The sequence below is a fragment of the Oncorhynchus mykiss genome, chromosome 17 (assembly GCF_057628025.1).
Source record: "Oncorhynchus mykiss isolate SJ-2025 chromosome 17, ASM5762802v1, whole genome shotgun sequence".
In the NCBI taxonomy this organism is placed as follows: Eukaryota; Metazoa; Chordata; class Actinopteri; order Salmoniformes; family Salmonidae; genus Oncorhynchus; species Oncorhynchus mykiss.
Window position 1 is genome coordinate 8,051,443 of NC_143038.1, and position 130,607 is coordinate 8,182,049.

General features: G+C 43.4%; 4 protein-coding genes across 4 annotated transcripts; all 4 read left to right on the forward strand.

Annotated features, from left to right (window-relative positions):
- The first annotated feature begins 4,725 nt into the window (after positions 1–4,725).
- Positions 4,726–46,754, forward strand: LOC110493557 (growth factor receptor-bound protein 2). Its single transcript, XM_021567903.3, has 5 exons — positions 4,726–5,193; positions 33,781–33,878; positions 38,787–38,909; positions 40,144–40,312; positions 42,950–46,754. The coding sequence occupies exons 1-5, from the start codon at positions 5,116–5,118 to the stop codon at positions 43,133–43,135; spliced, it is 654 nt and encodes a 217-aa protein (XP_021423578.1). The 5' UTR covers positions 4,726–5,115; the 3' UTR covers positions 43,136–46,754.
- A 12,929-nt stretch (positions 46,755–59,683) lies between these two features.
- On the forward strand, positions 59,684–67,219 carry LOC110493558 (ADP-ribosylation factor-binding protein GGA3). Its single transcript, XM_021567904.3, has 17 exons — positions 59,684–59,732; positions 60,369–60,453; positions 60,647–60,722; positions 60,816–60,914; positions 61,027–61,150; positions 61,254–61,357; positions 61,734–61,814; positions 61,963–62,100; positions 62,333–62,414; positions 62,528–62,647; positions 62,840–63,076; positions 63,300–63,361; positions 63,512–63,744; positions 63,967–64,259; positions 64,401–64,570; positions 65,174–65,284; positions 65,624–67,219. Exons 1-17 carry the CDS (start codon positions 59,693–59,695, stop codon positions 65,732–65,734), a joined length of 2,166 nt encoding a protein of 721 aa, XP_021423579.1. The 5' UTR covers positions 59,684–59,692; the 3' UTR covers positions 65,735–67,219.
- Positions 67,220–67,260: 41 nt separating this feature from the next.
- On the forward strand, positions 67,261–69,750 carry LOC110493559 (small ubiquitin-related modifier 2). Its single transcript, XM_021567906.3, has 4 exons — positions 67,261–67,591; positions 68,196–68,327; positions 68,646–68,717; positions 69,075–69,750. The coding sequence occupies exons 1-4, from the start codon at positions 67,571–67,573 to the stop codon at positions 69,138–69,140; spliced, it is 291 nt and encodes a 96-aa protein (XP_021423581.1). The 5' UTR covers positions 67,261–67,570; the 3' UTR covers positions 69,141–69,750.
- Positions 69,751–71,711: 1,961 nt separating this feature from the next.
- hn1 (hematological and neurological expressed 1) lies at positions 71,712–82,991 on the forward strand. Its single transcript, NM_001160507.1, is given in 5 exon segments — positions 71,712–71,871; positions 73,328–73,470; positions 81,930–82,030; positions 82,203–82,230; positions 82,530–82,991. Coding segments are annotated over 5 exon segments (477 nt in total). The 5' UTR covers positions 71,712–71,815; the 3' UTR covers positions 82,679–82,991.
- Positions 82,992–130,607: the final 47,616 nt, after the last annotated feature.

The window sequence follows — 130,607 nt, forward strand, 5'->3', positions numbered from 1 at the left end:
CCAACCTGCAATTGAAGACAATTTGAAATATTGCGAAAGGCCAGTTTTGTCTGCATGTTCTTTGTTCACTGACAGATTTGCTGCGTTTTCCCGGCTATAGGTCATGCCTTGTTATTGGGCTGCACTCAGCAGTTAGGCTATTTTTAAAATAAGCTATTTGTCTATGGCTAAATTTCTCCTGGTGTAGTAAGCTATTTTGAATTATTTCATTTATTTCTGGACAGCTACAGTAACTCTATAACGTTGGCACATTTATTTCAATTTATCAGGTGTGCTGCAGCTCCTCCGGGGAGGGAGGAGGGGGGGGGGGGGGTTGCTGATTGCTGATGGCAATGCTGGACATCCGATGTCTGTAGTGTTGCAGGGTAGTAAGCATGATGGGATGTTAATTGCTTAATTCACTCAGGAACCACACCTGTGTGGAAGCACCTGCTTTCAATATACAGTGCCTTGCGAAAGTATTCGGCCCCCTTGAACTTTGCGACCTTTTGCCACATTTCAGGCTTCAAACATAAAGATATAAAACTGTATTTTTTTTGTGAAGAATCAACAACAAGTGGGACACAATCATGAAGTGGAACGACATTTATTGGATATTTCAAACTTTTTTATCAAATCAAAAACTGAAAAATTGGGCGTGCAAAATTATTCAGCCCCCTTAAGTTAATACTTTGTAGCGCCACCTTTTGCTGCGATTACAGCTGTAAGTCGCTTGGGGTATGTCTCTATCAGTTTTGCACATCGAGAGACTGAATTTTTTCCCCATTCCTCCTTGCAAAACAGCTCGAGCTCAGTGAGGTTGGATGGAGAGCATTTGTGAACAGCAGTTTTCAGTTCTTTCCACAGATTCTCGATTGGATTCAGGTCTGGACTTTGACTTGGCCATTCTAACACCTGGATATGTTTATTTTTGAACCATTCCATTGTAGATTTTGCTTTATGTTTTGGATCATTGTCTTGTTGGAAGACAAATCTCCGTCCCAGTCTTTGGTCTTTTGCAGACTCCATCAGGTTTTCTTCCAGAATGGTCCTGTATTTGGCTCCATCCATCTTCCCATCAATTTTAACCATCTTCCCTGTCCCTGCTGAAGAAAAGCAGGCCCAAACCATGATGCTGCCACCACCATGTTTGACAGTGGGGATGGTGTGTTCAGCTGTGTTGCTTTTACGCCAAACATAACGTTTTGCATTGTTGCCAAAAAGTTCAATTTTGGTTTCATCTGACCAGAGCACCTTCTTCCACATGTTTGGTGTGTCTCCCAGGTGGCTTGTGGCAACCTTTAAACAACACTTTTTATGGATATCTTTAAGAAATGGCTTTCTTCTTGCCACTCTTCCATAAAGGCCAGCTTTTTTGTGCAATATACGACTGATTGTTGTCCTATGGACAGAGTCTCCCACCTCAGCTGTAGATCTCTGCAGTTCATCCAGAGTGATCATGGGCCTCTTGGCTGCATCTCTGATCCGTCTTCTCCTTGTATGAGCTGAAAGTTTAGAGGGACGGCCAGGTCTTGGTAGATTTGCAGTGGTCTGATACTCCTTCCATTTCAATATTATCGCTTGCACAGTGCTCCTTGGGATGTTTAAAGCTTGGGAAATCTGTTTGTATCCAAATCCGGCTTTAAACTTCTTCACAACAGTATCTCGGACCTGCCTGGTGTGTTCCTTGTTCTTCATGATGCTCTCTGCGCTTTTAACGGACCTCTGAGACTATCGCAGTGCAGGTGCATTTATACGGAGACTTGATTACACACAGGTGGATTGTATTTATCATCATTAGTCATTTAGGTCAACATTGGATCATTCAGAGATCCTCACTGAACTTCTGGAGAGAGTTTGCTGCACTGAAAGTAAAGGGGCTGAATAATTTTGCACGCCCAATTTTTCAGTTTTTGATTTGTTAAAAAAGTTTGAAATATCCAATAAATGTCGTTCCACTTCATGGTTGTGCCCCACTTGTTGTTGATTCTTCACAAAAAATACAGTTTTATATCTTTATGTTTGAAGCCTGAAATGTGGCAAAAGGTCGCAAAGTTCAAGGGGGCCGAATACTTTCGCAAGGCACTGTATTTTGTGTCCCTCATTTATTCAAGTGTTTCCATTATTTTGGCAATTATCTGCATATTTTTTCTCCTGTATCATTTCACAATTTATTCAAATTTTGCACCACTAGATGGCCCAGTAGTCCCTGCTATGGAGTCCCTACACCTTATGACACATCTACAACAGGTGAGGTCTAGAGCCAAACTAAATGTTGTCTTCTACTCTTCACACATGCATATTCATACAAAAGTGTGTGTTTGTGTGTGTGTGTGAGAGAGAGAGCGATCTTTAGAAAACAAAAATGTAATTACTTGACACATTGGAAAGCACTAACCAAAGAAACAGCAAACTGGAATGCTGTTTGACCCTAAACAAAGAGTAGTACACAGTGGCAGAATACCTGATCACTGTGACTGAATGAAGGAATATTCTAAATGAAGGAATATTCAGTTTCCACAAAATGAGGTGGAAATTGAGATGCACTTTCTAACCGTTTGCCAAATGTATGTCTTATTTTTTTATTTGTTTAACCTTTATTTAACAAGGCAAGTCAGTTAAAGAACAAATTCTTATTTACAATGACAGCCTACTAAAAGGCAAAAGGCCTCCTGCGGGGACGGGGGCTGGGTTTAAAAATAAATTCAATAAAAATATAGGACAAAACACACATCACGACAAGAGAGACAACACTACACTACATAAAGAGATACCTAAGACAAGAACATAGCAAGACAGCAACACATGACAACACAGCATGGTAGCAACACAACATAACAACAACATGGAAGCAACACCACATGGCAGCAGCACAACATGGTACCAGCACAAAACAGGGTGCAAACAGTATTGGGCACTGACAACAGCACAAAGGGCAAGAAGGTAGAGACAACAGTACATCACGCAAAGCAGCCACAACTGTCAGTAAGAGTGTCCATGATTGAGTCTTTGAATGAAGAGATTGAGATAAAACTGTCCAGTTTGAGTGTTTGTTGCAGCTCGTTCCAGTCGCTAGCTGCAGCGAACTGAAAAGATGAGCGACCCAGGGATGTGTGTGCTTTGGGGACCTTTAAACAGAATGTGACTGGCAGAACAGAGATGACCAGTTTACAGAGGAGTCTAGAGTGCAGTGATAAGGAGCATTGCCAATGCCAATTAGAGACACATTTCCCTCAGATTACACAGACTCACAAAGAATTTGAAAACAAATCCTATTCTGATAAACTCCCATATCTATAAGGTTAAATACCACACACAGTGTGCCATCACAGTAGCAAGATTTGTGACCAGTTGCCACAAAAGGGCAACCAGTGAAGCAAAAAAGCCATTTTAAATACAAACAATACTCATCTGTCTATTTAGTTCCCCTTTTGTTCTTAAACTACTTTCGCATTGTTACAACACTGTGCATAGCCATATGTATAACATTTGAAATGTCTCTATTCTTTAAGAAACTTTTGAGAGTTTAATGTTTACTGTTCTGATTGTTTATTTCACTTTTGTGTATCATGTATTCCACTTGCATTGGCAATCTGAACATGTTACCCATGCCAATAAAGCCCTTTGAATTGCATAGAGAGAGAGACAAAGCCATCACCTACAGAGAGATGAACCTGGAGAAGAATCCCCTAAGCAAGCTGGTCCTAGGGCTCTGTTCACAAACCCAACAGAGCCCCAGGACAGCAACACAATTAGACCCAACCAAATCATGAGAAAACAAAAAGATAATTACTTGACACATTGGAAAGAATTACAAAAAAACACCTGTTGACCTGGTGACCTGTTGCCACCAGTAAAGGTCAACCAGTGAAGAACAAACACCATTGTAAATAGAACCCATATTTATGCTTATTTATTTTCTCTTTTGTACTTTAACCATTTGTACATTGTTACAACACTGTGTATATATACATAATATGACATTTGTAATGTTCTGACTTTTTTGGAACTTCTGGGAGTGTAATGTTTACTGTTCGTTTTTATTGTTTATTTCACTTTTGTATATTATCTACTTCACTTGCTTTGGCAATGTTAATATATGTTTCCCATGCCAATAAAGCCCCTTGAATTTAATGTAATTTAATTGAGAGAGTGAGAGAGAGAGAGAGAGAGAGAGAGGGGCAGTGGAACAGGGGAGTGGGATCATTTCTGTGCAGATTTAAGTATTCCCGAAATGTCGCGATAGGAAGCTTCCTATATACAGAGCTCACTTTCTAGGAAGTGGATAGCCTACTAATAACACGTGTTTGTAGAATTTCGAGGGATAGCAAGTAGAGACAAGGTAACATTAAATGTAGGTAGGTGGACTAGGCCTAGGAGACCTGAATAGTTTCACTTTAGCTTCATGCAAGTCCTGGTGTACCGTCGTTAACTTTTTTGAAACGATGTAGCCTATATTCTTGTTTAATTAGCCTACATTGTAAGACTAGCACAACAATGGCAAGGAAAGAGGGCAGAAAACATTGTACCAGACACAAAACGAGTTTGAGTCGAAATTAGACATTCTACATTTAGCTCGAGTTGAGTCATCAACCACATCTGCCTGTCAAACATCCTCTACAAGGCGTGTAAATTAGCAATCCCATTGGTTTTGCACAGCTACAGTACACCTATTGGATATGACAGTATTCTCACATCCGATTGGTCAATTGTGGAGATGATGTGCTTTAGTTGGTCTGAGGTAACGTCAATCAGATGATATCCTTCCTCCTTTTATTGTGAGAGCCTCAGAATGCTAGTATTGTCTGTGGGCGCGGCATCACATCACAAGCTATCATATTAGTGCGTTGTTTTTCGGTGTTGGTTAATGTTGCTTTACTGCTACATAGTCTCAGGTTCTCTATCTGCGTTCTTATTCACAGGTTTGTAGCGGCGTGCAGCGAGTGAGGGTATTTGCGCTACTCGGAGTGACTGGTCAGACCAGGGGGAAAACGGGACCGGAGCTTTTCTGTTTTTTTTTCTGACATTGTTAATAATTTTCATAATTCCTTGGAGGAATAAACTCCATTTAAAGACTTCAGAAGGGTACTTGTGCGTTCATCAACAGCGCATACAAGTGTTCCAACAATCCTCACCATGGAGGCCATTGCCAAATACGATTTCAAAGCCACTGCAGATGATGAGTTGAGTTTTAAACGCGGAGAGACGTTGAAGGTAAGCAGCCAATTGTTTTACTGTTTATATTCTTAAGAAATGTGTCAGGGACAGCATGTTCCTGACTGATTAAAGGCCTGGTTATTACACTATTTGTAATAGCCTGTCACCTTTTTTGTTGTTGGTCTTTTTGTGTCTTCATATTAGACACTCCTGCACAGTAACTGGTTTTAAGGACATGATCTAAAAACGTGTAAACAGTTAGTACCCTAATTCACTTTAATTGGTCGATAATCAATAACAAAGTATTTTTCAAGAGATATTACCTTGTCATTTCAAAGGTCTATTTATTATGATAGGCCTACAGAAGGAGAGGGACTAGAACAGAATATAAATAAATAATAGAAATAATAGAAATAAAAACATGTTGCAGGGGTGTTGTCCTTTGGTTCCAACACATTTGAATGAGGGGCAGCGAATGTCTTTGTCAATGGCAAGTCATATGGTAATCGATGTCATGTTTTCAAGGAAAAGTTCAGCGATTGTTTCCGTACAGATATGGAAAAGGATAGCACTGATAACCTTTGGCAGGACACGATTCTGTCTTTCTCACATCCTATAACAAGCATCCTATATTGTATGCCACATATTACACGCGGTCATCATTTTGTGTGGAGAACCAGAATGAGCAACCCCAAAATTAGTCTTCGTAGCCTATATGACAATAATTTTTAGAGTCAAATAAATGCTACAAGAGGAGTCAGAATGCTATGGTAAGTAACCCTATCCATAGTTGGTTAAAAACGACGCTTAAGCTCTTCCATCAAATCCTTTCTATATCCTCAGTAGTTCAGCATTATTGGACTTCTTCTGTGGTTAAGTAGGCAATGTGATAATGCTGAAACAGGAAGTCTCCAGTATCATCCTTGGCTTCTATACATTTTTCCTCACTCAGAGAGTCAGAAATGGAGAGGGAGAAGGAAAGAGAGCAGAGAGAGAGAGAGAGAGGATGAGCTGGCAGTATGTTTACAACCACACCCCTTCCCTTGCTGGGATTATGACAGCTCCTTCATTTCAGTGTCAGAACAGTACTTTAACAGCTCTGCTTCATGACTGCTCTATTATAGCTGAACGTTTTTGCTTGCACTGCAATCATAATACTGGTGTCAGTTCGGGTTAAAACCATATGCAAAAAAAAACAGCAGTAAAGAGAAGATTGAGAGTGAAGTGTGTGTCTCTGATGTAAACGGCTGGTTGTGGTTGTGTGCAGTCTTGTCTTCTTTCCAGCTCCCTCTCTCCACTGGTGTTTTGAGAATGGTCTGGCCCTGGTCTTGGCTCACCCTCCCTCCCCTGTTCTCCTCTACTCCGGCAATGTACCCCGGCAACGCCACGTTCAGAGGCAGAAACAGATCTGGCGAACCAGGACAGGAATACGCATTCATATCTCCTCAAGAGAAACATCAGTTGTAGATGTTCACACTAGAGACAATAACATATCTGATCATGTGGCTTTAAGAGAAATATGGCCGCGGGCTGTGAAAACAGTGAACACGGTGAAACGGTGAACAAAGTTATCAGTCAATTTGTTGCCTACTGACTTAACAAGTCTGTGATTGTCCAAGAGGAATATCTGAAGGACGATTGGTGCGATTGCCGATCAGTGATAGGAGGCATGTGAGTGCAGGCTATACTGCTTACAGTATACACTAGTCTAAGTAACTTTTACTATCCGTATAGTACATTCTGTCATCCAAACCAATGTCCCTCCTGTATTAGCCAAGCTTTTAGCCTGCGTGACAATGACCATGGCATTTGGCAAGACAGCACAAACCAATCTGGAAGCAGGGTATATTCTAACAGCCAAGTTAATAGATTTCTTTCTCGTGTTAGCTGATTTGTTCACAGAAATGAAGCTCAATGGAGAGCGAACATTCTTTATCACAGCGCTGTAGAAGGGGATGGGGGAGTATGCCAGGCAGCTTACTCCATCCCCCTGGGCTTTAGGCTTCGCTCGCTCGGCGGGCACCACATAAATATTAATCATCCAAGAGTGTGGTGTGTGGCAACAGCTTGCCGGTAAAAACACTACTACACCCGAGGCTATTTTTTTTTTCCCCCTGCTCGGTTCTTTCTGCGTAGCGCAGCATGCATGAACTCCGCCCGGAGTTGCGAAAGGGTTCTGTTGAGTTGAGTTCCGTTCTTGCAACTTCCTGGGATTGCTCTGCTGATGCAGTCTTGGCTCTTCTGAGTTCAGAGAGGGAGGGAAGGAGAAAGGGAGAATCTGGAGGGGATTCAGGAACATCGGCAGTGATCCTATCCCTCCTTTCCTAATTGAATTCTGACCATGGAGGGAGGATGGGGCTCTTTGGCACTGTTCTCAGGGCCCATGGGCGGCCTCTTCTTAACCACACACTTCAAAGCTTCTGGCCTGGCACTGGGTTTTTAACTCCAGTACTGTTCCAGCATGTACTATTACACAAGTGTTGTTACAGGGTATTTAGTCAAGTGGCTCTTATGAAGTAGGTCTACTCTCTTGATGAATTGAGCTCTTCTGGAATAAGTCTACTGTCTTGGTGAATTGCTGAGAAGTAGAATATTTCCGATGCGTGACGTGCCATGTCCATGATCGATTTAGCACCGTTCTTGAGATCCCCTTACAATACAGGGGACATTAAGTCCTCATGGATATTTTTAGAGATCTGTGAAGATGAGAGATTATTTCCTCTGAATATGTAGGGTAACTCCCCCATCCCCCACTTTACAAAGGGTGGAGGAGTTTATTCTCTGGTATTGAGTTGTCAGGAAGAGAAGCATGTCAGAAATAAATAACGCTTACTGAACAGAAGTCTTGTCTTGTTTTTTGTGTTACTCGACATCAAGACATCTCGGTTTGTCTCGCATTTTGAAGGGCAGGAGAGGAGACCTCCGTTTTTATTTGGGGATTTTTTTTTGTTGGATAGACATTCAATGGCTCTGGGGCACGCAATCTTTCTCTCTCGCGTTCTCTATTTCTCTCTTTCTTTATTTTTTCTGTCAACTGAGGCCGCAGCACAAAAGCCGGGCAGCATCAGGTCTAAATTTAGCCTGCAAGGAGTGGAAAGAAAAACCATCTGAGAAAGGAACCTGGCCAAGGGCTGCGTGTCTGACGGAGAAGCCCAAAGAGAATGGGAGCATCACTCTCCCCAAACAAAGGAGAAGAAGGAAACAACAAACAGCTTTGGTCTCAAGTGTCTGGCTAAATAGTTTTTAGGGAAGTAGCAGCACCGTAGCCTGGTCCCAGATTAGTTTTTGCTGTATAGCCAAATCCCGTGGCCATTGTCAATGCCGTTTGGCTAAGGCTATACAGCACAGATCTCAGGCCTGCAAGGTCACACTTTGGCTCTTTGACTTTTTGGTGCCAACCCACGGACACCAGAAGTCTGTGTTCCGAGCTGGCAGTCAGGCACAGAAGGATAAACCGAGAGAGAGCGAGGGAGAGAAAGAAAGCACTCCACTCCGCTCTCCCAGAATGCCAGAGGCAGCGGGAGTCTAAAACGGGATGTACTGTGAATGTACAGTGAAGGACAGACAGTGTCTGCCAACGCTATCTAGTGAACTGAACTCATTACCATGGCGGATGCTAACCTGCTAGGTTTCTTAGGAGCTTAGGAGCTTATATACCAGAAGCTGCGTCCTATGGGTCACTTATGTCATATGCATGATAGGTTCTTCTGCCATTTGACCATAGCCATTCTTTGTGTCTATTTATGAGTGTGTATGCTTGCGTGTGCACCTGCATGTGTGGGTGACACTGACTCCTTTGACAGGGGCAAATGTACAGTGTATCAACTCTCCCATTACAAGGTGAAATCACCACCCGATGCAGATGAGTGTCAAGACAAGGGGGATGGAAGGAAAGACAATAATAGACACACATTGACTATCCCCCATTGAGAGAAGAACAGCACAATCATTCATCCACCTGCTCTTCTCTGTCACAGATCTTGTCCTTCTCTTTGTCCTCCAGAAGGAGTCAATGGAGGTGAGGGATGCGGCTGGCTGCTCTCCTCCATCTCTCCATTCCTCTCCTCTGTTCCCTTCATCCCTCGTTCACTTCATCTTGCCTATTGGGGAGGGAGGGAGAGGGAGCGAGAATAATCTAAACAAACAAACTAGCAGGTCCCATGTCACAGCTTGTGACCTGCTAGAGGTGCTAAAGAAGACAGAGGGAGAACAGGCCTGAAGTAAACCCACAATCCTGTGCCGGGCTTCTCTCTCGTCACCTCCCGTCACCGTGTACAGAGTTACAGTATATTGACTTTTCAATTACAGGGCAGAAAAACAAAGCATGAAGAAAGAGAGAGTGGGATGGCAGAAGGAGAGGTAGACTAGTGTTTATAAACCTTTGTGTTGCCTTACTACGCGATAGACACAACTTTAACAACCCAAACACCGGACCTAAATTGGTAGAACAAGAGTCTTTTCAAGAATTAAACCATTAGGTTAGGTTTGTGAACTAATGTCCGGGTGTTCTAACAAATCGTGCACTCCCCCAAGGCTAAGTTAGGATGTTCTAACAAATCGTGCACTCCCCCAAGGCTAAGTTAGGATGTTCTAACAAATCGTGCACTCCCCCAAGGCTAAGTTAGGGTGTTCTAACAAATCGTGCACTCCCCCAAGGCTAAGTTAGGGTGTTCTAACAAATCGTGCACTCCCCCAAGGCTAAGTTAGGATGTTCTAACAAATCGTGCACTCCCCCAAGGCTAAGTTAGGATGTTCTAACAAATCGTGCACTCCCCCAATGCTAAGTTAGGGTGTTCTAACAAATCGTGCACTCCCCCAAGGCTAAGTTAGGATGTTCTAACAAATCGTGCACTCCCCCAAGGCTAAGTTAGGATGTTCTAACAAATCGTGCACTCCCCCAAGGCTAAGTTAGGATGTTCTAACAAATCGTGCACTCCCCCAAGGCTAAGTTAGGATGTTCTAACAAATCGTGCACTCCCCCAAGGCTAAGTTAGGGTGTTCTAACAAATCGTGCACTCCCCCAAGGCTAAGTTAGGATGTTCTAACAAATCGTGCACTCCCCCAAGGCTAAGTTAGGATGTTCTAACAAATCGTGCACTCCCCCAAGGCTAAGTTAGGATGTTCTAACAAATCGTGCACTCCCCCAAGGCTAAGTTAGGATGTTCTAACAAATCGTGCACTCCCCCAAGGCTAAGTTAGGATGTTCTAACAAATCGTGCACTCCCCCAAGGCTAAGTTAGGAAGTTCTAACAAATCGTGCACTCCCCCAAGGCTAAGTTAGGGTGTTCTAACAAATCGTGCACTCCCCCAAGGCTAAGTTAGGATGTTCTAACAAATCGTGCACTCCCCTCAGTACAATGGCAGGGTGTTCAAAACATTTTTGCCCCCCCCCCCCCTGCGGCTACTGCAGCATGGATGATGCTTATTACCCTTGGAAGTGAATCTGACCTAATTACAGTATGAGATCGTCTGACTGGAGGGCTGGCAGTGCACACATGCACAGAGAGAGAGAGACACACACACCGAGTTGTCACACTGTAGCTTTGAAAAGTTTACTGCTACTGTCTGACCCAGTCGTAAGGCCAAAGGCTGCTCTTATTACCCCTGTGTTCAGGGACCTTCGCTTTGAAGCCATCCTGGAGCCTTGCTTCCTTGTTTTCCTGCTTGTCCTCCTGTGTGGTTTGGGATGGGTAGATGCCGAGTTGGCTCCATTTCTGTTGGGAATGCCCTGAAATTTGACTAAATCTAAGGAACGAGGGATTTTAAACTTTCAGGAGAAGAGAAAAGAGTGTCTATCTTCTCAGGTGTGTTCAGAACTTTCCAGGCCTCACAACTTGCCAGATAGTTTCATTTTGCAAGGGTTGACTTCACCCAGTCGTAATTCTGTCCAGGGCTACAGTAGTTGAGGCTCACTACAACACACTCCCTACTGCTCTTTAGCTAAGAGTGTGATCATGGACCCGACAGTGTGAAAAGCAAAACATGGTTTCCTGTCACATCTAATGCTGTTCTTGACTCTCAGCTTCACAACCATATTTTTTATTTTTTTATTTAACTAGGCAAGTCAGTTAAGAATAAATTCTTATTTACAATGACGGCCTAGGAACAGTGGGTTAACTGCCTCGTTCAGGGGCAGAATGACAGATTTTCACCTTGTCAGCTCAGGGATTCGATCTAGCAACCTTTCAGTTACTGGCCCAACGAATCTAACCACTAGGCTACCTGCCGCCCCACCCTTGGCCTAGGGGGAGTGCAAGTAGATACGCACACACGAAACAGTGTAAAGCACACCGAAACAGTGTAGAGAACATATGCACACAGACACACACACACTAAACTAATCCGCAGTGGGACTAGCTTGGGCTGTTCAACATTGTTTTTCGTCAACGCTGCGATCCTAACACCGCTCTGTTTAATGCCTCGGAAACAACCCTCTCCCACACCTCTCTCTCACACCACACACAGCCTCTCACCCTCCCTCCAGTGCTGTTTCAAAGATCCATCTCTAAGCCCAGTCAAATGCTTTAACCATTGATTAAACCTAAACCTGCCTTCTCCCATGTGGACAGACCATAGAATACAATACTCTGGGCTGTTAGCTCAATACGGATGGCTTCCTAACTAGAAGCTTTGTTTTCCCTCCCTCCCTAAGCTTTGGGTTTTTTATCGCAACACCCAGAAATGGCTCCCTATTCCCTATATAGTGCACTACTTTTGACCAGAGTCTTATGGGCCCAATCAAAAGTAGTGCGCTATATAGGAAAATAGGGTTCCATTTCAGCTGTGAAAGTTGCCTTCTCACACCTCATTTGTTTTTACTGTGATGTCAATAGAGCCATTCTCACTTTATTTATATAGTTCATGGGACTGGGGGGGGACAGGCTAAATTCTCCCTATTTATATAGTTCAGGGGACTGGAGGGAACAGGCTAAATTCTCACTGCAGGATTATTTACTGGTTTGCTTCAACTCCAAGCGTAATTGTTTCAGGAACCGTGTGTGTGTGTGTGTGTGTGCGCGCGCGCGTGTTTGTGATAGGGAGATAAATGAAGCCATCTCCTCTCTCCCTCTTCTCTCCCATCCTGTAATTTGGTCGTCGCGATGGAACACAATTCCATCAACATGATGAGCATGAAAATACCCATAACTTTTGCCAAAGTGTCATTTCCGTGTTGTATGGCTTCTGGAACTGCAAAATATGGTTATTTCGTTTGAATGGGCACAGAAACGGTTGTAATGGGATCGTTACAATATCGTAACTATTACTTCTCATCAGAAACCCTCAACAGAAACTCTGGGTATAGACTAGAGTTTGGATATAACCAGAGATACTGGATATAATGATGGGATTACGCGTCTCCCCCCCTAACAATGGGATTCGTTATCCACAGAGCGGAATGGCAGGCTGTCGAGCTCCTGTCTATTCCTCTCTGGTGATTGGCGTATAGATCTCCGTTATTTAATACTTTTTGGAATATTCAATGAGCCGTCAACCGCCTGTATTCAATGTAGAGTGAGATGCTATGCTAACCTCATGAATATGCATAGACTGTCACTAGTTCTGACAGGGACATCTCTGATATAAAGTATTTTTTCTCAAAGTTGCCTGGATGTCACTTGTGACACACTTATGTCAGTACACCCGTAACATGCCACGCATTACGAAATGGCTGTTAGATCAAAAAGACTCACTTATCACAATAGCAATCAATTTTTATCTTGACTAAACTCTCATTGACCCACATACAAAAACACCTCGCTTGCTTAATAATCTACTAAGTGTGGACAGATTTTGGGCGGAGTAAACCCTCTCGCTTCGCCTCTTCAGGCTTAGTCCCACCCTTAGCCATCCCACGAGCCACATCAAGTCGGAGTAGTGTTCCAATTCAACTTTGGGCAAGGGGTAGTGCCTTTGAGCCCTGTAGTTGTCCCTCCAAACGATGCGAATTGACATGCAGATTTTCTATCTAGTGGTTATCAGAACTCCCATGAAGCACTGCGACCAAAGTCTCTAAAGTTGTTTCAGGAAGATGGCTGGCAAATATACTATGACGGAAGCAAACGTAAGTAATTATAACGTCATAACAAGTCATGCAAAAAATGTACAGTTAAGAGGAATATATTAATGCAGAAAAGGATTATGCATATTTATTGGTCATGAAGTTAATTTATGAAAATCGCTATTTAACATGCTGACTAGCTAACATTAACCAACTAGCCATACATTTAGCTTGCTGATGGGCGTGACATTTGTATGACTTGTAATCAGGGATGCACGATATATCGGTGAACATATCAGATGTCTAGTTTAACCCAGATGTGCGAAACCGATGTCAACACTGACGTGCATGCCTACAGTTGAAGTCAGAAGTTTACATACACTTAGGTTGGAGTCATTAAAACTCATTTTTCAACCACTCCACAAACTTCTTGTTAACAAACTATAGTTTTTGCAAGTTGGTTAGGACATCTACTTTGTGCATGACACAAGTAATTTTTCCAACAATTGTTTACAGACAATTGTACTTATAATTCACGGTATCACAGTTCCAGTGGGTCAGAAGTTTACATACACTAAGTTGACTGTGCCTTTAAACAGCATGGGAAATTCCAGATAATGATGTCATGGCTTTAGAAGCTTCTGATATGCTAATTGACATAATTTGAGTTAATTGGAGGTGTACCTGTGGATGTATTTGAATGCCTACCTTCAAACTCAGTGCCTCTGCTTGACACCATGGGAAAATCAAAAGAAATCAGCCAAGACTTCCAAATGCCTGAAGGTACTATGTCATCTGTACAAACAATAGTGCGCAAGTTTAAACACCATGGGACCACGCAGCCGTCATTCTGCTCAGGAAGGAGACACGTTCTGTCTCCTAGAGATGAACGTACTTTGGTACGAAAAGTGCAAATCAATCCCAGAACAACAGCAAAGGACCTTGTGAAGATGCTGTAGGAAACAGGTACAAAAGTATCTATATCCACAGTAAAACGAGTCCTATATCGACATAACCTGAAAGGCCGCTCAGCAAGGAAGGAGCCACTGCTCCAAAATCGCCATAAAAAAGCCAGACTCTGCACATGGGGACAAAGATCATACTTTTTGGAGAAATGACCTCTGGTCTGATGAAACATAAATAGAACTGTTTGGCCATAATGACCATCGTTATGTTTGGAGGAAAAAGGGGGAGGCTTGCAAGCCGAAGAACACCATCCCAACTATGAAGCACGAGGGTGGCAGGATCATGTTGTGGTGGTGCTTTGCTGCAGGAGTGACTGGTGCACTTCACAAAATAGATGGCATCATGAGGAAAGGAAAATTATGTGGATATATTGAAGTAATATATGAAGACATCAATCAGGAAGTTAAAGCTTGGTCGCAAGTGGGTCTTCCAAATGGACAATGACCCCAAATTTCCTTCCAAAATTGTGGCAAAATGACCTAAGGGCAACAAAGTCAAGGTATTTGAGTGGACATCACAAAGCCCTGACCTCAATCCTACAGAAAATGTGTGGGCAGAACTGAAAAAGCATATGCGAGCAAGGAGGCCTACAAACCTGACTCAGTTACACCAGCTCTGTCAGGAGGAATGGGCCAAAATTCATGCAACTTATTGTGGCAAGCTTGTGGAAGGCTACCTGAAACGTCTGACCCACGTTAAACAATTTAAGGCAATGCTACCAAATACTAATTGAGTGTATGTAAACTTCTGACCCACTGGGAATGTGATGAAAGAAATAGAAGCTGAAATAAATCATTTTCTCTACTATTATTCTGACATTTCGCATTCTTAAAATAAATTGGTGATCCTAACTGACCTAAGACAGAATTTTTACTAGGATTAAATATCAGGAATGATGAAAAACTGAGTTTAAATGTATTGGCTAAGGTGTATGTAAACTTCCGACTTCAACTGTATGTCATGTGGCCTTGTGGTGTGTGTCTTGAGAGTAACCGGGGGAGCAGGGAGGGGGAGAGAGAAGGCAACCATGTTGACTTGCAGTGGTAGGCTTTTTGCTCGTTATTCAACTCATCTGATTACATAGTGTCTGTCTTGACTGCATCAACTGAGAGAAACTAGCTTAGCTTGCTAGCTAACATTAGCTAGGCTAATTGAGACTACATAACTTTAGCTGTGTGCTTTCCATTCCTTTCTATAGCAAATAACAACTACATTCAGAGTATTAAGTGGCAGCCTACCTGTTGGCTCTTGGTGTTGTAGCCTGTCTTTCTCATTTAACTTTTAGTTTTGTCATTTTAATTCCATTGACTAGCCTAGATATCTGCCACACGGCGCGTCTATCTATGACTGTAGCCTAGTGCCGGTTTGATGACTTCAGAACAGTACTTCCACTGGTAGTGACTGAGTGAAGGAAATGCGACTGTTAAACTGCTATGGAATGAAGGTCCAGCTTCAGTACTCCTCCACTTTGAACCACAACCAGAGGATGGGTATGTTACGGGCATATTGTTTTTCTGCTGTTCTCATTTGTTGCTCATATGGTAAGTACATATTTGTTGCACGAGAAATATAAGGAAAGCTATTACTGCCACCAGTACAGGCATTGTGAAAAACACAAGGCTCGTCGTCAATGAATTGAGTGATATCCGTTGTCAGTTTCTGATGTGCGCAACTGATGGAGTGATGTCCCATTCCCTAGGCCTAATTTACCTCTCCCTACCACTAGTTGCTCCATTTGAGTGCCACTCCTCCACCGAGCAACCCTCTAAAACGAGGGGGAGGGCTAAGGGGAGGTATTGGGAATAAGCCTTCCTCTCTGGTGTAACCCTAGTCCTTGAGTACCAACATACAGTACAGGACTCTTAACACTAGTCGTTGTGTGCCAACATACAGTACAGAACTCTCAACACTAGTCGTTGTGTGCCAACAAACAGTACACGACTCTCAACACTAGTCGTTGTGTGCCAACATACAGTACAGGACTCTCAACACTAGTCGTTGTGTGCCAACATACAGTACAGGACTCTCAACACTAGTCGTTGTGTGCCAACATACAGTACAGGACTCTCAACACTAGTCGTTGTGTGCCAACATACAGTACAGGACTCTCAACACTAGTCGTTGTGTGCCAACATACAGTACAGGACTCTCAACACTAGTCGTTGTGTGCCAACATACAGTACAGGACTCTCAACACTAGTCGTTGTGTGCCAACATACAGTACAGGACTCTCAACACTAGTCGTTGTGTGCCAACATACAGTATAGGACTCTCAACCCTAGTCCTTGAGTACCAACATACAGTACACGACTCTCAACCCTAGTCCTTGAGTACCAACATACAGTACACGACTCTCAACACTAGTCGTTGTGTGCCAACATACAGTACAGGACTCTCAACACTAGTCGTTGTGTGCCAACATACAGTACAGGACTCTCAACACTAGTCGTTGTGTGCCAACATACAGTACAGGACTCTCAACCCTAGTCCTTGAGTACCAACATACAGTACAGGACTCTCAACCCTAGTCGTTGTGTGCCAACATACAGTACAGGACTCTCAACCCTAGTCCTTGAGTACCAACATACAGTACAGGACTCTCAACCCTAGTCCTGGAGTACCAACATACAGTACAGGACTCTCAACACTAGTCGTTGTGTGCCAACATACAGTACACGACTCTCAACCCTAGTCCTTGAGTACCAACATACAGTACAGGACTCTCAACACTAGTCGTTGTGTGCCAACATACAGTACAGGACTCTCAACACTAGTCGTTGTGTGCCAACATACAGTATAGGACTCTCAACCCTAGTCCTTGAGTACCAACATACAGTACACGACTCTCAACCCTAGTCCTTGAGTACCAACATACAGTACAGGACTCTCAATCCTAGTCCTTGAGTACCAACATACAGTACAGGACTCTCAACCCTAGTCCTTGCATGCCATGTTTTTGATTGAACTGACCTGGAAGACCAGCCGTGTTAAATGCAATCACTGACCTGATCAATTAGCTCAGTTGGTTAGGTTTGTTGCCTTGTTGGGACAAAAAGATGATGGACTATGTACACCCTCTGTTGCCTCATGCTGACTCATCCCCAGCTGGCCTCCCATCACTGTGGGTAAGTCAGTTGGCATTAGAGTGCTAACATGCTAGGCAGGCACCAGCCCCAACATACAGGGCTCACCTTCTCGATCAGAGTGACTCATTCCACCCCTAAGTTACCCCTGCGCTCCTTCACACTAAACAGCATACATTGTTTTCCACAAGCACATGGAGTAGCCAGACAAATCGGAAAAGTAGCCAGCCAGGCTCGGGTTAAGACATTTTTGCCAAACAAGCTCTATTTTGGTGGCCTCTGGTACATTCTAATACTATATATTTTCTGTCTGAAAACACAATCAGGATATAACACTGATCAAAAATGTTCACACTTTTACATTGCTGGTTTCATCAGCTGTTGTGCAATATGATATAAACACAGGAACAACTTAATTCTGACTGCATTGGGCCTTAAAAAAACTTTTAAAAAAGCATTAAACATTTATGGCAATTTAGCTAGATAGCTTGCACTTACAAGCTAATTTGTCCTTTTTAGCTAGCTTGCTGTTGCTAGCTAATTTGTCCTGGGATATAAACATTGAGTTGTTATTTTACATGAAATTTCACAAGGTCCTCTACTCCGCCAATTAATCCACACATAACAGTCAACCAAATAGTTTCTAGTCATCTCTCCTCCTTCCAGGCCTTTTCTTCTCTTGACTTTATATTGCAATTGGCAACTTTCATAAATTACGTGCATTTACTGCCACTGACTTCGTTCGTCTTTCAGTCACGCACATGAGTATAACCAATGAGGAGATGGCACGTGGATACCTGCTTCTATATACCAATGAGGAGATGGGAGAGGCAGGACTTGCAGTGCGATCTGCGTCAGAAATAGAACTGACTTCATTTTAGCCCTTGGCAACGCAGATGCTCGTTGTCGCTTGCGAGCAGTGTGGGTGCAATAATTGAATAACATAGATTTCTAAATGTATTGTGCGACGCGAGCGGTGTAGTCCGCCTGTAAGAGTCTGACTTCCACAGGCTTCAGGTATGATTGAAGAATGACGCAGGTGTTAAACATGGGCTTTGCCATACAGAAGGCACCATTGTCAAAATGTTGATTAAACCAGTAGACCTACAGTATATCAATATCTCTGAAAATAAGTATAATTAGCTTTTAAAACAATTCAAAGCCTACCCGTATGCAAATTATAGAGTCAAATGAACTGCTCTCTTAGTGATGCTATTCGGTAGACTACTGACTAGTCACTCACTTTAAAATCATTGTCTGGCCAGTACTAAAGGACTTCAAATCGAAAATACAAATGAGATCTGTAGTTTAGTTGTGCCGATGCAACACCATGGACATATACAGTAACTACGTTGTATGAGATTGACTTTATTCAGTCAGTTCCACACCTTTTATAGACGAGTTAAGCTTGCTGTTCGTCAATCAAAGCACAGTAAATAGCCTATGCGCCACCACTCCGTGGCTCTTTATGAAACACGCCAGGGTCCAACGTTAGCTTTTTTTTATCACTGGGAAAAATCATCCAGTTAACGTTGGACGCTGGTAAAAATCTATTGGCATGAACAGAACTTCTACTGGCCTGGACGTGGTGTAGTTCTTAAAGGGATAATTCAATATTTTGGCAATGACTGTTTGAATGAAGTTGCTGACTAGCATTAGCGCAATTGCTAACTAACATTTACACAATGGCTGGAAGACTATGGTAACTGCTAGCATGCTAGTAGAGACCTAGCATTAGCTTGCAAAAACTAACACCAACTTCCTTCATTGCCAAAACCCAGGAGTATCCCTTTAAATGAACTGGGGTCATGCAGGGCCTATAGGTTGGCATGCTTTCTCTAAATTCAGCTATTAAGAGGCTACATTTGGTTATTGTATGTTTTAAAAAGCTGTGTAATATAATTTGGCAATGTAAGTCATTACCCTATTCTTTAGAATTGCAATTTTATTAATTGTATACATTTTTGTTTCTAAAGTATGTCTTTTTGAGATTTGAAAATAGGACACTGCCTCTTTAAGAGTCCAAAAGAAATATCGACATGGCTACAGTAGGCTAGCCAAGACTAATGCTACGTGTCTTTTTGTAGCTTTCTTTTTGCAGACTATCAACAGTAGCCAGCATATTGCTAGAATGTTTACTTTTGTAAATCACTTCCACTAAAAGAAGACAATAGGCTAAATGGATTTGCACTCATCGTTAGCACATTTTATTGGACGTGCAAATTCATGCTTCATCCCTCCGTGTAAAGAAATGTGACTGCAACCACAGCACACACAACACACACACACCCAAGTACCGAAAGACGGGACAGACCGCAGACTGTCAAACCGTCAGTGTTCCCGGTCATCGCTCACTTTGTAAAGCATAACCTAGTTCAATAGTTCTCCTCAAAATAGGATCAGTTGCAGTTACCCCTGTAGCATCTGCTCATCTGTCACCTGGGGTGAGTCAGTTAGCATTACCCCGCTAACTTGTTTACGCTAGCTCTAACGTACCCAGGCCCGGCTGCCTGCTGTGTCTCCTGTGAGGCAAGAGACATAGTTAGCATTAGAGGTACACCAGAGTGACTCATTCCTCCCCTAAGTAACCCCTGAGCTCCTTCACAAGTGGTAGACGTCATACCACTCACTACACCTGTCAGTGGAGCAGGGCAGAGAGCAGGGTAAAGGGGTTAGCGTGTGGCGTGCATGTGTTTTGTGTGTGTGTGTGTGTGTGCTAGAGGTCAACCGATTATGATTTTTCAGCGCCGATCCCGATTATTGGAGGACCAAAAAAGCCGATACCGATTAATCGGATGATTTAAAAAAACATGTATTTGTAATAATGACAATTACAACAATACTGAATGAACACTTATTTTAACTTAATATAATACATCAATAAAATCAATTTAGCCTCAAGTAAATAATGAAACATGTTCAATTTGGTTTATATAATGCAAAAACAAAGTGTTGGAGAAAAGTAAAAGTGCAATATGTGCTATGTAAGAAAGCTAACGTTTAAGTTCCTTGCTCAGAACATGAGAACATATGAAAGCTGGTGGTTCCTTTTAACATGAGTCTTCAATATTCCAGGTAAGACATTTTAGATTGTAGTTATTATAGGAATTATAGGACTATTTCCCTCTGTACCATTTGTATTTCATTAACCTTTGACTATTGGATGTTCTTATAGGCACTTTAGTATTGCAAGTGTAACAGTATAGCTTCCGTCCCTCTCCTCGCTCGAACAAGCAACACAACGACAACAGCCATCCTCGATGCAGCGTTACCCATGCAGAGCAAGGGGAACAACTACTAGAAGGCTCAGAGCGAGTGACGTTCGAAACGCTATTAGCGCGCGCTAACTAGCTAGCCATTTCACTTCGGTTACACCAGCCTCATCTCGGGAGTTGATAGGCTTGAAGTCATAAACAGCGCAATGCTTGACGCACAATGAAGAGCTGCTGGCAAAACGCACAAAGGTGCTGTTTGAATTAATGTTTACATGCCTGCTTCTGCCTACCATCGCTCAGTCAGATACTTAGATACTTGTATGCTTGTATGCTCAGTCAGATTATATGCAACGCAGGACACGCTAGATAATATCTAGTAATATCATCAACCATGTGTAGTTAACTAGTGGTTATGATTGATTGTTTTTTATAAGATAAGTTTAATGCTAGCTGGCAACTTACCTTGGCTTACTGCATTCGCGTAACAGGCTCCTTGTCTCCTTGTGGAGTGCAACGAGAGAGGGGCAGGTCGTTATTGCGTTGGACTAGTTAACTGTAAGGCTGCAAGATTGGATCACCCGAGCTGACAAGGTGAAAATCTGTCATTCTGCCCCTGAACATGGCAGTTAACCCACCGTTCCTAGGCCGCCATTGAAAATAAGAATGTGTTCTTAACTGACTTGCCTTGTTAAATAAAGGTATAAAATAAAAATCGGCGCCCAAAAATACCGATTTCCGATTGTTATGAAAACTTGAAATCCTCCCTAATTAATCGGCCATTCCGAATAATCGGTCGACCTCTAGTGTGTGCTTTCTCCTGCATTAAAAGCTCCTGTCGATTCTGCTTTCTCTCTCAATTCAAGTTAATGGCTTTATTGGCATGGGAAGCATATGTTTATATTGCCAAAGCAAGTGAAATAGATAATAAACAAAAGGTCTCTCTCTCTCTCTCTCTCTCTCTCTGTCTCTGTGCTGACCCTGAAACTCTACTGTTGTTGACAGTTTGCAGACATAGATAGAAAGCCCTCCCAGGGGGGGAGAGTGTCTGAGAGGGGCCATCTGGGCAGACTAGATTCGGAGGCCTGTCCCCTACACTGAGCCTCTCTAGTCTGAGTGAGCTTGTTGGGACTGCTTGTCGGAACCTAATGGGTCTGCTCTTTCACACTCTCTGTCACTCTTTCTTTCTTTGTAATCCAGACAGCCCCAATCTGGGATCTCGTTAAAAGTGTCCCAGTGCTGTAGCTGGATTAGTGGTTTAGCTGTCGCTCCTCGCCCTTTATCCCCTCAACCGGCATAGGATAAATAGACCTCATGGATTAGCCCCAAAACAGAGGCTGGGACTGGTGCCAACCGGGCAGAACCAGGACAGGGGGCAGAGGGAGACACAGCAGCACATAACTCTCCAGGAAAGCAAGGCCCCAGCTGCTACAGGCTAGGCTCTTGGCACAATCCAAAATCCCAGAAAACTATACGGTTGCGTAATGAACCTCGATTACCACTGACTTTATCCAAGTGAAGGCTTGGATGTGTGTCAACTGGCAATGCAATATTCATTCCAACTAGAGGATTGTGTAGTGATGTAGGGGCATACACCACTGCTTTGTACACCATGCTATTATACTATGCATCAATGTTTTAGTGTTGCTATTTCCACAAAGCAGTAGTTTGTATGATGTTGTAGACACGCTAGGTACCATGTTACTATGCAAAGTATGCATCGATGCTTAATGTTGCTATTTTCATAAAGCAGTGGGTTGGATAATGTCGTAGACGTGTCATAGTTGTTTGTTTCAGAGATCTAAACGGATGCAAATCACTGTGCTGTACATGGAAATACACCTCGTTGTTCACTGTACCAATTCCCACAGTATGCTTCTGTAAATTGCTGCTTAAAGCACTATTTGTACGTTTTTGTGGAGACAAAGCAGATTCTTGTGAGTTTATGTAGAGGCTCTTAGTGGAAAATAAATCTACCGAACAAAAATATAAACGCAAGATGTAAAGTGTTATAAAAGATTCCAGAAATGTTCCATGTGCACAAAAAGCTTATTTCTATCAAATGTTGTGTAGCATTGTGTTTACGTTCCTGGTAGTGAGTATTTCTCCTTTGCCAAGATAGTCAATTCACCTGACAGGTGTGGCATATCAATAACCTGTTAAACAGCATGATGGGTCACCTTGGGGACAATAAAAGGCCACTCTAAAATGTGCAGTTTTGTCACACAACACAATGCCAAGTTGTCTCAGGTTTTGGGGGAGCGTGCAATTGGCATGCTGACTACAGGAATGTCCATCAGAGCTGTTGCCACAGAATTGAATGTTAATTTCTCTACCATACGCCGCCTCCAACGTTGTTTTTGAGAATTTGACAGTACGTCCAACTGGTCTCACAACTGCAAACCACATGTAACCACGCCAGCCCAGGACCTCCACATCCAGCTTCTTCACCTGGGGGATCGTATGAGACCAGCCACCTGGACAGTTGTTGAAACTGTGGGTTTCCACAACCAAAGTATTTCTGCACAAATTGGCAGAAACCGGTTGGAAGCTCATCTGCATGCTCTCTCAGGGAAGGTCATCTGTGTGTGCGTCGTCCTCACCAGGGTCTTGACCTGACTGCAGTTCGGCGTAGTAACCGACTTCAATAGGCAAATTCTCACCTTCGATGGCCACTGGCACGCTGGAGAATTGTGCTCTTCACGGATGAATCCCTGTTTCAGCTGTGCCGGGCAGATGGCGTCATGTGAGCGAGCGGTTTGCGGATGTCAACTTTGTGAACAAAGTGCCCCATTGGCAGGCAAAAGCTACAGACAACAAACACAATTGCATTTTATCGATGGCAATTTGAATGCATAGAGATACCGTGATGAGATCCTGAGGCCCATTGTCGTGCCATTCATCCGCCGCCATCACCTGATGTTTCAGCGTGATAATGCACAGCCCCATGTCGCAAGGGTCTGTACACAATTCCTGGAAGCTGAGAATATCCCAGTTCTTCCATGGCCTGCATACTCACCAGACATGTCACCCATTAAGCATGTTTGGGATGCTCTGGATTGACGTGTACAAGAGCGGGTTCCAGTTCCTGCCAATATCCAGCAACTTCACAAGCCATTGAAGAGGAGTAGGACACCATTACACAGGCCACAATCGACAGCCTGGACAACTCTATGCGAAGGAGATCTGTCGTGCTGCATGAGGTAAATGGTGTTCACCAGATACTGTCTGTTTTTCTGATCCACGCCCCTACCTTTTTTTAAAGGTATCTGGGTCCAACCGATTCCCAGTCCTGTGAAATCCATAGATTAGGGCCTCATTTATTTATTTAAATGGACTGATTCCCTTTTATGAACTGTAACTCAGTAAAATCTTTGAAATTGTTGCATGTTGCTTTTTATATTTTTGTTCAGTGTATATATAAATGTATTTCTTTTGCACGTTCCCCTCTGCAGTTGATCAATTTTCTTGTCTGCCCTGATTCCCAACATGCACGCACACGCACACACTGATTCCCCTCACATAGTTCATTAAGTTTTCTGTCAGGTATCGCCTGTCTTTCTCCACGCGCCTCTACGGACACATTGGCTGTTTTTCTCTCAAGGAGAAAGATAAGCTTACCTTCTGTGTGTAAGTCTCTCTCTCTCTCTCTATTTCTTTCATTATGCAAAAAAATGTCTCTCCTTCCCTCTCCTACCATCTCATGTATATTAATTACGCACCAGAAACCAGTATTCGCACTGAATGCCTTGTTCCCTGGCTGGTTGTGCATACTGAACACGCTCACACACACACACACATACACTGAAACACATAAATACATACACACACATTCTCCCCACTCAAACACCACACGCAAGTTTCTCTTATTTTTTCCAGTGCGGGCAATTAGGAGGCAGAAGGCAGTAAGTGTGAAGGTGTAGAGGAATAGAGGAGAGGAACCCCCTGTGGATATGATTTAGGTTTAAGAGCAAGTCTGTTGTCTGCTGAGTTGTTTCCCTGATTGAATTCACACCCCTGGTTATAATCCTGCAGTTTGATTCCTTCCCAATCCTCTCTGGACTACACTCTGCATTGGCAAAATGCCCCCCTCTTCCATCTTCCATCTCCCTCTCTTCCATCTCCCTCTCCCCCTCTTCCATCTCCCTCTCTTCCATCTCCCTCTCTTCCATCTCCCTCTCTTCCATCTCCCTCTCCCTCTCTTCCATCTCCCTCTCTTCCATCTCCCTCTCTTCCATCTCCCTCTCCCCCTCTTTCATCTCCCTCTCTTCCATCTCCCTCTCCCCCTCTTCCATCTCCCCCTCTTCCATCTCCCCCTCTTCCATCTCCCCCTCTTCCATCTCCCCCTCTTCCATCTCCCCCTCTTCCATCTCCCCCTCTTCCATCTCCCACCTCCCTCTTTCACCTCCCTCTCCCTCTCTTTCACCTCCCTCTCCCTCTCTTTCACCTCCCTCTCCCTCTCTTTCACCTCCCTCTCCCTCTCTTTCACCTCCCTCTCCCTCTCTTCCAACTCCCTCTCTTCTAGAGGTCGACCGATTATGATTTTTCAATGCCGACACCGATTATTGGAGGACTAAAAAAGCTGATACCGATTAATTGGCCAATTTTTTATTTTTTTTAAAAAGTGTTTATTTCTAATAATGACAATTACAACAATACTGAATACTGAAAGGCATTGATATTTATGCTTAGGTACATTCGTGCAACGATTATGCTTTTGTCGCAAATGCGCTTTCATTAAGTCATCCCCCGTTTGGCGAAGTTGGCTGTCTTTGTTAGGAAGAAATATTCTTCACAGTTCTCAACAAGCCAGTTGGCCCAAACTGCTGCTTAAACCCCGACTCTGTTGCACAGAACGCAAGAGAAGTGACACAATTTCCCTAGTTGAAAGAAATTCATGTTAGCAGGCAATATTAACTAAATATGCAGGTTTAAAAATATATACTTATGTATTGATTTTAAGAAAGGCGTTGATGTTTATGGTTAGGTACACATTGGAGCAACGACAGTGCTTTTTTTCCGTGAATGCACTTGTTAAATCACCTGTTTGGCAAAGAAGGCTGTGATTCAATGATAAATTAACAGGCACCGCATCGATTATATGCAATGCAGGACAAGCTAGATTAACTAGTAATATCATCAACCATGTGTAGTTAACTAGTGATTATGTTAAGACTGATTGTTTTTTATAAGGTAAGTTTAATGCTAGCTAGCACCTTACCTTGGCTCCTTGCTGCACTTGCATAACAGGTGGTCAGCCTGCCACACAGTCTCCTCGTGGAGTGCAATGTTATTGGCCATAATCGGTGTCCAAATATGCCGATTACCGATTGTTATGAAAACTTGAAATCGGCCCAAATTAATCGGCCATTCCGATTAATGGGTCGACCTCTTCTCTCTTCCACCTCCCTCTCTTCCACCTCCCCCTCTTCCACCTCCCCCTCTTCCACCTCTTCCACCTCCCCCTCTTCCACCTCCCCCTCTTCCACCTCCCCCTCTTCCACCTCCCCCTCTTCCACCTCCCCCTCTTCCACCTCCCTCTCTTCCACCTCCCTCTCTTCCACCTCCCTATCTTCCACCTCCCTCTCTTCCACCTCCCTCTCTTCCACATCCCTCTCTTCCACCTCCCTCTCTTCCACCTCCCTCTCTTCCACCTCCCCCTCTTCCACCTCCCCCTCTTCCACCTCCCCCTCTTCCACCTCCCCCTCTTCCACCTCCCCCTCTTCCACCTCCCCCTCTTCCACCTCCCCCTCTTCCACCTCTCTCTCTTCCAACTCCCTCTCTTCGACCTCCCTCTCTTCCACCTCCCTCTCTTCCACCTCCCTCTCTTCTAACTCCCTCTCTTCCAAATCCCTCTCCCCCTCTTCCAAATCCCTCTCCCCCTCTTCCAAATCCCTCTCCCCCTCTTCCAAATCCCTCTCCCCCTCTTCCAAATCCCTCTCCCCCTCTTCCAAATCCATCTCCCCCTCTTCCAAATCCATCTCCCTCTCTTCCACCTCCCTCTCCCTCTCTTCCACCTCCCTCTCCCTCTCTTCCACCTCCCTCTCCCTCTCTTCCACCTCCCTCTCCCTCTCTTCCACCTCCCTCTCTTCCACCTCCCTCTCTTTCACCTCCCTCTCTTCCACCTCCCTCTCTTCCAACTCCCTCTCTTCGACCTCCCTCTCTTCGACCTCCCTCTCCCTCTCTTCCACCTCCCTCTCTTCGACCTCCCTCTCTTCTAACTCCCTCTCTTCCAAATCCCTCTCTTCCAACTCCCTCTCTTCGACCTCCCTCTCTTCCACCTCCCTCTCTTCCACCTCCCTCTCTTCTAACTCCCTCTCTTCCAAATCCCTCTCCCCCTCTTCCAAATCCCTCTCCCCCTCTTCCAAATCCCTCTCCCCCTCTTCCAAATCCCTCTCCCCCTCTTCCAAATCCCTCTCCCCCTCTTCCAAATCCATCTCCCCCTCTTCCAAATCCATCTCCCTCTCTTCCACCTCCCTCTCCCTCTCTTCCACCTCCCTCTCCCTCTCTTCCACCTCCCTCTCCCTCTCTTCCACCTCCCTCTCCCTCTCTTCCACCTCCCTCTCTTCCACCTCCCTCTCTTTCACCTCCCTCTCTTCCACCTCCCTCTCTTCCAACTCCCTCTCTTCGACCTCCCTCTCTTCGACCTCCCTCTCCCTCTCTTCCACCTCCCTCTCTTCGACCTCCCTCTCTTCTAACTCCCTCTCTTCCAAATCCCTCTCCCCCTCTTCCAAATCCCTCTCCCCCTCTTCCAAATCCCTCTCCCCCTCTTCCAAATCCCTCTCCCCCTCTTCCAAATCCCTCTCCCCCTCTTCCAAATCCCTCTCCCCCTCTTCCAAATCCATCTCCCCCTCTTCCAAATCCATCTCCCTCTCTTCCACCTCCCTCTCCCTCTCTTCCACCTCCCTCTCCCTCTCTTCCACCTCCCTCTCCCTCTCTTCCACCTCCCTCTCCCTCTCTTCCACCTCCCTCTCTTCCACCTCCCTCTCTTTCACCTCCCTCTCTTCCACCTCCCTCTCTTCCAACTCCCTCTCTTCGACCTCCCTCTCTTCGACCTCCCTCTCCCTCTCTTCCACCTCCCTCTCCCTCTCTTCCACCTCCCTCTCCCTCTCTTCCAACTCCCTCTTTTCCACCTCCCACTCCCCCTCCCTCTTCCCCTCTTCCAACTCCCTCTCTTCTAACTCCCTCTCTTCCACCTCCCGTCCCCCTCTTCCACCTCCCTCTCCCTCTCTTCCACCTCCCCCTCTTCCAACTCCCTCGCTTCGACCTCCCACTCCCTCACTTCCATCTCCCCCTCTTCCACCTCCCTCTCTTCCACCTCCCCCCCCACTTCCACCTCCCCTCCCCCTCTTCCAACTCTCTCTTCCACCTCCCTCCCTCTCTTCCACCTCACTCTCCCCCTCACTCTCCCCCCTCTTCCACCTCCCTCTCCCCCCTCTTCCACCTCCCTCTCCCCCCTCTTCCACCTCACTCTCCCCCCTCTTCCCCCTCACTCTCCCCCCTCTTCCCCCTCACTCTCCCCCCTCTTCCCCCTCACTCTCCTCCCTCTTCCACCTCCCTCTTCCGCCTCCCTCTCCCCCCCTCTTCCACCTTCCTCTCTCCCTCTCTTCCAACTCCCTCTCTTCCACCTCCCCTACCCCTCTTCCATCTCCCTCTTCCACCTCCCTCTCCCTCTCTTCCACCTCTCTCCACTCTTTCACCTCACTCTCCCCCTCCCTCTTCCCCCTCTTTCACCTCCCTCTTCCCCCTCTTTCACCTCCCTCTTCCCCCTCTTTCACCTCCCTCTTCCCCCTCTTTCACCTCCCTCTTCCCCCTCTTTCACCTCCCTCTCCTCTCTCTTCCACCTCCCTCTCCCCCTCTTCCACCTCCCCTACCCCTCTTCCAACTCCCTCTGTTTCACCTCACTCTCCCCCCTCTTCCACCTCACTCTCCCCCCTCTTCCACCTCACTCTCCCCCCTCTTCCACCTCACTCTCCCCCCTCTTCCACCTCACTCTCCCCCCTCTTCCACCTCACTGTCCTCTCTCTTCCACCTCCCTCTCCCCCCCTCTTCCACCTCCCTCTCTTCCACCTCCCCTACCCCTCTTCCACCTCCCTCTTCCACCTCCCTCTCCCCCTCTTCCACCTCACTCTCCCCCCTCTTCCACCTCACTCTCCCCCCTCTTCCACCTCACTCTCCCCCGCTCTTCCACCTCCCTCTCTCCCCCTCTTCCACCTCCCTCTCTCCCCCTCTTCCACCTCCCTCTCCCCCCTCTTCCATCTCCCTCTCCCCCCTCTTCCACCTCCCTCTCCCCCTCTCCTCCATCCTTCTCTTCCTTCTACTCCTCGTCCATCATGCTCTTGTATGGGACCTTATTTAATTAATTAACTTTATATTTTATTTAAAGTAGGAGAGAACATGGTGCAGTAGCATTGGCGTCCTATATTTAGATGTGGACAGGCATGCAAGGTGTGTGTGTGTATGTGTGTGTGTCTCTGCGTTTTAGTGTGCGTACATGCATGCATGTGGTTTTGCCACCCACAGCCACCCATGTTGCACTCCCATGGTGAAGCGTGTTCCTCCCAGGTAATTTCATCTCATGTCACGCACAGCCCTATCTGGTGTCCTTCCTCCTGAAAAACCACAGTGGTTCTTCACACACACACCACACACACCACACACACCACACACACACACACACACACACACACACACACACACACACACACACACACACACACACACACACACACACACACACACTGTAACACTTGGTTCCTCAGTGCACGGCGGCTGAAGCAGTAATGGGGCCATCACAAGACTATCACGTCTGGTTTAGGAGATGGCAGAATGAGGATTTGGGATGATCAGGATGGTGTGTGTGGCAGCTGTGAAGGAGATTACTCCGGGGCCTGATCTTGTAAATGTAACCGCATCAACGCCCTTACAGAGGTTTACAACAAGGCAACGAGATCGGTCCAGAGGACCGTGCCTCAGCCACGACCAGTAACACTCTGCGAGGAGATTACCATACTGAGATATATCATTCACTACAGCCACTATGGTTCTGGATGCTGAATGGGAAGCAGGCGTTTACAGCTTCACCCTCTGTTAGCACGCTGGTTGCTGATGACATACCACAGTGTCATTGTGCTTCTGTATAGAAAATAGAGAGAAGTGGAGACAGAAGGGGGGGGGGGGGTGTAGTACAGAGAGAGAAAAGGGAGAGATTGCGATGAAGCAGGACACAGAGAGGTATCAAGAAATGTGGAGAGGGAGAGAGAGAGAATGCATCAATGTGTGAGACAGGAAGAAAGAGCTAGGAGAGACAGATGTGTGTGCATGTCATTGCCCCGGCCAGTCAGCCTATTGTGACAGCTAGGCTACCTCTGTTTCTGTCCCTAGGCCTGATACGATCAAACTAGCAGATGGTATTATAGCACTGAGTGGTGTGGTCTCATTTCATGAAGTCGACAGACAGATGTATGTTTTTCCAGCTTTAAAACACACTACCGGCCTCTGTTATGCGAAGGACAAACTGAATTAGACAGCCACTGATGAAACGATGTGCTGTTCAACAAAATGTACTGTTAATGGGATCCAGAAAAGAAAGACTGACTGACACTGTCTTCATTGCAGTGTCAGATGGGTTTTACTAGTCTGTTTTGTTCGTGTCTTTCTTTGAAGTGCGCTTGTCTTTGTTGGGCTTTTACAAATCCCTGGTTCAAATTCACTTTGCTGTAGTGCCAAATATATGGCCGCATTGCCTTTATTTTGTCTTTATAGGAATGAAAAACAATGGGATAACAAAGGTATTGCCTTCCAAAACATGGATTAGATAGGTTTTTAGAGAAACTCTCTCTCTTACGTCTTACTCTTCTGGTTGGGTTGGAAGGTTAATGTGAACGGGCTGTCTAGTTCTTACTAGTCAGCAAGCAAGGTGGAGAACGTCCACAGTACCCATCTGTTATGACCCCCATATCGCCCCCCAAACCACACACGCTCACGTACAGAACACGTCCTCTACTTCTGTGTACATGTCCCCCCCCGTGTCTCCTCTACCTGCCTTGCCTGCCTTGCCTGCCTGCCTGCCTGCACGCACTAGCTTCTTGTTTCCTAGCATTGGTGTAATTAGTTTTATCAGCAGCCGGAGCTCCTGCCTCGCTCAGGGGAGGGAGAGGAGAGTCATTATCTCCCTCATTTCCTTCCCTCCAGCTCTCACACACACACACACACACACAGAGAGAGACTGATACACACACACAGAGACACAGTGTTGCACATTTCCACACAGACATGGGAGTGCACAGGCAGGCACACGTACATGGATGTACTCACACACACACACACACACACACACACTTACACTGGCATAGAGACGTTAGCTCATCCTCTCCTTCTCCCTCAGAGATTCATGTATGAGCAGTATTCAGTCATACTAGAGGCCCTACATGTGTCTGTCAGGACTGGATTGGCTCTGACTCTTCACAAGGTTACAGCACCGCTCCTCTCTTCATCACTAGCAGTAGCTATCACTTTAGAATCCTGCTCAGGCCAACACAGCCCCCAGGGTACAGACGGGCTGTGACGGAGCACTGGGTGAGTCACCAGTACTGAGCAGCTGGATGTGTGTGTCTGGAGGTGGAGGGTGGAACTGTGTGTCACACTGTGTCTTTCTCTCTCTCTCCCCTCCTCTCCCCTCTCTTTCTCTCTCTCTGTGTGTATGTTTATCTCCTGCGTTCTCAACCTGTGTGAGTGGTTATTACCGTGTTTTGGAGTCTGAGGTCATGCAGAGTTTAGAGGGACAGCCGGCCAGTGTTCAAAAGAGGCATGGGCCACACACACACTGCGCTGGTCGTGCCATAGGAAGTGCTGTGTGTGATTGGCAGATTGGGAAGCAGTCAGAGGCCAACAGTAGACACACACCAGCCTCCCCCAGAACAAATAAGTGTATCCACCCCCTCATCTGTCACTTTCTGTGTGTGCGTTGTATGCTTGCTTATCTGTCTTCTCTGCCAATGGGAGATTTGAATTCAATTGAACAGAAATTGGGCCAGATTTTGCATGTATTCAGATATCTCTCCACAGGAAAAGGAGGTCAGCTAGTACAACACTGGTTCCATCTGTATAGTTATTTTTTGGAACAAATATTTCTGGTAAACAGTGGGTCAATTCCACGGTTACAGAATGATGCTGAGACGTATGTCTGTATGTCAAACAAAAGCAGTCAACTCTTTGCACAAGGACGACATTTTCCACGTTAAATAACAGTTTTACAAAAACCCATTTACTTGAGGAACGGTGCAGATTAAAAATGTGGTAACAGAATGACGGCACAACAGCACAAACTGTTACGCAACTTTGCATCTGCACAGTCCAACTAAATGTGTTTTTGTAACATTTTCAGTAGCAACTGTTAGAAGTCGTCCTCGTGCGTAGAGTTGTATGGTTTGTTTAACTTCACTGGTTTCTGTTTGACGTGCATTTTAAAGTGAACAATCTGAGTCTCGGCATCATCCTGTTAGTGTAGAATTGTCCAGTAGTAGAGATGATGAAGATCATGGTACAATAGAAAGCATTTTAGGAATCACTGGCACAGTTCGCTCCATTTTAAAATTGGCCCATATGTGACATCACAACTGTCTATACATTTACAACCCACTATTATTTACATTAGTAAGCCTAAACTATAACCCATGTCTGTTTCTTCCTGCTTGGTGCACATTGTTTCTTGTCCTCTGTGTTTACAGTGGCAGTCCATTTCACTTGTGGACTTGGTAAGAGTGGCGCCATTGCCCCATGGCAGAGGCCGAGAGAGAAAGCTAAGATTAATGGGTGTTTACTGAGACCAGCGAAGGCTAAGAGACTGAGCCTGGCCATTTCTCTCCACTAAGATGACTGGGTCATCCACCGTAGAGTGTGGAGACACCGTGGGAGACGTCGAAGGCCCCACTCCCCAGTCACATCAGTGTATGATGGTATGATGGTCTTGCTTGTGGGAGACGATACAGTCCCATGCTGAAGCGGAGTTGGTTTTGGCATCCGACAAGGACAGGGTAATAAAGAGTGGAGGTGTAAGGCCATGTGTTTGAACTAGTCTGTCTGGGTAGAAGTTGCCTTTATAGACACACAATAGCAATTTTTCACTCCAAAACAAACTCATCCAGAAAGAGCAATTCCACCAAGATTCATACTACTCCCACCCGCACCTAAAATCCAATGTGTGTTCTATCAACCGGAATCCTCCTCCATCCAACCCTAAAAACCCATGTAACTCGTTGTCTCTCAGGGAGCTCTCTTGGCCGGTTACGGAGTGTTAGTGTCAGCCGTTGATACTGATGGATCCGGGGCTAGAGTGGTTGTGACAGATGGTGTCTCTGTGGGGACAGGAGGGGGTCTGGTATAGTGGTGGCGTGGTGGCAGTCTGGTCAGGTCCCACTGTGGAGCCTCCAGATGATCACGGTCAGGTTGACTGACCTGGACTAGGTCTCATGGGGCCTGGGATGGGCCAGTCTGTCTGGAATGTCTTTTCACCTGGCTAGGCTTTGTGAATGGACGTATGGGAGGTTAGGGGGGAAATATGTACGGTACATGGCAGTTATGGGATGCATGGTGTATTTTAAGCAGGATTGTCCTAGAATTGCAATGTTTTGCTTTTCGTCTCCGAGTCTGGGAGCATATGGGGGGAATACTCTGTACAAAATATTAGGAACACCTTCTTAATATTGAGTTGCAAAACCCTCAGAACAGTCTCAATTCGTTGGGGCGTGGACTCTACAAGGTGTCGAAAGCGTTCCACAGTGATGCTGGCCGATGTTGACTCCAATGCTTCCCACAGTTGTCAAGTTGGTTGGATGACCTTTGGGTGGTGGGCCATTCTTGATACACACAGGAAACTGTTGAGCGTGAAAACCCCAGCAGTGGTGCAGTTCTTGACACACTCAACCCGGTGCGCCTGGCACCTACTACCATACCCTGTTGAAAGGCACTTTTGTCTTACACAATTCATGTCTCAAGGCTTAAAAATCCTTCTTTAACCTGTCTCTCCCCCTTAATTTATACTGATTTGAAGTGGATTTAACAAGTGACACCAATAAGGGGTCATAGCTTTCAGCTGAATTCACCTGGTCAGTCTATCAGCAGTTCCTAATGTTTTGTACACTTTGTACAGTGTATGTACATAGCAGTACATGAATATAGAGGATCTGCATGATATTTCTTTAAATAATATTTGTGGTTAGCTCATACAATGGTTTCCACACCATTATGTTGGCTTTCATGTACCCACTCTGTCAGTTTTTTTTTTTTATAATGTAGTCTTGTGGTCTTATGTTTGTCACGACCATGCTTATAACCATTTGTGACTCTTTGACCAAACTATCGTCCCTCTGTTTTGTGTCTTCAGGTTTTGAATGAAGAATGTGACCAGAACTGGTACAAGGCAGAGCTGAATGGGAAAGAAGGCTTCATCCCCAAAAACTACATAGAAATGAAGGGACACCCGTAAGTATGAGCCAGTCTTAGATACCAGTTGCCCTATATGAGCCCAAGTCCACATGAAACTGGAGAGCCAAAATGGCGGCGTTCACCTCCCCTAAATTACCTCATGTCTAACCTGGAGCTCAAAATTGGGGTATCAAACGTGAGGTTCTAATGTTGGAAGGTTCCACTACTAGTTTGTGAAACTTATTTTTTCCAAACGGCATTTATTTGTGCTAAATATCAGGGGGGGAAAGTAACTTCATAGACAGATTTACTTCTCTAGTTCCCATGTTTAGAACCATTCGGAAGACACTTGAAACAAAGTCTAGCTAACTCCTGTGGCTAGGATAAATGCTCCTCTGGTCTGAAGATAAGGGGGAGAAAGGTCTCATCATGCTGCTGCTGTGGTCTGGAAGCTAGCCTGGAAGTGACCTGGCTTTCTAGAGCTCATTTGTGGGTTATAGGCCTCTGAGATCCATGTGGTCGCAGGGTTGTCGGTTTGGCATCCCAGAATCCCTCATCATGTGGCGTCGTCAGTCCTGATTCCAGAGTCTGTTTCTGCTGTGTCATGCCTATTAGGTTTGCCCCCACAATCGCCCTCTGGCCCAATATAGCCTGTGTGGATCTTTCTACATACTCTCTACTTAACATGCAGTGCATTGGGAAAGTATTCAGACCCCTTGACTTTTTCCACATTTTGTAACGTTACAGCCTTATTCTAAAATGGATTCAAAAATGTTTTTCCCCCTTATCAATCTACACACGGTACACCGTAATGAAAAAGCAAAAACAGGTTTTTAGAAATTGTTGTGTGTGTGTGAACATACATACAGTTGAAGTCAGAAGTTTACATACACTTAGGTTGGAGTCATTAAAACACATTTTTCAACCACTCCACAAATTTCTTGTTAGCAAACTAAACTCGGTTAGGGCATCTACTTTGTGCATGACACAAGTAATTTTTCCAACCCTGCAGTGCAGTTTAAAAACATATGGATAAGAATAAGAGATAAAAGTAATTAAAGAGCAGCAGTAGAAAACAACAACAATATATACAGGGGGGTGACAGTACAAAGCCAATGTCCGGGGGCACCGGTTAGTTGAGGTAGTATGTACATAGGTAGAGTTAATTAAAGTGACTATGCATCAGCATTTGTGGGTTCGATTACAGGCTCAAAATGGCCAGAAACAAATAACTTTCTTCTGAAACTCGTCAGTCTTGTTCTGAGAAATGAAGGCTATTCCATGCGAGAAATTACCAAGGAACTGAAGATCTTGTACAACGCTCCCTTCACAAAACAGCGCAAACTGGCTCTAACCAGAATAGAAAGAGGAGTGGGAGGCCCCGGTGCACACCTGAGCAAAGGGACAAGTACATTAGTGTCTAGTTTGAGAAACAGACGCCTCACAAGTCCTCAACTGGCAGCTTCATTAAATTGTACCTGCAAAACACCAGTCTCAACGTCCACAGTGAAGAGGTGACTCCGGGATGCTGGCCTTCTAGGCAACATGCTATATTTAGTAAAGAATATGACTTCAGTCGAGCAACAGGGCTTTTGTGTAACTGTCAGATAGGAGATGGATTGTACTGTAACTGTCAGATAGGAGATGGATTGTACTGTAACTGTCCTACAGAAGCCCTTTCTACATAAACTTCAGGGTTACTAAATGGATCTTATTCTGAGGTAGCCACTAAATAGAGATGGATTGTACTTTATATTCTACAGACGCACACAGTAGCAAAGAGGGGCTTTGTCCTGTGTAGTCGTCAGCTGTGTGAGAAAGCCTTCCCCACCACCGCCACCTGCTATAAGGGCTGAGAGGGCTCTCACACCGCAACCAATCAGATACAGAGGGCCCTATTATAGCAGTCAGGAAGAGACTGTCCATGAGCCTTAAGGACCCTATGACTGATTGGTCAGCTGGGCCTAAATACAGGAGGGAGGGAATCACCTGCTCTATGGAGGAGCAGCTGGTGGAGGAGGGTCCAGGATAGCAGGCAGGCAGATGGTGGGGCTGGATATGAAAAAACAGTACTCACTTCACTATAGGGCTGGCCTTGGCCTGGTTACATGCACCATGGTTGCTGTTACCATGCTGGAAAGGATCATGTGAGGAGAAGAAAGCCAAGTCACCACAGCATGGTTTGGTTTGGCCCGATAGTGTGTAAAGGGCTTTGACTCCCTTATGGAAGCCTGGTAGCCGTGGATGTCAGTGTTACCTCATCAAAGAGCAGCACTCCCCCACCACAAAGCAGGAAGGACCGGGATAATAGGAGGATATCCACAGTATCTCTCTACACACAGTGTTACTGTTACCCCAGGGTGTTACCTCGGGGAGATCAGAGCACTGTGGATGAGGGGGTTGGAGTTCTGTCATCTCTAAGCCTGTTTGTGTGTGAACACCAGGCACAAAGAATAGCATCGCTAAATGCTAAAGGCTTGTGGGTTGAAACCTATGGCCCAGTGATGCTAGTGCTACCTGACAGGTCAATGTGTGTGTACTAGAGGTCGATCGATTATGATTTTTCAACGCCGATACCGGTTATTGGAGGACCAAAAAAAGCCGATACCGAAAAAGCCGATATTTGTAATAATGACAATTATAACAATACTGAATGAACACTTATTTTAATTTAATATAATACATCAATAATATCAATTTAGCCTCAAATAAACAATGAAACATGTTCAATTTGGTTTAAATAATGCAAAAACAAAGTGTTGGAGAAGAAAGTAAAAGTGCAATATGTGCTATGTAAGAAAGCTAACGTTTCAGTTCCTTGCTCAGAACATGAGAACATATGAAAGCTGGTGGTTCCTTTTAACATGAGTCTTCAATATTCCCAGGTAAGAAGTTTTAGGTTGTAGTTATTATAGGAATTATATGACTATTTCCCACTATACCATTTGTATTTCATTAACCTTTGACTATTGTATGTTCTTATAGGCACTAGCTAGCCATTTCACTTCGGTTACACCAGCCTCATCTCGGGAGTTGATAGGCTTGAAGTCATAAACTGCGCAATGCTTGGCGCACAATGAAGAGCTGCTGGCAAAATGCACGGAAGTGCTGTTTGAATGAATGTTTACGTGCCTGCTTCTGCCTACCACCGCTCAGTCAGATACTTGTATGCTTGTATGCTCAGTCAGATTATATGCAACGCAGGACACGCTAGATTAAATCTAGTGATATCATCAACCATGTGTAGTTAACTAGTGATTATGATTGATTGTTTTTATAAGATAAGTTTAATGCTAGTTAGCAACTTTACCTTGGCTTACTGCATTCGCGTAACAGGCAGTCTCCTTGTGGAGTGCAACGAGAGAGAGGCAGGTCGTTATTGCGTTGGACTAGTTAACTGTAAGGTTGCAAGATTGGATCCCCCGAGCTGACAAGGTGAAAATCTGTCGTTCTGCCCCTGAACAAGGCAGTTAACCCACCGTTCCTAGGCCGTCATTGAAAATAAGAATGTGTTCTTAACTGACTTGCCTAGTTAAATAAAGGTATAAAAAAATGTGCATCGGCAAATCGGCGCCCAAAAATACCGATTTCCGATTGTTATGAAAACTTGAAATCGACCCTAATTAATCGGCCATTCCGATTAATCGGTCAACCTCTAGTGTGTACACATGTAATAGGCCTGTTCTACTCATATCTGTCGTCTTTACCCAGCAGGCAAAACTAGCCGGTGGATATGTGACTATCGGCTTGTGACACTGTTTGAGGACTCAGCCCTGATGATGATACTGTATGTGAAGCCTGGCTGGATTATCATTCCCTCATGAGGAACAGCTGGAGTTGATCAGGCCCTCTGGCTTTGTCATGTTGTCTGAGCTCACAAACGAACAAGCTAAGCGGCATAGCGCTAGCGCTCACCTGCACTGACATGCTCTACTGCAGAGGCTATGGCTATTGGCCAAGGCAAGGGTATGCTATCGCTAGGATAAGCTACAGTATATGGTAAGGCTAAGCTATATGGATAAATTAAGCTATATGGATAAAGCTCAGGGTTTGCTTTCACTGGAGATAGAGGAGGCAAACGTTGTGTGTTGCAACACCTTTTTTGGCACATTGTGACAACACCTTTATCCGGACAGTACAATTCCACACCTGACTGGTCACAGAAGGAAATGGAGGTCCCACACACTGTACACCCATGCACAAACACACACACACTCTGTATGGAGTATCCGTGGGGGTTGGTGACTGACCGCTGGTATTGGGCACCAGTCAGAGCCAGAGGAGTAGGTAGCAGGTGAGGTTGGCATGGCACCACACAGAGTTGTCATTGTCTCGGCCCAAGGCTCCACCAGCTCTTTTATCAGACCAGGAACCTCCCTGTAATTACAACCTACTAGGACAAATGCAAAAAGACTAATTAAATGGCCCACATGTGCTCACTTACTGCATTGATGTCATTCTATTTGGCATGCAAAATAGATGCGATATTCTGATTTTGACATCATTGTTTAGTAGTGTTATTGGTCGCTATGCACTTCACTCACTCCTCCCCACAGACACAACAACCACTACAACTGTCAATAACAGGGGTCAGGTTTGAGGTCAAGCTCTGCTAAAGGCCATGTTCCCATGATATTGAGTCACGCCTATGACCCTGCGCTTTGAGGTTACTCAAAGGTCATCGCTAACTAGCTACCTGTCACAACCACACCACAATCAAATTCTGGTAAGTGCTGCTTTTCCTACAAATGAAGAAGAAAAACCACCCAGCTTGGTAGGGCTGGTTGAAACAACGTCATTACAACCATGTAATAACATCATTTCAACCAGTTTTGCCCGCAGGGTATTTTTTCTTTCTTCATTTGCAGTAAATCAGCACTTATCACTGTTACTTGCGACTTGTTTTAATATCATTTTTCATGAGTTATTAAAGTGTTTTGTTCTGATTTGTTATTGTTGTCCCAGGTGGTTCTATGGTAAGATCCCCCGGGCGAAGGCAGAGGAGATGCTGAACAAACAGAGGCACGATGGGGCCTTCCTCATCCGAGAGTCGGAGAGCGCACCGGGAGACTTCTCCCTCTCTGTCAAGTATGTCACACGCACACACTGTTTTATTGAACCTTTTATTTCATTTCAGTTCAATCATTGTATAACTGATCGACCGATTATCTGTTTTCCCTTTTTTTTGTATTACTTTCAAAAATACACTTTTCTCCAATATCAGTTCTGTTTACATATTTTTTTCCAACTCTGTGCTAAGTGCTTGCTTTCTCATGCACAGCTCCCATGTTGGTTTGCGAGCGTCTAGCCAGCTTAACCTGGGAGGTACTGACTGTTCTAGCAGTGACTGGCCACCCTGTTCCCATTCTAGTCTTCATGTAAAGTCGCTGTGCAGATCTACAGATCCATATCAAGTTAATTGGCTGTGTCATCTCTGACTCACCTGGGGCTAACCAACAGTTATCTGCTACTAAAGCATGTTGGTCTCTGTCAGATAGCTCCGGTGTGGGCGCTGCTGCCTCTTATCAAAGCTTTGCAAGCTGGCACTTTCCCTAGTCCCAGGCTGTGTCTGCAGTAAGTAAGTGAGGTGAGTGAGGTGAGTGAGGTGAGTGAGGTGAGTGAGGTGAGTGAGGTGAGTGAGGTGAGTGAGGTAGTGAGGGAGGTAGTGAGTGAGTGAGGTAGTGAGTGAGTGAGGTAGTGAGGTAGTGAGGTAGTGAGTGAGTGAGGTAGTGAGTGAGGTAGTGAGTGAGTGAGTGAGAGAGAAATGGAACCTTATTCCCTTTGTCCAGGCCAAAAGTAGTACACATACTAGGACACAGTAGGACACATACTCCAGTTCAGCACTTAACAGTAGGTGACAGAATATAATATTATTCTTGTCGCTACTGCTACAATTGCACTGTCCTAGTGTCACAGCTGTGTACCAAACAACTGTCCCTGTCTAATCCATTTGTAATACAATCTAATGGAAGTATATCTTCTGTGTCAAAATCCCAAACTCATGGTATCACGCGGTGAGAAGGAAAGTGGGCCAACTGGGCTTAAATCATTCATTAAAGCGCTGACACAGATGGTTATAAAACTAGTGCCCACGTGATGTAGACTTACCAGTATTTTGACTGCTGTCCTCAGATGGTTACCACGGTAAATGTCATCACTTACTTTCTGTTTATTCTATACTTATCTCCCCCTTCTTCTCCTCCTCCTCCGCCACAGGTTTGGTAATCACAGATCTGAAACGGTTGGACTGATGGAAGTAGTAGGACGGTCACCTTGTTTAATCTTAACCAGTCACTTCTAGATCTATGCTACCTCTCCCCAGGTTTGGTAATGACGTGCAGCACTTCAAGGTCCTGCGTGACGGGGCTGGGAAGTACTTCCTGTGGGTGGTCAAGTTCAACTCTCTCAACTCCCTGGTGGACTACCACCGTTCCACCTCTGTGTCCCGCAACCAGCCCATCTTCCTCAGGGACATCGAGCAGGTCCCACAGGTGAGGAGGGAGGGACACACGCACCCACAGGGGGACACACACACAGGGACACACACACAGGGACACACACACAGGGACACACACACACACACAGGGACACACACACACACAGGGGGACACACACACACACAGGGACATACACACACACTTTAGAATAGCCACTTTTCTCCAATATCACTCCTCCTTTTACCTTATCAGTAATCACTAATGTTCTGTTTATTCTATCCTCATCTCTCTCTTCTTCTGCTTCTTCATCTTTTTCCTCTTCTACTTCTTCTGCTCATCCTCGTCCTTCTCCCCGCCCCCCAGAAACACGCACACAAATACATGGTCTTCAGAAGGTATTCACACCCCTTGACTTATTCCACATTTTGTTGTTACAGCCGGAATTAAAAGTGTATTACATTCATTTTTTCCCTCACCCATCTACACACACTACCCCATCATGACAAAGTGAAAACATGTTTTTAGAAATGTTTGCAAATGTATTCAATATGTAATACAGACATATCGCATTTACATAAGTATTCACACCCCTGAGTCAATACTTTGTAGAAGCACCTTTGGCAGTCTTTCTGGGTAAGTCAACATGTTGATTGTGCAATATTTGCCTATTATTATTTTCAAAATTCTTCAAGCTCTGTTAAATTGGTGGTTGATCATTGCTAGACAACCATTTCCAGGTCTTCCCGTAGATTTAAGTCAACTGTAACTCGGCCACTCAGGAACATTCACTGTCCTCTTGGTAAGCAACTACAGTGTAGATTTGGCCTTGTTTCAGTTTTTTTTTGCTGAAAGGTGAATTCATCTCCCAGTGTCTGGTGGAAAGCAGACTGAACCAGGTTTATCGCTAGGATTTTTCCTGTTCTTAACTCCATTGCATTTATTTTTTTATCCTGAAACTCCCCTGTCCTTAACGATTACAAGCATACCCATAACATGATGCAGCCACCGCTATGCTTGAAAATATGGAGACTGGTACTCAGTAATGTGTTGTATTGGATTTTCCCCAAACATAACACTTTATATTCAGGACAAAATGTTAATTGCTTTGCCACATTTTTTTTGTTGAGAATTTAGTACCTTGTTGCAAACAGGATACATGTTTTGGAGAAGAAGAAAAAATTCTGTACAAGATTCCTTCTTTTCACTGTTAATTAGATTAGAATTGTGAAGTAACTACAATGTTGTTGATCCATCCTTAGGAGAAAACTATCACAGCCATTAAACTCTGGAACTGTTTTAGTCACCATGGCGAAATCCCTGAGCGGTTTCCTTCCTCTCCGGCAACTGAGTTAGGAAGGACGCCAGTATCTTTGAAATGACTGGTTGTATTGATACACCATCCAAAGTGTAATTAATAACTTCACTGTGTTCAAAGGGATATCTGCTTTTATTTTTTACCCATCTACCAATAGAAACCCTCCCTGGTCTTTGTGGTTGAATCTGTGTTTGAAATGTACTACTCGACTGAGGGACCTTACAGATAATTGGTACAGTGGTACAGAGATGAGGTAGTCATAAAAAAACACTTTTACTGCACCCAGAGTGAGTACATGTGACTTGTTAAGCAAATGTTTACTCCTGAACTTATTTAGGTTTGCCATAACATATTGGTTGAATACTTATTGACTCAAGACATTTCAGCTTTTCTTTTTTTTTAATGAATTTGTAAAATGTCCAAAAACATAATTCCACTTTAACATTATGGGTTATTGTGTGTAGGCCAAGGACAAAAAAACATTTCAATTTAATCAATTTTAAATGCAGGCTGTAATACAACAAAATGTGGAAAAAGTCAAGGAGTGTGAACTTTCTGAAGGTAATGTATGTATACACAGCGCTGCAATATCATACGGAATACCAGGGAAATCCTCATCTCTGACAATCATTTAATGAGATTGCATCACGTATTCTCATCTAAGCAATCATGCAAAAACACAACCAATTACCAGTGAACTACAGTTCACTAAGCAATTTTGCAGAAAAATAGCTAAATCCACTATGGTCGCCTTCATGTTGGTTATGAGACAAATATACAAGTAGAAGTACAATACAATTGGAAGTTGGAAAAAAGGGTAATGTTCATTAGGCACCAAACAGAAGAATGATTTTAACAGAGAGTCTAGTACACAGACCAATAAGAAATACACATTTCCTATTCCATTGCAAAGCGTTTTAAAACATTATCCGTTGCGTGCCTGTAACGGTTTTCGCCGTCTGAAGAAGAGGAATCGGACCAAAGTAGTAAGTGTTCATGCTTTTTATTGAAACTGAACACTATAACAAAATAACAACGAGAATAACCGAAACAGTCCTGTCAGGTGCAAAACACTAAACAGAAAATAACTACCCACAAAAACCATGTGGGAAAAAGCTACCTAAGTATGGTTCCCAATCAGAGACAACCATAGACAGCTATCCCTGATTGAGAACCATACCCGGCCAAAACAAAGAAATACAAAAACATAGAAAAAAGAACATAGAATGCCCACCCAAATCACACCCCGACCAAACCAAAATAGAGACATAAAAAGCTCTAAGGTCAGGGTGTGACAGTGCCCTAATGAACACAGGAGTGCCCGACTACACTCCTCACATATTCTAACCCATGTGTTTCTCCTCTCGTCTCTCCAGCATTCAACGTACGTGCAGGCGCTGTTTGACTTTGACCCTCAGGAGGACGGCGAGCTGGGCTTCCGACGCGGCGACTTCATCCAGGTCCTGGACAACTCCGACCCCAACTGGTGGAAAGGGGCTTGCCACGGCCAGACAGGCATGTTCCCGCGCAACTACGTCACGCCGGTCAACCAAAACATGTGATTGGCTAAGTGAATAATGACATGGCCCCCCTCGTCCCCCATTGTCCCATTTACACCCCCTCAGAACTTTGAGGGACACTTCAGAAACAGACTTAAATGAGGAATGGAAGAATGGGAAGAGGAACAAAGATCCTGCAAATACACAGAGCAAGAGGCAGATTTCATTACTCAGACTCTACAGTTGACTCTGTGGATTCTTGGACACACGGAACAGAGAAGCATTGCAAAGGAACCTAAGTTGAAGTAAAAAAACAAACACAAGGCTGTAGCTCGACTCCGGCAACGACCTCCCTTCTTATACGTTCTTTGTTTTCTTTCATTATGCATAACATCACCATCATATGTTACAGTCTATTAGACAAAGACAATGAAGAAGATGTCAGAGACCAAAGACTCTAGTCTAGTGTGTTATTGATCTCAACCCAGCTTTGGGAGAGAAGGACCATGGACTGGAGAGAAATTCTATTGTTATCGATGTGTATGTATATCTCTAAATATTTGTAGTTTGAGCCCGTTTTAGTGTGTTTTTTTTTCATTCATTTACTTGATTTCTTCCCTATTTGTAGACCTACATATTGTCGTTTTCTAGGATCATATTAATTTAGTACCAAATGGAAGAAAATAGACAGGGAGGATCTACCTGAACTGAATAAGAAACACTCATTTTTGTTTTCCGTTGCAAAACGTCTTGTTGCGTTTTGAAACTGTGCACTAATTGATATGACCCAGATCATGCACAGAGTCTCTGAGACAAGAAGCTAAATGGTTTTCATGTGATTGGGAGTTATGCAATAATCTCAAGACAGAAATTATATTTCAATAATATTTCAGGTGGAAATCTAAATCTAATTTGGAAAATGTCAGGATTTCTACTTTGTTCTGGTGTGAAAGCGGAAGCGCGGCCATCAGCTAGAACAAATGGTGTCATTTTTTACCCATTTAGGCATTTAGTGGCTTTCTGCATTCTTAAATGTGGCCATCGTTCTCAAAAAAATCATAGACAATGGTATAGAGTTTTATGTCCATCCGCAATCAATAGACTTAACTGATGATGGGGCTGATTCAATATGACCTAAATGTAGCTAAATTGGGTCGTAGGGGTTCTTTATGGAGATTGCTAGTGGTTGACTGGGTTGAAACGGCAGTATCCTTATAATCATTAGTTCTATGAAAGAAGGTATTGAATAGTGCTACACTCACTGATTTCACCCTGCGTTTGTGGAAGTTGGGTAGTGCCTTTTCCATCTCTGCTGTTTTTTGTCTCTCCAGGTTGACCAATGAGTGCTTTTTTAAGCAGCAGATCGCAGAGATACGGTGACCAATACAATGTCTCCATTCTCCACACATGCCGGCCATTGGTTAGGAGCTACCTTATGGAAACCCCAGTCTGAATCTCTAAACCCGTCTCAGCTCTGCAGTCTCTTCTGTCTCACTTTCAAGTATGATCATTCGATGAAAGAGAAACATAATGTTTTGTGCCAGAGAGTGTTGTTATGTAAATGTGCAGTGTGGATCTATGTTTAACAGAAGGACATGCGTATGACAGTCTTGTTTTGTCTGATTATGGGACGTATCAAAAGGGCTTTTGGAATTCTATGCGATTAGATGCGAACACATGATCTGTCGGTTTGGTTGCGTCTAAAGGGGGACATTTTTGGACAGCGGGCAAAAAGAAGTCACAGAAAAAGGTAGTTTAGCGTTACCTGAAAGAGGGGGCATGAATTGTCATAAAGACCAACGTAAGTGCTTGATCTGGGCAACATCTTAAGTATTTATCCTTCAGTCAGTGTCTGCTTGTGACGGAGGCAGAATGGAATCCTCCATCTTGATAAAGAAAATAAAGGACCAATGATGCTGACAAACTGACTCTAGATCAGAACGACTAGCGCAACGGGTGGGTCAATGACCTCTATTGAACTCTGTGTCCTCAACTCTCTACTTTGGACCTTTTGAGAATCTTGAAGAGGACTTCAAATGCAAGGAATTCCATATGATCTCTCCTCCACTCTGCTTGTTATTCCCTATCTACACTCTTTGATTTGGAAAACTACTCGAATATGCTTTATGGTTTGTTGAAGTAAAATGGCTGAAATACACGAAGAGGCAGGTCTGAAGGGAATATGCAGGGAGGGGACCATGCAAGTTTTTCAATGTTATTTCTAGCCTGCAATGAACTGCAATGAGCCATTCCAATGAACTGATAGTCTGATTGACTTGCAGGTGTTTGAAAATGCAAGGGCAGGAGAAACCTTGCTTACGTGGTTTCCCAATGAACTGTAGCCTGGCTATGTGTTGCCTTGCTGTTGTTGCAAAGCCCCCCCCCCCCCCCCCCCGATTCAAAGTTCACCATGTCACACTATGTAAAAAAAAAAGCACTAAAGTGTGACGCCTGTGTATATTTTCTGTACGTGACATGTATTTACCTCTTCAGGTGTGTCTGTATTCTCAGCCAATCATATGACATGTATGACCCTGAGGTTTTCCTGACCATCTGATCTGGAGTATTTCCAAGTCATGTCACGTGTTCAGGAAAAATTCCTGGCCCTAGACCTTATGTGATTACAGGGGTCAATGTTTCAGCAGGTATAGAGTTGAGACTGGTATCCTATTGGTTGACTCTTAGCCTGGTTGAACCAGATTGAACGCTGCGTTCGACATTCAGTGTCTTCTACCAGGCTAGTTGACGCTACCAGACGGTTCAGTGTCTTCTACCAGGCTAGTTGACGCTACCAGACGGTTCAGTGTCTTCTACCAGGCTAGTTGGCGCTACCAGACGGTTCAGTGTCTTCTACCAGGCTAGTTGACGCTACCAGACGGTTCAGTGTCTTCTACCAGGCTAGTTGACGCTACCAGACGGTTCAGTGTCTTCTACCAGGCTAGTTGGCGCTACCAGACGGTTCAGTGTCTTCTACCAGGCTAGTTGACGCTACCAGACGGTTCAGTGTCTTCTACCAGGCTAGTTGACGCTACCAGACGGTTCAGTGTCTTCTACCAGGCTAGTTGACGCTACCAGACGGTTCAGTGTCTTCTACCAGGCTAGTTGACGCTACCAGACGGTGGATTCCGCTGCTCTCAAGGGGCCTGATAAATAGGACCCAGTCCAAAACTTTGTCTATTTACGCTGTCTCTCGGTTCCTGGACAGCCTTGCACTCTCCCATGGTCAATATTTACTCTCTCCTCAGTCAGTCAGTCATTCATTATAGTGCGAAGGCCGCCAGCAAGTGTACCATTCATTAAGCCTAGTTAAATATGACATAACACTGCACTCGGCACTCACTATTTGTTTCACTTCGGTGACAATAGTCTCCAGTCTGCTACCAGTATCATTCTATGGTTTATTTCCTCGTCCATTTGCAGCCGTCCGACTCGTTATTCCGGAGTGGGATCATACGGTGGTTGACACCTAAGACGATGTGATTGTTTACCTTATGCTGGAAAGTCTTTGTATGTATATCTGACATGGTTGCTTTATGATGTCATTTCATGATGTGCGTGAATTAAAAACGTTTCCGTTTTCAAACCGGAGGATGATGATGTCCCTGGATGTCTGTCACAGCATTTAATTTCCTTTGAACGTAGATCGACGACAACAGAATAATAAAACAATCACTATGAAGAAGCTACTGTTGTGACGTTGGTTACTTCCTGTTGTCGCGGGTACTGTATGTTTCACATTAGAACAATCCACATTGTTTTTAGGAGGAAGTTCTACACATAGAAAGTAGAACCCCAGACATAGATTAAGCCTAGCCATTACGTTCAAAACTCTTTCAATGTAGATTCTCCATTGAGAATGCTTTTTAGTCTAGGCTTCATCCGGATAACTGGCCCTGTATCTCTATGGTTACTCCACTAACTATCTCACCACTTTTGCACAACAGAGAGAGTTCCTACAGAGAGCATGGATGAGCAATGTAGCAGATTGGGTGTGGGCCCTTATCATGGGTCATGCTTGGGTTACACTCAACACCACACAGTGTAACCTAATGTTTCAAAAGAGAAAGATGCTGATTAACTGGGTGACATAGGTGGTCAGATGATATGCCCAACTCCTGATCTAAGGTCAGTTTGACATGTACCCATTAATGGTTACTATTGGAATGAGTGTAAGCTAATTCTAGATCTGTGCTTACGACCCAGACAGTCTCTCAGATATAGGATCAGTTTAGCTTTTTAGATCATTTATGTGATTATATGGACAGTGGGGGGGACCTGATCCTAGATCAATACTCCAACGCTGAGACGCTTTATGAATACAGGCCCATAGGCTACCTCTACCCAGTAGCGGTGCGTAGATAGAATCACCGGGGAAGCCAAGCCAGGATATAAAATAGCCATTTACAACCTATGTGTTGTGATAATTGTGTTGTTTGCTCTATAGCCCGGCTAAGGGCCGGGTTCATATGCCTTGACACCATGATATATAGGCCTAAAGTCCGAGACAATGAGAAGGCACAGTGGCACAATAAATTCAACCACACCTTTGTTTCGTCACAACCTGAGAGCAAAGACCTGTCCGGTGAAGTCCACAATGCATTTTGCATGTAACAAACCGTTACATGACCTACAGCATTGTCAACCAAGGTTATGTTTCCGACATTTTCAGACCACTAAACAACTATTGATTTAGAACCACAGAGTTACCACAAGTCGCAAAGAAAACAGGAACTGCCTCCACTATTCCAGCATCATTTCAACATCATCTAATCACCTCTGCTTAGTCTAATCGAGTGACAACTAAACTATACCCAAAACTTTTAGTCCAATCAACTTAAGCTAAATATGTGCCTGTCCATGGTACTGATTTCTGTTTGTGTTTGGTATATGCGTGTGTGTGCATGCAAATAGATAAAAACATGTTGACTCACCCTGCTTGTAGAGAAACACCAATTCCGCCATCCTCTTTCATGTTGCCTAAACAAGTCTATGACTGTTATACAGTACACACTTTTAGCTTTTGTTTTCCTAGGCTACCTGGCTAAAATGCTTGATCGCTAGCCTAACTTCCTTTCATGGGCAATGATGCGCCAGGTCAGCTCGTTAACATTAGCCTACTACATCTAGCTACCTGTTGAATTTCCATCCTCTCGGGCCAGGGGCACAATGGTGGAATTTATGGTTGGAACAGAATCGCGTTATAATCATTGGCTAGTATCGAGAAGTAAAACCACAAGTCCAAATCCCTACCTCCATCCATGGCTAGTTTAGAAAAGGGCTGATTTTAGCTAGCTAGCTAGCTTCCGGGGGAAAACAACATGAGATGCAAAAATTCTAGTTTTTTTCTGTCAATGACGTTTGGCTTCTGGTGTGATTGGTCTGAATCCAAATCCAAACTGGCTTTCCTTGACACTTTCTTTTGGTGCATCAGGACAAATCACAGCTAAGCTCGCTCAGTTTAGCTCAATGCTGATTGGCTGTAATTCTTTTGAAAAATTATCAAGGGAGGCCAAATGCTCGCTGGCATTCCTTGGATTCAATTCTACTGGCAGCAAAAATGGCATACTCTTTTTGACCAGACAGCATCAGATAGATACGCTACACATACTGAGACAGAGATGTGATGTTTCTTTCGTTTGGATGCGTTCTCCAGTGAGATACATTTAGCCTTTTGAAAATTGAATGAAATTGATGAAACACAGTGAGACAAAAGATACAAAATAATGTATGTTTTTTGGGGGGAAGCCTGGCTTCCCTTGGCATCCGTGAATACACGCCACTGCCTCTACCTGGAGTGTATGTAATAGAGTGTTGGGAGGGGTTGTCTCATACCCATCCTGCCGTCTGTCATATGTACGACCCATCTCCAGATCAAAGTCTGTGTGTGGGGTGGAGGAGCCACTTCTCCCTGACATGATCTTCCTGTCTGAAACACATGCAAAACCCCTTCCGCTGCCTCACACTGGTTTCTTTGTACCCCAGCCTGCTCTAATCTGAGGTTTTGATCTGTGTCCTTTAGACTGTGCTGTTCTTTCACACACTCCCATCAGAGTGTTCACAGGGAGGAGGATCCCTGGGAGGTTACTCACCTAGACAGGAGAGAAGTGAATGAAGAAGAGGTTAACTGGTCTAGCCCAGTGCTCTAGTAGTCAACTATAGTGTGTCATGCTGTTTATCTTGCATCATTGCACCCATGTAATACTTGCATAATGAATGACCCAATGGCTCTATCTAGCGTTTTGCTCTTGTGAGGCTTTGGTACTCTGGCTCTTTCTAGTGAGGCAGGTGGTCATAGATTATATACTGTGTTATTCCCGCCATCTGCTGGCAGTACAACATAATTACAGTACAAAAACAACAGAACACCAACCACAGCGACTACAGAAAAAGTGAAACCTATTCTAAAAACTGTAAAAAGATAAGTTGTGTTTTTGTGTGCCCCCCCCAAAAAAAACACTGCACCCTATCTCTCGAGAGGACACACCGCATGTGCAATGCTCGCAAGTATCAATTGGCGGGAAGAACGGGTGCTGAGGGTGCAGTAGCACCCCATGAAAAAAATCTGAATAACACAAATATATATGCAGTACGGGTAAAAAGTTTGGACACACCTACTCATTGCAGAGTTTTTCTTTATTTTTTCTATTTTCTTCATTGTAGAATAATAGTGAAGATATAAAGACTATGAAATAACACATATGGAATCATGTAGTAACCAAAAAAGTGTTAAACAAATAAAAATATATTTGAGATTTGAGATTCTTCAAAGAAGCCACCCTTTGCTTTGATGACAGCTTTGCACACGCTTGGCATTCTCTCAACCAGCTTCATGAGGTGGAATGCATTTCAATTAACAGGTTGTAACGATTGTCTTCCTCTTCTGAGGAGGAATAGGATGGATCGGACCAATGCGCAGCATGGTAAGTGTTCATGTTATATTTATTAAACCGAACACAAAAATAACAAAGGAGAAAACACGACAAAAACGAAACAGTCTGTAAGGTGCAACAAAAACACTAAACAGAAAATAACTACCCACACCCATAGTGGGAAAACAGGCTGCCTAAGTATGGTTCTTAATCAGAGACAACGATTGCCAGCTGCCTCTGATTGGGAACCATACCAGGCCAAACACATAGAAATAGAAAACTTAGAATGGCCACCCCAACTCACGCCCTGACCAAACTAAAATAGAGACATAAAAAAGGAACTAAGGTCAAGACGTGACACAGGTGTGCCTTGTTAAAAGTTAATTTGTGGAATTTCTTTACTTCTTAATGCGTTTGAGCCAATCAGTTGTGTTGTGACAAGGTAGGGGTGGTAAATAGAAGATTGGTAAAAGACCAAGTCAATATTATGTCAAGAACCGCTCAAATAAACAAAGAGAAACAACAGTCTACATTGTAGAATAATAGTTACTTTAAGGTCAGTCAATCCGGATCATTTCAATAACTTTGAAAGTTTCTTCAAGTGCAGTCGCAAAAACCATCAAGTGCTATGATGAAACTGGCTCTCATGAGGACTGCCACAGAAAAGAAAGACCCATTGTTACCTCTTCTGCAGAGGATAAGTTCATTAGAGTTAACAGCCTCAGAAATTGCAGCCCAAATAAATCAGGCCTTCATGGTCGAATTGCTGCAAAGAAACCACTACTGAAGGACACCAACAATAAGAAGAGATTTGCTGGGGTTAAGAAATATGAGCAATGGACATTAGACCGGTGGAAATCTGTCCTTTGGTCTGATGAGTCCAAATGTTTGATTTTTGGTTCCAACCGCAGTGTCTTTGTGAGACGCTGAGTAGGTGAACGGCTGATCTCTGCGTGTGTGGTTCCCACTGTGAAGCATGGAGGAGGAGGTGTGATGGTTCTTTGCTGGTGACACAGTAGGTGATGTATTTAGAATTCAAGGCACACTTAACCAGCATGGCTACCACAGCATTCTGCAGCGATACGCCATACCATCTGGTTTGGGCTTAGTGGTACTATCATTTGTTTTTCAACAGGACAATGACCCAACACCTCCAGGCTGTGTAAGGGCTTTTTGACCAAGAAGGAGAGTGATGGAGTGACATGGCCTCCACAATCACCCGACCTCAACCCAATTGAGATGGTTTGGGATGAGTTGGAGCGCAGAGTAAAGGACAAGCAGCCAACAAGTGCTCAGCATATGTGGGAACTCCTTCAAGACTGTTGGAAAAGCATTTCAGGTGAAGCTGGTTGAGAGAATGCCAAGAGTGTGCAAAGCTGTCATCAAGGCAAAGGGTTGCTACTTTTAAGAATCTCAAATAAAAATATATTTGTATTTAACACTTTTTTGGTTACTACATGATTCCATTACTTTATAGTTTTGATGTATTCACTAATATTATACAATGAAGAAAAATAGTACAAAATAAAGACAAAACCCTTGATTGAGTTGGTGTGTCCAAACTTTTGACTGGTACTGTATATTAGGGTTGTGCAGTGGACCAATATGCACCAGTAAAGGGAGTGACACATTGAGAGCTGAACCTTGCTGACTGTTGAGCTCCTCCCTAATATGCATCTGGGTAGTGTGTATTATGGTAATTGTATATCCTTCTATATTATGGAGTTCACAGATGGAGTTAGGGCCCACCACTCCTCAATATTTCAATCCCTTTCCTGATACATCACCTGATGGCTTAGCAGTTGCCTCTGCAGCTAGCCTCCCAATGAAGTTAAGGTATCTGCCTCCTGCTCTATCAGTAATACATAAACAATAAAGTACATACGTGTGACTAATTGCAAATTCTGGTTATTTGTCAGGTAGCAGAGATGGTTGCGTCCATGTGTCACACCCTGACCATAGTTTGCTTTGTATGTTTCTATGTTTTGTTTGGTCAGGGTGTGATCTGAGTGGGCATTCTATGTTGGATGTCTAGTTTGTCTGTTTCTGTGTTTGGCCTGATATGGTTCTCAATCAGAGGCAGGTGTTAGTCGTTGTCTCTGATTGGGAGCCATATTTAGGTAGCCTGTTTTGTCATTTTGGGTTGTGGGTGATTGTCTATGTTAGTTGCTTGTGTCAGCACAGGTCTCATTATAGCGGTGCGGTCGTTATTTGTTTTGTATAGTTTGTATTCAGTGGTCAGTGCTTTCTTTAATTAAAAAATCATCATGAACACATACCACGCTGCATTTTGGTCCGCTCCTTACGACGATTGTGACACCATGAGGGAACTCGGTGAGAAGAATGAGGAGGGAAACTGTATAGATACTGCCGAGCTGGAGAAGGCTGGAGAATGCTGAAGCCAAAATCAAAGACCTCCAGAGGCAGCTGCACAGGAAAACCTTCTCCTTCCAGGGAAGTGCTGGTGATATATGGTTTTACACCGGACTGACGGATTACATGACCTTTCTGACCTTATACGACTTCCTCCGACCAAAGCGAAATGGCCAGCTGCACTACCGGGGCTCTCTTTTCAAAGGGAAGCCGGCAAAAGATGGCCAAGAGACACAGAAAGCTCAGTCCCATGGATGAACTGTTCCTGGCCCTAATTTGTCTCTGAGTCTGACTTTTAATGAGGGACCGTTGCTGACTGCTTTGGCGTTTTGGTGCAATATCATGTATCATTGTTTCAAGCAGCTGCCCAGTTGGCAGTTTGTACAGAAGCGTATGCCTGTCGCAGGCAAGACAGCATACCCGAACTGTCGAGTCATAGGAGACTGCACAGATGTTTTCATTGAAAGCCATCCAGGCTTGCTGCATAGTCCTGCACCTGGTTCAACTACAAGAACCCTAACATGACCAAGGCCTTAGTGTGCATTGCACCTCATGGCTCTGTTGTGTACATGTCTGATCTGTATGGGGGGGGGTCTTTGAGCGAAGTGGATTACTGGACATGCAGGGGAAAAGGTACTGGCGGTTCAGAGTTTTGGCATTCAGGACTTACTTGTTTACAAATGAGTCTGTGTCTCTGTAGCACCATTTGTGAGGGGGAAGTCTCAGTTCACTGCTTCAGAGGTGTGTGACACCCGTTGCATTGCTCACCTACAGATTCATGTTGAACGTGCCATTGAACGGGTGAGACTTCAGGATTCTCCAGCAGCAAGTTCCCATCAGCATGTGTCCAGAACTGAATGAGATCTGGCACACATGTTGTCATCTGACTAACTTTTTCCCACCCCTGGTTTGAATGGCCTGGCGTGGTGTGGCGGTCTGGGCTGCTGGCCCTGGGATCCCATGTGTTTGTGTTGTCGCATCCAAGTCGGGCCGCTGTCTTTCTGGCGTGGACACTCCTCCTGGCTTTCCGGTCTCTCTCGCACTGTCTGTCTAATAATTAGTATGTAATTGAGCCTACATTTCCTTCAATTTCAAATAGAAAAGGTGTCTGTTATAAGTGTATTTGAACATATAACCACCATCAACATGGAAGACAATTTAAGTGTATCATTTAAGTACAGCTCACATTTTTAGGGGAGCAAGATTTGTGGGCAAGCAAGTATTTTTTTTTTTTGGTATGTTAAATGTTCTAACTATCTTAGTGTTTATGGACATTTAAAGCATAGTAGTGGTTATTCTGATTGACAGGTTTTTTTGGTCTGTGGTCATTCACATTTTTCATCTTTGATTATATCCTATTAATGCACATGTCACATCAAATGACTTGGAACTATGAACCCTTTTCACAGCCGCAGGAGTTGGCCTATACGGATAGGGCTTAATTGAAATGTTTCTTACAGAAACGATATGAAAAGCACGGAAGCAATTGAAAGGGAAGTTTGGAGATTATGGGACAATTATTAGACCAAAGTTGGAAGACACAACAGTTCGCCTGGCACAAGACTGAATCCCAAACATTACACTGTTGCTTTTATGTGCATTTTACATTTACTGTACCTTTTGCCGCATTTGTTGATAACAAAATCTGAAAATACTATAGATACATTCAGTAACATGATAAGAATATTCCTGGAAAATGTGGTGTAGGTGCAACATAACATAAAAACAATAGTCTCCGAGTAGCCACACCCCTCTCTAAAGTGTGCACAGTTCCTAAGTCATTTCAATACATTTTTATGACTTAAAGAAGTCTTCAGCTATAAGGTGCTTTTTTTGAGCACTCCTATCTGTGCTGTTGAGGAACTAGAACAAGCACACTTGCAGTTGTTGTTTGGAACACAGCCCTGCATTCCCGCCATCACACAATTACCGTTGTTGTATACGCAATCCAAAAACGGACCATTATAAATCGCAATCTGGGTCAAATGGGCATCATTTGAAAGTTTGTTCTATTGCCAACATGACTAAGTTATAAAATACGATTTTACGGTGTTATGCTTTCACAGGGTAATTCATAGAAGCAGATTATAATTCTGGTGCGCATAAAAAGGAGTGCATTCCGATTCGTGTTCTGCTGCTAATTTTCCTCACCTCTAAAGCTGAAGAGACTGTTTCCTTTGACCATCTTAACGTACTATCTAAAAGTGTCATTTAGTTAGTAAAACACCACGTTTTGTTTATTTTTTTGCCTCCCTCACATCATGAGATGATATTCATCTGTTTCTTTTATATGTAACAAACAGGAAAAGTGAGGAGGTGCTCATCAACAAATTTGAGTCAAGGTGCAGGCCAAAAAAAGACTTGCATATTCCTGGGTAGAAGTATGATTTATCATTCGTGATTTATTGGTGAGCTTGGGCAACATACTAAGAAATAGAACCTTTCCAAAGGGAGCATGCAGTCCTGCCATAGACGATCATCAAACAGACCTCTACACACCTCCATTCCTCGCTGTTTCGAACACCACATCGCATCAATGTGTTCCCATAATGCCCATTTGCCCCATTACACAATAGTAGTACAGATGTTTCTAATTCAATCAGAGCTGGTCATTTGAATCTACTACAGCTGGGAAACTTGTCAAGTCTTGCTGCTTCTTTTAGGTGGATATTCCTGAATTTTGAGCTGCATCTCAGTCCCACAGGTGCATCTTCAGCTCCTTCTACCACGATACCATCTGGGGAAGCAGCCAGGAAGGGAGATATTGTGTTTACCATTAGGCCTGAGTTCTTCACCTTGTAATATGGGCTAAGGGCTTTGTATGCATCCTGCTCATGCTCTTTACCAAACTCTGTATGGTTGTGAACTGGATTGGGTTTGTTAGGTTGTCAACTAACTTTGTGTGCTTCGTTTTCCTCCTGATCACAGCGAAGAAGTTTGAAGCTGTTATCTGTTTCATCCACCCCTCGTGCCACATCATGGTGCCCCCCCGGTCTCTCTTTATGGGTTCCTCACTCTCCCATCACTAACAACAACATTTTGAAGGTAATCGGCTTTCTGCTCTACAGGGATGTCACATCTAACTCCTCGTCGACACATACTGCAACAGTGCGCCCTTGACTGTCATTGTCTCCCTCAGTGGTCAGGACATCTTGGAGTGGAGCATCATATCCTTTTAATGGGAGGGACCAGGCTCATCCAGGACATTCACAGGCTGGAATGCATTGTCAGTCAGTGTCCCTGCCAGCAGAAGGCCAGTTTGTGTTGCCTCTAACCTTGTCACAAGGTCTTTAATGTCTGCTGCGTGTAAGGTTAAGGTGTGTGGGGCGTAAGGCACAGTTAACCCATTTTTATTTGATTTAGCTGTTTTTCCCCATCAGTGTTTGTCTCTATCCGTCATGTCACTCAGCTTTGTTGCTTCCTTGGACACTTTAGTTGGCCTGTGCCATGACTGAAGTCGGTCTATACCCGTGTCCTCAGGAGGGATGTTATTTTGTGACAGATTCTGGTGGTCAACCAGCTTGTACATTACACCTGCCATGTGGTTGCAGTGCCCCTCAACACTGACCACACAGATGCACATTGCAGCAAGGAGAGAGCCACCTGGGCAACACGTGGTCGATTATCTTGTTTTCATTGATGACAATACCTCTGCCCTGACAAGCACTACATTACTCTCTTCCAGCTGTAGTGTTGACAAGCATCCTTTTCACATATCCATCTTTGGAAAACGTGGATCCATTTGCCTTATTAGCTCAGGTCAGCTGCTCTACGGTACTAGTTGTTTACTTAGATACCGTGTGTCCACGAGAGATGACGGCAAAGATTACAACCTCTACTCTGGTGGTGTGGATGCAGACCCGCTTGTAGCCTGCCTACAATGGCCAGGCGTGCTTCAATTAGAAAAATCTGACTTTCATAAGCTCTTCTGATTACGTGTTTCAGTTGTTAATGAAATCTAAGAAATTACATCACATAATTTGACATTGACATGAGATCATATTGGTCAACCTTTGAAAGACGAAGTAACGTTAGCTTCCTCGTAAACAAATGCGGCGCCATTTTGGCGGAAAGTGGAAAGGGGTACGTTCAGTTCAATTAAACGTTTGCTACGTTGAGGAACGGTTTGTGCTGAACGACACGTTTCCATAACACTTTATGTATTATTATCAGGTTTATCTTGACTAATTTACATTATATTTTTTTATTTCGAATAATCAAGGATATGTTTATTTATTTACCTTTTAATCAAGTCTTATTAAAGATATTTCTTATTTCACTTGAGTAGCCTAAGACGATTTTGGTTGTTCACAATTTGAATCGATCATTTTTCTACATTGCGTGAATATTTTATTTTGTAAAACGTTTTGTTGTTAAAATTTTGAAACTGAAACCATTAAAGCTTGAATCCTTAGTTGAAACAATAACAAAGCGGCCAACCCACCTCTGTTTTGATAAGAAGCTGAGGGATGGGCCTGGATAAATGTAACCACTCAAATTCATGGGCTGAGCGATGGATGTAAGGACTGAAAATCAATGATATCAACATTATAGTTTTAACCATGTTAACATGTACATTGTTTACAAACATTGGAGTAAAATAAGCTTATATTTTGGGTACAAGATATTCTAGCAAACAAATGTTACAGTTGGGCTTATGACTATCATATAGGCATTTTAAAGTGTGTTTCCCATACAGACTAGTAAACCACATTCAGTTTCTAGTAGAGGGCTGTAAAATAAAAGTTTACCCCAAATCCTATCTATCACTATTTCATTATAATGAGGGGAGTCTATTAAACAGGCACGGGGTGCACCGGGATATGACCCGTCCACGTGACCGGTCGAATCAGTGAGGGAGGCGCATGCTGCTCAAATCGTACAGCAATCTGCAGCACGATCCATCGTTCAGAAACTTACATTTTCAAATTACTTTTCATTGGGATTGCAGATAAGGCGTTTTTATCAAAAGGAATCACTTTTGCATGTGAAAACAAAATCCTACGCATTACTCCAAGTGCTTAACCTATCTCACTTTTGTTTTGAGCCAACTTGCCATTGGTCAGAAAAGTACAATCACTTTTCACCCGGTGCTAACTATGCCTACTCAGGCGCCCAAACCAGATCAATAGAAACCTTCCAATGATTTATCGTCATTCTACAGCCCAGTGGGTGAAAGCGTGAGAAATTTGGTCCAAAGACATGTCATTTTGGTCGCAGTCGCGTGGTGTCTCCACAGGTCTTTGGTTTTTCCCTCATATACAGTTATCATATACAGTTATTATATTGTGCTCCGGTCCATGGCCGTGACGTCAGCGGCCAAAAGGAGAAGGGTCTGACGGCGGCCCGACAGGGAAACCAAATCCCTCTCTAGCTTCTCTTTCTATTGGCTTCTGACTACTTCGTCGTTCTGTCACTGGGTGGATTCGATTATGCTGAGCCACGGGGCATCAGGCAAAAGCCCGTTACGTCATCGGGCGAAAGCGGGGAGGGAGGAGCGCGGCTGCCCTTCTCAAATAGAATAGTAATCTGTGCCGCTCTGTCATTTAGTCAACAATGCAGAATGGTGCATCATCCATTTTTTTTCAATAAAATAAATGTCCGAATTTTCTAACTCATTTTCAATGGGAAGGTAGATAAAGCTCAAAAGCAATCACTTTTGCATGTGAAAAAACAGAATGTACTCATTGCTCCACGTGCCCATGTATCACTTGGTTTTGAGATTACTTTGCCATGTGCTTTAAACAGGGCACATGGCTCACTGCCCAGGAGGCAGCCTGGTTCCAAAACTAATGCAATCAACTTTCACCCGGTGCAAAACACACGGCGCCCGGGTGAGATTAAACAAACCCCCTGATTGTAGCTAAGCCTAACCCTTTTTCCTTAACTGCCTCGTAAGCACTCACATCTGTAGCCATAAAATGCTTTGAAAGGCTGGTCATGGCTCACATCAACATCATCATCCCAGAAACCCTGAACCCACTTAAATTCACATAACCTCCCCAACAGATGACGCAATCTCTTGCACACCACACTGCCCTTTCCCACATGGACAAAAGGAACACCTATGTGAGAATGCTGTTCATTGACTACAGTTTAGCGTTCAACACCATAATGCCCTCCAATCTCATCACTAAACTAAGGACCCTGGGACTGAACAACTCCCTCTGCAACTGGATCCTGGACTTCCTGACGGGTCACCCCCAGGTGGTGAGGGTAGTCAACAACACATCCGCCACACTGACCCTTAACACGGGGCCCCTCAGGAGTGCGTATTTAGTCTCTTCTTGTACTCCCTGTTAACCCACGACTGCGTGGCCACACATGACTCCAACACCAGTATTAAGTTTTGCCGACGACACGACGGTGGTAGGCCTGATCACAGACGATGATGAGACGGCCTGTAGGGAGGAGGTCAGAGACCTGGCAATGTGGTGCCAGGGCAAAAACCTCTCCCTCAATGTGAGCAAGGCAAAGGAGCTGATCGTGAACTACAGGAAAAGGAGGGCAGAGCAAACCCCCATTCACATCGACGAGGCTGTAGTGGAGCGGGTCGAGAGCTTCAAGTTCCTTAGTGTCCACATCACTAAGGACCTATCATGGTCCAAACACACCAAGACAGTTGTGAAGGTGGCATGACAATGCCTATTCCCCCTCAGGAGGCTGAAAAGATTTGGCATGGGACCTCAGATCCTATAAAAGTTCTACAGCTGCACCATCGAGAGCATTGCATTTTCTTACTTACTTTTTAGAACTGCATTGTTGGTTAAGGGCTCAAAAGTAAGCATTTCACGGTAAATTCATGTTGTATTCAGCGTATGTGACGAATACAATTTCATTTAATTCTCCTAACCTGCTATGTTAATTATCCTAAGTAATCCACTAGCTTAGTTCTATTAACCTGCTACATTCATTCCCCTAACCTGCTATGTACATGTTCCTAACATGCTACGTTAATTATCCTAACCTGCTATGTAGGCTAAACAAACCATCTGTACCAACAAATTATCATAACATTGGGCTGCCTCCTGGGTTTGAGCCAGGTGCCCCTTTCAAAGCCCCAGCTAAAGGGGCTCAAAACAAAAGTGATATTATTAAGCACGTGGAGTAATGAGTATGATTCTGTTTTCACATTCAAAGGTGATTGCTTTCAATAAAAACGTTTTATCTGCCTTACCAATGATAAGTCGTTTGAAAATTCTAACATTGTAAGGAAAGAAGATGTTGTATGCACCATGACGTAGACAACATGAGCGATCGCAGCAGATTACTGTTCGATTTGAGAATGTGCTCCTCCCTCACCACTTTTTCCCGTTCACGACCGGTGCCCCGCGGCTCAGCATAATCGAATTGGCCCATTGGTGTCTCCGCAGTGAATATGGCGGATGCGGAAGGGGAGTCGCTGGAGTCGTGGCTCAGTGAGTTACATGCTTGGAAATTAAATTATACGTACTTCTTTATGCCTCGTTTTAAATTGGCAATTCACAAATTGACAATTCACAACTACATCACAAGTGCCAGCTAGATTGTATATTTTATACAAATGGCAACAATGGCTATGTTCATTTATTCGTGTTTTGAGTCAATGTTTGGGTCATGAGAGGTGGCTTGCAATGAGCTAACGTTAGCCAGCTATCAACATGTTTTGGCAACAACAGTTCATGTTCACAATGCACACTGAATACGACCATTTGTTGACTCTTGTTAGGTAGCTAGCTAACTAAGCTTATTTTTTTTGCTAGTTGTCAATATTTTTGGAGTTAGTTTGCTAGCTAGATAACTTAGCAACTACTGTAGTTGTTTACAAATCACTCACCAGCAGGCTACACAACTCTGTGACTAGCTAACTGCCAAGCTAGCTACCTAATTTACTGCAAGGGCTGCCTGCATTCGACTAGAACTTGCTGTACCTGCGTCAAGACGAATGTGCTGTAACTTTCATGACATGTTTGACTTTCATCACATTCAGATGTCAGCCATCAGCAGTTTTTATAAAGGAGCCTCTGAAAACTCAGTCAGAGATAGATATTCATGTGACCCCCCCCCCCCTACAGACAAAGCCACCAACCCATCCAACAGGCAGGAAGACTGGGAGTACATTATAGGATTCTGTGACCAAATCAATAAGGAATTGGAAGGGTATGGATGCTTTTTCTATGCTCTTCAAGTAACGTAATGTTAAGGTATTAATTTAATTGTAATCAATAAGGTTTTCTGAAGATGACGACAATAAAAAGTTACAACAGCATAACCTCAAACCAGGCTCATTTGGAACTGTTGAATCCTTAAATTGTTTGAGATTTGTTCTGATAGTATATGATTTTAATTTCAGCCCACAGATTGCTGTGAGATTGTTAGCCCATAAAATCCAGTCCCCACAAGAATGGGAGGCGATACAGGCTTTGATGGTGCGTAACATCCCACTCTTACATTGAGTATTTGTCATTTATCACTATCCCTATAATTCTTGGAGCTTTAACATTGACTTCTCACTGTTGCAGGTTTTAGAGGCTTGCATGAAGAACTGCGGGAAAAGGTTCCACAATGAAGTTGGGAAATTTAGGTTTCTAAATGAACTCATCAAAGTGGTGTCACCTAAAGTATGTAGATAATATCAGATGTTTTGTATTTTCTTTAATCCCATAGTTCTGTATGTAATTTGTTGCTTTGTTTAAATGGAATCCATCCAGATGAACCCTGTTCCTGTTCCAGTATCTAGGTGACAGAGTGTCGGAGGTGGTGAAGAAGAGAGTGGTAGATATGCTCTTCAGCTGGACACTCTCTTTACCCAATGAGGCCAAGATCAGTGATGCTTATCAAATGCTGAAGAAACAAGGTAGGATTTCAGCATTTTAAAATGACCCTATTTCAGGTTTTCATTGGTTTTTAGCCAATACTGTAAAGTCGCCATGTCACTCCTAACTGTGGCCTGTTTTCAGGTATTGTCACAGTTGACCCTGAGCTTCCTCTGGATAAGACACTGATGCCGTCGCCCTCCTCCCGGCCCAAGAACCCTGTGTTTGAGAATGAGGAGAAGAGCAAGGTGAGATGCTTCCTTCTTATGATGTTTGATGGAAGATCTTTGTATACGGACGCTATAAATTCACTTTGTGAAGAACGTGTTAATCTTTCAAAAAATATGTTTGATTTCTGTCTTTGGGATGTAAATAGCCATAATCTATCTAGCCTATGCTATGTCATTACAATAACAATTACACTATAAAACCTGCCTGACTATCTCACCCTCTCTCATTGGTCCTGGCATGTTTGCATTTCTGAGCTTCAAGTTGATCTATGATCAAAGATGTTTTCTCAAGCCCTGGGATCTGTCACAGGGATTGGCTGCTGTGACTGGACCCTACTGTGGGAAACAGACTAGAGTACTAGAGACTCTGACTTATTATTCTCTCTCTCTGTAGCGACTGGCCGAGCTTCTGAAGAGCAAAAAGCCTGAGGATCTACAGGAGGCCAACCGCCTCATCAAAAACATGGTCAAAGAGGTTAGCAGTAGTTGTTAGGCAGTAGTTGTGTAAACAGAGCTGCTACACAAACATGATGACGACCATAATGATGACAAGTGATTGAATCCGGCCCTCTGTCAGTCACTGTGTCCCAGTGGGTTTAAGGCAGGCGTGTGCTGTGTTTCAGGATGAGGTGAGGCTGCAGAGAGCGTCGAAGCGCAGCAGCACCCTGGAGGAGGTCAACAACAGTGTTAAACTGCTCAACGAGATGCTCAGCCACTTCAGCAGGGACCAATCAACGGACGGAGACAAGGAGCTTATCAAAGTTGGTCCACATCTTACTTCACTATCACTATTGTAGACTCTTCCCTTCATAAAATTGGAGATAAACACTTTTTATAGATTAACTTTGTGGAAAATAAAACGAAATCGCTTCCAGGACAATGAAAGTTTTCTTTAAAATATTTTGTTGTTAAAGCACATTAATACACTTTGGAAGCATATGAAATGTGTTGTCATCACATAATATTATTATTGGTGTTGTTTTTTCATTTCAGGAGCTTTACGGTGACTGTGACAAGCTGAGGGGGACTGTGTTCAAGCTGGCCACAGAGACAGAGGACAATGACAGCAGCTTAGGTAACCAACACTCCCTGAGGCCTGCCATCTTATTGTCCAAAATAGTCAAATCCCTCCCATCATTGGTCATATTGATTGATCCTTTGTGACCTTTGACCTCTCGTGACCCCCAGGTGACATATTGCAGGCCAGTGATGACCTGTCCCGTGTCATCAACTCCTATAAGAGGATTGTGGAGGGACAGACTGTCAATGGAGAGATGGAGCCACTTGGACTGTCAACTACTACACAATGTAAGAACATGACGGTTCCCAGATTTTATTTTCTACCAGGGATTATCCATATTTTCCTTTCTGGGGCCCAGGTCTGGGGATTCTTTACAAAATAATAACCTCCCCTTCATCTGAGATCACATTGGTGTATTATTGTATTTACCATTTTGGACTGTTTCACCCTAATCTTTGTCTCTTTCCATCCCTGGCCAGGTACCAAAGACAGCAACCAGTCTGAGATCCTGATAGACCTGGCTGGTCTGGACCTCCAGAGCCCCTCCCCACCAGAGCATCCTCCTCTAGCCCAGCACCCCGACTTTATCCCAGCCGACCTGCTGTACGGGTCTGCCCCCCTCCAGGATCTTCAGGCCTGCCCTGCCATGGAGGACCCCAGTCCCAGAAAACCCTCTGCTGCACTGTCTCTACTGGACAAGGAGCTCCTCTCTCTAGGTACAGCACATCCTGTATCAACACCTTTGTCTTGGATCTGATAAGAAAGCATTAGTCTTCTGTATGTCTTTGTGATTCATGTTTTTGACATTGAATTCATATAGTAGACTCACCTAATCCCCACATATATTGCCAAAGTCTCTCCCTCTTCCGGGAAATGTGGGTTTTCTTGATAGAACAGGAGAATAAATTGACTGATATATTGACTGTTTGTTTGTTTCAGGACTTAATGACCCAGTTCCTGCAAAAGATGACTTGAATAATCTGTGGAGGACATTTATGCAGGTAAATGGCAATTTTCAAGTGTCCTAACCAGTCAGTACTTTCAGAAGCATTTATCTGGTAGAAATATTTATCCTTCCTGGAAATATTGATTTTAACTATGTCAGCTTGACACACAATGTTTAATGTGATGTTAAACCTTTTCTCTTCCAGGCTCCCAACCCAGTTTTGGACCTGTTTGGCAGTGCCCCAGCTACTGTATTCTCTGCAGCTTCTACGGACCAGTTAGGAGCTTCTACAACAGAGCCTGTTTCTAAGACAGCCGCCCCACAATCCTCAGTGGCGGCCTCCTTCCCCTACCCCAGTGCTGCTGCCCAGGCAGTCTCCGCCTCCCTGAACCACAGTCTGCAGGACCTGGCCATGTTGGATTTGGGTAGCCCCAAGAGGTGCTCATCTCTACTACCAATCATACTTTATGTTCCTGTGAAGGCTAGATGCTAGCTAGCATGTACCACACCATGTAACTGTGGAGGCTTGAAAGTGGATAACTAAAGTAATATTTAAATGCCACCAATTGGCTTATTGCTTGATCAATTATTTTGAGTGTATGCAGTAGGGATGGGCGGTACAGAGTGCAGGTTTAATCCATCTGTCATCATCTACCATAGCATGCCTGGTGTGATCAACACTGGCGACCTGTTTGGGATGGGTGAGGCTATGGGTGCCACTGCCTCCCCGAGAATTGGGATCCCCGCCTCCAGATCCAGCCCTCTCCCTCTGGGTATCCTACCGGCTGCTGCTGCAGCCCCTACCTTGTCCCCTAAGACCCAGGCTGATGACAGCCCCCTTCTCCGCTCTCTGTCCCCCATCCTGATTCTCCCGCTGGGGCAGGCCAGCCCAGCCAAGTTCCCTGAGATCTCCCTAAGTAACGTCCACGTCCCCCTAGAAGCCATCAAGCCAAGTGAGTCCCAGGAAGACCTTGGCCTGCCTTCAGGAGTTTCTGGGTATTGTAGTCTGGTCAACACAGATGGCTCAGTACACTGGCTGGAAGTGCAGATACTGAGTGTTTTCTTCCTCTCTCTGTCATTCTGTGATGTTTAAGGCAAGCTGTGTCCTGTGACGGCCTATGATAAAGACGGGGTCCGCGTTCTCTTGCACTTTGCCACCGACTGTCCGCCGGGCCGGCCGGATGTGCTGGTGATGGTGGTGTCCATGCTGAACACGGCACCTCTTCCCGTCAGGAACATGGTCCTACAGGCTGCTGTACCCAAGGTAAGGCTGACTTGGACAGTGGACACTCGCGCTGTTACAACCTATTCAATTACACTGTGGTCTGTACTTACACTGTAGTACAGGGATAATCAACTAGATTCAGCCGTGGGCTAATTATTATCTCGAGCGGATGGTCAGAGCCAGGACATAATTACAAATCATTTGTAGACTGCAAATTGACTGCAAGAAGATATATTTTAAAACCTTGCTTACATTTGTTTATGATCACATATCTCTCTTGTGTGTGGGAATAATGAGGAACAGATTCCCAACATTAAAATCACTTGGAGCTGATTTCCTGGTGTTTTGACAGTATTTTATGTCCAACAATGGAGAAAAAAAAGTTTGCTCAGAACATGGGGGGCCAATTAAAACCAACGCTGCCTGCTGTAGTTGATTAAAAGAACTCATGAGCATCATTATTTTAGCATACTTGAATCCTCACTCTCCTGACAAGTGAGATATGTTCAGTAAGGTACTGCTTCAGACAGGCAGTGAAGTTTGCTCAATCTATAATATTTGTGAGTTAATATATATGAACTAAAGCCCGTCTTCAAACTGTCACTGATACCCCCCCCCCATTCATTCCTTCCCCCTTGCCAGTCGATGAAGGTGAGACTACAACCACCCTCGGGAACTGACCTGGCGCCTTTTAACCCCATCTTTCCCCCCGCCGCCATCACTCAAGTCATGCTGCTGGCCAACCCACTAATGGTGAGAGTCCTCCTAGTGTAGTCAATGAGAGTTATTAATCTGATATTTGCATGAGTTGAAAATGTGGTTATGGTATAATAAGATATTCCACTTAGCAGATGTGTTATGGTACATGTTTTTTGTCTGTGTGATCCCTGCTAAGGTTCAGGATCCATTATTCCATCCTTTGTTACTTGGTCTTTATGATTCCTTACATCACCTACCCATGTCTCATATCACCTGGATCATTTGTGTGCTTTAGTTTGAAGTCAAAATGATGCTACAATGCTAACCAGCAAGCTAATCTGGCATGCTTACTCTCTGTGTGTGTGTGTGTGTGTCTCTCTCTCTCTCTCTCAGGAGAAGGTCCGGATGAGATACAAGCTGACGTTCACACTGGGAGAGCAGCAGTGCACAGAGACTGGGGAGGTGGACCAGTTCCCCCCAGCCGAGATATGGGGGGCTCTATAGCCCCCCTAACCCCAAAATGGTGCCAGGGACAATACAGCAACACATGGTGGGGACAGCTTGAGTCAGTTGACGCTACAAAGACTGTATTTGGGGGAGAATCAATGTATTTGCGAATGTTTCATATACTAGTAAGTTATTAAGCACTATTATCATTATGCCATTTGTTACATTGTCCTTCTGTTAGGTGTCATGTTTATTTATATATACTTCAAACCCAATCTTCTCTGAATGGAATTGTTACAGAATTGCTGCACTTTAGAAATGCCATACAGACTTACAATGTTTGGTTTTAGAGCAGTCATATACACTTGGAAATGTAACTTTCAACGGTCAATAAGAGCCAGCCTAGCATGTGATAAGAGTGGAAGTTATCACATGATATATATCGGGCAGTTACACAAGACTGTTACAATGAACTACCAGTAATTGGACAGGGAAAATCTCCCGATTGTCACAGTTAATGGAAAAGAAGCCCTAGACTAGTAGCATACATGTATCTCTTTTCCACCTGCCCCCTTTCACTTTATTCCAATACGATACCTCAGTAGAAAATGATGGAGCAGATAACTGACAGTACAGACAGCTAAATGCTGAACACTTGCATAATGTTGTTGAGAAGGTCTTTGAATATATTCAAAATAATTATTTGTATTTTGAGAGCAGAGTGCTATTTATCTGGTCAGGTGGGAATTTTCTATTTCTACCTATATATTTCTATTAGTGCTATTTTGACATGTTTCAGTTATGGGAGGTGGTGGCCTGCCAAGATGTGTGATTGTGAATCTTTAAGTATTTATTTATTTATTTTTAGGTGCTTGTCATGAAAGTATTGGTTTCCAGAGATGGTGTTAGCTAAGCAAGCTCTGTCTTCTGTTTTGAGATCAGTTTACTACTGAAATTCTTCCCTGCATATTTAACTTTGAATGGCTTGGTAGCAATTTAATATTAGTTTGTAGAAACCTGGGGCTTATCCAGGAGGGTGAAATATCACAGCATTTTCAGATAGACCTGTATTGAGTAGAACAGGGAAGCTTGTTTGAATAGGGAAGCTTGTCAGCTCTATACATTACATTTCTATCTGCGACATCTTAACCCTTGCATCCCCATTCAAACAGCCTATGGTGAAGGTGCTTTGCCTGCAGTGGTACAATAGGACATGAATCGGTAACTCAAAATAGGGCTTATGGGTGTCCCTTGCAATGTACTTGTATGTAACATGAGTGTCTGACTATCTAATGTCTATTCTGTCTGTCTGCGTTCTGAAGCCATTTTATGTTATCAGTACCAGTGTTACAATCGAGGAGTACTCATCCAAACTTTAATATAAATTGTTGCTCTATTTATTGTCAATTTTAGAGATTGGCAAATGAATTCATGTGCATTAAAATGTGTGGTTATTTAATGGGATTGAACAGAAGTAAGTACTGTATATGTATTTTCGAAGAACTGTTTCACCGCATGAAGAATTAAAGTCTTCATTTTAAAGAATTGCCACATGTGGTATGTTCATATGCCTGCCCTAACCCACTTGCGCCCATACAGACGTTGATTTCCGGCGAGGAAACGCCTATAAATAATCAAACCTCCTGGAAAATGTCATTTTACTTTTGTATTTTTAAGTTTAGTTTCACACCAACAAGCAACACTGGGCACACACACTGTGCACACACACTGTGAATGCTCATAAATGTAACACTGTGCACACACTGAGTGCTCAGAAATGTATCGTCATGGAAAAAGAGCAGCACAGACTGCTCTCCAAACTGGCGCAGATGGAAGTCGCGCTCCTGCCCAAGCTTCGTGGAGAAAGCGCAAAGTCGCTGAAGTGTAGCAGCCATGGCAGACGAAAAACCCAAGGTGAGCAATGAAACGTATTTTATTCGCAATATTTACAGTGAAGTTGTATTCTCGTTATGTTGGCCTGTATGATATTCTGAAAAGGTTTGAGGTTTAGAGCAGGTAATTTACTTAACCGGTTGATTTAGTAGGAAATATTTCTGAATCGGTCTGGACCGCTTGCCTAAGCTAACTGCTAGCGTGTAGTTAGCTAGCGAATAATATCAGTAACAATGTGCCTTTTGTGAATTCATGTTTTGTCAGTCAATAAAATCAGTTTAATTTTCTAATTTAAATGTAATTCATATTCATGTGTTTTCTTGTCATGATGCGCGGATGCAACCTAGATGGCTAGCTAGCTAACGTCGAGGGCCCGTGCCCGAATAACAGTATGGCAGCTAGCTACATACAGTTGTTAGCATGCTAACATGATCAATTAGCTTGTTGTAATTGTTATGAATCGGGAGTATTCCGTGCAGACCATTGCACTTACCAATGTCTATCCAAATATCATAATCCGTGATTTGAAACTTAGTTTAGATGTGAGGGATAGTTTAGTTACTAGAGAATGTACCAAATATCCACTCCCTTCTCTAATCATGGAATCTGTTTTATTTGTTTTTAGGAAGGAGTAAAGACGGAGAACAATGACCACATCAACTTGAAGGTGGCAGGACAAGACGGCTCAGTGGTGCAGTTCAAGATCAAAAGGCACACACCTCTCAGCAAACTCATGAAAGCATATTGCGAAAGACAGGTAAGGCACCAGCAACATCCAAACATGCATGTGTAGGACATGGGGATGTGTGAAACCTACTCCTCAGCCTGAAGTATCCCCACTTGCGATTTTCCATGTGGCGCCGTCTGGTAATACGCTTCAGGAGGGAGGTCTCGTATGCTAACAAGGCAGAGCTCCCGAGTTCGCGCAAGGTATGAGCGGAAGTGGTACTCGCTACGTGACGTCCTGTATACATGCACTCAGACTGAGGGTTTTATTGCCATGCACAAGTTCCCTTGATTGAAGAATTGCGTATTTGCAGTTCAAATTTTTGTGTCTTGTGATGCCTTTCCACAGGGCCTGACGATTAGGCAAATCCGGTTCCGGTTTGATGGTCAACCCATCAACGAGACAGACACACCAGCACAAGTAAGTTGGTCGATAAGGTTTGTTATTGTTGGATCAAATCCTTGGTTCCTTTTATATGTTTGAGATGACTGTTCATTGGCAAATGGATTTATCCTGTGCCGGTTCTGCCTCCAGGACCACATAGGGCCCCTGGAGGCAGAGGTTCAATCCCTTACTTCCTCTCCTATAATCCTCTCATCTGGCTCTCCATTTAACATTCTGATCTGAACCTGTCAATAAAACTTCAAAATAACCCCCCCCTAAAATATATTTGAAAAACGTGTTTTATCCTGCCCACGAAGAATGTTTACACAGGTAGAAAAAAACATACATTGCTGATGCTATAACTGATCTTGACTATGACTTTTGTTTTGTCAGTTGGAAATGGAAGATGAAGACACAATCGATGTGTTCCAGCAGCAAACGGGAGGTTTTCTTCACTAGGGGCCTATGTTCCCCACCAACACCCCTACCTCCCCTGTCAGCTCGCCTCTACGTTCCCTAATAATGTATTTTCTGAAACTCTGCTTTTGAATTCCAAGTCGACTTCTAACTCCTATCCCTAGGCACTTAATGCCAATCTGAAAAGATTGGATAGGTTTGACCAATATGTTAATACGACTTGCTGTGTTATAGCCGTACTTCCAATCCTTTCAGGTCTACAGGAGTTGGGTCAATTTGGGATTCAGCATACCTAGTTCTACACGTGTCAATACCATTCATTCTGATATTCACATAACATACGGTTGTATATTATTGAGTTTATTCTGTACATAAACATCTGAGCGAGGGCACCCATTGTCAGATCCTGTTTCATGTGCTGAACTAATCCAGCAATCAAAGCCTACAATTCTGGACAATGTCTTTTGGAAGGTGTGTAAGTTCTTTACATCTAATTCACCCGTTTTGAAGATTGCTGGTCAGACTGTTTTCAGAGATGGATTCTTTTTAATAATTGTAGAAGTTGTTTGCGATGCAACTTGTATTGATGTTCTCCAATAAGCCTGCATTTAAATCGACTCACATCTGTTAAATAAATTGATTCTTTTTTAAATATGTCTCTGTGATATATATATATATATATACATACAGTGCCTTTGGAAAGGTAAGACCCCTTAACTTTAGCCACATTTTGTTAGCCTTATTCTAAAATGTCTAAAATTATTTTTCCCCCCTCAAGCTACACACAATACCCCATAATGACTCAAAAATAGTTTGACATTTTTGCAAGTTTATATAAACACTGATTACATTTACATAAGTATTCAGATCCTTTACTTTGTTGAAGCACCTTTAGCAGCAATTACAGCCTCGAGCCTTCTTGGGTATGACGCTACAAGCTTGGCACACCTGCATTTGGGGAGTTTCTCCCATTCTCTGCAGATCCTCTCAAGCTCTGTCTGGTTGGATAGGGGGAGCATTGCTGCATAGCTATGTTCAGGTCTCTCCAGAGATGTTCGATTGGGTTCAAGTCCGGGTTCTGGTTCGTCCCCTCAAGGACATTGAGACCTGTCCCGAAGCCACTTCTGCTTGGTCTTGGCTGTGTGCTTAAGGTCGTTTTCCTGTTGGAAGATGAACCTTCATCCCAGTCTGTGGTCCTGAACAGGTTCTCTCTGCACTTTTCTCCGTTCATCTTTGCCTCGATCCTGACTAGTCTCACAGTCCCGGCCGCTGAAAAATATCACCACAGCATGATGCTGCCATCACCATGCTTCACCGTAGGGATGGTGCTAGATTTCCTCCAGACATGATGCATGGCATTTGGGCCAAAGAGTTCAATCTTGGTTTCATCCGACCAGAGAATAATTTCTCATGGTCAGTCTTCAGGTGCCTTTTGGACAAACTCCAAGCGGGCTGTCATGTGCCTTTTACTGAGGAGTGGCTTCCATCTGGCATTCTACCATAACTGCCTGATTGGTGGAGTGCTGCAGAGATGGTTGTCCTAGAACATTCTCTTATCTCCACAGAGGTACTCTGGAGCTCTATCAGAGTTACCATCAAATTCTTGGTCACCTCCCTGACCAAGGCCCTTCTTCCCCAATTGCTCAGTTTGGACAGGCAACCAGCTCTAGGAAGAGTCTTGGTGGTTCCAAACTTCTTCCATTGAAGAATGATGTAGGCCACTGTGTTCTTGGGGACCTTCAATGCTGCAAAAATATGTTGGTACCCTTCCCCAGATCTGTACCTCGACACAATCCAGTCTCTGAGCTTTACGGACAATTCCTTTGACCTCATGGCTTGGTTTTTGCTCTGACATGCACTGTCAACTGTGGGACCTCAGACAGGTGAGTGCCTTTCCAAATCATGTCCAATCAATTGAGTTTACCCAGTTGGACTCCAATCAAGTTGTAGAAACAGCTCAAGGATGATCAATGGAAACAGGACGCACCTGAGCTCAATTTTGAGTCTCATAGTAAGGGTCTGAATACTTATGTAAAAGAGATATTTGTTTTTTATTTTTAATAAATGTGCAAAAATCCAAGTTGTGACATGATGATTATCAACCATCTGTTTACACAGGAAGCCCAATTCTGATATATTTCAGATCAGATCAGTTCTGAAAAAGATCTGATATGATTGGTCAAAATACCAATTAGTGGAATATAGATCAGAATTGGGCTGCCTGTGTAAATGCATTCTAGGTTGACCTTCTGTCTGAATCATATAGTCAGATTTTTCATTATTGTTCTCTGTTGTATCAACTGACTGATTCTGTATGAGGGGTAAAAACAGAAGTATTTGTCAGGAAAATATTTATCTCAAACTGTTTGATTGTACAGAAAGGAGGGTTATAACATCTCTAGATTCAGACATCATATGAATTATTTTTTGTTTGTTGCTAAGGACGGTTTGCTTTTCCTTGAGCGCGCAGGTCGTACACCAATTCTCCAATCAAATGCATGATTTATGAGTCAGGAACCAATCAGGAGAACGAATCGTCCTTTTGTGGGTGGCAATTCAACCATGGAAACGCCCTCTTCACGGTTTTTTTTTTTAAATCCGATTGATCATTTTGCTTGTACCGGGTGGAGTAAAACGAGTCTGAGGTGGTAAAATATTGGTCTAAAATCGTCTTGTTATTTGCAATAGCTTATTAACTCTTACCAGCCTCTCATAAAATGACGACGACAACTATATATTCAGGCATGGAAGCCGGAGCAAAAAGCAGCTCCAGGTAAGCATCATGACATGTCAAGAGCCTTGCATTTTCAGCCAAATGTCAAATGATGCAGCCCTCCTCTAGACAGCTAAGTTAGCTAGCTAACCTTTAACTAGCTAGTTGTCAAACAATAGACACTATTTTCTTAACCTGTTCGTATTAATGGCTTTTTAAATTATTTGTGAGAGGATGTATTTCACGTTAAATGCGTCTGTGTCCACAACCACCGTTGACATTTGCCTCTTTGTATGTGGAACAGGCTAACTAACGTTAGCTTGCTAGCATTTAGCTAGTGAATGTAGCTAGCTAACGACGTGCTCGTATGTGTGTAAAAGCAAGCTAATGCTAATGGTTCTAACTGATTGCCTTCAAATGAATCAACGTTTGCTTATTTTATTCAATGCAGGGTGCATGACACTAGAGCCAGACTGCTAGCATGAAACTTGTCGTTGGCTAGCAAATCAATAACAGTTAATTTTATGGTTGGGTGGGGCCCCCTGTGGAAGGTGATTTTTCTATCCGACTAACGTTAGTAGTATCCACTTTGCCAATCACGACCATGCAGCCCTCTTCCATAACCAGATTTGCTCAAATTAAATATTCACTAACCAGCTATTCGGCTAGCTAGTTACTGACTTGCAAAACCAACTATGCTAATCAGACTTAAATTATTTTACATCTGGTTGGTTTAGCCGGCTTGATTAAGGTTGATATCAGGCCGAAGCAGCTGCCCCACATACAGAGACAACTGGCTACAATGACATCTGGATATTTTATGACCCGCTGGTTGTAGTGTGCCTCTGGGGCAAGTGGGATGGGGGAACCTAAAATGTCTGTTATCGTGAAAATCGATCAAGTGAGCTTTCACCTGGTTTACATTTATGCAAGCATAAGGCATGTAAATCAAAAATATATATTTTTAATTGTTAATCTTAGCAGAAGGTATTGTTTTTTAAAAATCATTATCTCAATGCAGAGAAGCTTGCCATTTCAAAGATTATTTCATGCTTTAAAAATCCTCACATTTGGTCTCCATGGTTTTGTCACACCCATTTTTCATCCTCCTCTAAGTCCTCGGCTTAAAGGTGGGTTCACTCACTGCAGGAAGAGATAGTGGCGCCAGCAGGAGCCCATCTCTAACATGAATTCAAAGCATTTTGTGTGTCAGCATAGATTAGCTCTAGTCAATGTGTCAGCTAACCAGACCACCATAATGACAGTAGTCAGGAAGGCTCTAATGTAGTGTTGCGCACCAGACACTGACTTCCTCCCAAAATAGCCGGGGGATGATGCCCTTTGTCCTGTGCAAAATTTCAGACAGGTGTGTATTTATTTTGTTTCTTTTTTTTTTCTTCAGTAGGAACTCTTAGAGGGTACAAATCCTAGTTTAAGGCTATACCAGTAAGAAGTATACAAGTTAGGCTAGTTATTTTATTTTCCTCAATACTTTTCTCATTGCTTTGTCTCTTAGGGTCCTGCGCCCCCCTGGAGGAGCCTCCAACATCTCTTTTGGCAATGATGAGGAAAAGCCCCCCAATCGCAAAAACAAGATGGCCTCCAACATCTTCGCTGAACCAGATGACCCACACGCTCATCGGAGGAACAACCCACCTGGTAACCCATCACCCTACCTCAGCTTCTTGTATAATACTTATACTGTGCCTCTAGCTGTATGTAGCCTATGTAATTTATCAAAACTTCTCAGTGCGGGTCCTTAGTCTTTAAATCTTAAATTCATTTATCTCAGATTCTTAAATTCAAAGGTCTTAAATGCAACTGAGATGACTACAGTGTTTCCATTATAGTGCCGCTGCTTAATTGTTGCAGTTATTACTATTTTAACATCAAATAATACTGGAGGTGCACTTTTTCTAAAAGCTATCCAACCATGTGTGCACGTCATGTGCGAGTCAGGCCGTTGCCAGAGAGAGCAAGATTTCCTATACATTGTTTGTTATTTTATTAGGATCCTCATTAGCTGTTGCAAAATCGGCAGCTACTTATCCTGGGTCCACATGAAATATGACATAATACAGAACATTAATAGACAAGAACAGCTCATGGACAGAACTTCATCTAAATTAAAAAAAAAGCACGTGTAGCATACATATCAATACATACACACTATCTAGGTAAAATATGGAAGAGGCAAGAGGTGTTGCTTTATCTGTTTTTTTAAACCAGGTTTGCTTTATCTGTTTTTTTTAAACCAGGTTTGCTGTACATTTGAGCAATATGAGATGGAACAGAGTTCCATGCAATAAAATGGCTCTATGTAATACTGTGACTTTTCTTGCATTTGTTCTGGTTTTGGGGACTGTGAAAATACCCCTGGTGGCATGTCTAGTGGGGTAAGTGTGTGTCAGAGCTGACTATGCAAACAATTTGGGATTTTCAACACAATGTTTCTTATAAGAATTATACTACAATGAAGAGCAAGACGTGCCGCTTAACTAGGTCTTTCCTTGCATCACTTGACGACAATAATCAAGATGAGACAAAACTAGAGCCTGCAGGACTTGCTTTTTGGAGTGCGGTGTCAAAAAAGCAGAGCATCTCTTTATTACGGCCAGCCCTCTCCCCATCTTTATAACCATTTGAATCTATATGTTTTGACCATGACCGTTTACAATGAAAGGTAACGCAAAGTAATTTAGTCTCAACTTGTTCAACAGCCACACCATTCATTACCAGATTCAGCTGAGGTCTAGAACTTAGGGAATCATTTGCACCAAATACAATGCTCTTAGTTTTGTTCAGATGTTCAGGACCAGTTTATTACTGGCCACCCATTCCAAAACTGTCGCAACTCTGTTAAGGGTTTCAGTACTTCGTTAGCTGTGGCGGCTGACACTTATGATTCAACCAGATATACATGGACAAACATGCTTTGTTTTAATGCCAGTGGCAGGTCATTGGTAAAAATAGAAAAGAGTAGAGGGCCTAAAGAGCTGCCCTGCAGTACACCACACTTTACTTGTTTGACATTTAGAGAAACTATTAAAGAAAACCCTCTTTCTATTAAATGGCTCTGAATCCAGAGTATGGCAGAGATTGAAAAGCCATAACATTTACGCCACCATTAAAAAGTTTGCGGTCACTTAGAAATGTCTTTGACTTGGACTTGTTGTCCATTTAAAATAACACAAAATCGATCAGAAATACTGTAGACATTGTTAATGTTGTAAATTAATATTGTAGCTGGAAACGTTTTTAATTTTTTTTTTTAATGGAATATCTACATGGGCGTGCAGAGGCCCATTATCAGCAAACATCACTCCTGTGATCCAATGGCACGTTGTTAGCTAATCCAAGTTTTTATAATTTTAAAAGGCTAATTGATCATTAGAAAACCCTTTTGCAATTATTTTAGCACAGCTGAAAACTGTTCTGATTTAAAGAAGCAATAAAACTGTCCGCCTTTAGACTAGTTGAGTATCTGGAGCATCAGCATTTGGGTTTGATTACAGGCTCAAAATGTCCAGAAACAAAGACCTTTCTTCTGAAACTCGTCAGTCTATTCTTGTCCTGAGAAATGAAGGCTATTCCATGTTAGAAATTGTCAAGCGGCGACCCCAGCATCCCTGTTGACATTGAGACTGGTGTTGCGGGTACTATTTAATGAGGCTGCCAGTTGAGGACTTGTGAGATGTCTATTTCTCAAACTAGATGCTCTAATGTACCTGTCCTCTTACTCAATTGTGCACCGGGGTATTCCACTCCTCTTTCTATCCTGGTTAGAGCCAGTTAGCTCTGTTCTGTGATGGGAGTAGTACACAGCGTTGTATGAGATCTTCAGTTTCTTGGCATTTTCAACAGTGATGCGCATTACCCTTCTTCCTGCAATGAAAGTACACATGACCAAAAGTATGTGGACACCTGCTCGTCGAACTGCTTCATCCTAAGTCATTGGCATTAATGTGGAGTGGGTCCCCCCCCCTTTGCTGGGAAGGCTGTCCACTACATGTTGGAACATTGCTTCGGGGACTTGCTTCCATTCAGCCACAAGCATTCGTGAGGTCGGTCACTGAAGTTGGCCGATTAGGCCTGGCTCACAGTCGGCATTCCAATTCATCCTAAAGGTGTTCGATGGGGTTGAGGTCAGGGCTCTGTGCAGGCCAGTCAAGTTCTTCCACACGGATCTCGTTCTGTATGGACCTTGCTTTGTGCATGGGCGCATTGTCATGCTGAAACAGGGAAAGACCTTCCGCAAACTGTGGCCACAAAGTTGGAAGCACAGAATCTTCTAGAATGTCATTGTATGCTGTAGCATTAAGATTTCCCTTCACTGGAACTAAGGGGCCTAGCCCGAACCATAAAAAACAGCCTCAGACCATTATTCCTCCTCTACCAAACTTTACAGTTGGCACTATGCATTCGGGCAGGTTACGTTTTCCTGGCATCTGCCAAACCCAGATTCGTCTGTCGGACTGCCAGATGGTGAAGCTTGATGTATCACTCCAGAGAACGCGTTTCCACTGCTCCAGAGTCTGATGGCGGCGAGCTTTACACCACTCCAGCAGAAGCTTGGTATTGCGCATGGTGATCTTTGGCTTGTGTGCGGCTGCTTGGCCATGGGAACCCATTTCATGAAGCCCCGATGAACAGTTATTGTGCTGACGTTGCTTTCAGACGCAGTTTGGAACTCCCTAGTGAAGCAACCGAGGACAGAAGATTTGTATGCACTTCAAAAGTCTGGATCTGTGAGCTTGTGTGGCCTACCACTTTGTGGCTGAGCTGCTATTGCTCCTAGACGTTTCCACTTCACAATAACAGCACTTACAGTTGACCAGGGCAGAAATTTGATGAACTGACTTGTTGGAAATGTGCCACGTAAGTCACTGAGCTGTTCTGTAAGGCTGTTCTACTGCCAATATTTTTCTGTGGTGGGGGCATGGATGTCATGGGGACGGTAACATTATTAATAAAAAATGTATATATTCTACATTTTATTTGTTTAGCTCACATAACTTAATGCATACTTTTAAATTATATTGTCTAATAATAAATGTGGCAAAAAGGAATGTAGACATTAATTAATGCATAAAATTAGCACTGGCCAATAGTCTGGGAGAGGAAAAAATACCAGTCCATGTAAATGCATTTGACTTGTCATGCCTATCAGTCTATAGGTTCATTTGCATGATTTAGTGAATTCAATTGGCGCGTGTGTTTTCGTTATGTGTCTATCACACGCACAAAGTGTAATGACGTTGCCCTCTTTGGGTACAACAAACCCCTTTCCCTGCCTCCTTCAACTAGGCTGCTGTGGTCAGAGGTCGTAAATTCCTGAGAAGACCCTGCCACATGGCCACACAGTATAAGAGGCAGAGTACATTTTCATAGAGAACAAAGGAATTTCTTCCACCTCACAGAACTTGAGGTACGAACAAATTTCATGTTCCGGAGAAAGTATAAAAGATCGGTGAAGAATCCAGCTTAGCTCAAACGAACTGGTCCGTTTGTTACAACTTGGGGAAGCTCATGGGAGACGGTGTGGCCACATTACCATAACTCTGTTATATAATAGCCTCAGATATGAGGTTTACATCTAATTGTTGTATAAGATGAATGAGTGAGCATAATACTGTTTGTAAAATTGTGTAATATGATTTTGGACTGTTTTTAATGAAGGAAAATACAATTCCCATTTGATTTGAACTAAATCAGAGGACCGCCCCTCAGCCCAGTTAGGGTCAGGCCTCCTGGGACAGCCCCTTTTCTGCAATTCCGAATAAAACCCAACTTTGAGAAAATATCACCAGACCATGTTTTTCTCCATTAGGAGAGGACGAAGGTTGTAGACCATTGCTGAATCTTTTAACCATACCACGTGGTTAAACTCTTAGACTATCGATACCGACAGATTAAGAACAAGTGTTTGATATAAATTACTAGTCTGCAGCTAGGAATTCGGTATCATTGAACGCGAAGAACGGCAACCGTCGAAACATACATTCTATAACAAATGAATGTCACTCTGAACTGTCCCCTCTAACCAAGACAGAGAGGACGAAACTCCAACAGAAACAAACTTTTCACCAGCGATCAAGACGACACACTGAGCGTAAATATATACACGGCTCAAAAAAAAATAAAAAAATTAAGGGAACACTTAAACAACACTTAAACAACACAATGTAACTCCAAGTCAATCACACTTCTGTGAAATCAAACTGTCCACTTAGGAAGCAACACTGACAATACATTTCACATGCTGTTGTGCAAATGGAATAGACAACAGGTGGAAATTTATAGGCAATTAGCAAGACACCCCCAATAAAGGAGTGGTTCTGCAGGTGGGGACCACAGACCACTTCTCAGTTCCTATGCTTCCTGGCTGATGTTTTGGTCACTTTTGAATGCTAGCGGTGTTTTCACTCTAGTGGTAGCATGAGACGGAGTCTACAACCCACACAAGTGGCTCAGGTAGTGCAGCTCATCCAGGATGGCACAGCCAGTACATCAGGAGACGTGGAGGAGGCCGTAGGAGGGCAACAAACCAGCAGCAGGACCGCTACCTCCGCCTTTGTGCAAGGAGGAGCAGGAGGAGCACTGCCAGAACCCTGCAAAATGACCTCCAGCAGGCCACAAATGTGCATGTGTCTGCTCAAACGGTCAGCAACAGACTCCATGAGGGCCCGACGTCCACAGGTGGGGGTTGTGCTTACAGCCCAACACCGTGCAGGACGTTTGGCAAATGCCAGAGAACACCAAGGTTGGCAAATTCGCCACTGGCGCCCTGTGCTCTTCACAGATGAAAGCAGGTTCACACTGAGCACATGTGACAGTCTGGAGACGCCGTGGAGAACGTTCTGCTGCCTGCAACATCCTCCAGCATGACCGGTTTGGCGGTGGGTCAGTCATGGTGTGGGGTGGCATTTCTTTGGGGGGCCGCACAGACTGTCCAGGAGTTGGCGGGTGCTTTAGTCTGGGAGGAGATCCCTCAGGAGACCATCTGCCACCTCATCAGGAGCATGCCCAGGCGTTGTAGGGAGGTCATACAGGCACGTGGAGGCCACACACACTACTGAGCCTCATTTTGACTTGTTTTAAGGACATTATATCAAAGTTGGATCAGCCTGTAGTGTCGTTTTCCACTTTCATTTTGAGTGTGACTCCAAATCCAGACTTCCATGGGTTGATAAATTTGATTTCCATTGATCATTTTTGTGTGATTTTGTTGTCAGCACATTCAACTATGTAAAGAAAGTATTTAAGAAGAGTATTTCATTCATTCAGATCTAGGATGTTATTTTAGTGTTCCCTTTTATTTTTTTGAGCAGTGTATAAAGGCAACCGAAGGCCGTCTTCATCAATGTGTCACACACCACTTTGGAATGAGCTGGAGGCAGTATGCACTTTGAAAACATAATTGTTGCACACCTGAACAGTTTTACTACTGTGGAGGCAATTATTTTGTTAACTTTCTTTCATTGTCTTCTGGCCAAAGGCACAATCCTAGTCATGTTACCAACCAATGCTAGATGCATATTAGATATTTTCAAAATGTTGAACAGATATTTTCATCTCACATGAAACTGCTAGTTTTTGACAACTGTGTTTCCAGCTAATTGCAGTATGGCACCAACTTTCGCGATTGCTTTTTAATGTTTGTTTTTCTGTAACCTAGACCTACTGGTTGCCTGACTTTCTGTCTGGATGACCAAACTGACTCCGCTCGTGCATGTTGATTGTCTATCCCTACCAAATGCGTTCATGACACCCATGTTAAAATGCCAAAACCAAGTATATTTATTTTGGGGTTGAAGGTTGAAATGCATATTAAACATTTAGCTAGCCTATGCTCGGGGATGCAAACTAGTCACTTGTTTTTTTGCCTAAAGGTATCCTTTTTGGGCCCTCACTAGTTTGCATCCCTAACTTGCTTGCTAATTTGTCCTGGGAGATTAACATGGGTTGTTATTTTACCTGAAATGCATAGGTTTTGATTAAAAACATTTTTTTGTTGTATTTATAGAATTTTGATGGTGGTTGGCAACCAACTTTAAGGTGCATTACCATCACGGACTGGAGTGTGGACCTCCATCTTTCAATGACCCATGTGGGTAAATGCTCGTAATAACCAATGAGTAGATGGGAGAGGTGGGACATGCAGTGCGTCAAATGGCTAAAATAGAACCAAGTTCTTCTATTTTAGCACCTGGCTATGCAGGAGTCTGATGCGCTTGAGGAGTTTGGATGAAATTATTGAATAACATGTACATTTTATTTTGCAATGCTCACAGATTAAACGTGTACTGTCTGGTCAGCATGTTAGCCACCTGTTGCACCCTCTACAACCACTGATTATTATTTGACCCTGCTGGTCATCTATGAATGTTTGAACATCTTGCTCATGTACTGTTATCTCCACCCGGCACAGTCAGAAGAGGACTGGCCTACCCCTCAGAGCCGTCTTCCTCTAGGTTTCATCCTCAGTTCCTGCCTTCTTGGGAGGTTTTCCTAGCCACTGTGCTTCTGCATTGCTTGCTGTTTGGGATTTTAGGCTGGGTTTCTGTACAGCACTTTGTGACATCGGCTGACGTAAAAGAGGCTTTATAAATACATTTGATGGATATGACTGACTTGATCATTGCCCTTGTTTTAACATTCCCAGTATTAGTTACATTGTCTCAGTTTTTTTGTTTTCCCAAAAAAATATTGAGTCACTGAAACAAACAAGGTACCAGGCCAGCTGATATTTACAACCTAATGGCAATTATTTGGACTACCAAGAAATGTATTGGTGAATTATATTAACCATGCATTCAACTGCATCCATATATTGTCAACAATGCCTCACTTTGCGTCATGTATTTTTTGGGGGGTAAAATATAACCTATTTTTAAAACCTCAGTTTGGTTTTGTAGCATGACCTGGGTATTTGATATTTTTGTACTTAAATTATGGTTGTCTGTTTCACATTTGTAAATGAGTTAACTCTGTCAGTTCCACTTTAAGAGCCAGCCCTAAATATACAACTTTTTGCCAACGGGCTCATTTCTGGAGTGGAATATCAGCAGGTGTGCGCAGACCTCACAATTGATATTACATTTTATTCCAAGTGGCATTTTAAGGTCTTAAATTCAACTTCATCGAACCTGGAGATAATCTATGTGGGATGCAAGTTTCAACTTCCTCCACAAGAGGGCAGATTGTGTTCATGTATGATGCTGTGATTCATGTTCGCTTCACAGAGCTTATAAGAAAAGCTGTCACCGTGTGTAGGAAATTGTCAATTTAACTCCTCCAATCCATAGTCATTACATTAGCTCTTCCACTATTGATCTTCCTTCCTACACTGAATCCCAGCAGGGCTGAGTCTGAGCCATTCTGGAATATTCATGAGGATCTCTGCGTTGCCTGTAGTGAATGCTCCCGTGTCAGGTCACAATCATCAACCTGGTCAACGCTATGCGACTGTCGTGCTGCATGAGGCAAATGGTGGTCGCAACAGATACTGACTGGTTTTCTGATCCATGCCCCTAACCTTTTTTTTTTTTTAAACAAAGATATGTGACCAACACTCATATCTGTATTCCCAGTCATGTGAAATCCATAGATTAGAGCCTTAAGAATTTATTTCAATTGATGGATTTTCTTACGAACTCCGACTCAGTAAAATCTCTTGCTGTTTGATATTTTTGTTCAGTATATGATAAATCCAACTGACTTGTCTGATTAGCAGCTGTTGAGTAGGGGAGTTCGGCATGCTGTCTGAAAGGTCAGGTGGGGAGACAGTGGTTTTTGGCTTGTCCCCAGGCTGGTTGTTGAATTGGAGTGTTTCCAATTCAACTCTCACTCTTCCTCCAAACTTTCCTTTCTAGGTCATAACTTGCAACCCCTTGTGATTTAGCAATTAAAAGCAATTCATGAAATGGCAGAGCTAAGCAGTTTTAGTTTCATTCTACTTGATTAGGTGTTTGGCTGCTCTATCAAGTATCTGAAACGTTATCACTTCTGGCATGAGATGTTCTTAAATTAGAATGTAAGCCCTCGATCACTTGGTGATTAGCCAGACAATTCCCAGGGATTGAGACTCAAACCGTGTCAATTCTGTGTATCTACAGGTGGGAAGCCCACCGGAGTGCTGTGTGGAGAGCCCTCAGCCCCACTGAGGAGATGTGCTGCCCAATCTTCCTCCAACAACCACGAGGACTCCAACGCCGGGGTGAGATGGCGCAACGCTGTGTTTGTGTGTGGGAGTGATAAATCTGGAATTTCCCAAAGTTAAACAATGGGCATTCCTTGTTGAGGATTTTCTTTCACTTTCATGTATTTGGCCTACTCCTTTCTGTTGTGTTTTCTAATAACTTATCTTTTGTTCCTTCATCTCCTCTTAGACTGGAGACAATGATGTGGGTAATGCTGGTAAGGACTATTTTAATGATTCTTGCTAACTTCCACTGTTAAACAAGTTGTCCAGATTAAGACTACATATTCATGTCTGTAAACTTCTAAGAAGGTTCATTTTATTCACAATGCTAGTTAAATTATAGGTGAAATATGATTTTTAGTATCGTATGTAGTGTTGAAATGTTGAACATTTGTAGTTTTTGTCTATCGATTTAGTTTATTACCAGATGTTTTTAAAAGCTTCAAGTGGCAGTATTACATTTTTAAATGCTTGAGTGGCAGGCATGTTATCTTGTCTCTTTACCCATGTTTAGATAACGCTGTGGAGGTTGAGGTCATTCCTGCCCCAGAGCAGAGGAATGAGGCCTCCCAGCCCGCCACGGCAGCCTCCCAGCCCGCCGCTGGGATGACATCAGGCCGCAGGAACCCCCCAGGGGGAAAGTCCAGCCTAATCCTCGGTTGAGGTCCCTCTCCTTCTCTTTCTCAGAACTCCGCTGTCCTTTTCTCTTTTTTAAAAGAAGAATCTCCACCTGTTCATCTGTGAGTCCAGGAATTTCGTCCCGTCCTCTCCTCCCTCCCCGAGTCCATTGTTTTGATACCCCCTCTTTTTTAATTTTTGTATGTTTTTTTTGACAGAAGCACTTTATGTACCTGATCCAAGCCCCTGGCATATGTAGTGCTGTAGTCACAGGCCCTCTGGCCAAAGGGCATGAGGTTTAAGTTGTCCCTCACTCCATCCGGTGTCAATGGCAAAGTTCTGATGCGCGATCAATAAGGTTTAAACAAAAAAACAAACAAAAAATAATAATAATAATAAAATGGATTTATATGAAGTTGTTGCTTTTGCACCGTGTTCATTGTCTGGTAAAAACTGCATGCACGCCTGGTTTGTTCCAAGTCCGACTCAACCAAAACATTTTGGTGAAGCCTTTTGTTTAAAAAAAATAAAAAATCTATTAAAAAAGGAACTAAAAAGTTTTACTGTGAACGTTTCATTTTAATTGAAGGTTATGCTGGACTATATTGAGTCATATTCATTAATTGTTGGGGTACATGATCTAGTGTTGCATGAAGTTTGGGACTTGAACATTTCGATGGAAACTAAAATCCACACGGGATCCAAACAGTTTACTCAAACCCTGGTGTCATTATTTCTGAAGACTACATTTGGTGAATATGTCCAGAAAATGGGCTTTCTAATGTCATGAAATGGAGAACAAGATTACATTTTATTGTATCTGATTTTATTTTTATTTATTTTTTTGGAAGGGAAATTTTCTCAACAGCTAAAGTATGCCTGTTTGTGTGTGGTACTCCATCTGATAGAATGACAAGTGACCTTATGACAGCTCTGCCTAGTTCTCATTTTACTACTTTTTTTTTTTTTTATTCTCAATGTTGGACAATTTGAGCAATTTGCTTAACGTACCAGAGTTCTTGTTCAAACTTCTGTCATGGTCTCTCTTACAGGTCTGATGCCTATTTTACGGTCTGCCTTGTACAGGGAAAACCTGTGGTTCTATGTATTTACACACACATACATACATGCATGCATATAACACACAGGTCAATTTTGTTCAAATGTAATTCGAATGAAATTGCACCACATGGCTTTAGTGAATTCATGTTGAAGTGCTGTTCTGCAGATGTTGAATGGTCAGCTGGGCTACATGACCGTTACTTGTTCATCCAAATTCATGCAGGTTTGTTTATCACTGTAAAAGTCGCAATGAATATTGGCGCAAATTAAATGTCACTTTTGACCATACATGGCTGTCCTTTATTTCTGAAGGCAATGGCGCAGTTGGCTGTGTCGTTATTCAATGACCTAAATACATTTTTGAACTGGGTGGTTCGAGCCCTGAATACTGATTGGCTGACAGCAAACATATTTTTACTGCTCTAATTACATTTGTAACCAGTTTATACGGTAACAGCCATAAGGCACTTTGTGGTTTGTGGTACAGTGCCTTCGGAAAGTATTCAGACGTTTAGATTTTTTTTCCGAAATTGTTTGTTACAGCCTTATTCTCAAAGGGGTAAATAAAAAAATCCTCTTCAATCTACACACAACATCCAATAATGACACAGCGAAAATAGGTTTTATACATTTCTGCAAATGTATTAAAAATACAGAAGTACCTTTCTATTTACATATGCACAGACTTGAAATGTATCTCAGGTGCAGCATGTTTCCATAGAAACATCAAGGATGATCAATCATTTGATTGGAGTCCACCTGGGGTAAAGTCAATTGATTGGACATGAGTTGGAAAGGCACACACCGGTCTACATAAGATCCCACAGTTGACAGTTTTTGCTCTGACATGCACTAAGGCATTAGGTCGACAGAATTGTCTGTAGAGCTCCGAGACAGGATTGTGTCGAGGCACAGATCTGGGGAAGGGTACCACATTTCTGCAGCATAGAATGTCCCCAAGAACACAATGGTCTCCAATATTCTTAAATGGAAGTTTGGAACCACCAAGACTCTTCCTAGAGCTGGCCGACTGTCCAAACAGCAATTGGGGGAAAAGGGCCTTGGTCAGGGAGGGGACTAAGAACCCGATGGTCACTCTGACAGCGCTCAAGAGTTTCACTGTGGAGATGGTTGTCCTTCTGGAAGGTTTTCCCATCTCTGCGGCACTCCCCCCATCAGGCCTTTATGGTAGAGTGGGCAGTAAAAGACATGACAGCCTGCTTGGCGTTTGCCGAAAGGCACCTAAAGACTCTGACCATGAGAAACAAGACTCTCTTTTCTGATGAAGCCAAGATTCTTTGGCCTGAATGCCAAGCTTCACGTCTGGAGGATACCTGGCACCATCCATAGTCCTGCTGGCCAATGAGCATGTGTAGGCTGGGGAACCTAAAATGTCTACTAGTGACAGTCGATTAAGTGAGTCTGCAACCTGGGTTACATTTATGCAAACACAGTGGGTAAAAAAATCTTGGAGGGTAATCTCTAAGAGCAGAGAAGCTTCCAGTTCAAAGATTATTTTGTGCTATAAAAATCCTCATGCTTGGTCTCCATGGTAACCATCAGATTTTTCCTTTAAAGGTGGTTTCACTCACTGCCGGAAGAGCCATTGAAGCCAGCTGGAGCACATCTCTAAAATGATTTCAAAGCATTTAGTGTGTCAGCATAGATTAGCTCCAGTCAGTCGGTGTGTCCGCTAACCAGACCATCATAATGACAGGGGTCAAGAGGGCATTGAAAGGGAGTGGTCTTACTGTTTTTTCCAATTGCTAACACACTAAAATGACATGCATAGCATAATTATTTAAACTGACACACAGAGAGAAAAACCTCTTCTCAAGTCTCCAAAAGTCTAAACACATTTTCTGCTTTACACACATTTTGCAATTCAAAATGGCACTTTTTAAATGCACTTCACACAGTTCTCTGCATAAGACACAACAATCTGACATAAAGTCACATGTTTGCCATTTCAAAACACTGCCATTCAAAATGACACTACATGAGCTAATTGGCCAATACATGTGCCACCTGGCCAAACACCTCAATGGTTAAATGTTACCACTTCAATCAGGAAGTAAGCACTATGAAAAGACCACAGGTGAGCACCTTTTGTTTTACAACAACAATGGAAGCCATTACAGAGAGAGGAAGAGGGAGGTTGAGAATGAGAAAGGGAGGAAGAGTGAGAGGTAGGGGTAGAGCTGCTAAAGGAGTTCATGGCCAAAGAAGACAACTTTCAAATGAAATCAGAGCAACCTTAGTTGATCATGTCATCAACCATGGGCAGACAATGGGAGAGGCTGGACAGAGAGTGCAACCCAACTTGAGCCGTTTTACTGTCGCCTGTGTCATCCGGACATTTAGACTGGAGTACAGGTATGTAACCAAAATTTATTTCACACTATGTAGTACACCCCATGTCATAGTGTATCAGTTGGGTGACACCTGTTTACTTCATGAATTGCTGATGTCATACACTAACTGCACAAATTTCCTGTAGAATTTACTCTACTGTGGGGGAAATATCTTTAGGCTGCATTGCCCAAGCCCCATATTTTTGTTTTTCTAAAGGACTGAGAGATGCAACCATGGCGGAGGAAGGGGCCAAATGTTCACCGGGGTACAGGAAGCTAACATTGTAAACTTGGTTTTGGAAAATAATGAAATCAGATTACGAGAAATTCAAAGCCACATCAACCAAGACAACACCATATTCAACAACATTCAACGAGTCAGTCTGTCCACATTGGCTCGCATTCTCAAGCGAAACCAAATCAGAATGAAGCAACTTTATAAGGTGCCTTTTGAGAGAAACTCTCAAAGAAACAAAAGAGGTCAGATGAGCATATGTGGATGTAAGTACAATATTGACTGCAGTACACTACACGCAACATTGTTTCCCAGTGTGCTGGATAACACCATATTGACTGCTTTTGTTCTTTGTTTACAGGGAGTACTGGAAATGGATGCTCATGCAATCCCACATGAGTTCATCTTTATAGATGAGGCTGGGTTCAACCTAGCAGAGACCAGAAGAAGAGGGAGAAATGTCATTGGCCACAGAGCCATTATAGATGTTCCTGGCCAACGTGGTGGGAACATCACAATGTGCGCTGCCATCTCCAATACGCATGGTGTCCTCCACCGGAATGCCAACCTTGGACCATACAACACAGCCCATATTCTCACATTTCTGGACAGACTCCACAACATTCTCATACCACCAGAGCGTATGAATGATGCAGACCATCAAAGAACCCGGTACGTTGTAATATGGGACAACGTGAGCTTTCATTGTGCAGCCCCAGTCCAAACTGGTTTGCTGACCACCCACCATTTCTCATGCAATACCTCCCACCATACTCACCATTTCTGAACCCCATAGAAAAGTTATTTTCGGCATGGCGGTGGAAGGTATACGACAGGCAGCCCTTTGTGCGCAGGCCTCTTGTGCAGGCTATGGAAGAGGCATTTGATGAGATTGATGTGGGTGCGATTCCGGGATGGATAAGGCACTCAAGGCGCTTCTTCCCTCGATGTTTGGCAAGGGAAGATATTGCCTGTGATGTGGACGAGGCGTTGTGGCCAGAACCAGCTGTGGCGGCAAGATGCTGCCTAATTATTTTTCTTGCCTTTTCTTTTTCAGTTTACTGATTTTTTGTGATCATATTTTGGTTCAGTCCAATGTAAATATATCTGCTGTTTGGTGAAAAATAAAAAATAAAATGTTTCAACAGCATGTGTGTGTTTCTGCAAATATTTCAAATCAAATCAAATTTATTTATATAGCCCTTCGTACATCAGCTGATATCTCAAAGTGCTGTACAGAAACCAAGCCTAAAACCCCAAACAGCAAGCAATGCAGGTGTAGAAGCACGGTGGCTAGAGAAAACTCCCTAGAAAGGCCGAAACCTAGAGAGGAACCAGGCTATGTGGGGTGGCCAGTCCTCTTCTGGCTGTGCCGGGTGGAGATTATAACAAAACATGGTCAAGATGTTCAAATGTTCATAAATGACCAGCATGGTCGAATAATAATAAGGCAGAACAGTTGAAACTGGAGCAGCAGCACAGTCAGGTGGACTGGGGACAGCAAGGAGTCATCATGTCAGGTATTCCTGGGGCATGGTCCTAGGGCTCAGGTCCTCCGAGAGAGAGAAAGAAAGAGAGAATTAGAGAGCGCATATGTGGGATGGCCAGTCCTCTTCTGGCTGTGTCAGGTGGAGATTATAACAGAACATGGCCAAGATGTTCAAATGTTCATAAATGACCAGCATGGTCGAATAATAATAAGGCAGAACAGTTGAAACTGGAGCAGCAGCACAGCCAGGTGGACTGGGGACAGCAAGGAGTCATCATGTCAGGTAGTCCTGGGGCATGGTCCTAGGGCTCAGGTCCTCCGAGAGAGAGAAAGAGAGAAGGAGAGAATTAGAGAACACACACTTAGATTCACACAGGACACCGAATAGGACAGGAGAAGTCCTCCAGATATAACAAACTGACCCTAGCCCCCCGACACATAAACTACTGCAGCATAAATACTGGAGGCTGAGACAGGAGGGGTCAGGAGACACTGTGGCCCATTCCAAGGACACCCCCGGACAGGGCCAAACAGGAAGGATATAACCCATCCCACTTTGCCAAAGCACAGCCCCACACCACTAGAGGGATATCTTCAACCACCAACTTACCATCCTGAGACAAGGCTGAGTATTGCCCACAAAGACCTCCCCCACGGGGGGGGGGGGGGGGACCCAGACAGGATGACCACATCAGTGACTCAACCCACTCAGGTGACGCACCCCCTCCAGGGACGGCATGAGAGAGCCCCAGTAAGCCAGTGACTCAGCCCCTGTAATAGGGTTAGAGGCAGAGAATCCCAGTGGAAAGAGGGGAACCGGCCAGGCAGAGACAGCAAGGGCGGTTCGTTGCTCCAGAGCCTTTCCGTTCACCCTCCCACTCCTGGGCCAGACTACACTCAATCATATGACCCACTGAAGAGATGAGTCTTCAGTAGAGACTTAAAGGTTGAGACCGAGTTTGCGTCTCTGACATGGGTAGGCAGACCGTTCCATAAAAATGGAGCTCTATAGGAGAAAGCCCTGCCTCCTGCTGTTTGCTTAGAAATTCTAGGGACAATTAGGAGGCCTGCGTCTTGTGACCGTAGCGTACGTGTAGGTATGTACGGCAGGACCAAATCAGAGAGATAGGTAGGAGCAAGCCCATGTAATGCTTTGTAGGTTAGCAGTAAAACCTTGAAATCAGCCCTTGCTTTGACAGGAAGCCAGTGTAGAGAGGTTAGCACTGGAGTAATATGATCAAATTTTTTGGTTCTAGTCAGGATTCTAGCAGCCGTATTTAGCACTAACTGAAGTTTATTTAGTGCTTTATCCGGGTAGCCGGAAAGTAGAGCATTGCAGTAGTCTAACCTAGAAGTGACAAAAGCATGGATTAATTTTTCTGCATCATTTTTGGACAGAAAGTTTCTGATTTTTGCAATGTTACGTAGATGGAAAAAAGCTGTCCTTGAAATGGTCTTGATATGTTCTTCAAAAGAGAGATCAGGGTCCAGAGTAACGCCGAGGTCCTTCACAGTTTTATTTGAGACGACTGTACAACCATTAAGATTAATTGTCAGATTCAACAGAAGATATCTTTGTTTCTTGGGACCTAGAACAAGCATCTCTGTTTTGTCCGAGTTTAAAAGTAGAAAGTTTGCAGCCATCCACTTCCTTATGTCTGAAACACATTCTTCTAGCAAGGGCAATTTTGGGGCTTCACCATGTTTAATTGAAATGTACAGCTGTGTGTCATCCGCATAGCAGTGAAAGTTAACATTATGTTTTCGAATAACATCCCCAAGAGGTAAAATATATAGTGAAAACAATAGTGGTCCTAAAACGGAACCTTGAGGAACACCGAAATCTACAGTTGATTTGTCAGAGGACAAACCATTCACAGAGACAAACTGATATCTTTCCGACAGATAAGATCTAAACCAGGCCAGAACTTGTCCGTGTAGACCAATTTGGGTTTCCAATCTCTCCAAAAGAATGTGGTGATCGATGGTATCAAAAGCAGCACTAAGGTCTAGGAGCACGAGGACAGATGCAGAGCCTCGGTCCGATGCCATTAAAATGTAATTTACCACCTTCACAAGTGCCGTCTTAGTGCTATGATGGGGTCTAAAACCAGACTGAAGCATTTCGTATACATTGTTTGTCTTCAGGAAGGCAGTGAGTTGTTGCGCAACAGCCTTTTCTAAAATGTTTGAGATGAATGGAAGATTCGATATAGGCCGATATTTTTTTATATTTTCTGGGTCAAGGTTTGGCTTTTTCAAGAGAGGCTTTATTACTGCCACTTTTAGTGAGTTTGGTACACATCCGGTGGATAGAGAGCCTTTTATTATGTTCAACATAGGAGGGCCAAGCACAGGAAGCAGCTCTTTCAGCAGTTTAGTTGGAATAGGGTCCAGTATGCAGCTTGAAGGTTTAGAGGCCATGATTATTTTAATTTTATCATTGTGTCAAGAGATATAGTACTAAAACTCTTGAGCGTCTCTCTTGATCCTAGGTCCTGGCAGATTTCTGTGCATCTGAAGAATTTTCTACAATTTGAACTATTTTAGTATTATGGCAAAGCATACTAAAGATGAGAGTGCTTTTCATTATGCCCAACAGTGTGTAGTTGGTTAGACAAAAATCTGGTAATATGAATGAAGTGTGTGCCATTTCATGCAAACGTTTGATTTTGATAATGCTGTATGTAGTTTTGGTTGCAGTGCTTCATTTTGCAGGATATATGAGGTATTTTGCAGTTTGGGTGTGTGGTTTTGTGAATTGTGTTAAGTATTTTGATAAAACCAGCCTAGTTTGCAAAATTGTGTTTCAGCAATTGGGAAAAACTGTAATGTAGTCTTGCACAACAGACACTGACTTCCTCCCCAAATAGCCTGGGGGTGAGGTTGCCCTCAATGGAATTGACTAGCTTCATCAGACTAGATTGATTTGCCTGGCGACCAAAACTCCTTGCTTCGGCCAAACGCTTCACCATGAGTTTGGAGCTGAGTACCTCCCCAACTATTTCTAGAACACAAACACATTCTAACCGTTCTGATTGGTCCCAGAAACCGGTAGGTTGGGCAAGAGCCAGAAATTCATCCTTGGCTTTGATAATCTGATTGGTTAGAGATGATCCAATCGTTAATGACTTTGTTTTGTACAATAACCCTCATTTTGACCTCACCACAAACAACTTCAACGATGGCAGTCTTAGAATAGACGGTGGCGATGGGGGACCGGTAGAGAGATTGCGTCCCTCGAGCAGGAAAGAAAGTGGAATATTTTCTAAAAGAAAATATATAAATCCATTGTTGCCACCCTTAGCATTGAATGCAAGGGAATCCAGCGAGCATATGGCCTCCCTTGATAATAAAAAAATATAATAATAATAGCCAATCAGCGTTGAGCTAAACTGAGTGAGCTCAGCTGTGAATTGTCTTGGCGCACCTAAAAAAGTGTCATTTGGCTTCACACCAATCACATCACATCAAAAGCAGAACGTCATTTAAAGAAAACAAATACATTTCTGCATCTAGTTGTCCTAGCTAAATAGTAAAGAACTCCCCTCACCTGGATGTCTAAGTGTTAATTAAAAGGAATAAAACATGACCTGCAGGCACTAGGCCCTCCATGGAATGAGTTTGACACCCCTGCTCTACAAATCGGGTGAGTAGATAAGTTTTTTTTCTACTTGCAAGCATTCTCTCTCTCTCTCACACACACACACACACACACACACACACACACACACACACAATATTGACATGTTGAAGTTGAAATGATGCTGAAATAGTGGAGGCAGTCCCTGCGTTCGTTTCGATTTGCAGTAACTTTCCGTGGTTCTAAATCAATGGTAGTTTAGTAGTTGGAAAATGTTAGAAACATTAACTTGCTTGACCATGCTAAGTCAGGGGTGTAAAACTACATCCATGGAGGGCCCACTGTCTGCAGGTTTTTGTTTTTTTCTTTCAGTCAAGACCAAGACAACCAGGTGAGGGGAGTTCCTTACTAATTAGTGACCTTAATTCATCAAGTACAAGGGAGGTGCGAAAACCCAGAGACACCCGGCCCTCCTAACTGTTTGTTACATGCAAAATGCACTATGGACTTCACCAGACAGGTCTTTGCTCTCCGGTTTTGTGACGAAACAAAGGTGTGTTTGAATTTATTCTGCCACTGTGCCACTGTGTCTTCTCATTGTCTCGGCCTTTAGGCCTATATATCATGGTGTCAAGGCATATGAACAGCCCTTAGCCGTGGTTATAGAGCAAACAACACAATTATCACAACACATAGGTTGTAAATGGCTATTTTCTTTCCTGGCTTGTCTTCCCCGGTGGTTTTACCCACGCACCACTAATGAGGCCTTGTGTACCGGGTGAAGTGGGTGGACGGGAGACCACAGCCACATCCTTGTGGGAGTAGAGCTGTTCGTCCATCCCAATGATCAGTTGTCATTGAGTCCACCCGGCCTGTAAATGTTTGAAGACTTATAATTGCTCTAGTGAGTTTTGGCGAGCTAGTTGTGTGGGGGATAATAAGCTAGCAGAACTACCGGGTGCCGTGCCGCTACTGATGTCCTCAAAATATACTTTTTTGGGGGAAGTGATTCCCTCAGACATCCACAATGCAGTGTTTTTTTTTCATTTGGGGTGCTTGTGCCTTAACGTTGTCTCTGTTTGCCAGATGTGTACTAACCCAGTCGGTGCTTTGAGTCCTCAAAAACAGCTTTCAAGAGGATCTCATTGTGGTGGAGTCATTAAGTCAGTTCATTACATTACACTGACTGCTCTATAGACATCAATGGACAGCCCTTCTCTCGAGGACTCTTTATCTGAAACCTATTGACGCTGCTTGTCTCCTCTTTGTTTTCTGTTGAGGGTTATATTGATTGCGTATGATAAGTAATACGATGATATATGATACAATAAATTCAACTGACTTGTCTGATTAGCAGCTGTTGAGTAGGGGAGTTCGGCATGCTGTCTGAAAGGTCAGGTGGAGAGACTGAGTGGTTTTTGGCTTGTCCCCAGGCTGGGTGTTGAATTGGAGTGTTTCCAATTCAACTCTCACTCTTCCTTCAATCTTTCCTTTCTAGGTCATAACTTTCAACCCCATGTGAGGGTCAATCCATGAAATAGCCAAGCTAAGCAGTTTTAGTTTCATTCGCCTTCATTAGATGCGGTATTTGGCTGTTTATAACACTATCAAGCATCTTAAACGTTATAACGTTTGACAATAGACGTCCGTAGATTAGAATGTGGCTCTCTATCACTTGGTGATTAGCCAGACAATTCGCTGGCAATAAAGGAGAATCAAACTGGTGGGAAGGCCACTGGAGTGCTGTGTGGAGAGCCCTTTGCCCCACTGAGGTGCTGCCCAGTCCTCCTCCAACAGCCACGAAGAATCCAACGCCAGAGGGAGATGATGGCTGAAGACTGTTTGTGTGTGTGGGGGTGATACATCTGGAATTTCCCATGTTGACATTTCCTCAAAGTTAAACAATGGGCATTCCTTGTTGAGGATTTTCTCTTGCACTTTCCTTTTATTTAGTTGGAATACTCCTTTCTGTTGTGTTTTCACTTACCCTTTTCCCCTTAATTTCTGTATCACATCCGGCCGTGGTGGGGAGTCCCATAGGGCAGCGCACAATTGGCCCAGTGTCGTCCGGATTTCGCCGGGGTAGGCCGTCATTGTAAATAAGAATTTGTTCTTAACTGGCTTGGCTAGGTAAATAAAGGTGAAATAAAATGAAACAATCTCCTCTTGACATGGGGAGGGCTGGTGAGGACAGTTTCATGTATTTTTTGATGTGTTCTTGCTGATTAGTATTGTTCTCCTCTCATAGAGGAGTAATAAAGGCCTAGTGCAGTCATTTTCAAAAATATATTTGTATTTCGTCTATATTTATTTGTATAGAGTGCTGCTCCTTACTTCCTGCGGCTATGTTGAACTGTTGAATATTTAGTGTATGTGTATATAGGCTTGTTTCTGTCTATGTTATTACCACATTTTATTGATTTATTTCAAGTTTATTTAACCAAGTAGGCTAGTTGAGAACAAGTTGTCATTTACAACTGCGACCTGGCCAAGATAAAGCAAAGCAGTGCGACAAAAAGAACAAACACAGAGTTACACATAAACAAAGGTACAGTCTATAACACAAGAGAAAATAAAAATATAAATAAATAGAAAAATCTATGTACAGTGTGTGCAAAAAGAGTAGGTAGGTAGGCAAAAAATTGGCCATAGAGGCGAAAATAATTACAATTTAGCATTAATACTGGAGTGATAGATGAGCAGATGATTATGTGCAAGTAGAGATACTGGGGTGTAGAAGAGCAAGAGGGTAAGTAATACTATGAGGATGAGGTAGTCGGGTGTGCTATTTACAGATTGGTTGTGTACAGTTCTCAGTTCTCAGTAAGCTAGTCAGACAGCTGATGCTTAAAGTTAGAGAGGGAGATATAAGACTCCAGCTTCAGAGATTTTTGCAATTCGTTCCAGTCATTGGCAGCAGAGAACTGGAAGGAAAGGCGGCTAGAGGAAGTGTTGGCTTTGGGGATGACCAGTGCAATATACCTGCTGGAGCGCGTGCTACGGGTGGGTGTTGCTATGGTGACCAGTAAGCTGAGATAAGGCGGAGCTTTACCTAGCAAAGACTTATAGATGACCTGGAGCCAGTGGGTTTGGTGACGGATATGTAGTGAGGGCCAGCCAACGAGAGCATACAGGTCGCAGTGGTGGATAGTACAGTTGAAGTCAGAAGTTACATACACTTAGGATGGAGTCATTAACACTCGTTTTTCAACCACTCCACAAATTTCTTGTTAACAAACTATAGTTTTGGCAAGCCGGGTAGGACATCTAGTTTGTGCATGACACAAGTAATTTTTCCAACAATTGTTTACAGACAGATTATTTATAATTTACTGTATCACAATTCCAGTGGGTCAGAAGTTTACATACACTAAGTTGACTCTGCCTTTAAACAGCTTAGAAAATTTGAGTCAATTGGAGGTGTACCTGTGGATGTACACTGCTCAAAAAAATTAAGGGAACACTAAAATAACACATCCTAGATCTGAATGAATGAAATATTCTTATTAAATACTTTTTTTCTGTACATAGTTGAATGTGCTGACAACAAAATCACACAAAAATGATCAATGGAAATCAAATGTATCAACCCATGGAGGTCTGGATTTGGAGTCACACTCAAAATTAAAGTGGAAAACCACACTACAAGCTGACTTTGATGTAATGTCCTTAAAACAAGTCAAAATGAGGCTCAGTAGTGTGTGGCCTCCACATGCCTGTATGACCTCCCAACAATGCCTGGGCATGCTCCTGATGAGGTGGCGGATGGTCTCCTGAGGGATCTCCTCCCAGACCTGGACTAAAGCATCCGCCAACTCCTGGACAGTCTGTGGTGCAACGTGGCGTTGGTGGATGGAGCGAGACATGATGTCCCAGATGTGCTCAATTGGATTCAGGTCTGGGGAACGGGCGGGCCAGTCCATAGCATCAATGCCTTCCTCTTGCAGGAACTGCTGACACACTCCAGCCACATGAGGTCTAGCATTGTCTTGCATTAGAAGGAACCCAGGGCCAACCGCACCAGCATATGGTGTCACAAGGGGTCTGAGGATCTCATCTTGGTACCTAATGGCAGTCATGCTACCTCTGGCGAGCACATGGAGGGCTGTGCGGCCCCCCAAATAAATGCCACCCCACACCATGACTGTCCCACCGCCAAACCGGTCGTGCTGGAGGATGTTGCAGGCAGCAGAACGTTCTCCACGGCGTCTCCAGACTCTGTCACGTCTGTCACATGTGCCCAGTGTGAACCTGCTTTCACAGGGTGCCAGTGGCGAATTTGCCAATCTTGGTGTTCTCTGGCAAATGCCAAACGTCCTGCACGGTGTTGGGCTGTAAGCATAACCCCCACCTGTGGACGTCGGGCCCTCATACCACCTCATGGAGTCTGTTTCTGACCGTTTGAGCAGACACATGCACATTTGTGGCCTGCTGGAGGTCATTTTGCAGGGTTCTGGCAGTGCTCCTCCTGCTCCCCCTTGCACAAAGGCGGAGGTAGCGGTCCTGCTGCTGGGTTGTTGCCCTCCTATGCCCTCCTCCACATCTCCTGATGTACTGGCCTGTCTCCTGGTAGCGCCTCCATGCTCTGGACACTACGCTGACAGACACAGCAAACCTTCTTGCCACAGCTCGCATTGATGTGCCATCCTGGATGAGCTGCACTACCTGAGCCACTTGTGTGGGTTGTAGACTCCGTCTCATGCTACCACTAGAGTGAAGCACCGCCAGCATTCAAAAGTGACCAAAACATCAGCCAGGAAGCATAGGAACTGAGAAGTGGTCTGTGGTTACCCCCTGCAGAACCACTCCTTTATTGGGGGTGTCTTGCTAATTGCCTATAATTTCCACCTGTTGTCTATTCCATTTGCACAACAGCATGTGACATTTATTGTCAATCAGTGTTGCTTCCTAAGTGGACAGTTTGATTTCACAGAAGTGTGATTGACTTGGAGTTACATTGTGTTGTTTAAGTGTTCCCTTTATTTTTTTGAGCAGTGTATTTCAAGGCCTACCTTCAAACTCAGTGCCTCTTTGCTGACATCATTGGAAAATCAAAATAAATCAGCCAAGACCTCAGATTTTCTTTTTAGACCTCCACAAGTCTGGTTCATCCTTGGGAGCAATTTGCAAATGCCTGAAAAGACCACGTTCATCTGTACAAACAATGGTATGCAAGTAAAAACACCATGGGACCACGCAGCCATCATACCGCTCAGGAAGGAGACGTGTTCTGTCTCCTAGAGGTGAACGTACTTTGGTGCGAAAGGTGCATATCAATCCCAGAACAACAGCAAAGGACCTTGTGAAGATACTGGAGGAAGCAGGTACAAAATTATCTATATTCACAGTAAAATTAGTCCTCTATCGACATATCCCGAAAGGCCGCTCAGCAAGGAAGAAGCCACAAAACCAAAACCGCCATAAAAAGCCAGAACCACCATAACAAAGCCAGACTACGGTTTACATCTGCACAAGGGGACAAATATCGTACTTTTTGGAGAAATGTCCTCTGGTCTGATGAAATAAAAATAGAACTGTTTGGTCATAATGACGATATGTTTGGAGGAAAAAGGGGGAGGCTTGCAAGCCGAAGAACACCATCCAAACCGTGAAGCACGGGGGTGGCAGCATCATGTTGTGGTCGTGCTTTGCTGCAGGAGGGACTGGTGCACTTCACAAAATAGATGGCATCATGAGAAAGGAAAATTATGTGGATAGATTGAAGCAATATCTCAAGACATCAGTCAGGAAGTTAAAGCTTGGTCGCAAATGGGTCTTCCAAATGGAGAATGACCCCAAGCATACTTCCAAAGTTGTGTCAAAATGGCATAAGGACAACAAAGTCAAGGTATTGGAGTGGCCATCACAAAGCCCTGACCTCAATCCTATAGAAAATGTGTGGGCAGAACTGAAAAGGCGTGTGCAAGCAAGGAGGCCTACAAACCTGATTCAGTTACACCAGCTCTGTCAGGAGGAATAGGCCAAAATTCACCCAACTTATTGTGGGAAGCTTTTTTAAAAGGCTACCTGAAACATTTGACCCAAGTTAAACAATTTAAAGGCAATGCTACCAAATACTAATTGAGTGTATGTGAACTTCTGACCCACTGGGAATGTGATGAAAGAAATAAAAGCTGAAATAAATAATTATCTCTAATATTATTCTGACATTTCACATTCTTAAAATAAAGTGGTGATCCCAACTGACCTAAGACAGGGAATCTTTACTAGGATTTAATGTCAGGAATTGTGAAAACTGAGTTTAAATGTATTTGGCTAAGACATATGTAAACCTCCAACTTCAACTGTATATGGGGCTTTGGTGATAAAACAGGTGGCACTGTGATAGACTACATCCAGTTTACTGAGTAGAGTGTTAGAGGCTATTTTGTAAATAACATCGCCGAAGTCAAGGATCAGTAGGATAGTCAGTTTTACAAGGGTAAATTTGGTGGCATGAGTGAAGGAGGCTTTGTTGCGAGATAGGAAGCCGATTCTAGAACAAATTTTGGATTGGAGATGCTTAATGTGTGTCTGGAAGGAGAGTTTACAGTCTACCAGACACCTAGGTATTTGCAGTTGTCCACATATTCTAGGTCAGAAACGTCCAGAGTAGTGATGCTTGTCGGGCGGGAGGGTGCGGGCAGCGATCGGTTGAAGAGCATGCACTTAGTTTTACTAGTATTTAAAAGCAGTTGGAGGCAACGGAAGGAGTGTTGTATGGCGTTGAAGCACGTTTGGAGGTATATTAGCACAGTGTTCAAAGAAGGGCCAGATGTATACAGAATGGTGTCGTCTGCGTAGAGGTGGATCAGAGAATCACCAGCAGCAAGAGTGACATCACTGATATATACAGAGAAAAGAGTCGTACCGAGAATTGAACCCTGTGGCACCCCCATAGAGACACCCCCACAGTCCTCCGATTTGACACACTGAATTCTATCTGAGAAGTAGTTGGTGAACCAGGCGAGGCAGTCATTTGAGAAACCAAGGCTATTGAGTCTGCCGATAAGAATGCGGTGATTAAGAGAGTCGAAAGCCTTGGCCAGGTCGATGAAGACGGCTGCACAGAACTGTCTTTTATTGATGGCGGTTATGATATTGTTTAGGACCTCAAGAGTGGCTGAGGTGCACCCATGACCAGCTCGGAAACCAGATTGCATAGTGGAGAAGGTACGATGGGATTCGAAATGGTCGGTGATCTGTTTGTCAACTTGGCTTTCGAAGACCTTAGAAAGGCAGGGCAGGATAGATATAGGTCTGTAACAGTTTGGGTCTAGAGTGTCTCCCCCTTTGAAGAAGGGGATGACCACGGTAGCTTTCCAATCTTTAGGAATCTCAGATGATACGAGAGGTTGAACAGGCTAGTAATAGGGGTTGCAACAATTTAAGCGGATAACTTTAGAAATAGAGGGCCCAGATTGTCTAGCCCTGCTGATTTGTAGGGGTGCAGATTTTGCAGTTCTTTCAGAACATCAGCTATCTGGATTTGGGTGAAGGAGAAATGGGGAGAGGGAGGGGGTTGGGCAAGTTACTGCAGGGGGTGCAGAGATGTTGGCCAGGGTAGGGGTAGCCAGGTGCAAAGCATGGTCAGCCGTGGAAAAATGCTTATTGATTTATCGGTGGTGACATTGTTTCCTATCCTCAGTGCAGTGGGCAGCTGGAAGGAGGTGCTGTTATTCTCCATGGACTTTACAGTGTCCCATAACTTTTAAGAATTAGTGCTAGAGGAAGCAAAATTTGGTTTGAAAAAGCTAGCCTTAACTTTCCTAACTCACTGAGTATATTGGTTCCTGACTTCCCTGAACAGTTACGTATCACGGGGGCTATTTGATGCTAATGCAGTATGCCACAGGATGTTTTAGTGCTGGTCAAGGGCAGTCAAGTCTGGAGTGAACCTAGGTCTATATCTGTTCTTAGTTGTAATTTTTTTGAATGGGGCATGCTTATTTAAGATGGAGAGGAAAGCACTTTTGAAGAGCAACCAGGCATCCTCTACTGTCGGGATGAGGTTAATATCCTTCCAGGATACCCGGGCCAGGTCGATTAGAAAGGCCTGCTCGATTAAGTGTTTTAGGGAGCGTTTGACAGTGATGAGGGGGGGGGGGGGGGATCGTTTGAATGCGGACCCAGGACGCAATGAGGCAGGGATTGCTGAGATCCTGGTTGAAGACAGGAAAGATATTTAGAGGGCAGGTTGGTCAGGATGATATCTAAGAGGTTGTCCTGGTAGGTTCCTTGATGATTTATGTGAGATTGAGGGCATCTAGCTTAGATTGTAGGATGTCCGGGGTGTTGAGCATATCCCAGTTTAGGTCACCTAACAGTATGAACTCTGAAGATAGATGGGGGGCGATCAATTCACATATGGTGTCCAGGGCACAACTGGGAGCCGAGGGGGGTCTATAACAAGCGACAACGGTGAGCGACTTGTTTCTGGAAAGGTGAATTTTTAAAAATAGAAGCTCAAATTGTTTCGGCACAGATCTAGAAAGTATAACAAATCAAATCAAATTTTATTTGTCACATACACATGGTTAGCAGATGTTAATGCGAGTGTAGCGAAATGCTTGTGCTTCTAGTTCCGACAATGCAGTAATAACCAACAAGTAATCTAACTAACAATTCCAAAACTACTGTCTTATACACAGTGTAAGGGGATAAAGAATATGTACATAAAGATATATAGATGAGTGATGGTACAGAGCAGCATAGGCAAGATACAGTAGATGGTATCGAGTACAGTATATACATATGAGATGAGTATGTAAACAAAGTGGCATAGTTAAAGTGGCCAGTGATACATGTATTACATAAGGATGCAGTAGATGATATAGAGTACAGTATATACGTAGACATATGAGATGAATAATGTAGGGTATGTAAACATTATATTAGGTAGCATTGTTTAAAGTGGCTAGTGATATATTTTACATCATTTCCCATCAATTCCCATTATTAAAGTGCTGTTCATCATCATCATCGACAGAACTCTGCAGGCTATCTCTGCAGTAGATTGCATCTCCACCCCATTTGGCTTTTCTGTCTTGGCGGAAAATGTTATAGTTAGGGATGGAAATTTCAGGATTTTTGGTGGCCTTCCTAAGTCAAGATTCAGACACGGCTAGGACATCCGGGTTGGCAGAGTGTGCTAAAGCAGTGAATAACACAAACTTAGGAAGGAGGCTTCTAATGTTAACATGCATGAAACTAATGCTTTTACGGTTACAGAAGTCAACAAAAGAGAGTGCCTGGGGAATGGGAGTGATGCTGGGGGCTGCAGGGCCTGGGTTAACCTCTACATCACCAGAGGAACAAAGGAGGAGTAGGGTAAGAGTACTGCTAAAGGCCATCTAGTCGTTTGGAACAGAGCGTAAAAGGAGCACGTTTCTGGGCGCGGAAGAATAGATTCAAGGCATAATGTACAGACAAGGGTATGGTAGGATGTGAGTACAGTGGGGGTAAGCCTAGGCGTTGAGTGACAATGAGAGAGGTTTTGTCTCTAGAGGCACCATTTAAGCCAGGTGCGGTCACCGTATGTGTGGTGGGGTGGAACATAAGGGCATATTGAGCAGGGCTGGAGGCTCTACAGTGAAACATGTTTTAATGCTTAAAAGTCTCAAGTATGCTATCCTGTCTCCTTTCCCATCTTTAGATAATGATGTAGGTGCAAAGGCCATTCCTGCTCCAGAGCAGAGGCCACAGGAACTCCCCTGAGGGCAAGTCCAGCCTCATCCTGGATTGAGGTCCCTCTCCTTCCTTCCCTATCGCTCTCTTTCTCTGAACTCTGCCATCCTATTCTAAAAAAAAAAATAAGTTGAAAAAAGCCCCAACCGTTCATGTGATTCCAGGAATTTCATCCCGTCCTCCTCTTTCTTTCCTCCCTCCCCAAGTCCATTGTTTGATACCCCCACTTTTTTAATATTTGTAAGAGTTCTTTGATAGAAGCACTTTATGTAACTGATCCAAGCATCTGGCATCTGTAGTGCTGTAGTCATAGGCCTGCTGGCTAAAGGGCATAAGGCACCATCCCGGTGCCAATGTCAAATGCTCCAATGCGCAATTGTTTTTGCACAGTTCCCATTGTTTGGCAAAAACTGCATGCACGCCTTGTTTGTTCCCGAGACCGACTCACCCAAAACATTTTTGGTGAATCCTTTGTAAAAAAACAAAAAATATTTTTTAAATAATGTACTGTGAAAGATTTTTTTATTTAAGGTTATGCTGGATAAAAATGTAAGTCATATTAATTAATTGGTGGGGTACACAATGTAGTGTTACATGAAGTTGGGAACTTGAACATTTCTATGGAAACCATAATCCACACGGGGGAGCCAAGCTGTCAAATCCAACACACTGGCATCATTATTTCTAAATTCAGAGAATATGTCCAATTCTAATGTCATTTTTGTATTGTATCTGTAGTCTTTACAGGTCAAAGTTATAACTTCAGTGCCCGTTTTGAGTGCTTGTTGTTAAAAACCTGCTTTTTCCATAAGACTGACCAGGTAAATCCAGGTGAAATCTATGAGACAAAAATGATGTCACTTGTTAAATCCACTTCAATCATTGTCGATGAAGAGGAGGAGACAGACTAAATAAGTATTTTTAAATTGAGACATGGATTGTGTATGTGAGGGTGAACAGGCAAGACAAAATATTTAAGTGCCTTTGAACAGGAACATTGTGTATCAGAAATCACAGATAATTATCCGACATGCGCAAAATTATTCGGTGAGAGGAAGGCAATGTGGGAGTCTGTAATTTTCAGTTTATCATCCCAGCTCTACCACAACCACATCCTTGTGGGAGCAGGCCGGTCCTCGCATCCCTGTGCTCCCTGTCAGTGGGTCCCCCACTCCTAAATGATAGATTGAAGACTTTTAATTGCGCCAGCTGGTCTTGCAGGGGATTATGATCAACAAGAACAATCTGGCGCGGATGTGACTCTCCCAGACTTCCACAATGCAGTGTTTTTCATTTGGGGTGCTTGTGTCTTTGCATTGTCTCTGTGTGACAAACATGGAATGAAAGCGGTCAAAAAACCCTGTACTAACCCAGTCAGTGCTTTGACTTCTCAAAAACATGGAGCTTTCAAGAAGATCTCATTGTGGTGGTCTGGAGTCATTAATAATGAGTGAGAAAGACGTACAAATATCATACCCCAAGACATGCTAACCTCACTGTCGTGTTTTTGGCTATGCTGGATTAAGTGATATGACATGCTATTCTTTAAAATAATTTCTCCATAATTAATATTACCTGATTGAGCTAATCATGTAACTGTAATTAACTAGAGAGTCGGGGCACCACACAATAATATTTATAGAGCTGTTATCTTCCGAATAAACTCTTAAAGACCTAGTAATATTTTACATCAATAGCAGTCAATATTAACCGTCACCTTAATTCAGTCTCATCTGAAAGTTTTAAATTCTTGGTTATCTTTACGAACCCTGGCTAACAAGTTGAATTACTAAATACCTAACTAATCACACAGAATTACATATACACAGAATTAATCATACCTTGATTACAAATTACGTCATAAAAGAAAACATACCTAGCGGGCGGAACAGATATGACAGCTGGTTACACAAAAGAAAAGGGCTGGGTTTGAGTGAAAGAGCGGGAAGACTGAGGACCAAAGGAAGAAGCTGTGCTATCGTAAATACAGTATTTTATGCATTCTAAATTACCGCCCATTTGCAAAAGGAAAATGCAATAAATATTTACTCTGAGCTGCGCTTCAGTAGGTTGGTGGTAGATGGAAGGCCGTGTTGCCAAACCGAGTCCTTTAAAGAACGTCTCTGGTGGTCAATTGGATACGTTGTATTAACGTCGTTGTTTGGTAGACGGGATACTCTGTCTGTTCCTTCCTAACCCTCATTTGCAGCTGCTGTTGCTAACTCACCGGCTAGGAGGTATCACTTCTGTAGTGAATAGGAGTTCAAAGTTCATACCATTCACAACCAAAGCTCACGCTGATGTTGGCTTCGTTCTGTAGTTATTATCTGAACCATTCTGACATCGGACCGTCGTCCTCACATCCTCGGAACAGGAGGTTTCATTTTCGTCAAGGGCTTATGTAGTGGACGGAGAAAAGGGGTGTGTTTCATAGTTTACAACCTATGTCTCTTCACGTGGGCGGGCCACTGAGTCAGGCCTAATTCATTCATGAAAACCCAATTCTCACATTTTAGAAGTTAAAATCACATTTCATCCCATCACGAATAATTTCATTTTCAAACAGTTAAAATGAACAACAATTCCATGTGAATCCGATAACTCTGATGTGTAGACTTTCCACTGTAGAGTTTATGTCATCCTATCATCGATGAGAATGTCTCAGATGACAACCGAAATGACATCATATTCATTAAGTACCACCGCATATGTTCAATTGGTCGGATTACCAGAATATAGTTAATTTGTGGAAATGGACACACAATTGCAGTCAAAATTGAAGATTGTAAGAAATCCTGTAGCCTACCGTTACTATATCCAACCAAACTCCATTTGTTGCCACTATCATGCAACCCAGTGGGTTTCAAGCTTTTTGACCTGCTACTCCAAAAAGGAGTGATACAGAACTTGCAACCAACATGCACATGCCCACACCAACATGCGTGCAAATGTAGCATTACAGCCATAAATGTTGATGCATTTTCAAAACGCAAGAAAGGCTACAGAAATAAACTGCATTTTACACCTGCATCTGGAGTAGAAATTAATTCTTGTTAGCATTCAATGTCAACTAGGGATATATTATGTCACTTGTCTGGAGTCCAGAGCAGGCAAAATCATACAACCTACTTGTAGGGGAGGTTGCATGATCAGATGGAAACCATGTTCGGTCTGCAACGCACCATCACTTTGGAGGGCAGGCTGCCTGCGGAGTGCTCATTGCCAGCCCGACCAACCATCCTACTTTCATTTTGAATTAATTAATCATATGTCTTATGTAACCATAGCAAATGTAGCATATCATACTAATTTGAGTGTCCCAATTGACATTTACTATGTTTCGTCTACTATGTTACATCTAGTCTATGAGACCAGGCTGGCCACAGACTGTCCAGGAGTTGGCGGATGCTTTAGTCCAGGTCTGGGAGGAGATCCCTCAGGAGACCATCCGCCACCTCATCAGGAGCATGCCCAGGCATTGTAGGGAGGCATTGTAGGGAGGTCATACAGGCACGTGGAGGCCACACACACTACTGAGCCTCATTTTGACTTGTTTTAAGGACATCAACGTTGGATCAGCCTGTAGTGTGGTTTTCCACTTTCATTTTGAGTGTGACTCCAAATCTAGACCTCCATGGGTTGATAAATTTGATTTCCATTGATAATTGTTGTGATTTTGTTGTCAGCACATTCAACTATGTAAAGAAAAAGTATTTACTAAGAACATTTCATTCATTCAGATCTAGGATGTGTTATTTTAGTGTCCCCTTTATTTTTTTGAGCAGTGTATTATGTTATGAATTTACAAAATGTAAAACATGTTAGGATTTATGTACAGAATATTACAAAATGCTCTGAGACCAGGTTGGCCAGCCGGGTAGCCATAATATTTAAGGCAGTGCGATCAGCTGCGTATCTTTAGACATGTAGCCAGTAGCCACCTAAACTAGCCTATCAAATTGCTATGTAGCCTATTATTGTTCTGGCAAAGATGACTCTGAAGTACATTTTGGATAATATAAACTTAGGTCTACTCTGTTGTCAGGCTAAACTGGAGGAAATGAAAAGTTTTCAGGGCACTAATCTGGATATGCGCAACTGCCTTTACGCGCCAATGCCATTCGTCAACATCAACAATGAAGACATGCAACATTTTGGTTCTGAAGTATAGATGACAATTTAACGACAGCTTGCAGGCAGTGGGTTCAGAACAACACCATTTTGTTTTTTTTAACACTTTGGGAGGTAAATTTGACCAACACCGAAAAGGGCACTTTTGAGAGTGGAAAGGCAAATGGGGCTGAAATGGACATGTGCTCTGCATAAGTAGTCCTATCTGTGCATGTGCTTGTTGAGGATGGAGAACAGAGACCAGACATTTCCTTCTGAGAAGTCTGGGAAAGGTTTAATGACCTTAGTCTTCCGGTTTTAGAACATGCTCTCCAGTATTGGTGCACTCTCTGCTATCCATTGAATGCCTGATTGTACCATCTTATTGCATGCCTCGATATTTTATCATCTGTGTCCCGCCACCCACCAACCCCTCTTTTGCACTACTGCTACTCTCTGTTCATCATATATGCAGTCACTTTAACCATATCTACATGTACATACTACCTCAATCAGCCTGACTAACCGGTGTCTGTATGTAGCCTCGCTACTGTATATAGCCTGGATACTGTTAGTTTTCACTGTCTTTATTTCTTTACTTACCTATTTTTTACCTAATACCTTTTTTGCACTATTGGTTAGAGCATGTAAGTAAGCATTTCACGCTAAGGTCTACACATGTTGTATTCTGCGCACGTGACAAATAAACTTTGATTTGATCTGTTCAAATCAAAATCAAATGTTATTGGTCACATACACATGATTAGCCAATGTTATTGCGGGTGTAGCATAATACTTGTGCTTCTAGCTCCGACAGTGCAGTAATACCTAAAAAGTAATATCTAACAAATTACACAACATATACCCAATACACACAAATCTAAGTGTTACGCGGAGTGGAACAGGGGAACCCAAGAGCAGACTCAGACGAGGTATTTATTGAAACACAGGGGGACGATGGAGTGCAGGCCAGGGGAAGTTCGGGTGGGTTGCAGGAAACCAGGTGCGGAGGCTGAGGCTGGAGCGAGAGGGGTTGGGAGAGGGTAGGCAGTTCCAGAGGGGAATCCAAGGGAGTAGTAGAGTGTGGAATCCAGGACAGAGTAGCAGGATGACGAGATGTGGAACTGGAGACAGGGAGCAGAGTCAGAGCAGGCGGAACTGTAGCAGGGAGGAAAACAGCATCAGGCAAGAAAAACTGGATAACATGCTCTAATCATCACAAACGGCTAGAAGCGTAGACTGACTGAGCAGAGATTACGATCTGGAAGTGGTAGGACTGAGTATTTGTAGAGGTCTTGATTATGGAACAGGTTGCAGCTGGTGAGGATATGCTCTGACTCCAGCACACCTGTCTCCGCCCCCACACAATCACACACGGAGGGAGAGAGTACTTGGGGAGTTGTGGCAGGTCAAGGAGACACGGGATGAGCAGTAGAGGGCATTGCAGGAGCAGCTGTGACACTAAGTAGGAATTAATTAAGACTATATACATATGGACGAGCGATGTCAGAGCGGAACGGACTAAGATACAGTAGAATAGTATAGAATACAGTATATACATATGAGATGAGTAATGCAAGAAATGTAAACATTATTAAGTGAATGAGATACCGTAGAATAGTATAGAAAACAGTATATACATATGAGATGAGAATGCATGATATGCAAATATTAAGTGACTATGATACTGTAGAATAGTATAGAATACAGTATATACATATGGAGATTAGTAATGCCAGATATGTAAACATTATTAAAGTGACTAGTGTTCCATTCCTTAAAATGTCCAGTGATTTCTAGTCTATGCCTATAAGCAGTAGCCTCTAATGTGCTAGTGTTGGCTGTTTAACAGTCTGATGGCCTTGAGATAGAAGCTGTTTTTAAGTCTCTTGGTCCCAGCTTTGATGCACCTGAACTGACCTCACCTTCTGGATGATAGTGGGGTGAACACGCAGTGGCTCGGGTGGTTGATGTCCTTGATCTTTTTGGCCTTCCTGTGACATCGGGTACTGTAGCTGTCCTGGAGGGAGGGTAGATTGCCCCGGTAATGGGTTGGACAGACCACACCACCCTCTGGAGAGCCTTGCGGTTGCGGGCAGTGCAGTTGCCGTACCAGGCGTTGATACAGCCCGACAGGATGCTTTCAATTGTGCGTCTGTAATAAGTTTGTCAGGGTTTTATATGTTAGTGAGTGTGATATTAGTTAAGTTATACGTAGCCTTGGAAGCCCAGGTTTCTCCCATACTGTTTGAAAGTCTAGAGAGGTTCTTCTCAGAAATACGATAAAAAGTGTTAGAGTACGGCATAGTCTAAATGGAAAGCAGTGACTCGTTGTATTTCGCATGGGTAGAGTTCCAAATATACTCAGAGCCAATCAAATTTCATTCCAAGATGGCGTAGCAGTAGGACGTGTGTGTTTGTCTTTGTCTTATCACGTGTCTTATCCCGTGTAAATAGCCAGTCATTTTCGTATATATCTTAATCTCACTTTCTATCTACGAACTAAATATACTTTCCTGCAACCCTTATTCCTTATACCTGGAACTTCCATCAGGAGCTAGCCAGCTAACTAGCTACTAGTTTTTGTTAGCCACGGCTAGTGGTCTTCACCTTTTACTCGGTCACCAGCCAGCCTTTGCTCGGACAACACCCACCAGTCTACACAGCGTGATATCAACCCAGAGCATATTGGACTCCTCCTCTGTAGCACATAACAGGACTCCTACCACTCTGGATCATTACACCAGATCATGGCAGCTAGCGAGCTGCAAACGAGTGGCTACTGTTTGCTAACGCCTCTGTCCCAAAGCAAGCACCAGCTAGCCTTGAGCTAGCCTTGAGCTAGGCCCATATACCAGCTAATTCTAGGGCTACAATACCTACTTTGCCAATTGGCCTGGACGCTTTATTGTCGACACGGAGCCCCGCCGATCCATCACGACTGGACTGCTGATGTGATCGCCCGATGTGGTCTCAACAGGCTATTCTGTTACGATGTTGCCGAAGAACCGTCTACTAGCCCGCTAGCTTTTCTGAACGCTGTGTCCCCTGCTCGCCTAGTGTAGTAGTGACTACCAAACGGCACCCTGACTCACCGATTGCTGCTCTTTTGACCCTATGATCACTCGGCCACTCAGCTGATGCCCCCTGGACTGTTTCAATAACACGGTACCTCATTTTGTTTACCTGTCAGCCCCAGCCTCAGGTCCTGTATGTACCTAACTGACCCGCTCTGCCCATTCATTGCTATTTACACGTTGATGTCTCAACAACTCAAGAGGGAGACACAAACACAGAGAATACTGAGGTGCTGGACAGAGGTGGCAGACTCAATGCGGCAGGAATGTTTTGAGAATAGTGTTGTTATTTTTTCATCCTTCACCCAGGACTCATCCATCAACATTGAGGAATATACATCGTCAGCAACACCAGTGATTGCTTTATGCCTCTCTCTAATGTCAAAATGCCTTGTCTACTGCTGTCTTGGCTAGTTCTTATTGTTTTATTTCACTGTAGAGCCCTCAGTCCTGCTCAAAATGCCTTAGATAGCTCTTTTGTCCCACCCCACACACATGCAGAGACCTCATCTGACTTAACTGGTGCCACAAGAGACAAAACCTTTCTCACCGTCACTCAACGCCTAGGTGTACCTCCACTGTACTCGCATCCTACTATATCATAGTCGGTACATGATGCCCTGAATCTATTCTACCACGCCCAGAAATCTGCCCCTTTTATTCTCTGTCCCCAACGCACTAGATAACCAGTTCTTATAGCCTTTAGCCGCACCCTTATCCTACTTGTCCTAGAGGTTAACCCAGGCCCTGTAGCCCCCAGTTCCACTCCTATTCCCCAGGCTCTATCATTTGTTTATTTCTGTAACCGTAAAAGCCTTGGTTTTATGCATGTTAACATCAGAAGCCTCCTCTCTAAGTTTGTTTTATTCACTGCTTTAGCACACTCCGCCAACCCTGCTGTCCTTGCCGTGTCTGAACCCTGGCTTAGGAAGGCCACCAAAAATTCAGAAATTTCCATCCCCAACTAAAACATTTTCCGCCAAGATAAAACTGCCGAAGGGGGTGGAGTTGCAATCCACTGCTGAGATAGCATGACAGAATTCTGCAGGTTATCCAGGTCTGTGCCCAAACAGTTCGAGCTTCTACTTTTAAAAATCCACCTTTCCAGAAATAAGTCTCTCTCTCTCAATAAGCCTCTTGTTATTGACCCTCTCAGCTCCCAGCTGTGCCCTGGACACCATAGGTGAATTAACTGTCCCCCATTTATCTTCAGAGGTTGTACTGTTAGGTGACCTAAACTGGGACATGCTTAACACCCCGGCCATCCTACAATCTAAGCTAGATGCCCTCAATCTCACACAAATTATCAAGGAACCTACCAGGTACAACCCTAAATCCGTAAACACGGACACCCTCTTAGATATCATCCTGACCAACCTGCCCTCTAAATATACCTCTGCTGTTTCAACCAGGATCTCAGTGATCACTGTCTCATTGTCTGCGTCCGTAATGGGTCCGCAGTCAAACGACCACCCCTCATCACTGTCAAACGCTCCCTAAAACATTTCAGTGAGCAGGCCTTTCTAATCGACCTGGCCCGGGTATCCTGGAAGGATATTGACCTCATTCCATCAGTAGAGGATGCCAGGTTATTCTTTAAAAGTGCTTTCCTCACCATCTTAAATAAGGATGCCCCGTTCAAAAAATGTAGAACTAAGAACAGATATAGCCCTTGGTTCACTCCAGACTTGCTTGCCCTTGACTAGCACAAAAACATCCTGTGGCATACTGCATTAGCATCGAATAGACCCTGTGATATGCAACTTTTCAGGGAAGTTAGGAACCAATAGACACAGGCAGTTAGGAAAGCAAAGGCAAGCTTTTTCAAACAGAAATTTGTATAATGTAGCACAAACTCCAAAACGTTCTGGGACACTGTAAAGTCCATGGAGAATAAGAGCACTTCCTCCAAGCTGCCCACTGCACTTAGGCTAGGAAACACTGTGACCACCGATAAATCTACGATAATCGAGAATTTCAATAAGCATTTTTATTCAGCTGGCCATGCTTTCCAACTGGCTACCCCTACCCCGGTCAACAGCTCTGCACCCCCCACAGCAACTTGCCCAAGCCTCCCCATTTCTCCTTCACCCAAATCCAGACTGCTTATGTTCTGAAAGAGCTGCAAAATCTGCACCCCTACAAATCAGCAGGGCTGGACAATCTGGGACCTCTCTTTCTAAAAATTATCAGCCGCAATTGTTGCAACCCCTATTACTAGCCTGTTCAACCTCTCGTATCATCTGAGATTCCTAAAGATTGGAAAGCTACCGTGGTCATCCCCTTCTTCGAAGGGGGAGACAATCTAGACCCAAACTGTTACAGACCTATATTTATCCTGCCCTGCCTTTCTAAGGTCTTCGAAAGCCAAGTTGACAAACAGATCACCGACCATTTTGAATCCCATCGTACCTTCTCCACTATGCAATCTGGTTTCCGAGCTGGTCATGGGTGCACCTCAGCCACGCTTGAGGTCCTAAACGATATCATATCCTCCATCGATAAAAGACAGTACTGTGCAGCCGTCTTCATCAACCTGGCCAAGGCTTTCGACTCTCTTAATCACCGCATTCTTATCGGCAGACTCGACAGCCTTGGTTTCTCAAATGACTGCCTCGCCTGGTTCACCAGCTACTTCTCAGATAGAGTTCAGTTAGTCAAATCGGAGGGCCTGTTGTCCGGACCTCTAGCAGTCTCTATGGGGGTGCCACAGGGTTCTATTCTCGGGACTACTCTTTTCTCTCTGTATACAACAATGACGTTGCTCTTGCTGCTGATGATTCTCTGATCCACCTCTACGCAAAAGACACCATTCTGTATACTTCTGGCCCTTCTTTGGACACTGTGTTTACAAACCTCCAGACGAGCTTCAATGCCATACAACACTCCTTCCATGGCCCCAACTGCTCTGAAATGCAAGCAAAACTAAATGCATGCTCTTCAACCGATCGCTGCGCGCACCTGCCCGCCCGACAAGCATCACTACTCTGGACGGTTCTGACCTAGAATATGTGGATAACTACAAATACCTAGGTGTCTGGTTAGACTGTATACTCTCCATACAGACTCACATTAAGCATCTCCAATCCAAAATTAGTTCTAGAATCTGCTTCCTATTTTGCAACAAAGCATCCTTCACTCATGCTGCCAAACATACCCTCGTAAAACTGACTATCCTTCCGATCCTTGACTTCGGCGATGTCATTTACTAAATAGCCTCCAACACTCTACTCGGCAAATTGGATGCAGTCTATCACAGTGCCATCCGTTTTGTCACCAAAGCCCCATATACTACCCACCACTGTGACCTGTATGCTTTGATTGGCTGGCCCTCGCTTCATATTTGTCGCCAAACCCACTGGCTCCAGGTCATCTACAAGTGTTTGCTAGGTAAAGCCCAGCCTTATCTCAGCTCATTGGTCACCATAGCAGCACCCACCCTGCAGGTATATTTCACTGGTCATCCCCAAAGCCAACTCCTCATTTGGCCACCTTTCCTTCCAGTTCTCTGCTGCCAATGACCGGAACAAATTACAAAAATCACTGATGCTGGAGTCTTATATCTCCCTCTCTAATTTTAAGCATCAGCTGTCAGAGCAGCTTACCGATCATTGCACCTGTACACAGCCCATCCGCAAATAGCCCACCCAACTACCCCATCCCCATATTGTTACTTTTTTGTTTGTTGCTAACAAGCTAAAATGATAATACAAGATGTGTACAGTGGGGCAAAAAAGTATTTAGTCAGCCACCAATTGTGCAAGTTCTCCCACTTAAAAAGATGAGAGAGGCCTGTAATTTTCATCATAGGTACACTTCAACTATGACAGACAAAATGAGAAACAAATATCCAGAAAATCACATTGTAGGATTTTTTTATGAATTTATTTGCAAATTATGGTGGAAAATAAGTATTTGGTCACCTACAAACAAGCAAGATTTCTGGCTCTCACAGACCTGTAACTTCTTCTTTAAGAGGCTCCTCTGTCCTCCACTTGTTACCTGTATTAATGGCACCTGTTTGAACTTGTTATCAGTATAAAAGACACCTGTCCACAACCTCAAACAGTCACACTCCAAACTCCACTATGGCCAAGACCAAAGAGCTGTCAAAGGATACCAGAAACAAAATTGTAGACCTGCACCAGGCTGGGAAGAATGAATGTGCAATAGGTAAGCAGCTTTGTTTGAAGAAATCAACTGTGGGAGCAATTATTAGGAAATGGAAGACCTACAAGACCACTCATAATCTCACTCGATCTGGGGCTCCACGCAAGATCTCACCCCGTGGGGTCAAAATTATCACAAGAACGGTGAGCAAAAATCCCAGAACCACACTGGGGGACCTAGTGAATGACCTGCAGAGAGCTGGGACCAAAGTAACAAAGCCTACCATCAGTAACACACTACGCCGCCAGGGACTCAAATCCTGCAGTGCCAGACGTGTCCCCCTGCTTAAGCCAGTACATGTCCAGGCCCATCTGACGTTTGCTAGAGAGCATTTGGATGATGCAGAAGAAGATTGGGAGAATGTCATATGGTCAGATGAAACCAAAATATAACTTTTTGGTAAAAACTCAACTCATCGTGTTTGGAGGACAAAGAATGCTGAGTTGCATCCAAATAACACCATACCTACTGTGAAGCATGGGGGTGGAAACATCATGCTTTGGGGCTGTTTTTCTGCAAAGGGACCAGGACGACTGATCCGTGTAAAGGAAAAAATAAATGGGGCCATGTATTGTGAGATTTTGAGTGAAAACCTCCTTCCATCAGCAAGGGCATTGAAGATGAAACGTGGCTGGGTCTTTCAGCATGACAACGATCCCAAACACACCGCCGGGTAACGAAGGAATGGCTTCGTAAAAAGCATTTCAAGGTCCTGGAGTGGCCTAGCCAGTCTCCAGATCTCAACCCCTTAGAAAATCTTTGGAGGGAGTTGAAAGTCTGTGTTGCCCAGCAACAGCCCCAAAACATCACTGCTCTAGAGGAGATCTGCATGGAGGAATGGGCCAAAATACCAGCAACAGTGTGTGAAAACCTTGTGAAGACTTACAGAAAACGTTTGACCTCTGTCATTGCCAACAAAGGGTATATAACAAAGTATTGAGATAAACTTTTGTTATTGACCAAATACTTATTTTCCACCATAATTTGCAAATACATTTATTAAAAATCCTACAATGTGATTTTCTGGATTTTTTTTCTCCTTTTGTCTGTCATAGTTGAAGTGTACCTATGATGAAAATTACAGGCCTCTCATCCTTTTAAGTGGGAGAACTTGCACAATTGGTGGCTGACTAAATACTTTTTTGCCCCAATGTAGATACTCAGGCTTTTTGCTCTTCAGAAGCTCGGCCAGTCGCTACAGAGAGAGAGAATAATAAGTCAGAGTCTCTAGTACTCTAGTCTATTTCCCACAGTAGGGTCCAGTCACAGCAGCCAATCCCTGTGACAGATCCCAGGGCTTGAGAAAACAATCTTTGATCATAGATCAACTTGAAGCTCAGAAATGCAAACATGCCAAGGCCAAAGAGAGAGGGTGAGATAGTCAGGCGGGTTTTATAGTGTAATTGTTATTGTAATGACATAGTCATAAACTATCTAGCCTATGCTATTTGCATCTCAAAGACAGAATTCACCAAAAAAAAAATTAAGGGAGCACAATTAACACTTTCTCCACATAGTCTGTTTCCATCGTCCGTATACAAAGATCTTCCATCAAACATCATAAGAAGGAAGCACCTCACCTTGCTCTTCTCCTCATTCTCAAACACAGGGTTCTTGGGCCGGGAGGAGGGTGATGGCATCAGTGTCTTATCCAGAGGAAGCTCAGGGTCAACTGTGACAATACCTGAAAACAGGCCACAGTTAGAAGTGACATGGCGACTTTACAGTATTGGATAAAAACCAATGAAAACCTGAAATAGGGTCATTTTAAAATGCTGAAATCCTACCTTGTTTCTTCAGCATTTGATAAGCATCACTGATCTTGGCCTCATTGGGTAAAGAGAGTGTCCAGCTGAAGAGCATATCTACCACTCTCTTCTTCACCACCTCCGACACTCTGTCACCTAGATACTGGAACAGGAACAGGGTTCATCTGGATGGATTCCATTTAAACAAAGCAACACATTACAGTTATAGATCTATGGGGTCAAGGACCAACAGAAAACTGTTGATAGTGATATTATCTACTTACTTTAGGTGACACCCCTTCGATGAGTTAATTTAGGACGTCTGGAGTCATTACAATACATTCAGTCTGGAGTTCATTACATTACACTGACTTATCTATGGACATCAGTGGACAGCTCTTCTCTCAAGGGCTCTTTGTCTGAAACCTAGTGACGCAGCTCGTCTCCTCTTTGTTTCCTTTGATAGTGATATTGATTGCGTATGATAAGTAATACGATGATATATGATACAATAAATCCAACTGACTTGTCTGATTAGCAGCTGTTGAGTAGGGGAGTTCGGGCATTGCTGTCTGAAAGGTCAGGTGGGGAGACTGTTTTTGGCTTGATGTTGAATTGGAGTGTTCCCTGTCGTTGTTTATGGCTGTGAACTATGAGCGGTACGGTCAATCCATGAAATGGCCAAGCTAAGCAGTTTTAGTTTCATTCTACTTGAATAGGTGAGGTGTTTGGATTCTTATAACTCTATCAAGCATTTAAAACGTTATCACTTCAGGCATGAGATGTCCGTAAATTAGAATGTAAACCCTCGATCACTTGGTGATTAGCCAGACAATTCCCAGGCAATAAATTAGAATAATTTACTCCTTTCTGTTGTGTTTTCTAATAACTTACCCCTTTTCATTAATCTCCTCTTAGAATGGAGACAATGACATTGGGAATTTTGGTGAGGACAATTTAACTTCCACTTTTGAGGAGTATTTTTATTCACTCTGCTGACAAGTATTTTTCTCCTCTCATACTGGGGTGATAAAGGCCTAGTGCAGTAATTTGGTGTACATTTTGAAAAAAATATTTCTATATAAAATATATGTATTTATTTATCATGGGAGTGCTGCAGAATCCTCAGCACCCCGACTTCCTGCGGCTATGTTGAAATGTTGAACATTTATGGAGCGTTTGTGTATATAGGCTGATTTCTGTGTATGTTATCACATTTTCAAACGCTTGAGTCTCAAGCATGTTATCCTGTTTCTTTTCCCATGTTTAGATAATGCTATGGAGGCCGAGGCCATTCCCACTCCAGAGCAGAGGGACGAGGCGACCTAGCTGTCAGGTGGGGCCTCCTAGCCCACCACACCTCCTCTTCCTCTTCTTGTTAAGGGCAAATAGAGCCACTCTACAAATTGTTGCTAACCCAAACACAGTAGGGAACAATAAGACAAGAGCTAAGGATTTATAATATAATAATATTTATAATTATATTATTTTCAACTTTGTTCTGATTTAATATCTTCAGTTTTGTTGGAAAGGGTTAACACTGAAGAGAAAAAAATATCCAATCAGGATTTTTCGTTGGTGGTCTCTGGGGAGATAAATATAGCTAGGTAAGTGAGCTATTGGCTAGGTCATCATAACCTAGATAGGGAAACATTTTGGAGTGAAAGTGGAATCAACCAATCACATTTTGACTTGTAATGGGTGGGACAGTTTTTACAAAAAACTTATGGAAACTCTGCTTTCTTGAAGGCAAACAGCTCACTGCTCAATAGCGAGCAGTACTTTCAGGACGTTGAAATCAGGTTTATTTTGGGTTCTGAATTAAAGTTGAACATACTTATTGTCCTGTTGTTGAAAATACGTATTTTACCGACGTTGAAAATGTCTATTTTCTAGATGTTGAAATCAGGCTCATTTTTGGTCACTGGTTACTTTGTGTGGTTAATGTGAAATGTGTTTTGCAATGGGAAGTGATAGTTTCGTTTTGGTAAATTTAGATTGGGAAATGCTTAGCCTAATATTTTATTTTATTTTTATTCTTCTGATTGTGAACAACCGGCTTAATATGTTCAAGTGAATGAACAGCTTATCCTTTAACAGCATGCTGTGTGTGACTGCTGCCCATCAGCCCTATGCAGTGGTGTAGTGGTGCCTGGAGAAGTAGGTATACTCTAATTTTGCCAAACATTTCCCCAACGGCCCACCCAGCGAAGGAAAGGCCCCCTGTGGGAAAAATCCTATGTTTTTTAAAATAAATTTTGCTTAAACCACATCAGGAGACCATTTGAGGTCTGAGTAGTATTTTTGTAATAATAATGTTTTTTGTTTTTTCTCAATCTGATTGGTCAGGGCCTGGCTCCCCAGTGGGTTGGCCTGTGTCCACCCAAGCCCATTCATGCATACACCCCTGATGCAAACAGCATATGACTGAATTACGATTCACAAATAGATTACTAACCAAGACTTTGGACCAATCTTTTACAGTATCTGGTATGCATACCCATTGTTGCCTTAGTTGTCATTTACCGGTAGATATCATCAGTTGAAACGTCTTTCCTACCTGCTACCGATGTCATTCTTCTGTGAGCTGCTCCATGCCAAAACCAGTTGAGAGCTGAGCTCTCTTACTGCCTGCAGAGGATATTCTGATGAAACTAGACCATGAATGCGGCGCGCATGTGAATATATTTCACATGCTTTGGGATTGTGTAGGCTACTTTGTGCATTATTTCACTATTGTACTACATACTTGAAGAGTCGTGTACCTCCAATACACTACTTTGATACACATCAGTGGGGATGAGGAAGTGAGTATAGGCAAAGAAGTTACAGGTCTGTGAGAGCCAGAGATCTTGCTTGTTTGTAGGTGACCAAATACTTATTTTCCACCATAATTTGCAAATAAATTCATAAAAAATCCTACAATGTGATTTTCTGGATATTTTTTTCTCATTTTGTCTGTCATAGTTGAAGTGTACCTATGATGAAAATTACAGGCCTCTCTCATATTTTTAAGTGGGAGAACTTGCACAATTGGTGGCTGACTAAATACTTTTTTTGCCCCACTGTACGTCAAAACACATGGTTTGATGCCATTCCATTCGCTCCGTACCAGCCATTATTATGAATGGTCCTCCCCTCAGCAACCTCTACTGATGCACTGGTATTACCATTGCTGTCCTTTTAGTAGTACAAACCTGACACACACTGAAGGCCTAGGTCCAATAGGTTCGGCACTGTGCAAACATGTCTATAATAGAAATAAAGACCGCAGGTATTCATGTTTAAAGAAAGGAGTGTATATATTTGGCCTGCCCCCACTGAGTTTTTTTACACAGTTGATCTCGGGAAGAAATTACGAGTCCTCACTGTCCGAGACAAAACCAAGTACAAATGTATCTGACAAGGAGACAAGACCGAGACACTCAGTGTGGTCTTAAGGCCGGACTCGAGACCGAGACTACAACACTGGAGAATGGGCATACTATTGTAATGTAATGGAGAAATCAGATTTATTTTAAAGAAAATAATTCTCTCTGTACTTTTTACATTTCAATGTTATAACTTTAAAACGCCAGTAATGAGTGCTGGGTGTTTTTTAAAAAGGGAAACTTTTTCAGCAACAGGTTAATTCAATTATGCCTGATAGAATGACAAGTGACTTTATGACAGCTCTGCCTAGTTCTCGTTCTGCCTAATCTTTTAATTCTCGATGTTGGAGCCAACAATTTGGTACATTAAGCAAAGTATCCAGAGTTCTTGTTCAAACTTCTGTCATGGTCTCTCTTACAGGTCTGATGCCTATTTTACTGTCTGCCTTGTACAGGGAAAACCTATGGTTCAATCAATGTACACGTATGTATTTACAGCCACAGGTCAATTTTGTTGAAATATAATTGGAATGAAATTGCACACATGGCTTTAGTGAATTCACATTTTCAAGTGCTGTTCTGTAGATGTTGAAGGGTCAAGCTGGGCTACATGACCGTTACTTGTTCATCCAAATTCATGCAGGTTTATCACTGTAAAAGTCTCAATTAATATTAGCACATAAAAATTTACATTAAAGTAACTTTTGACCATACACGGCTATGTCTTTATTTCTGATGGGAATAGGGAGGTTGGCTGTGTCGTCACTGAATTATCTAAATACATTTAGATTGAGTTTGAGAATGTAATAATACTACTGTACATTTTAACTGTAAAATGCCCTGGCTGTGGCCAAATGAAAGCCGAGTCCATTGTTTTGATACCCTGTCTTTTAAAATGTTTGTAAGAGTTCTTTGACAGAAGCACTTTATGTACATGATCCAAGCCTCTGGCATCTGTAGTGCTGTAGTTGTTCCTCACTCAATCTCGGTGCCAATGGCAAAAGCTCGGATACAGGATTTACAGATGAATGGGTGCTTTGACGCACAGCCTGACAGTAATTGGAAAGGAATGTTACAACCAAAATGTCATGGCTTTCACTTATGAAGTTGTTGCTTTTGCACAGAGTTCCTTGTTCGGCAAAAACAATGATTCCAATTATCTTAGACTTCTTCTCCGCTTGTGCTGTACAGTTTATGACTGTAGCAATAAATAGTACAAAGTCCACCTTTTCAACATGTAGCATTTCACCATCCCTTTCACTGTTCCAGTCAGATACATTTGAGTCTTAAAACACGCTTCTTCTGCTCCGCAGACACACAAACCAAAATCTTAATAAGACCACTTCTTGTGACTCTTACCGCCTCCACACTTTCCTCCAAAACAATCCAGGTTTTCCTCGTGACATTAAAACGTATTTCCCAAGTAGCATTGATCCAAAGCTCTCACTCCGACTCCTCGTTTTCAAACACAGGGTTCTTGGGCCATGATGGAGGCGACGGCATCAATGCCTTATCCAAAGGAAGCTCAGGGTCAACAGTGACAATACCTGAAAACAGGCCACAGTTAGGAGTGCCATGGCCAAAAGTGACAACAACCAATGAAAACATGCAATAGGGTTCATTTAAAATGTTGAAATCTTACCTTGGTTTCCTCAGCATTTGATAAGATTCACTGATCTTGGCCTCATTGGGTAAAGAGAGTGTCCAGCTGAAGAGCATATCTACCACTCTATTCTTCACCACCTCCGACACTCTGTCACCTAGATACTGGAACAGGAACAGGGTTCATCTGGATGGATTCCATTTTAACAAAGCAACAAATAGATCTATGGGGTCAAGGACCAACAGAAAACAGTTGAAATTGATATCTACTTATTTAAGGTGACATCCCTTTGATGACTTCATTTAGAATGTCTGGAGTCATTATGTCAGTTCATTACATTACACTGACTCTCTCGATGGACATCAGTGGATAGCCCTTCTCTCAGGGGTTCTTTGTCTGTCTGAAACCTATTGATGTCCAGCCCAGGCAGGATGTTGAATTGGAGTTATCCCTGTCGTTGCTTATGGCTGTGGACTCTGACTCGTCCTCCAAATTGTATTTTCTAGGTCGTAACTCGCAACCCCTTGGGATTGAGCAATTAAAAACAATCCATGAAATGGCCAAGCTAAGCAGTTTTAGTTTCATTCTACTTGATTAGATGAGGTGTTTGGCTGCTTATATCAAGCATCTGAAAATGTTATCACTTCTGGCATGAGACATCTGTAAATTAGAATCTAAGCCCTCTATCAAATGAGAATCAAACAAGGTTAATGTGCTGCCCAGTTCTCCTCCAACAGCCATAAAGACACCAACGCCGGGGTGAGATGATGGCTTAGTGTGTGTGTGTGTGTGTGTGTGCGGGGGAGTGATAAATCTGGAATTTCCCATGTTGACATTTCCTCAAAGTTAAACAATGAGTATTCTTTGTTGAGGATTTTCTCTTTCAATTTCATGTATTTGACCTACTCCTTTCTGTTGTGTTTTCTAATCGTTTTACCCTTTTCCCCTTCATCTCTTAGAATGGAGACAATGCCATGGGGAACGCTGGTGAGGACAACTTAACTTCCAATTCTGAGGAGTAGTTTTCTCCTCTCATACAGGACTGATAAATAAAAAGTGTATTTAAAAAAAATATATATAAAATACCTTTTCCCCTACCAAATTACTGCACTTAGGCCTTTGTTAGCTCCGCTGCTTCTTTAACACAGCGCACATCCAACCCGGAAGCCAGCCGCACCAATGGAGGAAACACCGTGCACCTGGCCACCTTGGCTAGCGTACACTGCGCCCAGCCCGCCACAGGAGTCGCTGGTGCGCGATGAGACAAGGACACCCCTACCGACCAAGCCCTCCCTAACCCGGGCGACGCTAGGCCAATTGTGCGTCACCCCACGGACCTCCCGGTCGCGGCCGGTTACGACAGAGCCTGGGCACGAACCCAGGACTCTGATGGCACAGCTGGCGCTGCAGTACAGCGCCCTTAACCACTGCGCCACCCGGGAGGCCCCGAGGATAACATTCTTGTGGGGCATATGATGTTTGTGTCTAACTTTCTCACTCATCATTATTCACGATTCATTCAGAACTATCCATAATCATGGTAGCATCCACATTAATGTGTTGTTTATTATTGTTTATTATTGTTTATTAATGACAATACATCATTTACCATTAATTTCTATTGGGAACTAAAATAATCTGACAACCAAAACAAACAGCAAATGCTCCAACAAGTTTGTAGAGTCACAAGCTTGATGTAATCATTGCCTGCTAGGTATATGGGACCAAATATTACTTTCAGAGCTGGAATAAATGCTGCACTGATTAAGAATGGCCACACAATTCCAGTCAAAATAGAAGATAAGAAATACTGTAGCCTAACATTACGAAACGTCCCCTCAATATCAACAGCGTTGATTTTCAGCAAACTTAACATGTGTAAATATTTGTATGAACATAACAAGATTCAACAACTGAGACAAACTGAACAAGTTCCACATTAATGTGATTATTACATTTCTGTTAATGTGTCCCCGAACAAAGGGGGGAGGGTCAAAATCAAAAGTAACAGCCAGTATCTGGTGTGGCCACCAGCTGCATTAAGTACTGCAGTGCATCTCCTCCTCATGGACTGCACCAGATTTGAGAGTTCTTGCAGAGTTCAGATTTGAGAGCTCATTCCTTCGACGATAAACAAGAATCAGACCATCACCCATGGTAAGACAAAACCACGACTCCTCAGTGAAGAGCACTTTTTGCTAGTCCTGTCTGGTCCAGCGATGGTGGGTTTGTGCCCCGTAGGCGACATTGTTGCCGGTGATGTCTGGTGAGGACCTGCCTTACAACAGACCAACAAGCCCTCAGTCCAACCTCTCTCAGCCTATTGCGGACAGTCTGAGCACTGATGGAGGGATTGTGCGTTCCTGGTGTAACTCGGGCAGTTGTTGTTGCCATCCTGTACCTGTCCCGCAGGTGTGATGTTCGGATGTACCGATCCTGTGCAGGAGTTGTTACACATGGTCTGTCACTGCGAGGACGATCAGCTGTCCGTCCGGTCTCCCTGTAGCACTGTCTTAGGCATCTCACAGTACGAACATTGCAATTTATTGCCCTGGCCACATCTGCAGTCCTCATGCCTCTTTGCAGCATGCCTAAGGCACGTTCACGCAGATGAGTCAGTAGAAAAGCCTCTTTAGTGTCCTAAGTTTTCATAACTGTGACCTTAATTGCCTACCGTCTGTAACACTGTTAGTGTCTTAACGACCGTTCCAAAAGGTGCATGTTCATTAATTGTCTATGTTTCGTTGAACAAACATGGGAAAGAGTGTTTATACCCTTTACAATGAAGATCTGTGAAGTTATTGGGATTTTTACGAATTACCTTTGAAAGACAGGGTCCTGAAAAAAGGACGTTTCTTTTTTTTTTGCTGAGTTTATATCCAACAGAACTCCATTTATTGACAGGTGCAATGATCGGTAAACTGCTCTGACAGCTGATGCTTAAAGTTAGAGAGGGAGATATAAGACTCCAGCTTCAGTGATTTTTGAAATTTGTTCCAGTCACAGGCAGCAGAGAACTGGAAGGAAAGGAGCCAAATCGAGGAGTTGGCTTTGGGGACGACCAGTGAAATATACCTGCTGGAGCACGTGCTACGGGTGGGTACTACTATAGTGACCAGTGAGCTGAAGTAAGGCGGGACATTACCTAGAAAAGACTTATAGATGACCTGGAGCCAGTGGGTTTGGTGACGAATATGAAGCGAGGGCCAACCAACGAGAGCATACAGGTCACAGTGGTGGGTAGTATATGGGGCTTTGGTGACAAAACAGATGGTACTATGATAGACTACATCCAATTTGCTGAGTAGAGTGTTGGAGGCTATTTTGTAAATGACATCACCGAAGTCAAGGATGGTAGGATAGTGAGTTTTATGAGGCTTTTGGCAGCATGAGTGAATGATGCTTTGCTGCGAAATAGGAAGCCGATTCTAGATTACATTTTGGATTGGAGATGCTTAATGTGAGTCTGTAAGGAGAGTTTACAGTCTAACCAGACACCTAGGGATTTGTAGTTATCCACATATTCTAAGTCAGAACCGTCCAGAGTAGTGACGCTAGACAGGTGGGCGGGTGCGGGCAGCAATCGGTTGAGGAGCATGCGTTTAGTTTTGCTTGCATTGAGGAGAAGGTGGGATTCGAAATGGTCAGTGATCTATTTGTCAACTTGGCTTTCGAAGACTTTAGAAAGGCAGGGTAGGATAGGATAGATAATGGTCTGTAACAGTTTGGGTCTAGAGTGTGTCCCCCTTTGAAGAGGGGGAAGATTGCAGCAGCTTTCCAATCTTTAGGGATCTCAGACGATACAAAAGAGAGGTTGACCAGCATGGTAATAGGAGTTGCAACAATTGCGGCGGATAATTTTAGAAAGATAGGGTTCAGATTGTCTAGCCCAGCTCATTTGTAGGGGTCCAGATTTTGCAGCTCTTTCAGAACATCAGCTATCTGGATTTGGGTGAAGGAGAAATGGGGGAGGCTTGGTTAAGTTGCTGTGGGGGGTGCAGGGCTGTTGACCGGGGTAGGGTTAGCCAGGTGTAAAGCATGGCCAGCCGTAGAAAAATGCTTATTGAAATGATCGATGATTGTAGATTTATAGGTGGTGACAGTGTTTCTTAGCCTCAGTGCAGTGGGAGGAGGTGTTCTTATTCTCCATGGACTTTACAGTGTCCCAGAACTGTGCTACAGGATGCAAATTTTGGTTTGAAAACACTAGCCTTTGCTTTAACTGCCTGTGTATATTGTCTCCTAACTTCCCTGAAAAGTTGCATATCGCGGGGGCTATTCGATGCTAATGCAGTACGCCACAGGATGTTTTTGTGCTGGTCAAGGGCAGTCAAGTCTGGAGTGAACCAAGGGCTATATCTGTTCTTAGTTTTTTTTTATGGAATGGGGCATGCTTATTTAAAATGGTGAGGAAAGCACTTTTAAAAGAATAACCTGGCATCCTCTGACAGAATGAGGTCAATATCCTTCCAGGATACCCGGGCCATGTCAATTAGAAAGGCCTTCTCGCTGAAATGTTTTAGTGAGCGTTTGTCAGAAAACATGTGCGCAAGAATGTTCCATGTCAAAGGATTTGTGTCTTGTCCCCCAATGAATGCAAGAGCAGAAATCTGGGTGAAAAAAAAATTATACTTTTATTCGGGTGAGGACAAAGAAACAAGGAATACAAAGACTTATGTTACTATCTCACCACTCTCATATTAAAATGTAATGGCATTCCATATGATGCAATATGACATGCTTTAGAAGGAAAGTGGCACTGCGGAAACAAATAGGGGCTGAAAATACAAGGAGCCAGGACTAGGTGTGGAAGAGGGGTGACACAGGTGAACTCCAGTCAGGAAGCATCCCACAGCACTGGAGATGTCTCAGCACCGGTGTCACCTCAAGGCCTTTACTTTATGTTGACTTCACATTGACTTCACCTTGCAGTGATTTCCCTCCTGCAAGATCTTATTTTAAATTTAATCTTTGACAGAAAACACCAAATTAGTTTGACCTGTGTTGTGTTTACTTTTGCCAGGCTACAAGTGTCTCTTTCACTTTGCTTTCATGTAGTTTGAATACTCTTTTCCATTGTGTGGTCTAATAATTAACCCCTTTTCCTTCATCTCCTCTTAGAATGGAGACCATGGGGAATGGTGAGGACAATTTAAGGTTTAATGTCCAGGTTATCTCAACATGGGAAAGGAGACAGGATAACATGCTTGAGACTCTTAAGAATTTCAACATGTTTAAAAGCTCAAGAGGCTGTATTGCCACATTGCATAATAACATACAAAAAGTCCATAAACACTCATTGAATGTGGAATGTTTCAACACTTCAAACCATACTCAAATCATGTTTTTTTTAAATGTAAAATCTATTTTAGGAGTGTTTATATATTAATAATAACAATAGTTGTCTGATAACATTGTGGAGGTCGAGGACATTTCCCCTCCAGAGCAGAGAGACATCCTGGGTTGAGTACCCTCTCCAAACTCCGCCATCCTTTTCTGTTTTTTTAAAAAGAAGAATCTCCACCCGTATATATCTGAATCCAGGAATTTCGTCCCGTCCTCCTCTTCTTCTCCTCCCTCCCAGAGTCCATTGTTTTGATAGGAATATTCAAAAAAAAGGAGGGGGTAAGTGTTATGTATCTGATCCAAGCCTCTGGCATCAAATCAAATTTTATGTCACATGCGCTGAAAACAGGTGTAGACCGTACTGTGAAATGCTTACTTACAAGCCCTTAAATCAACAATGCAGTTTTAAGAGTTAAGAAAATATTTACTAAATAAACTCTTTTCAGTCTCCTGCGGAGGAATAGGCGTCGTCGCGCCCTCTTCAGGACTGTCTTGGTGAGTTTGGACCTTGATAGTTTGTTGGTGATGTGGAAACCAAGGAACTTGAAACTCTCTAACCGCTCCACTACAGCCCCGTTGATGTGAATGGGGGCGTGTTCGGCCCTCCTTTTTCCTTTAGTCCATGATCAGCTCCTTTTCCTTGCTCACTTTGAGGGAGAGGTTGTTGTCCTGGCACAACACTGCCAGGTCTCTGACCACCTCCCTATAGGCTGTCTCATCATTGTCAGTGATCAGGCCTACCACCGTTGTTTCGTCAGCAAACTTGATGGTGTGGACTCACTCAGGTGAGGACTAAGCGTGCACCCGAGGGGCCATCGTGTAGAAGATCAGCGTGGTAGATGTGTTATTGCCTACCCTTACCACCTGGGGGCAGCCCGACAGGAAGTGCAATTGCGATTGCGTCATCTTTGGATCTGCAGGGGCAGTATGCGAATTGGAGTGGGTCTAGGGTTTCCGGGATGATGATGTTGATGTGAGCCATAACCAGCTTTTCAAAACACTTCATGGCTACGGATGTGAGTGCTACGGGGCGGTAATTTAGGCAGGTTACCTTTGCATTCTTAGGCACAAGGACTATTGTGGTCTGCTTGAAACATGTAGGTATTAGACTCGGTCAGGGAGAGGTTGAAAATGTCAGTGAAGACACTTGCCTGTTGGTACACGTATGTTCAAAGTACACGTCCTGGTAATCCGTCTGGCCCTACAGCCTTTAAACAGGTCAACATTTACAAGGTCTTACTTACATCGGCTACAGAAAGCATGATCACACAGTTGTCCGGAAAAGCTGGTTCGCTCATGCATGCGTTAGCGTTGCTTGCCTTAAAGTGAGCATAAAAGGCATTTCGCCTGTCCGGTAGGCTTGCTTCACTGGGCAGCTCGCGTCTGGGTTTCCCTTTGTAGTCCGTAATAGTTTGCAAGCCCTATCACATCCGACAAGCGTCAGAGCCAGTGTAGTAGGATTTAAGCTTAGTCTTGTATTAACGCTTTGCCTGTTTGATGGTTCGTCTAAGGCAGGCCTGGGCAATTCCAGTCCTCGGAGGCCTGATTGGTATCACACCTCCCCCCCATCCCTAGCAAATACAGCTGATTTAAACTAATTGCATTGTGACTGAGGTGGTATACTCCTCAATGCCATCGGATGAATCCCGGAACATAGTCTGTGCTAGCAAAACAGTCCTGTAGTGCTATAGTCACAGCCCTGCTGGCCATGTCATGTATTGTCATGTTGTGTCCTGTTCCTGTTCTTTCTCTTCACCCTGTCTCCCTCTGCTGGTCGTATTAGGTTACCTTTTCTTCCCCTCTTTCCCCCAGCTGTTCCTTGTCTTCTCTAACTACCTCGTTCACCCCTTTTCCCACCTGTTCCCTTTTTCCCTCTGATTAGGTCTCTATATCTCTCTCTGTTTCTGCTCCTGTCTTTGTCGGATTCTCGTTTGTGTTACTCATGCCTGAACCAGACTATCGTCGTGTTTGCTGCAACCTTGTCCTGTCCTGTCGGAATCTGCCTGTTCATCTAACCTTGTCCTGTCCTGTCGGAATCTGCCTGTCCATCTGAGCCTACGTGTGTTTCGTCATTAAAGAAACTCTGTTTTGTTAATTCGCTTTTGGGTCCTCATTCACGCACCTGACAGGCCAAAGGGCATGAGGTGTAAGTTGTCCCTCACTCCATCTGGTGCCAATGGCAAAAGCTCTGATCTGTGAAAAAATAAACATTTGATACATATGAATTTGTTGCTTTTGTGCCAGGTTCATTGTTTGGCAAAAACTGAATGTACGCCTGGTTTGTTCCGAGTCTGACTCAGCCAAAATATTTTTGGTGGAGCCTTTGTACACTGAATAAAAATATAAAAGTATTTCTGGTCTGTAAAAAAGCTCTTTTGTAAGGAAAAACTAATTCTGATTGGATGGGCCTGTCTCCCCAGTGGGTGGCTGGTTGCCAAGTGGGTGGGCCTGGGCCAAGTGTGTGGGTGGGCCGGGCCCACCCATGTTTGCACCCCTGCCCAGTCATGTGAAATCCATAGATTAGGGCCTAATGAATTTATTTCATTTGACTGATTTCTTTATATAAACTTTAACTCAGTAAAATCTTTATCCTGAACAAAAATATGAATATTTATACGGAAACTAAATTTCACACGTATTGCCAAAATTTGGTACATTAAGTAAAGTATCCAGAGTTCTTGTTCGAACTGCTCAAAAACCTGTAGTTCACTGTCTACACAAACGCGCCAATTACGTTAAAATGAATTCACATGTTGAAGTGCTGTTCTGAAGATGTTGAAGGGTCAAGATGGGCTACATGACCGTTACTTTTTCATCTGAATACATGCAGGTTTATCACTGTAAAAGTCTCCATTAATATTGGCACAAATTAAAATGAACATTTAGAAAGTCAATTTTGACCATACACGGCTAAGTCACTTTATTTCTTCTTGGGAATAAGGCAGTTGGCTGTGTAGTTAGTCGAAAACACAATACTTTACAATGACTATTTAATAATACTATGTATGAACCTTTTACTGCATTGGGCTAAATCAGGGTCACATAGTGTTTATTGGTAATATTAAACAAATCTACTATGAAAGAAACATATACACCTCACACATGGTTATGGGCTTTAAAAAAAAGAAACCTCTACCATGTCAGATATAGAGTTGAAATGTATCTCAATATTATACTTTACAGCGCATTCGAAACGTATTCAGACCCCTTGACTTTTTCCACATTTGTTACGTTACAGCCTTATTCTAAAATTGATTAAATTGTTTTTCCCCCGTAATCTACACACCATACCCCATAATGATAAAGCAAAACGTTTTTTTTTTTTTAAATGTTTGAAAATGTATACAAAAAATATAAAACTGACATATCACATTTACATAAGTATTTAGACACTTTACTCAGTACAACTACTGTGATTGTTATTAGTATTTGACCATGCTGGTCATTTATGAACATTTGAACATCTTGGCCATGTTCTGTTATAATCTCCACCCGGCACAGCCAGAAGAGGACTGGCCACCCCTCTTAGCCTGGTTCCTCTAGGTTTCTTCCTAGGTTTTGGCCTTTCTAATGAGTTTTTCCTAGTCACAGTGCTTCTACACCTGCATTGCTTGCCGTTTGGAGTTTTAGGCTGGGTTTCTGTACAGCACTTTGAGATATCAGCTGATGTAAGAAGGGCTTTATAAATAAAAAAATGTTTGATTTGACGATGCTTCACCATAGGGATTGTGCCAAGATTCCTCCAGACGTGACGCTTGTCATTCAGGCAAAAGAGTTCCATCTTGTTTTCATCAGACCAGAGAATCTTGTTTCTCATGGTCTGAGAGTCTTTAGGTGCCTTTTGGCAAACTCCTAGCAGGCTGTCATATGATTTTTACTGAGGAGTGGCTTCCGTCTGGCCAGTACCATAAAGGCCGGATTGGTGAAGCGCTGCAGAGATGGTTGTCCGTCTGGCAGGTTTTTCCATCTCCACAGAGTAACTCTAGAGCTCTGTCAGAGTGACCATCGGGTTCTTGGTCACCTCCCTTACCAAGGCCCTTCTCCCCCGATTGCTCCGTTTGGCCAAGCGGCCAGCTCTAGGAAGAGTGTTGGTGGTTTCAAACATGTTTGATTTTAGAATGATGGAGGCCACTGTGTTTTTAGGGACTTTCAATGCTGAAGAAATGTTTTGATACCCTTCCCCAGATCTATGCCTTGACACAATCATGTCTCGGAGCTCTGCGGACAATTCCTTTGACCTCATGGCTTTGTTTTTTCTCTGACATGCACTGTCAACTGTGGAACCTTATATAGACAGGTTTGAGCTTTTCCAAATAATGTCCAATCAATTTAATTTACCACAGGTGGTCTCCAATCAAGATGTAGAAACATCTCAAGGATGATCAATGGAAACAGGATGCACCTGAGCTCAATGTCGAGTCTCATAGCAAAGGGGATGAATACATATTTAGGTTTTCATATATAGAAATAAAATGTGCAACACTTTCTAAAAACCTGTTTCCACTTTGTCATTTTGGGGTATTGAGTGTAGATTGATGATAAATTATTTATTTAACAAATCTTAGCATAAGGCTGTAAAGTAACAAAATGTGCAAAAAGGGAAGGGGTCTGAATACTTTCCAAATGCACTGTTGAGAATAACACAAATTTGAATTTCCACAAAATTGTCAGTGTCTTTAGATATTTTTGTCAGATGTTACTACGGAATACTTCAGCATAATTACAACCATTTCCTAAGTGTCAAAGGTTTTTATTGACAATTGCATGAAATTGATGCAAAGAGTCAATATTAGCAGTGTTGACCCTTTTTCAAGACCTCTGCAATCCGCCCTGGCATGCTGTCAATTAACTTCTGGGCCACATCCTGATGGCAGCCAAATTCTTGCATAATCAATGCTTGGAGTTTGTCAGAATTTGTGGGGTTTTGTTTGTCCACCCGCCTCTTGAGGATTGACCACAAGTTCTCAATGGGATTAAGTTCTGGGGAGTTTCCTGACCATGGACCCAAAATATCGATGTTTTGTTCCCCGAGCCACTTAGTTATCACTTTTGCCTTATGGCAAGGTGCTCCATCATGCTGGAAAAGGCATTGTTCGCCAAACTGTTCCTGGATGGTTGGGAGAAGTTGCTCTCTGAGAATGTGTTGGTACCATTCTTTATTCATGTCTGTGTTCTTAGGCAAAATTGTGAGTGAGCCCACTCCCTTGGCTGAGAAGCAACCCCACACATGAATGGTCTCAGGATGTTTTACTGTTGGCATGACAGGACTGATGGTAGCGTTCACCTTGTCTTCTCCGGACAAGCTTTTTTCTGGATGCCCCAAACAATCGTAAAGGGGATTCAGAAAAAACAACTTTACCCCAGTCCTCAGCAGTCCAATCCCTGTACCTTTTGCAGAATATCTGTCTGTCCCTGATGTTTTACCTGGAGAGAAGTGGCTTCTTTGCTGCCCTTCTTGACACCAGGCCATCCTCCAAAAGTCGTCACCTCACTGTGCATGCAGATGCACTCACACCTGCCTGCTGCCATTCCTGAGCAAGCTCTGTACTGGTGGTGCCCCGATCCCGCAGCTGAATCAACTTTAGGAGATGGTCCTGGCGTTTGCTGGACTTTCTTGGGCACCCTGAAGCCTTCTTCACAACAATTGAACCGCTCTCCTTGAAGTTCTTGATGATCCGATAAATGGTTGATTTAGGTGCAATCTTACTGGCAGCAATATCCTTGCCTGTGAAATCCTTTTTGTGCAAAGCAATGATGACGGCACGCGTTTCCTTGCAGGTAACCATGCTTGACAGAGGAAGAACAATGATTCCAAGCACCACCCTCCTTTTGAAGCTTCCAGTCTGTTATTCGAACTCAATCAGCATGACTAAGTGATCTCCAGCCTTGTCCTCGTCAACACTCACACCTGTGTTAACAAGAGAATCACTGACATGATGTCAGCTGGTCCTTTTGTGGCAGGGCTGAAATGCAGTGGAAATGGTTTTTGGGGATTCAGTTCATTTGCATGGCAAAGAGGGACTTTGAAATGATTTGCAATTCATTTGATCACTCTGCATATACTCCATAATGTTATGAAAATTGCCATCATACAAACTGAGGCAGCAGACTTTGTGAAAATGTATATTTGGGTCATTCT

What these genes read in the sequence shown, in the direction of transcription:
- LOC110493557 (XM_021567903.3), top strand. Translation starts at nt 5,116, where the DNA reads ATGGAGGCCATTGCCAAATACGATTTCAAAGCCACTGCAGATGATGAG. An exon ending in AACGCGGAGAGACGTTGAAG is followed by an intron (nt 5,194 to 33,780) that starts GTAAGCAGCCAA and finishes TTGTGTCTTCAG; the next exon opens with GTTTTGAATGAAGAATGTGA. An exon ending in GACTTCTCCCTCTCTGTCAA is followed by an intron (nt 38,910 to 40,143) that starts GTATGTCACACG and finishes ACCTCTCCCCAG; the next exon opens with GTTTGGTAATGACGTGCAGC.
- LOC110493559 (XM_021567906.3), top strand. Translation starts at nt 67,571, where the DNA reads ATGGCAGACGAAAAACCCAAG. An exon ending in AAGCATATTGCGAAAGACAG is followed by an intron (nt 68,328 to 68,645) that starts GTAAGGCACCAG and finishes GCCTTTCCACAG; the next exon opens with GGCCTGACGATTAGGCAAAT. An exon ending in AGACAGACACACCAGCACAA is followed by an intron (nt 68,718 to 69,074) that starts GTAAGTTGGTCG and finishes TTGTTTTGTCAG; the next exon opens with TTGGAAATGGAAGATGAAGA.
- LOC110493558 (XM_021567904.3), top strand. Translation starts at nt 59,693, where the DNA reads ATGGCGGATGCGGAAGGGGAGTCGCTGGAGTCGTGGCTCA. An exon ending in TGTGGAGGACATTTATGCAG is followed by an intron (nt 63,362 to 63,511) that starts GTAAATGGCAAT and finishes TTTCTCTTCCAG; the next exon opens with GCTCCCAACCCAGTTTTGGA. An exon ending in TGCTGGCCAACCCACTAATG is followed by an intron (nt 65,285 to 65,623) that starts GTGAGAGTCCTC and finishes TCTCTCTCTCAG; the next exon opens with GAGAAGGTCCGGATGAGATA.